This window comes from Dryobates pubescens, chromosome 2 (genome assembly GCF_014839835.1).
Source record: "Dryobates pubescens isolate bDryPub1 chromosome 2, bDryPub1.pri, whole genome shotgun sequence".
Lineage (NCBI taxonomy): Eukaryota > Metazoa > Chordata > Aves > Piciformes > Picidae > Dryobates > Dryobates pubescens.
The window spans coordinates 50,543,435-50,681,879 of NC_071613.1; the positions used below are offsets into that span (position 1 = coordinate 50,543,435).

General features: G+C 52.9%; 3 protein-coding genes across 3 annotated transcripts in view; all 3 read left to right on the top strand.

Annotated features, from left to right (window-relative positions):
• Positions 1 to 8,764: 8,764 nt before the first annotated feature.
• ACVR1 (activin A receptor type 1) lies at positions 8,765 to 71,149 on the top strand. Its single transcript, XM_054177444.1, has 9 exons — positions 8,765 to 8,912; positions 50,406 to 50,672; positions 52,162 to 52,379; positions 56,287 to 56,386; positions 58,447 to 58,593; positions 63,117 to 63,392; positions 67,592 to 67,789; positions 68,905 to 69,035; positions 70,649 to 71,149. Exons 2-9 carry the CDS (start codon positions 50,426 to 50,428, stop codon positions 70,781 to 70,783), a joined length of 1,452 nt encoding a protein of 483 aa, XP_054033419.1. The 5' UTR covers positions 8,765 to 8,912; positions 50,406 to 50,425; the 3' UTR covers positions 70,784 to 71,149.
• Positions 71,150 to 87,435: 16,286 nt separating this feature from the next.
• On the top strand, positions 87,436 to 121,225 carry ACVR1C (activin A receptor type 1C). The gene is made up of 9 exons (XM_054177454.1): positions 87,436 to 87,561; positions 100,884 to 101,114; positions 110,935 to 111,180; positions 112,377 to 112,607; positions 114,559 to 114,726; positions 115,798 to 115,954; positions 116,876 to 117,000; positions 118,632 to 118,762; positions 120,956 to 121,225. Exons 1-9 carry the CDS (start codon positions 87,489 to 87,491, stop codon positions 121,079 to 121,081), a joined length of 1,488 nt encoding a protein of 495 aa, XP_054033429.1. The 5' UTR covers positions 87,436 to 87,488; the 3' UTR covers positions 121,082 to 121,225.
• An 8,748-nt stretch (positions 121,226 to 129,973) lies between these two features.
• Positions 129,974 to 138,445, top strand: part of CYTIP (cytohesin 1 interacting protein) — a 14,780-nt gene continuing 6,308 nt past the window's right edge. Inside the window, exons 1-5 of the mRNA XM_054177462.1 lie at positions 129,974 to 130,168; positions 131,791 to 131,840; positions 132,755 to 132,809; positions 137,968 to 138,070; positions 138,204 to 138,297. Coding sequence (XP_054033437.1) covers positions 130,022 to 130,168; positions 131,791 to 131,840; positions 132,755 to 132,809; positions 137,968 to 138,070; positions 138,204 to 138,297 — 449 coding nt within the window. The 5' untranslated portion in view covers positions 129,974 to 130,021. The remainder of the gene's footprint in view (positions 130,169 to 131,790; positions 131,841 to 132,754; positions 132,810 to 137,967; positions 138,071 to 138,203; positions 138,298 to 138,445) is intronic.

Sequence of the window (138,445 nt, forward strand, 5' to 3'; positions counted from 1 at the left end):
CTGGGTTTGAGGTGCTGCCCTCCAGCCTGCCCAGCCCTGCTCCTGGAAGGACTCTGCTGGCTCATTCCTCGTGGCAGGTAATGAGACAAAGACAATTTCATTAATCCGGGGCAGGCAGCCTGCCAATCGATCCTGCACTTAGCAGTTCAGGACAATTAATACCTGAGCTGTTCACTCCCAATATCCAGCTGCCTGGGGCTATAACATGGCAGCAGCCAGGTGAGCAGCTATTGTCCATGTAGCTGCTCTTTGTTCTCAGATGCCTCTCACTTTGCTAAGTTCTGAAAGCCCTTTCTTGCTTGGCCAGCAGTCATTCATCTGGGTCTCAGATGATCACCAAGTCTGAAGTTTCCTTGTGGCTTTGCAAACCCAACCCTGAATAGCATGAAGGCCAGAGGAGCAAAGCATCCTTATCACAGTCATGACCTGGCTTTGTTTCTTTCTTCTTCATGCTGATATTCCTGTCTAGGGTGAGCAGATGCTCTGGGCAGGAGGTGTTTCTCAAGTGTTTAACTGCTCCCACCCCTGTACCCAGCTCCCCCAGGCGTGGAGCTGAGCTGTGGCAGCAGCACTTGGATATGGTCCACAGCATGTTTCAGCCGTGCTTTATCCTGCGTCTAACTCTGCTCCTCAGAAAGGACCTTGCAGATTAGCAGCCTGGGGTCACTTTGGTTGCATCCAAGAGAGCAGGACATAAGTCAGGCTTCAGCCTTATCCCTGCCAGTCACAGATCTGAAGAAATCTGGGACCTCCCCAGGTGCCTTCTTTAACAACGCAGTGGTGTCTCACCGCATGCAGCCCTCGGCAGCGTTGGGCCGGCTGCCCTCTGATCCATGGCTGGGTTATTTCTGTCCCATAGACATTCTCCCTCTTGCCCCCTCCAGCTGCTCAGAAGCATCACAGCCAGCAGACTGGTTCCATGTCCTGAGTCAGATGATGAATTGCAGGTCTTCCCTTCACCAGCTACTTAATCAGTGGCCCCTGTGGTGCCTGGTGTTGCAAGGATTGATTTATGGGAGCGACCTCCATGCTGAGGCTGCCTCCACTCTTAGCCTTTCCCTCAAGAGGAGCTGCTAGGGACCTGTCTTGTGCTGCTCTGATCTCATGCCCTGTGCTTTGGAGGCATCTGAACCAAGGTCTCTGCTTGGCAGGTGCTGTAACAGGGTGGGCCAAGCCCTCGCATCCAACACCTCCTCTCACTCCTGGGTCTAAATTTGGCAACTGCAGGGCACTTCTCTTCCCTGATCTGCTCTTTGGACAGGAGACCACAGGTCAAAAGCTGGTCTGAAATACCCAGTGCAGTTTTCCAGCACAGAGCCTGGCCACATCCTCCAAGCAGAAGGCTGAAGAAATCTCCCAGAGTGGGTCTTTTAGGGGTGATGCAGGTGAGACTTGACGGGGTGCTTGGTGTCGTGGGTTAGTTGTTTAGGTGGTGTTGGATTGGTTGAGGGGTTGGACGCAGTGATCTTGAAGGTCTCTTCCAACCTGGTTTATTCTAAATCATTCTATATCATTCTATATCAACAAGACCTTTGAGGGATTCCTCAGCCCCCAGTGAGGTGGGAAGTCCTGAAAAAGGTGAGTGAGAGAGGAGGATGCTGGTGGTCAAGATGGCTGCTAGACACCTGCTTTGCTGCTGCAGAGGCAAGGGTCCCCTTGATTCAACCCCAGGGCCTTGGAGCACAGACAGACAGGTCTGGACACTGCCTGGAAAACCTGGAGGGTTACACATTTTTACCTTTCCCCCCCACCCCCTATGGTTTACATTGTGTCTTTGAGGTTTACATTTCAAGCTCCTTGCGGTGACCAGAAGAATCAGAAGCCTCTCTCCTTATTCTTCACAGCCTCTGAGGTGTCCAGGAGCTGTGGATCTGGAAGCCAGTGCTGCAACGGGAGGGAGGAACACCCCCACCTGACACCCAGCACCTGATCAGACCAGCAATGGAAGCTCAAAGGTCATCATAATCGACTGTGAAAGAGGAGCAGGGAGAAGATGCTCTCTGGTAACCTCTGATGCTGCTTTAGGCTCTTTCAGAAGCCAGGGACATCTTGGTTAGACAGCTGTCTAACCAGGGACAGGTATTGCTCTCCAATTGCCATGGGGACTTGGCCAGCTCCTGTGGTGTGGCAGCTCTGGAGAGGCAGGAGCACCCTGCTGGGCAGACTGGCACTGCAGGCTCACAGAGGAGCAAGAAGCAGGAGGCCATGTCCCAGCTCCATCTGTGCAAACCAGGCAGTGCTCTCTCTCTCTCCTCTCTGGGTGCTCTTTGTAGGCTCCACCACATGGACCCATTTCATAGAATCACAGAATGTTTGTGTTTGGAAAAGATCTTTAAGATCATCAAGTCCAAACATTAACCCAGCACTGCCAGGTCACCACCAAACCATGTCCCTCAGCACCACATCTTCATAGCTTTGAAACCCTTCCAGAGATGGGAACTCCACCACTGCCCTACGTAGCCTGGGCCAGGGCTTGACAACCCTGTTGGGAAAGAAATTGTTCCTCAGGTCCAACCTAAACCTCCTCTGGAGCAATTTGAGGCTATTTCCACTTGTTCCTTGTGGGAAGAGACCAACCCCCACCTGGCTCCAACCTCCTTTCAGGGAGTTGTAGAGCTTTAAGGCCTTCCTTCAGCCTCCTCTACTCCAGGATGAACAACTCCAGATCCTTCAGCTGCCCCTCACAAGACCTGTGCTCCAGCCCCTTCCCCAGCTTTGTGCCCTTCTCTGGACCTGCTCCAGCCCCTCAGAGTCCTTCTTGGAGTGACTGCCTCAAAACTGAAGCCAGGATTTGAGGTGCAGCCTCACCAGTGCCCAGTACAGGGGCACAATCCCTTCCCAGGTCCTGCTGGCCACGCTATTGCTGATCCAGCCCACGATGCTGGTGGTCTTCTTGGCCACCTGGACACTTGCTGGCTCATGTTCAGCCAGTCATTTCCAGCAGCTTCCAGTCACCCAGCTGGGGTGATGTCCATTTGCTGGCAGGGGCCTGAAGTGAGCGCAGAGAAGGGTTTGGGAGCCTTCAGCTGGGCTTGGCAAGGGGACTCCAGCAACGTGTGTTGCAAGCCCTGGAACTGAAATATTTTGCTGCTATAAATGTTAGCAACGAGAGCTCTTGTTACATGTAAATGCCAGGAGACAGCAGCAGAGGCCAAAAAAAGCACCCTGCCAGGGCAGGCAGCAAGGGAAAGGGCTGCCTGTGGCCATGGGGCTGTCGGGGCACAGCGGCGGCACTGGGAGCACTGGGGACACCCACAGGAGGCTGGAGCGGGCAGGGGGGATGGCACAGCCACGGTGCCTTGGGCTGTGGGGAGGAAGGGCCTGGTGCCTCGCCCTGCCAAACCCCAGGCAGCGTGGCACAGAGCAGAGAGGTGCCAAGGCTGCAGGGCAGGGCTCGCCTGATCGAGCCTCACCATTTGAAATGGTGGAGAGCTCAGCAGCCTTCCTGCCCACATGTGGCTCTGTGCCCCCTGACTGTGGCTGAGAGCTGGCAGGTGAGGTCTGCACCCAGCTGGGGAGCAGTTCTGGTGGTTTGTTTCTTGGCATAGCTTCCATACAGTCCATACACTGGCTGCCCCTAAACAGCACCCAGAGCAGGAGGCGGCTGCACGGCTGCGTGAGGCCAAGCATCGCAGTCTGAGGACTCGCAGGCTTTTGGCTGGGGGTTATGGTGGAAACCAAATGTTCACAGATTCATACAGAATACTTTGGATTGGAAGGGACCATGAAGATCACCTAGTTCTGACTCCCCTGCCATGGGTAAGGACACCTCCCACTTGGTTGCTCAAGGCTTTATCCAGCCTGGCCTCGACACCTCCAGGGAGGGGGCATCCGCAGTCTCCCTGGGCAACCTGCTCCAGTGTCTCACCACCCTCCCTGGAAAGAGTTTCTTCCTAATACCAAATCTAAGTCACCCTCTCGTTGTATCACTACAAGCCCTTGCAAAAAAGTCCCTCCCAGCCTTCTCGTAGGCTCCCTTCAGGTACTGGAACCACCACTTTGCAGGTGAGGAGCTTGGAAAGCACAGAGAGGACTAATTACAAGCACTGTTTAAAAAAAAGGGGGGGGGGGGGGGAATGAAAATTAGTTATGCTGCTAATGCTCAGATGCAAGAACATAGTTTGCTTAATTTAATGATGCTGTGCAATTTGTGTGGAACAGAATTAGCAGCAATTACACGTTATTGTTAACGACTGGAGCCGGGCTCTCCCTGCTCACGCTGCGTGGCCCCTGGCTCCCCAGCGCCTCCGAAATCCCTGGGGTTTACACACAACGGGGAGTGTGCACGGTAAGGGCTCGGAGAAGGAGGAACAAAGTGCACACATGTACCCTCCCACCCCTCCTCCCGTCCTGTCCTTGCAGTAATGACATCTCCGAGGAGCTGATGGCAGCTGTGCACAGGCAATGGAGCTGCCAGGACAGGCCTGGCTGGCTGTCTGCAGCAGCCTGCGCCGTGCAGCTCCTTTGTGACTCAGGGCTGACTCACCCACGCCTGATGAAATGCCGGTGCTCACTCAGCCTCACCACGGCTAAGGATGAAAACAGGCTCTGGAATGGAAAACCCAAGCCCTTCCTGGGGTCTGCTTAGCAGCTGTACCCAGGGCAATGCGGTGCTGGATGTCTGGGGAAGGGGCAGTGGTGAAACCATCGCTGTGAACGACTGAGAGATTTGCTTATTTGCATGTATATGTATATATATATATATGAGAGTGTGTGTGTGCTTAGACATTTCCCCAAGGCAAGAGAAAATAATCCATGGCAAGCAGCAGCTTGGAAGGTCACCTGGATTATTCTTGCTGTACCACAGCTCACCTCCAACACATTAGCCAAGTCTTTATGTACTGATTTTAATTACGTTAAAAGAGCCTTAGCCATGCTCCAAGTAATTACTGGGGGAGGCTTTTTCATCTACAACCTCATTTCATGTGCTTTAACAAAAATACCTTTCACTGTGCAGTTTAGAAGGCATAATAGTGTTGGTTTGTGGGGTTTTTTTTGCTGAACAGGCTTCCTTGCTCAGCTCCCTGCTGACCCTGAGCTATTCCACTGCACCGCTGCTGGCAGTGCTGCCCATCCAGGCTGCCCGGACCTAAGCAGGTCCCTCCAGCCTTGTGGATGAGTTCAGGAGGCTTTCATTGCTCAGTGGGGACGTGTGGAGCTGTGTCAGCACGGCAAAAGTCCCCCAAAATTTCCTGAAGGGCATTGCTCAAGAATGCCCAGCACTCTGGCTAGTTGCTGTGTGTGCCAGGTTGGGGCTGACCTCCTGAGAATGACAACTCTCCCCTTCCATTAGACCACAGGAGTCCCAAGGGAGATGTTTTTGCTGAAGGAGGTGACTGGCCTGGGGTCCAGCAACCACTTAGGTCTTCCACAAATGTCCTTGGTGTCATCTTTAAACGGTGTGAACGTTGCAAAGTAGTCTGATTTGACATTTCAGCTGCTCCAGAGAGAGGCAGAATGGAAGAAGGACAAAAGGGGGTTTGGGTTCCCATGGCAACAGTTCCCAAACAAGCCCTGTTTTTTTGCTGTGCTCACTGTCTTGTTGGGAGAGTTTTCTGCCTGAAGGATGACAGGGTGAAGCTGCTCTGCAGTGACAGGTGTGCTCTGCCTGCCACCGTCCTCTGGGGCCCACCTACTCCTAAAGAGCCTGAGACTGGCACTCGCAATGCTGGGCTGATTTTAATCACGGTTTATCGTGACGCTGTGCCTCGCAGTTCGTGCACAGAGAACTCCTTTCCCATAGACATGCCATGCTCACACCTGGATATCTGCAAGGAGAAATTACAAGCTGCACACTGGCACGGAAGGAGCAGCTACCAGAGGCACTCTGCTGTGAACTGGAAGAGCCCATGCCGAACCGCGCTCCACTCCTCCTGCCTCTGCAGAGTCCTCTGTGTATGAATCACCCATTAAATCCATAACACCTTTCCCTAGGGGGCTGTGGTACATTTGAAGTTTTACTGGGGTTTACAGTCCTTGCTGTGCCACCATGGCAACTGAGGCACTGAGACAGCCCAGCGAGCTCCCACAGATCGCCAGGCAGCAGCTGAAGCAGCCGCCTGAGGTGTCACTGCCAGCCACGAAACACAGCACCCTGTTACCATGCTCAGCTTAGGCTTCAGCCCCGGTTTTCTCCCCAGACAATGCCACTGCAGATAAAATCCTACTGACAGCTGGAATTTCCTACCAGTGCTTAGGATAGGAAAGAGAACTGGAAAAGCCCTGCACCTTCTGGAGAGCAGATTTCCCTGTGAGAATGCTCATGATGATGAGCAAAGAGTGTTACTCAAAACGACAGAAAACTAGTCACGTTTGCAGATGCTGCTGAGATTACTTCACTAACCTTCATTATTAATTAAAGGTCAGCTGCATGTATGCTGTACCATAAGGCTGTGGCAGGAGAAGCTCAATCCTAATTCCAGTTTCTAGCACTGGTTCCTTCTGTAACTTTGGTGGAGCCCTCAGCAACAGCAACTGCTGATTGACAGCTGCCTAAACATGAGCCAGCAGTGTGCCCAGGTGGCCAAGAGGGCCAATGGCATCCTGGCCTGCATTAGGAACAGTGTGGCCAGCAGGAGCAGGGAGGTCATTGTGCCCCTGTACTCTGCATTGGTTAGGCCACACCTTGAGTACTGTGTCCAGTTCTGGGCCCCTCAGTTTAAGAAGGACATTGAGACACTTGAACATGTCCAGAGAAGGGCAACAAGGCTGGGGAGAGGCCTTGAGCACAGCCCTGTGAGGAGAGGCTGAGGGAGCTGGGGTTGTTTAGCCTGGAGAAGAGGAGGCTCAGGGGAGACCTCATTGCCCTCTACAACTACCTGAAAGGTGGTTGTAGACAGGAAGGGGTTGGTCTCTTCTCCCAGGCAACCAGCACCAGAACAAGGGGACACAGTCTCAAGCTGTGCCAGGGGAGGTTTAGACTCAAAGTGAGGAGAAAGTTCTTCACCGAGCGAGTCATTCATCATTGGAATGTGCTGCCCAGGGAGGTGGTGGAGTCACCATCCCTGGAGGTGTTCAAGAGGAGATTGGACATGGCACTTGGTGCCATGGTCTAGTCGTGAGGTCTGTCGGGACAGGTTGGACTTGATGATCCTTGGGGTCTCTTCCAACCTTAGTTATACTGTGATACTGTGAACAGCCGTCCCTGAGCCAGCCATGTATGTACCAAACACCAGCTTCCTCTTCTTCCACCAAAAGTAAAGCAGAGACTTTGCCTTCCAAAGCGTTTCCAAGCCATGCAGTTTCTCACATCACCTGGGAATCCTGTGACCCGCCATCATCTGGAGATGGCTTTTAACCCAGCAAGGTCATCCTTTGTGGTGGGGGATAACATCCACATGGCCTGCATGAGTTTCAAAGCATTTCCAAGCCATGCAGTTTTTCATGTCACCTGGAAATCCTGTGACCCGCCATCATCTGGAGATGGCTTTTAACCCAGCAAGGTCATCCTGTGTGGTGAGGGATAACATCCACGTGGGCTGCAGTTCTCACTGCAGGCTGGAAGAAGCAGCTGGGGTTTCAGAAGTGCTGGCTGTCAGCACCACCTGTGGAGCCTCAAGGGAAGCTTGGCATTTCTGGAAGTTTAGCTGTTTACTTATTGTCTGCAAAGCCCTATTTAGGGACCCAACCTTTAGTCTTCCCTTTCAGCAAATGGTCCTCGTTAGAGCTGCATTCTCTCCTGAGGAACACCTACACATGAGCTATCGCATGTCACATTCCGCTGTTTGGCAGCACACTCTGGAAAATTACTGGCCTTGTACCGTTGAGCCAAATGTAGGCCTGGCTGTGTTTTTAAGGGAATTAGTATTCTTTTCTCTGTTAAAAACATTCCCATTACTCATAATGAGTCAAAGCCTGGCCCCGTTCGGAGAGCGGCGCGCAACCAGGCTGCAGGCACACAGCGGCTTCTGCGGGAGCCCTTCCCAAAGCCTTCTTGCTCCTGCCTTTTCCCAAGGGAACCAGCAGCTGCTTCCCACCCTGCCACCACTGCTGTGCTTGCTGCCCCTACTGTCCCAGCCGGACTCCGCTGCATCTCCATGCCTTCTGTTTCCCTCCTCAGCTGCTCCTCTCCTCTGTCACAGATGCTCGTGTCACTGCTTGGGAGGTGCTGTGTTTGTGGAGAGCTCACAACTCATCCTCCGACACAGCACTCCCTTCCTCTGGCCTGCAGTCGTTCCCTGCCGCCTCCGCAGCTGCAGGCAGGGCTCCAGCCAGCCCCGAGCTGCTGTGGCAGCCACAGCAGCAGGGTTTACCGTGGGCCTTGTACAGACCTTGGCGCCTGCCTCCCCTGGGTCCCCTTGGGCTTGATGACCTTAAAGGTCTCTTCTAGCCAAAGCGATCCTAGGGGGGAAACCTGCACGGCTGGCCTGGTGGCCGCTACCGGCTGCTAAAGCCGGCTGGGCTCTGCCTCTATCAGCGGGGCTGCGCTAGGTGGGGCTGCCGGGGAAAGCAGGGAGTGCAGGGCGATGCTCCCGGGCGGGCGAGAGCAGCCCCGCGCTGATCGCTGGCGGCAGGGGAAGGGCTGGACGCTCTCTAGAAGGCCCTTCCAGCCCCCACTAGCTGTTGATTCCAGGATTCCGTGGCGCTGAGCTGTGCCGGCAGGCGCTGGGCCGCGGGGAGGCTGACCGCTCGATGCTCCGCTCCGCTCCCGGCACGGACCGTGCCGCGCCGACAGGGAGCGCCGCGCCGCGCCGCCCGGAAATGACGCTCGGGTCGGGAGTGACGCGTGCCGGCGGCCATTGGCAGGCGGGGCCGCCCCGCCGCCGCCCCCGCCCCGCCCGCCGCCGTCCCCTTTGTCAGCGCTCCGCAGCGGGGAGAGTGCCGGGCCTAGAGCGTAGCGGCCGCGCCATCCCCGCCGCCCATGGACAGCCCGCCGCCTCCCTAGCGACGTCTGCCGCCGCCGCCATGAGGAGGTGGGTGCAGCCGCTCGGGCGGGGGTCGCGGCGAGTCGAGCCGCGTCACCCCCAGGCGGCTGGCGTGGGGCTGCGGGAGGAGTCGCGGCGGGTCGCCGGTGGCCCGGCTGAGGGGTGCCGCGGCGGGGCCGGGTGAGCGGCGGGGCTGGGGTCCGTCCGGCGGACACGCCACCAGCGCTGAGCGCTGCGGGTGGGCAGCGGGGCTGTGTCCGCCGCCTCCCTGCTGCAGGCCCTGCCCGTGAACCGCTGGCCTGGCGGCCGCCCCCGCCGCGGTCCTTGACCGGGGGTGCAGAGCGGGGAGCGTCGTGAAATGCAGGAGGGAGAATTTCAGCGGCCGCTGGGAGGGTTGCCCCCGCGACACCGGAGCGGCTTCCGGGCGAGGGTCTGTTCCGGGGAGCGGCGGGTGCCGCACTGCTCGCAGCCGGCTCCGTCCTCGCCGCGCTCGGCGGCTGGCTCCGCTGCCGCAGAGACACAAAGGGCTCGGTCCCGGGGACGGTGGCAGAATTCGCGTGTCGGGGCTCACAGCCCTGCTGGGCTGGCTGGCGAGCCGGCTGCCGGGCCTGCCGAGCGGGGCACAGCCTGCGGGGCTCCTTCCCCTCCTTTAACCACCCAAGATAGGCTCAGGCAGAGCTGTGCTGCAGCGCAGGGCGCTCTGTGCGCCGGGTCGGGCTGGAGGCTGCTGATGTCAGTGTGCTGAAGGACCGTGGTTTGGTAAGGGAAAGAAAGTTAGAGGCTAGAGTCCTTAATATGAATGTGCTGAAGGCCCTTCTTCCCCTGCCGGCTATCATGGCGTGCTGCACAGACAGGCAGCAGCAGCCCAACGCTGTCTGCTTATTTACAGCCGGGTGGCTTGGAATTTCGAAGGAGACAAAGCGGGTGGCAGGGCCCGAGCTCCTGTTGGGACTCCTGCTGTCTATGGAGGCTAGGTCCTAGAAGGGGGCAGCCATTCCTTCAGTCTTCCGAGTCCTGTCTGTTAGCCTCCAGGCTTTTAAAACCACATGCTGGTCTGTGACATCTGGGGCGTGAGTATAGCAAGGGAAGAAGCTGCCTGAGCAGTCTTTCCAACTCTGTTAAGTCCATAAAAAGGTGTCAAAATAACTTGCTTCTAGCAGCTCTTTTACAGTAGTGGGGGACTGGAGCACTTAATTTTCCCCAAAAGTGTGAGTGAAAACTCCTCTTCAGCAGGTTTGGAGAAAGCAGGGGTTCCCGTGGGTGTGCTGGAGGGGTCAGCTCATCAGAAGAGTGTTGCTGCTGGTGGGAGCTTTGAGATGCTGGGCTGAGCTGCAGAACTGGCACTTCTTTATAAGCAGGCTTTTAGAACTGGGTTCTTTCCCCAAATCTCACGGGTTTATGGTGTGTTTCGGAGCTGATGTTGCCAGGCTCAGCCTTTGGTTGGAGAGTGCTCCTATGGTTGTAGCAGTTTGCTGTGGGCAGTGGCAGGGCTATTTTTAAATCTTCGGGTTCCTTTTGTTTCCCGTAATAGGCTCTTTTCTCTGGCCCTTGTACTTCATCTTCAGAGGCATGGTAGTGACCTGGAATGCGGCAGGCACTTTGTAAATACCCTCCTGGTTCCCTCCTTGAAGCTGTAGTGCTGTTTGAAGAGTTTTGGCTCGCCTTGGAGTTGGGTTGGGGGAAAACTGCAGTCCTGGATGTGGAGAGCTCTCAAGTGCAGGTCTGGTTTCTTTGATGGCCCCAACTCTTTTTTTTTTGTTGCCTTTGGAGGAGGAGGAGGTGTTGCAGATCTATTTTAAGGGAACAAAAAGTTCTGAGTGTGCTGTGCTCTCCCTCTGAGGTGCTAAGTGTGTGCAAGGCTTTGAAAGGTTTGCCTTCCATCCCAGTGTTTGGTTTGCTGGGATAAGACCTGCATTCCTCTGCTGGGTTTCGATGGGGTGGGGGGTGCTGCTCCCTGCCCAGTGGCACAGGTCTTGGGGGTAGTTACTGATTGATTACCCATCCCTGGCGCTCCCCTCCTCGTGCTGCAGCGACAGGGGTGCTCAGTTTGTCTCCGCTTGGGACAAGCTTTAAGGTCTGTTGCAGTGACTTGGATCACTGCAGTTTGTAAATAATCAGCTTTTACAGGCCTCCATCACAGTTAGCCCAAAACTATAGGAGGTGAGGCTGGTTTTTAAATTGAAATAGCCTGAGGCAAGAAATCTGTGTTGGGTATTTTTAGTTTTAAGGCTTAGAACACATTTCAGAGTGGCAAGCTGAGAGAGGGGAAATCCTGCTGACCTGGTGCTTTCAGAGACCTCATCAACAGCCTCTTCCTAAGTTCCACTGCACAACTAACTGTTGCTGGCTTGCTTGTTTTTCTGTGTGTGTGTGTTGGGAAACTGGAAATCCTTTGGTGGTGTAGCTGTTGAGGTTGTTACTTTCTGTTTATACTCTCTGTGGAGAGTACTATGGCTGCCTTAGTTACTTACAGAAGTGAAATGAAGACCTGAGCAGTGCATGGAGAAATCCATCCTCACCTTGCATGGACTTAACTCCTGAAGCAGCTTTGGCCATGGTGTGTTCTTGGGCCTTGCCATTTAACCACTTGAAATATGAGAACTTATTTCTATGCCTTAGTGGCTGCTGATTTGATAGCCTGATGATTGTTTCCACTTCTCTGTATTGGCATTTATGAAGTCAGTTGCCTTTTCCTTTTGGTGGTTTTTTGTTCCTGAGGTGACCTGCTAAAGCTCACCTCTAACACCGCTTGGATTCTTCCACAGGAGAAGGTGTTGAGGAGCTGAGGTGAAAGGGGAGGGCTAAATATAGCCATTTCCTGCAAAACTTATCTTATTTTTTTGAGGCTAGCACTTCAAGTGCAATCTGTGTCTTCCCAAGCCTGCAGAGAGGGTTTCTTTTCCTGTTCTGCTCTTAACAGATAATGTTGTTGTTGTCTGCAGCCTGACTGTGCTCCCAGTGCAGGCCTGGGAGAAGCCAGAAGGGTGGGTGGCTTGGGCTGGGGGAGGCAGGCAGTTCTGTGGCCCCCTGGCCCCACATAGTGTTGTTCACCCATCTTCAGCCTGTGTCCAGCAGGGAGGGAATGCGGCTTGCATCATCTTGCCCAAACTGCCAGACACAGCAACAGCAGAGCCATCAAATGGCTTAGTTGGGAGGGATGCAAATGAGCCTGGGAAGTGTGTGTGGGGGGGAAAGTCTTGTGGTGAAACACCTCCCCTCTCTCCCAAGCCCTTCTGTGTCCTTGCATTGCTCTTTCCCAAACTGCCTGGTTTTGGGGAGGGAAGGAGCAGTGGGCTCCTCTTCAGCAGTGAAGCAGCTCTTGGGGTGGGAAGAGAAGAGAGTGAGGGAAAGAACACCAGTGGGGTGTTGTGGGTAGGTTGTGTTTCTGGTTTTTGTTGTTTTTCTTGTTGTTTTTTTCCCTCTTTTTGGCCAGCTGGTACTCTGAAGTCATGCTTAAATTTAATGAAAGCCTAATGCTAAAATAGGTTCTAGGGACAGCCGTTGTAAAGTAATTAGGCACTCTTTTAGCCCTGCTGGGAAAAAAAGAGCTGCTTGGATTCTGCTTGTGTTCTGAGGTATTTGAGCTCTCAAATGGGCATCTTGGTATCTGCTCTTGTACCTTCTGTCTCCTTTGCTGTGTCCAAACAGGTTACAGACTAGCCATGGATTAAACCCAGCCTCTTTCCTCTGCAGCTGGAATGAGCTCCAGGAGGTTGCAGCAGGGGAGCTGAGTGCAGTGGATTCTGGAATGGATTGTCCAGAGAGGTTGTGGATGCCCCCTCCCTGGAGGTGTTCAAGGCTGGGTTGGATGGGGCCTTGAGTAACCTGGGCTAGTTGAGAGGCATCCCTGCCTATGGCAGGAAGGCTGGGTTAGGTGATCTCTAAGGTCTCTTCCAGCCTAAGCCATTCTGATTCCCTGCTGGTGACTTCTGCAGCCTCTGTGTGTGTGGGAATTCAGAGAGACCCGCTGGAATGGATGGCAGGGTGGCCTTGATGAGGGTGTGCAGCCTGTTGGGGACAGTTCTATTTGCTTGGAGACCTGAGGGCAGTCAAGACTGAGACAGTTGAAGAGCACGTTAGTTACAAAGGTGTCCAACACTGTCTGAAAAGGAAGCTTTTGAATCCTGCTGCAGACAAGTTCAGCAACTACACATGAAGGACTGAAGTCATTTACATCTTTTACATGTATCCAGACATCTAAAATAAGGACTGATAGTATTCCTGAGTGTTGGAGGGCTGACTTCACAGACGTTTACAAAGTGCTTTAGGATCAGGAGTTCAGAAAATGCTGTTGTGTGTGACAGGGATGGAATCTGGTAGAAATGCTGGCAAGAAACTCTTCCTCCCCCCCTTCATTCTGTGGCCAAAAGCATCAAAGTGTGGTCAAATAGCCATAAATAGCTGTAATGAAACAATTCTGTTTGTCCTGTTGGACCAGGGGTGTCCATGTGCCCCAATATCAGGGTGAGCTCTTAAAATGTGGTCTCTTGGAACTGCATGTGTACAGCTCAGTGTTCCCAGGCTCCTGCTCAAGTGTCTTGCATTCGTAAGCCTTGTTAGGATCACTACAGGCTCTCCAGTTTTCACTCTCATGGCCAGCCCTACAGAGAACTAACCATGAAGTAGGACTGCATCCAACTTGTGAGGTTCATTCTGTGGGATGGTGACCATTTTCTAGAGGGAGCATCAAGAGTCTGCTGATACTGCTGGTGAAAGCAGCACACTGCCGCTGCTTTGTGTGCCAGACGGTAGTGGTGTGGTTAGAAATGTGGTGATGTTCTCTGCTGGCAGTTCAGGTGCTGGCTTTCCCCTGGAAGGCCAGAGCTGCCCTCATGATTCATCTGCCAGTGAGCAGTCAGCATCAGGTGCTGCAGTTATTATATGGTCCTGCCTTTGAACTGGGCTCCTTTGATCTGCTGGCTCATTTGGGGCTGAACTCACCCTGTCTGGTTGCTGTGTGGTGGCTGTGCCTGGCAGGCCAGGCAGCCCTGGAGCACAGGGCCTGCTGGATGGAGGATTCTGCCCAGCACTGCTTAGAGCATGTTTCATGGTCTTTGTGCCTGCAAACTAGCGTGCCACCAGCTCTTGCACGCCTCTGAAGCCCCTTAGGTCAACCTGCTCATCTCCAGGGACCATGGTCCCCTTCAGTTTAAGCACAAAGGCAAAACAAGTCTCTAAGCAGTTAGGGTAACTCCTTGGCCTTCAGCCCCACGGCTGCTTTGTGCTCAGTTTCACATGGGGTTGGCTCAGTCTTCTTCCACAAAGCTCTGTGAGATGGTGTCTAAATAAACTGCCTTTTGCTGAGGAGAGAAATGTTTGAAAGGAAGTATTGAGAGGTCTTAAGGTCACAGCTGAAGTGTGAGTAAAGGGGGGAGATGATTTCATATGATCTCTTGTGCTAGGAAATAAGGAGCTGCCCTCTGGATAGTCAGCAGCTGTAGAACTGGAACGTGGCAGGGTTGTGTGGTGCCTGTGCAAGTTACAGAGTGATTGCTGGGAGACATTCAGGAGCTCTGGGGTTGGTGGGTTTGGGCCTTGGTTTGGTTTTCTGTTTGTTTGTTTAAAAAAGGAGTTGGCTATGTTCTTAGGGCTGTGGGTGGACCCTTAAATGCAGTGGTCCAGAGGTAGTTTGGGGCTTGGGAATTTACCTCTGACTGGGAGTGGGAAGGCTGAGGAGGGTGGAGGAATAACCTTTGCATGCCTTGTCCTTGTCCTTCTCCCTAAGCATCTGCTACTGGTCCCTTCTGGAGGCAGCAGGCTGCTGTTGAGCTAGGTGTACCTTTTGTTGTGACCTGGAAAGGCAGCTGCATGGTTGCCCATCCCCATAAGTAATTTTCTTTGTCAGTGCACTTCCCTCTTGAAGTGCTCCTGGCAGTGTTGTTACTGATGGCTACCTGTAGTGTTCCTGAACAAGTCTAGGTGGAAATATCTGTTTCTTGTTGTAAACTAAGTCAAGGCTGCTTTAGGAGAAGAAGACTATGGCTAGATTTGGAAGAGCTTCTTAAAACAGAAGACCTGCAGTTTGGTGATGGTCCAAGGCAGACTTCAGGCTCTTCACTTGCCATGTCTGGGATGAATAAAGATGGAGGTAGGAGGTGGTGGATGGAAACACCAACAGCTATTACCTAGACCGTTTTACAGACAAGGAGGTGATGCTGCAACTCCAAACCTTCTGTCCTAAGTATCTGAAATGTTCCTTCTCAGCATGCTGAAGCCACAGATGGTCTTCAGTTGAATGGAAACTGGTAGGAGGACTTCTTCCTCATCTCCCAGAGCAGTTGTAGCTCATTGTGCTCACTGGAGGTCAGGCATTTCTTGTTCTGACTGCAAACCTTACCTCTCTGCTAATAAGCTGCAGAAGAGAGGCCAACAAACACCTCTTGTAATTGCAGGTCTGCTGTTTGTCTGGCAAGTCTCCTGTAACAGTAGGAGCAGGTTGGCAGCTCTTCGACAGCTGCCTTTGGCTGGGCGGATAGCTCGGAGGCTAGAGGTGGCTTCTTTTGAAGTCCTGCAAGCTGCTGATCTCTGCTTTCAGGAGCCTGTGTGCCTCAGCAGGCCCCCCCAGCCTCCCTCTCCCATGGCCTGGGGTTCCTGGCTGAGCAGGCAGTCGTAGGCAGTCGGTGCTGTGGTTGTGCAAGGCTTCTTCCTGGCTGCTAATGCCCGGGGAGTGAGGAGTCATGCTTGTCCCTCTCCATGTGCTCTTTCTCCTCTTCTGGCAGTGCTGGGGCCATCTTGGTTAGGACACAGCCTGCTTTTGCCAGATGAGTTCCAGCCTGGGTTAAGTCCTGCTTTGTTTTTTCGTGCTGATGCCAAGGAGGGATCAGTGAGAGTGAGAGTGGCTGGGCAGAGCTGGAGGACTGTGAGCCCCCTTGAAGTGTTAGTGAGAACTGTAGCCTTACTGGAGTGTGGGGTGGGTGTGGAGTTCTCTGGCTGTCACCAAGGCTGGTGGCAGGGTGCCTTGGCCTGCTCTGTTAGTGCCAGAGCAGAGCTGCTGTGGTCCACTCCTCTGGAAGAGTTCCTGCAGGTTTCTTTGCTGTCTGCTTTCTCTTGGCCCAGGTTGTTGCAGCGAGGCCCAAAGCCAGTTTTGGAAGCTCCACACACCGCAGCTTCTGTGCCATGGCTCTGCTGTCCTCCTGCCCTTCCTTCCTGTAGGGGCTGGGACTGGCATGGTGGCCGGCCTCAGATGCTGCACGCTACAGCAGAGCTGCTGAAGTTACTCATCCCTCTGGGGTGGGTGATTTCTTATGGTGTCAGCTGGTATGGAATTGGAGGGAGAAGAGATGAGATCTCCATCTCCCTAGGAACAGATGTAAAATTAAACAAAATGTGTGTTTGTATTAGTCAGCCCCAAACAGACGCTGCTATTTAGGGCTCTCCACTGCAAGAAAGTTGCCTCCTGTGTTTGTGGGGGAGGACTGCCACAATTAAGTACTTTTAAGGGCTGAATCTTGAAAGATAAAATAAAATGAAAAGATAATGATTTGCTTCAAGAGAAGAAATTGTTTCATCTTACCTTAGAGAAGAGATAGCTGAGACCTTGCAGGTTGTTTACTTCTGCTAGAGATTGTGTCCAGGTTGGAACTTTTCTTGACTTGATCAGAGTAGTTGGTGGGGGTTTTTTATCTGTTCAATCCCACTCTGCACTGCTGTTGAAAGGTTGAAGCTGCAGTTCTGGCTGGCAGCCTGCTAAAACGTGGATTTTATGGATGCTGGTGGCACAGGCTGGAGGATGACTTGGCAGTGGGTTTGTGTGCAGCAGTATGATGTGTGTGTGACTCCTGGTTGCTGTTGTCAGGATGAGAAGGTGCATGCCTTTAGTGCACCAAATGTTTCATTAGCCAATTCATATCTGCCTGGGAGTGGAGGTCAAGGAAATTGTGCAGGTTGGTTGTCTTTGTTTTTGCTTTTTCTCTTCATTTGTTTTTCTTTTTTTTTTAAAGATATTTTCAATTTCACTTGAGTCAGCATTTACATTTTAAATAGAATAGAATTAACCAGGTTGGAAAAGACCTTGGACATCATTGAGTCCAACCTACCACCCAACAGCATCTCATCAACTAAACCATGGCACCAAGTGCCTCATCCAGGCTCTTCCTAAACACCTCCAGGGATGGGGACTCCACCAGCTCCCTGGGCAGCACATTCCAATGGCCAATCTCTTGCTGGGAAGAACTTCTTCCTAACATCCAGCCTAAACCTCCCCTGGCACAGCTTGAGACTGTGTCCTCTTGTTCTGGTGCTGCTTGCCTGGGAGAAGAGACCAACCCCCACCTGGCTACAGCCTCCCTTCAGGTAGTTGTAGACAGCAGTAAGGTCTCCCCTGATCCTCCTCTTCTCCAGGCTAAGCAACCCCAGCTCCCTCAGCCTCTCCTTGTAGGACTATGCTCCAAACCCCTCCCCAGCTTTGTTGCCCTTCTCTGGACACCTTCCAGCAACTCAACATCTTTCCTAAACTGAGGGGCTCAGAACTGGACGCAGGACTCAAGGTGTGGCCTAACCAGTGCAGAGTACAGGGGCACAATGAGTTCCCTGCTCCTGCTGGCCACACTGTTCCTGATGCAGGCCAGGATGCCATTGGCCTTCTTGGCCACCTGGGCAGCACAAAGTGTTTTGGAGGTCGCCTCAGCTCAGGAAGAAAGTGCTGATCCTCCTGAATTAAAACCCAGAGCAGAAATGCAGTGGCAGGAGGTGTGCTTTTGGTGCCTGTGTTTACAGTAGGAAAATGAAATAGTTGTTTGGAAAAGTGGGGTTGCAGTTCCTTCCCACACACTCATTCTTACTTGGCAGGCATTGATCAAAGTCGTTTTTATTCCACTTGACCAACATTTTCGGCCTGAATTGTAAAAGCTGTGTGCACCCTGAGTGATGATGGTGATAAAAAGATGCTTGGCTGGCAGTTTTCCCTCCACCTGCTGCCTTTCATCTTGAGGGTCGGTGGTGTCCCTGTGGTGTGGGTCCGTGCTGGAGCTGTCCGCAGAGCAGCTCTGACTGATGCAGCTCCTGCCCTCTCCCCTCTCTGGGGCAGAGCCCTGCTGCTGCCCCTGAGCAGCCCTCTCTGTCCAGACTAGCTAACCAGACACGAGTCTGCAGGGGCAGAGGTGTGCCTTTGCTTTGTGGTTGTGAGGAAGGTTAAATCATTGGAGCCTTGGCAGTTCTCCAACGCCTTTGCATAATGTGAGCCCTTCTCTGTCCAGAAGGAAACATGCAAGTTATTTCAAGTTGCTGGGAGAGAAGAAAAAGCTCCACCTAGGAGACTGTGAAGAAAGCTGGGCTAGGCTTCCCCTGACTGCAATCCCCACTGCACACACGCAGCAGCACCAGGAGAGGTGCAGTGTCTCAGAACCTGGCCTCTCTTCTGTGTCTGCTCTCATGGATCCAGCCCCTTGGCTTTGGGGATCTTAAAACATTCCTGAGCTGCTCCTTGGCTTTGCTTTTGCTCTTCTTTCAACCTCCCATTAGCTGGTTGTCAATTAGGCCTTTACCGCCGTGCCAGAAACGCCACGTAGGCTCTTTCAGTGTGTTTGTGGACCCAGCATGTTTGCATCAGCCTTGGGTAGAGAATCACCCAAATGAGTGACGTGCTGCAGCTTGCCCGAACACCAGGGTGTTCTGCTGCCTTTGTGGCGGCGTTTCACACTTCTGCAGGGCTCCTGTGGCCCTGCCTCTGCAGCAGACTGGTGAACAATCGTTTGGCAAAACCTGTTCTCAGCTCTGAAGCTGGCCAGACCCTTTCCTCCACATGCACTTCTCAGGACACAAGTCATGTTTTGGAGAATCACAGAATACATCTGGTTGGGAGAGACCTCCCAAGACCATCCAGTCCCAGCTCTTAACCCAGCACTCAAGGGTCAACACTGAACCACGTCCCTAACCAGGTCCACATGCCGCTGGAACACCCCCTGGGATGGTGACTCCACCACTGCCCTGGGCAGACCATTCCAATGCTTGACAACCCTTTTAGAATAGAATAGAATTAACCAGGTGGGAAAAGGCCTTTGAGATCAGCAAGTCCAACCTATCACCCAATACCATCTAATCAACTAAACCATGGCACCAAGCACCCCAGCCAGGCTCTTCCTAAACACCTCCAGGGATGGGGACTCCACCACCTCCCTGGGCAGCACATTCCCATGGACAATTTCTCTTTCTGTGAATAACTTCTTAGGCTGGATGTTAGGAAGCCTCCCCTGGTGCAGCTTGAGACTGTGTCCTCTTGTTCTGGTGTTGGTTACCTGGGAGAAGAGCCCAACCCCCACCTGGCTACAACCTCCCTTCAGGTAGTTGTAGAGAGCAAGAAAATCTCCTCTGAGCCTCCTCTTCTCCAGGCAGAGCAACCCCAGCTCCCTCAGCCTCTCCTCACAGGACTGTGCTCCAAACCCCTCCCCAGCTTTGTTGCCCTTCTCTGGACATGTTCCAGCAACTCAACATCTTTCCTAAACTGAGGAGCCCAGAACTGGACACAGGACTCAAGGTGTGGAAGAACTTTTTTAGTGAAGAACTTTTTCCTAATATCCAGCCAGACCCTCTCCTAGTGCAGCTTGTAAGTGTTTCCTCTAGCCCTGTCACTTGTCATCAAGAAGAAGCTGCCCCCTCCTCACTCCAACCTCCCTTCAGGTAGCTGTAGAGAGCTATGTTCCTACAAATCTTTTGTAACCTATCAGTCAAAAACCAGACGACAACAGCAACAGAAATGTGAACTCTGGGAGCTACTGCCGTGCTGGACCTCCAGAAGCATGATTTGTGACAGCTCACTAACTCAGGCACCCAAGCAGGACACTTCCCTGTGCACTGTTAGAGGAACCACTTGCTGCACTGGCAGCACTTGCTGCAGCCAGATCCTGGGCTGCATCAAGAGAGCCAGCAGGTCAAGGGAGGTGATTCTCCCCCTCTGCTCTGGTGAGACCCCACCTGGAGTACTGTGTCCAGTTCTGCAGCCCGTAGCACAGGAAGGATCATGGCCCAGAGAAGGGCCATGAGGATAAGCAGTGGGCTGGAGCTCCTCTGCTATGAGGACAGACTGAGGGAGCTGGGGCTGTTCAGTCTGGAGAAGAGAAGGCTCTAAGGAGACCTCATTGGGTGCAGCAAGAGGACTGTTCCTAAATGATGACAACGAAGCCTGAAGCGCTGTTAAAATCCAGTTTGGAAGAGGCAGGAGGTTCCCACAGCTCCTGCAACAGTGACCTGTTTTAATGAGTGGAAGAGTCTTTGGCTTTGTATTTTCAGTTGGGATTTGATCCTGGATGTTGGTTAGACATTCAGACAAAACCCTCATTGGATGCCTATCCTGCATCCAGGATTTGGAGGGAACTTTGTTGTTTCTCCATTAGGAAGGCCGAAACAACACCCAGTTCTGAGCCAGAAGACTCAACTGGATTTCAGAAGCTGTCAGGCTGCTGGAGTCTCTGGTGAGAAATTGGTGTTTCCACATCTGCAGACCAGTTTTATGCCTTCCTTAAAGGGTCTGCTAGGAGTAAAACTTGCTTCATGCCCGATCTGGGGGTTTGTAGAGCTTTGACATGCAGACCAATTAGAATGATGTTAGCTTAGTTCCCAAAGTGGATGCTCTTTAATTTCAAAGAGGCCCCACTGCATGCAAAGGGAGCACTGAAGACCCTGCAACGTTAGCATGTGAATGGGCTTGGCTTAGCTTTATAATCATTGTCTGCTGGCCGTGGAGCTGAAGAAGATAGAGGTGAAGTCACTTGGAGGTGTTCTACAAGGCTGCATTTAGAGAGCCACAGCACATCAGCATGGTAGCAGATGGAGACAAAAGGAAGGGATTTGGAGAGCTGGTTTAGATGTTGAGGCTATTCAGAAGTGAAATGGGTGCAATTCTGAGGTTGTGCTTCCTTTGCTCAGCCTCTTCTTCCTGCTCTGCAGCATCAGCCCTTGCATGGCCCAAGCCAGTTTTTCTCCAACCAAGGGTGAGAAACCTTCCTTGCCTCAGAAACTGGCCAGGAGTCCTTTGACTTGCAGCTTTTGAAAGCCTGTGGTGTTTGTCTCGTGGTACTTGAGGGTTCTTTGGAGTCTTGGTGAGAGAAAGCAGCAGATTTCCTCTCTGAAGAGGGAGGTTTAGCTCTAAAATCTGGAAGGCAAGGCAAGTGTGCCTCTTTGGACATGTGTGTCCCAAAACGTTCTCCAGATCGTTCAGGGCAGGATGGTGTTCAGGCTGCTGATGGGTGCTTCCTGCCAGGGAGATCAGAGCAGGCTGGTAGCCAAGCACCCACAGCCAGACATGGCGACAGGCTGGTGGTGCTGGCACCTTGGCCCCCTGGGATGGGGAGTCAGCTGGGGCTTAGGAAGCGGCAAACTATGCTTCCATCTGATTGATGGAGTGAGGAACGGGGCGTCTTACACCCACCTCCGCTCCACCAGGCAGGCCCAGCTGGCTGGTTTGGGTAAGGTTACAGATTCACCAACTGCAGCTTGGTGGCCTTTGGCTACTGAATGTCTGATATTTTGCTTTAGCAGCAAAATCAGGCTTGGTCATTTGATACGTTGATACTCTCTTCTGGCGCAGTCCAGCTGCTGTAAGCCTGTTTTCCAGGTGAAAGCAAACCTTGGAAAGGTTCTGTTTGTGAGAGAGTGAATAATCCAAGTAAGTGTTGTGCTGCCTTACAGTAAAACTGAAAGATGGGAACTGGGTTTCTGGGTAGCACAGAGCTGCTGTGGACAAGGCCTGGTGAATGAAATTTCCCCCAAGTGCAGTCCAACCAGACCTGAGCAGGGCTTAGGCTGCCTGTGCTGGGCACTGCCATCCATGTCTGCTCCTTCCTGTACTCAGCACTGGTTAGGCCACACCTTGAGTCCTGTGTCCAGTTCTGGGCCCCTCAGGTTAAGAAAGATGCTGAGACACTTGAATGTGTCCAGAGAAGGGCAATGAGGCTGGTGAGAGGCCTCAAGCACAGCCCTGTGAGGAGAGGCTGAGGGAGCTGGAGTTGCTCAGCCTGGAGAAGAGGAGGCTCAGGGGAGACCTTCTTGCTCTCTACAACTACCTGAAGGGAGGTTGTAGCCAGGTGGGGATTGGTCTCTTCTCCCAGGCAAGCAGCACCAGAACAAGAGGACACAGTCTCAAGCTGTGTCAGGCGAGGTTTAGGCTGGATGTTAGGAAGAAGTTCTTCCCAGCAAGAGAGATTGGCCACTGGAATGTGCTGCCCAGGGAGGTGGTGGAGTCCCCATCCCTGGAGGTGTTTAGGAAGAGCCTGTATGAGGCACTTGGTGCCATGGTTTAGTTGATGAGATGGTGTTGGGTGGTAGGTTGGACTCAATGATCTCCAAGGTCTTTTCCAACCTGGTTAATTCTATTCCATTCCTGGGCTGGCTGCCTCTCTTTCTCTGGCCATTGCTCTGCACACTTTTTGCATCCTTTTGCCTGAATTCTTGGTGGGGCAAGCAAAGATTTGCAGCAGTAATGCTGGGGGCTGTCCTTCCCCATCTCTGCAAGCCAGCACAGCATGCTCTTTAGTAGCAGTCAAAAGTCATCTTCTCCCCTTCCATCCCCTGTTCCAACAAACCTGCCTCTTTTTCCCTTGGGAAATGGTCTTTAAAGTCTGTGTTCAGTTACTCTTAAAAGTATCCCTGTTTGTGCTGGACAACAACGAACCCTTCTTTGGAGAAGAACAAAAACTAAGTGCAAAATGAGACATCAAGTTGGTTAAGTTGTGCCTCAGCTTGCTAGGTTAAATCCCCTTGATCAGCTGGGCAGTGTTTCAATCCATCCCAGACCCTGGCAGGAAGCCTCCACCTGTGCCAGTGCTAAAAGGCTGGTCTGGAGCTCTTGAATACCAGGTGAGATCCTAAATGGTGCGTGGGGGAGGTTGGGCTCTGGGGTTTTTTTTAACTCTGAATTTTGCTTAGTTTGCCTTTGAGTCATGATGCTCACACAATTACTCAAAGATTTATTTTGCATTTCTCTACCTTTTTTTTTTTTACCCCCCCTGGTAGCAGTCCAAAGAAATTTCCATCCTGAGTACAGAACTCCCTGTTGCAGTGAAGTGGCTGCAGCAAAATGGGGCATGGGTTTGGGAAGGGGGTATCCAGCAGGAGCTGAGGAGGGCTGGGGGCATGAAGTGCTTTGAAATATTCTCTGTGGCACTTGATGCATTTTGAAGAAGTAAGGTTCTGAATTTGAGGGAGGAGACAGGAGGAAGGGATTGAAGTCTTAAAGCAGAGTGGAAGCTCCCAAGAAAGCTTTACCCTTCTCTGAGACAGTGTCTTTAAGGGCAGTGTGGTCATCATGTGGCAGGGAGCTGAGGCAGGATGGAAGTGCTCTGGTGCAGTGCTGAAGTTGTTCTGTGTTCCTCGCCCCAAGCAGCCTGTGCAGCCTGGCTGGATTTTCAGGTGGCCAGGATTGCTCTCTCCTGGGGAGCAGTGCAGACCTGCACAGCTCCCCAGCTTCTGCACTTCTCCCCACAACTGCTGGCTTGGCAGCTCTGCCCTGAGGACGTTTACCACAAAGGTATTTTGAAGTTGTTTGACTCCTCTGCAGCCCTGCTTGTGGGAACCTGGGTGCTTTTTGGGCTGTGCACCGTGGCTGTGCTGAGCTGGCCTTGCTGCTGGCCCCTGTGCCCTGGTGCCGTGGCAGAGCTGGGGAAGCATCTCCTGCCCTTTCCTGCCCAGCTGGTGCCGGAAGAGCCCTGCTGGGATGGCCGAATGCAGACCCCCGAGCTGAGCCCGTGCTTGGAATTCCTGCTCCCGGCAGGGCATGGACATGCTCTCTGGCTTCTGTGTGGTGCCTCTGATCATACAGCTGTGTAGCAGCTGCAGGCCTTGAAGAAAAGCAAGCAGGCTGAGAAAGTTCAGCAGGGAGAGGTCCGGTGAGGAGAACTGGAAGCAGGCAAGGTACGGCTGCACAGCCAGAAACGCTCCAGGCCCTCTACACAGCTGCAGGTAGAAGTCACCTATTACAAGGGCTGTTCTTTAAAGACCTCTTCTTAGCAGGTCTGGTTTTTTTCAGCAGTGTCTTTCTCTGTGGGTCAGTGTTCATTTGTGTCCAGCAACGCTTGCCTTCACTAAAGCCCGGATGCTGCATTGGTGTTGCTGAAGATCACAGCTGGCTACCACCCTGTGCACTTCAGAGCCTGGGGGCAAGGGGGGGAAAGTTGATCCTGGCTAGAAAAAAAGGAGTTGGAGATCATACACTACATTCAGGTATAAAAGCTGCTTGGAGGAAATCCAAGGGTGAAGAGGCAGATGGTCACCTCTCCCTGTTTAACCTTCTGAATGAGAGTGTGTCCTGAAGGAGATTGACCCCAGGCTCCCTGTTCTTGTGGGCTACAGCTGAAGGAGGAAATACTCAGGCAATGTCCCTGCTTGCCTTCCTTAGCTTCTCATTTTGACATCAGCACAAGTTCTGCCTCATCCTTTGGTAAGCAAGGTGGCAATGTTTGAGCATTACCTGCCCTGTGGTGTATGTGAAGTTCCTGTAGTGCAGAAGGTGGCTGGGAGAGAGAATGCCCAAAAGGGAAGTGCACGGACTGGAGGGCAGGGAAGGTGGAGCACAGGGGACATTCCAGAAAATGGAGTGAAAACGATCCCTTTGAAGGGCTTGAAGTGAGTGAAAACGCTGATGGTGTTAGTAAGGGAGAAACAGAAGGGGAGCAAAGTACTTTTCTTGGTTAAATGATCCATGCCCTGGTACTTTTGTAAGTAGCTAAATGCCAGTTAACACGTTGTCAGGAGCAGAATCTGAAGGAAAATGCTGCCTTGGTCCCCTGACTGGGAAGGATTGTAGGCAGAGAGAAGGTCCTGTTTGATCATGTCAAAGGCTCTTCATGCAAAACAAACCTGCCCAACAAACAGCTGCGTGCAGGAGCAGTTCACTGGTTGGTTGGTTTCAAGCGTTGCCAGCCTTGGCCTCGATTGTCTTTGCTCTGGGAGTCTAGGGGGGATGTTGGGCCATAGTGTCTGAAAATGGTGAGGACAAGAAGGAAGCCAGCAGGGGAACAGCACAAGACCAGAGCTCTGCTCCGTGTCCACGGTGAGTGTTACAGAAGCAAAAGGCAAAGGCACAGGTCGGTAGGGAAGGCTTTTCTTTTTGCCAGCTCAAGTGGGTTCACGTTGGCAGTTCCGGGGCTGTTGGAGATGTAACTTCTGAGTTTATGGAGCTAACTGCCTTGGAAAAGGCCATGTTAAGAGCACTGATCAAGAGTTCCCTTCCCCAGCTCTAACCCACTTGTGTGCTCGCCAGTGCTTAGTGGTGTTTGGTGCCAGGCTGCCCGCGGTGCCGCGGTGGCAAGGGCACGGGGTGAGGGCACCCACTGCTGTTAGCAGAGGTGGGTGTGCAGGGAAGCTGTCTCCCTGCCAGCGCTTTTGAGCTTTGAGTTAATCCCCCTGTTCAGCGAGGAAATAGCTAATAAGTAAGGAGATGGCTGGAGAATAGGCAACAGCTGGGTGCAGAGCAGAAATCTGCTAAAGCAGGAGTAATTTCTGTGGTGCTGCGTGGAGGGTTTTGTGTGCATTCAGTGGGGAAGGCTGTTGTTGACTCCCTGAAGCTGGCAGGAGAAGTCTATTTGAAGCTGAGACTTCGTTAAAGCACCGGTACAATGTGGTTGGCAGCCTGTCCCTCCACTTGCGGCACGATGGGCTCTGTTCAGCAGGAGCCGGTTTAATTGCTTTCTGCTCTGTTATGCTAAAGCTCCGCTGCTGGACGTAGAAACCCCTGACATATGTTTTGTCTGCCCCTGGAAACGAACGCTTCATTCTGCTTCGGTCATTCAAATTCATTTTGGGTGATTGTCAGCTGAAAACCACCGTGCCCCTGGCAGCCCTTCAGCAGGCAGGCAGCTTCCTGCGGGCCGGGATTGAAAACGTCCCCTCGGTGCAGGGGGCTGTGTGCTGCAGGCAGGAGATGCCTTCTCCGGCGGCAGGCGTTGCCATCGCCACTGGGAGAGAGGTTCCTTGGTGCTGAGCCTTGGGTCTGTGCTGCTCTGCAGGGTGATGGCTGGTTAGGAAATAACCAGTAGTCATGGCTTCTGTTCATAAGCCAGCGAGGTAGTGCTGTTGGGAAAGCCGCTCGGTGTCTGTCTGGCACCTCTGTCTCCCGAGAAGGCTGCTGCTGGTTGGTACACGCTCCATCGCTGCGTGTCTGCAGCCTGCTCTTGTGCTTTTTTGTCTCTATTGATTCTCATGATTCATGATCTAAGCAGAAAGCACACTTGGATGACACTGGAGACAGCTGTCTGTAGCAGGGGGACGTTTCTGCCCGCTGAAATGGCGCCAGGTTGTGCTCCATCACTTCTATCAAGTAACACACCCCAGCAAGAGCTCTGCGTCTGATTCCCTTCTCTAGGTCACTGGTGTGTCACCTCTGGTTTAGAGAGCTGTGCTGAACTCTCCCTCTCAGCTCCCCTATCAGTTTTGTTCCTGTTATTTTTTCTGATAATCCCTTCTGAGGTTGCTGTGCAGTGGGGAGAGGCCTTGCCCTGCGTGTGAGGGGCTGCAGCAGGGCCCTTCTGGGGGGGTATGGGTGGGAAATGGGGGCGAGAGCAGCAGCCTGGGAGACTCCGGGAGCTGCTGTGTCGCTTTTTCCACTTCTAATCTGTCTCTCTCCTTTGCATGGCAAGCTGCAGCTCCAGATGTTGTTTTGCCTTGGAGATAGTGAATGGGGGAAAATAAGCATCCTTAATGTGCACAGAGTCAGCCTGGCTGGGTCTGTGCTGACAGGAAGCCGCAGAGATAAAACCTCCATTACTGGTGCCTGCGCCGCCTGAGTGGCCGATAAAACAATGCCATCTCCACTGAAACCGGTCCCAGACTGGCAGCAATCCCTGCCAACTGGGAGAGGAGACAGCTGCAGAGGCTGAGGAGTGTGGCAGTAAAACTAAGCATGAACTGAACTTGGAGAGCAGTGGGGCTTTGCTCTGCACATTTCTCCCCCTTTTTTTCCATTGAAAGTTAATTCTTGGCCCCATTTCTTATCCTCCCCTACCCCATTCTGGAGTCCTGCTTGCTTGCCTCCAGTCACTGATGGTGGATGTTGGGTGGGGGTGAGAAGCTGGTGAGTCATAGAATCAATAAGGTTGGAAAAGACCTCAGAGATCATCAACCTGTCACCCAACACCTCATGACTGCTAAACCCTGGCACTAAGTGCTACATCCAATCCCTTTTTGAACACCTCCAGGGATGGTGACTCCACCACCTCCCTGGGCAGCCCATTCCAATGGCTAACAACTCTCTCTGTGAAGAACTTTCTCCTCACCTCCAACCTGAACTTCCCCTGGCACAGTGAAGGGATGGCAGGAAAACATCTTTCAGGGTCAGGTGGCTTTATGGCTCTTAACTCCATAAGAGGTTTGTCTTGGAGCACCAGGGTGGGTTTTGAAGCTTATCCCTTGGTGGGCTGTGTTTCTTGTGAGCTGCAGAGTGGTTTAGGCACATGCTGGATTCCCTCTGCAGAGCTGCAAGCTCTGCCTGGTGTGGACCCAATGTGCTCCAACCCAAAACATGGGCATAAAGATCTTAACCTCTTCTGGACAGCTTTGAGCCAGGTGTGGTAGTGGCAGCTTCCAGCAAAGGGACCAGGCTGAGTGAGCCTGGTGACAAGCTTGTGAGGAGCATGCTTTCTGGCCAGGGGTGCCAGGTCCTGTGCTGATCTGGAGGCTGTGTGTAACAGACCTTCCTTTTGCCATGTTATGTGAGCATGCTGTGCCCTGTGTCTCTTCCTGACCCCTTTCTCCTGTCCTGCTGATTTCTCAAAGGTATGAGCAGTTTATTTTGAAGCGATTGCTGCAGTTCTGCTGATTTCCTCTTTCATCTCTTCTTTGTTTGATTCTTTTTTTTCCATTGTTTGTCCTGGAAAATGGCAGTTTCTACTCAGCACCTGCTTCCCTCAACCCCTGTCCCTTCCAGGCTGGTGTAGCTGTCCCTCAGGGTTTGCAGACCTCTGGGCAGATGTGGAATGCTCACCTTGGTTGACGTGGAAATGCCATCCTGGCCAGCTGCGCTTGTATGGGCACTGCCTGGCACCCTGGAAATGCCATCCTCCAAAATGCCAGAGGACTGGGCTCTGGGAGAGCTTCAGGGTGAAGGGGCTGTTGCAGATGTTGGCTGGAGGAGGGCACAGAGGGCAAACCTGTATGCAGGAGGCTCCTGCTGCCCACCTCTGTGCCGCTCGGCATTCCTCCCACTGCTGCCCGCAGGCAGCGTTGGCTGTCTTGCCCGTGTGGTTCACGATGCCAGCCAAGCCCAGATGTGTTCATGCCTGGTCTGGCCCACTTTCTGAGAACAATTTTAGGTGCCTCAGTCCATTTTACTGTGGTTTCCTCAGTGTCTGGTCCAGCTGAGGATGAGGTGAGGCCTGCTCACAGGCAGGCATGGCAGCTACTGCTTTGTCTGCAACCCTGTTCCTGCTGGCTGCAGAGTGCTCAGGTCTGTGCTGGGGACAGCCTGAGGGTCAGAAGACAGTTTTGCAGCATGAAACTCGGAAGAGTCTCTCTTGCAGCCAGGAGATGGGTGAATACTTGACAGAATGCTGTGGAGGTGGATCTGGCCTGGCTGACACATCTGGCTTCCATTGTGTAGATTCACAGACTGGGTTGGAAGGGACCCTGAAACATCTAGTTCAAACCCCCTGTCATGAACAGGGACCCCTTCCACTAGATGAGGTTGCTCAAGGCCTCATCTCACCTGGCCTTGAACTCCTCCAGGGAGGGGGCACCCATGACCTTCCACTGAGCAGCAGTAGGGACATGGAAACCTTTTCATTCTAAGTTGGACATTTTCATGGGTATTGTCATCTGTGCTGCCAGGCTGCTGAGCAGAACTACCCAGGGCATCCAAAAGGTAGTTCCTTGTGCCTTTGGCCATGCTTTTTGCCCTGTTGGTAGGAACAGTTTGCATTAAAGGTTATTTCTGGGCAGTGGATTCCCAGCTTTAGCTTGTTCATTCTGATCTTGGAGGGAAAAGGCTTTGTGCCAACTACTTCCTGACATTGAAAGCCACCTGCTGTCCATGAGCAAGTGCTGTCCTTCCTGGTATCCTGTTCAGAATAGTCTCTTACTCCATCACTTTCCATGAGTGAGGAGGGCTGTTGACCCAAGGTGTCCTTGGGCATTTCCTTTCTCAGCAGCAGTTGGTGGAGGTTCTTTGATTTGTTGCCTTCAGTCCTGGCTGGATCTTCCATGTGGAGTTGTGGAAGCTTGGCAATGCCAGTGGGTGTATGTCATAAGCTTACTTTCTCTGTGGTCACAGGCAGTTGCTCTTAGGTGGTCCTTCATCCAAAGCTGGACATGACTGGGAAGAGAGATCTAGCTTGCCTTCTGCTTCACATTTGCAGCCTGGACAGGGCCAAAACAGCAGCTGAGGGGCACCAGGACAGTGAAACTTGGCATGCGAGATCTCAAGCTGGTTTACTTGCAGGTTTGATTGTCATCTGGATGAGGGTGGGCAGGGAAGGCAGCCACAATAAGAGGTGCAGGAACAGAGACCTGTGAAGGTTGTGGAACAAAGCTGTGGGAGAGAAAAGACAGCTTGCAGGGTGCCTTGAGGGAGCTGGAGCAGAGCAAGGGGCAGAGATCATAGCGGAGGATGGGAACAGAATCCACCTCTCCTGTGGACAGCAGCCTGAGTATCTTCAAAGCTCATCTTGTCAGTGTGGCTGGAAGAGAAATATTGTTGAAGGGTTCTAGGGTGGGGAGAATCATGGAATTGTCTGGGCTGGAAGGGACCTCAAGGATCAGCCAGTTCCAACCCCCCTGCCATGGCCAGGGACACCTCACACTCCAGCAGGTTGCTCACAGCCACATCCAGCCTGGCCTTAAAGTCTTCCAGCGATGTGGCTTCCACCAGCTCCCTGGGAGGTGCTGGAAGAAGCCCCAACTGCTCTTCACTTCAGTAGCTCCTTAACCTCAGCTTGGGGTTCCATTCATCTTCCAGTGCTTATTTCTGGATGCAGTGAGGTTCTGTGCAGTGCTGTCCCATGTGCATGATGCCAGCAGAAGAAGAAAAGCTGAGGCCCACCGTGTTGCTGACAGAGCTTGGGTTTGCCTGCCCTTTGTACTTTAGAACAGAATCACACTGCTCTGGCCTGTCCAAACAGGCAGGACCAAGCTGGAGAACAGTATTGTTAAGGTTTTGTGGTGGGGTAAGATAATCTCTGAAGAATTTGGCACTCTCCTGCAGCAGCAGGCTGTTCCCTTCCTTTCTGGATGGCTAATTGCAGCCAGCTTCTTGGACTCCCAAGTAACAGTGAATAAAGGAAGCTGAGGAGATGAAGAAAGGCTGCTCAGCCACATGTGCAAGCGAGGGTTGGGAGCTCCTGGGCTCAGCCTGATAGGGCTGAAAATGTTTGATTCATTTGTGTTTGGCTTCCACTGGCTCACTGGGGTTGGGGAGCAGTTCCACTGTAAGCAGTGTGCATCCCTGACTTCTCTGTATCCTTCCTAACCTTTCCTACCCTGGAGAGCCCTGTCCCTCCTGAAGAACACTGTTCTGACCACCCCTGAGCAGAGAGCCTGAGGGGTAAACCCTCTTCTCACAGAATTCCAGCATGATGGGAGTGGAAGGGACCTCTGGAGATAGAATAGAATTAACCAGGTTGGAAAAGACCTTTGAGATCAAGTCCAACCTAGCACCCAACACCATCTGATCAACTAAACCATGGCACCAAGCACCCCATCCAGGCTCTTCCTAAACACCTCCAGTGATGGGGACTCCACCACCTCCCTGGGCAGCACATCCCAATGGCCAATCTCTCTTTCTATGAAGAACTTCTTCCTAACACCCAGCCTAAACCTCCCCTGGCACAGCTTGAGACTGTGTCCTCTTGTTCTGGTGCTGGTTGCCTGGGTGAAGACACCAACCCCCACCTGGCTACAACCTCCCTTCAGGGAGTTGTAGAGAGCAAGGAGGTCTCCCCTGAGCCTCCTCTTCTGCAGGCTAAGCAACCCCAGCTCCCTCAGCCTCTCCTCACAGGGCTGTGCTCCAGACCCCTCCCCAGCTTTGTTGCCCTTCTCTGGACACCTTCCAGCAACTCAACATCTCTCCTAAACTGAGGAGCCCAGAACTGTATCACCCAGTCCAACCCCTCTGCAGGGGCACCCACAGCAGCCTGCCCAGGATCAGATTTAGCAGGCAGGGGAAATCCTGGTGGGATTTGTGGTGTGCAAGTGAGGGTCCTCGGGGGTGGGGAGACACCAGGAGAGTCCTATGGCAGTCCACCACTTCCAGCCATCCACTCACAGGTTTGGTGCTGAATGATCCACCCTGGTAAGAGCAGAGGCTGAAAATCCAATCCCTTTGCACCCTGAAGGTCCCTGCGTGTGTGAGGAGACTGCAGTGAGACTGCTCAAGGAATGCATCTGCTGGAGCCAGATTGAATCTGCATCTTCCAGCAGGGCTTGCAGAGTGAGAGCTGCCCTTCAAACACTGCTCCCATCATATAAGCAGGCCTGAGCTTCTCTACAAAGACACAAATAAGCCCCAAACCCACTCAAGGTGATAAAAGTGAGCATGGGAAACCTCTTCTTTGTAAGAAAAGAAAAGGGGGTGGTGCAGGCAGACCAGGAAGAAGCTGAACTTCATTGAGTTAAAACTCAGACTTGTTTCTTGTGAGACTGAAGCTGAAAAGATTCCCTTTCAGAAGTGCTTTGTATTGGCTGGAGTGTTCCTCAAAGCTTCTTCACAGGCCATCTGGGGAATGTTTCAGTAGTGAAATAATGAACCCCCTGATCTTAGCTTAGTAGTCATTGATCTTGCTTAGACCAAAGCTTCAGCCCTCCCAGAGTCTGACACAACCTCAGGCTTCTCTAGGGCTTGCCAGAGGTGCACAGGATCACAGGATGCCAGGGGTTGGAAGGGACCCAAAGAGGTCAAGGCCAACCCCCCTGCCAGAGCCTAGCTCAGGCCACACAGGAGCACATCCAGACAGGCCTTGGGAGTCTCCAGAGAAGGAGACTCCACCACCTCTCTGGGCAGCCTGCTCCAGTGCTCTGTGACCCTTACAGTAAAGAAGTTCCCCCTCGTGTTGAGGTGGAACCTCCTGTGCTGCAGCTTGCATCCATTGCTCCTTGTCCTATCATGGGGAGCAAGTGAGCAGAGCCTGGCCCCTCCCTCCTGACCCCCAGCCCTCAGGTATTTATGTATATTTATTAGACCCCCCTCTAAGTCTTCTCTTTTCCAGACTAAAAAGCCCTAGGTCCCTCAGCCTCTCCTCATAAGGCATGTGCTCTGGTCCCCTAATCATCCTTGTGGGTGCAGTGGGTTTGATGCTTGGTGCCAGTCCCAGGTGATGATGGAATGTGTTTGAGTGCTTAAATAGCAGTGCAGACATCTTCTGTCTTCTCCTGTGTGCAGGCCACCCTCTGGAGCTTTCCCAAGCTTGGTCAAGCTGTTTGGATTTGCAGGAGCTAAGTATTCTTTGGGGACACAGCAGCAGTGTCTCTGAAATGGTCTCAGGAACTGGCAAGGAGCAGCCTGCCAAGAGGGCTCTTTGCTGAGCCCAGCCTGTCTCAGGAAGGGGAGCTGGCAAGAGCTTGGTGGAAGGAAAGTGAAAGCAAGGAAGAAAATGGGAGCTTTGTTTAGGCTAAACCAACAAAACCCCTCAGAAGAATGCTCTGATGGAAGTGTCTCTTTACTTGGCAGGTTGGTAGGACTTGGCTTTGCAGAGGGGATTTGATTTGAAGCAGGGGTTGTCAGGACCCTGCTGTCTCCTGCCAGCTCTGCTGGAAGGACCAAAGGTGTTTGCATTGTGGTGGCATTTTTGCTTTGGGGCTTGGCTTCCTTTTTCCTCTTTGTTTTTTTCCCTGCTTTCCTTTTTTTGTTTGGTTTTTAAGTAAGCCTGACCTGTGGCTGCAGTGAAGGGATGCCTGTGGCTGAGCTGAACTGTCCTCACCACCTCTCCTGTGCTGGCACTGGCATGTGGCACTGCTGGGCTGAGCTGTGCATGTTCAGTCCCAGGGAAGGCTGAACGGTGTCTGATCCGATGAGGGGCCTGACCCACCTCACCCCATGGCCTTGTGATCATCACAGCCTAGAGGTGAGATGAGAGCCTGCTTGGAGCAATGGCAGTGGGCTGGGGACATGGTTGGACAGCCAAGTTTGGTCATCACAGCCAAGGGGAGAGGTGGGAGCCTGCTTGGTGCAGTGGCAGTGGGCTGGGGATGTGGTTGGACAGCCAGGTTTGGTCATCACAGCCAAGGGGGGAGGTGAGAGGCTGCTTGGTGCAGTGGCAGTGGGCTGGGGACGTGGTTGGACAGCCAGGTTTGGTCATCGCAGCCAAGGGGAGAGGTGAGAGGCTGCTTGGTGCAGTGGCAGTGGGCTGGGGACGTGGTTGGACAGCCAGGTTTGGTCATCACAGCCAGGGGGAGAGGTGGGAGCCTGCTTGGAGCAGTGGCAGTGGGCTGGGGACGTGGTTGGACAGCCAGGTTTGGTCATCACAGCCTAGAGGTGAGATGAGAGCCTGCTTGGAGCAGTGGCAGTGGGCTGGGGATGTGGTTGGACAGCCAAGTTTGGTCATCACAGCCTAGAGGTGAGATGAGAGCCTGCTTGGAGCAGTGGCAGTGGGCTTGGGGATGTGGTTGGACAGCCAGGTTTGGTCATCACAGCCAAGGGGAGAGGTGGGAGCCTGCTTGGAGCAGTGGCAGTGGGCTGGGGACGTGGTTGGACAGCCAGGTTTGGTACTGCTGTGTCTCTGGATGGGTCTAAACTGGCAGTGAGCCCACGTTGCAGTACCACTTGGCTCTGTCCTGTGTCAGACTCCCTGCCCTTTCTGCACAGGGTTTCTCCCAAGTTCCTGTTCTCCTGCCCTGTCAGGGGGTGTGCCTGGGCTGGGCTGTGAGCAGTGTTTGGAACACTTGCAGGCTGTGAAGGTGAGCTCTGCCCTGGGCTCCTCGGTCACGTCCTGCGCAGATAACATCTGTACTAGAGTCTTGCTGGCTGGGGGAGAGCAGGGCTTGGGGAGGTAGGCTTTGGCTGAGCTTCCAGAAGCTGCATTTGGGGCTTGGGTGGGCATTTTGTTTTTCCTCAGGAATGCAGAAACAGCTTTTGCAGGCAATTTCTGAGAGTTGAAAATGAGTGTTTGTGTCTCATTCGCAGCTGGTGGATGAATCCAGGCCTTCCCTTTAGTCTAGGGGGAGTTTACATCTCCCCTGGAAGTTCAGCACTGAGATCTGACAGCAGATCCTGGCTTCTGAGAGAACAGTGCCAGGGGAAGAGGCACAGTGCCTTGCAGCAGGATTCCAAAGGGTCTTTCACCTGCCTCTTAGGCCCAAGGCACAAAATAGGTCTCCAGATGTTTATGGAAGTTGTCTCCACTTGGTGTGGGGGAAAAAGTGAGTGGTACCCAAGGTTGTCCACAGCTCTGGATTGTTTCTGATGGGGAGACTGTCCAAGAGGTTGGCTGTTGCAGCTGTGCTGTGGAGCCTTTTCCATGGCAGTACACAGTGCAGTGTTCCCCTGGTGGGAGCTGTCTGTGTGCCCCACAGCCACCCTGTGCAGCAGTGAGAGGACATGTGGAATAACAAAGTAATGTGCAGTGCAGTCAAAGAACATCTTTGTAGGTGAGATACCTTAGAATCCACCAGTGCCTGGAGCCCTGCTGGCTGCCTCAGGCATGTGCTGTGTGCCCATTCCCTGGGCTGTGCCATGGAAGCTCCTTGCAGATCCCTGCTGGATCACTTGCCCATGTGAGTGAATCCAGGGTGCTCATGTGCAGCTGCACACCCAGCTGCCGAGGTGCTCACAGCCACGACACTACTGGGGCACCCTGGGCAGGAGCTGCTGTTCTTCAGGGCCACTGCTGTCTCTGCAGGGGGAGCTTGTGCCATGGTGCACTGTCAGACCCTGAGCCCTGCCTCCTGGTGAATTTGTTTGCCCTGCAAGGCAGTCAGCAGTACCTAAAGATTGGTGTGTGTCCTCAGGAGCAGCAGGATGTTGCACTGCATCAGGAACAGTGTGGCCAGCAGGAGCAGGGCAGTCATTGTGCCCTGTACTCAGCACTGGTTAGGCCACACCTTGAGTCCTGTGTCCAGTTCTGGGCCCCTCAGTTTAAGAAGGGCATTGAGACTCTTGAATGTCTCCAGAGAAGGGCAGCAAAGCTGGGGAGGGGTTTGGAGCACAGCCCTGTGAGGAGAGGCTGAGGGAGCTGGGGTTGCTTAGCCTGGAGAAGAGGAGGCTCAGGGGAGACCTTCTTGCTGTCTACAACTCCCTGAAGGGAGGTTGTAGCCAGGAGGGGGTTGGTCTCTTCTCCCAGGCAATCAGCACCAGAACAAGAGGACACAGTCTCAAGCTGTGCCAGGGGAGGTTTAGGCTTGAGGTGAAGAGAAAGTTGTTGTTAGTCATTGGAATGTGCTGCCCAGGGAGGTGGTGGAGTCACTGTCCCTGGAGGTGTTCAAGAGGGGATTGGATGTGGCACTTGAAGCCATGGCTTAGTTAGTTGTGAGGTGCTGGCTGACAGGTTGGACTCTGAGGTCTTTTCCAACCTTATTGATTCTATGACTATGTTGGGGCTCTCAGATCAGTTTGAAAATGCCTTGAATAAGCCATCACTGTTGACCTGCTAAGACACCTGTTCTAATGCACACAGTCCCAGCTTCTGCCCCTTCTGCCTTCGGAGTCCTCAGCCAGGCAGAGAACTTTCGCTGCCTGTATACGTGATGGTGAGGCCACCTGCTTGCCAGCTGACCTGCCTCGAGAAGCTGCCATTATTTTGAGGCTCTTCTGTGCCCCTCCATGCATCCTGGCCCTTCAGCTGCTCTGCTTTGTTCTCTGCTCTGCCTGCTGTCCAGGGGTGACCCCGCTCTGGGCACTGTCTTCCCTCAGTTAGAGCAGGGGTGGTGTGGGGCACTTCTGCCTTCCCAGCCTGCTCAGCAAGGAGCCGGGGTGGCTGCTCCTTCTCTTGGCCTAGGCAAGACCTCCTCTCTTAGATGAGTGGTTGTGTTGGCCCTCTGTGCCATCATGTGGCTGCCTCCCCACCCCAGCACCGTGAGTCAGAGACAGAAAATGGGTTCTTGCATGCATATGCCAGGAGGAGCCTGAGCAGGGTCTGATTCTGGGAGTGCTGCTCCTGCTTTGGTACCTCTTCCTTTTAAGAGCCTAGAAAGTGGCTCTTCATGACCATGTTCAAAGCAACCAGCCTCATAAGGGGTAGCATTTGTGACATTTCACACTGTCTGAGCTGTTTTCCTCCCAGTGGTTCCGTTGTTGCTCATCAGTGTTGTGACTTTGGTTCTGCTACACTCCTCATCTCCACAGCAGTGTCTTGCACTCTGTTCTTGGGCCCTTTGGGTTGGAGCCATTCAGCCCTCGGAGGTGGCAGTCTCTGAGCTGGGGTGTATTGATGTGTGCCTGGGGCACTGGCAGTGGGTGCCAAATGGAGTTGGTGGCTGGCTTCCATCCTGCTGAGTGCTGGCAGCAGAGTTCAGGCTCTGAGAAAGGAGTACCCAGGGCTGCGGTCCCCGATGCCAGGAATGCCTTTGTGTGCCCTGCTGAGGTGCTGAGTGAGTTTGGGTGAGCTTCAACTGAAAAAGCCTCAGCCAAGCTGGGAAGCTTTTCAGTGCACAGCTTTGCTTCTCGAGAGCCAGCTGCTGGGGAGTTCAGCTTGTGTGTGGCTATTGTGGATGGCAGAATTACAACCCAGCCTTGTGGATGTTTGCTTTTGATACCGATCTGGTGAGGTACATGCAAAGTATGTGCAGCCCTTGGGCTCTTGGCAGGCTGCCACGGGGCTGTCAGTGATAGTGTGGGTGCTTCTGATCTCCTCAGAGGAGTCTGAGCTCCTCTGATGGGTCTGTTCCCATGTCTGTGTCATAGTGAGATGAAATGTAAGCTTCAAGTTCTGCGCTAATTGGCCTTGTTCTTTTGTCTGGCGCGCTCTCTGCTCTGTGGCAGGCCGGTGGCATAAGAGACTAAATGCTGTGTCCCACGGCCTGTGCTGGTGCCTGTGTGGTGGCTCATGTCCTCTGAACTCCTGCTGCTTCCCTCCCCTGCAGTTGGCTGCAGTGATCTCAGCAGTCCCAGGTGCGGATCCGGGCTCTACCTCATGCCCGAGTCGCTGCTGGGCCACAGAGGAGTGACTTGGCAGGAGATGGGTCTGTTAGGAAGAAAGGAGCAAGCAATTTGTACTTGCTGTGAAAGTGGAAGAGCTGCTGGGAATTCCAGGATGGATTCCTTCAGTTGGTGAGGCTTCATGAATACAGCAGGTCAAGGGAGGAGATTCTCCCCCCTCTACTTAGCTCTGGTGAGACCCCACCTGGAGTACTGTGTCCAGTTCTGCAGCCTCGATTACAAGAGGGATCTGGAGGTGCTGGAAGGTGTCCAGAGAAGGGCCATGAGGATGAGCAGAGGGCTGGAGCACCTCTCCTATGAGGACAGACTGAGGGAGTTGGGGCTGCTCAGTCTGGAGAAGAGAAGGCTCTGAGGTGACCTCATTGTGGCCTTCCAGGATCTGAAGGGGGCTACAAGAAGGCTGGGGAGGGACTTTTGAGGGTGTCAGGGAGTGATAGGACTAGGGGGAATGGAATGAAGCTGGAGGTGGGGAGGAAGTTCTTCCCCATGAGAGTGGTGAAGCCCTGGAATGGGTTGTCCAGGGAGGTGGTTGAGGCCCCGTCCCTGGAGGTGTTTAAGCCCAGGCTGGATGAGGCTCTGGCCAGCCTGATCTAGTGTGGGGTGTCCCTGCCCATGGCAGGGGGGTTGGAGCTAGATGATCCTTGTGGTCCCTTCCAACCCTGACTGATACTAGGATACCAACCATAAGAATTCTGTCCTTTCTTTTCTCCAGAGCAATTAGTTGTGCATCTGCTCTTGGAGTTGGGTATGCCAATCAGGTGTTGTCTGCCATACAATATGCTCATTATTGTCCATTGAGGCTTCTGAAAGCGCTTGCAGTCCTCCTTTGGAGCCCAAAGCTGGCCTCAGCATGGATGTAGAGTGCCTGCTCCGGAGCTGGCTTCACTTCCTCCTCTGCACAGCACAGCTGGCTGGTTCAGGAATCTGTTAACAAAGAGACTTCTCCATTGTGCCCTGTCACAACTTTCCCATTTCCTAATTGTGTGCTTCTGGAGGAAAAGGTTAAAATCAAATTATCTTCTCAGTGTGGCTGGATGGAGTTCTGGGCTGCAGCAGCTCTCCTTTGGACGCCCTGAGGACTTGCCATCAAAGCAGAGCAAAGATGGCTGTGTCCAGAAAGGAAAAGAAATGGGGGGGGGGGGGGGTGTGCTTGCTGGTTGCTTTCTAGTTCCTCTTTCTTTATCTGGATTAAATCCCAGTCCTCCCCTGTGGAAAATGTTCTTCTGCACTCTAGACAGCAGCTGGATGCCTTGTGGATCTCAAGTTCCATAGCAACTTGCTATGGAATTAGAATAGAATAGAATAAACCAGGTTGGAAGAGACCTTCAAGATCATTGTGTCCAACCCATCAACCAATCAGTTCTATTAAAGGGTTTGTTCTTTACATGAAAACTTGGATTTGCTTTCTCTCTGAAGGAGTAAGTGGAGGAGACAGGTCTGCTGGTGTCACCACCACCACAGTGTGGTTAGACCACACCTTGAGTCCTGTGTCCAGTTCTGGGCCACTCAGTTCAGGAAGGATGTTGACTGGCTGGAAGGTGCCCAGAGAAGGGCAATGAAGTTGGTGAGGGGTTTGGAACACAGCCCTGTGAGGAGAGGCTGAGGGAGTTTCTTAGCCTGGAGAAGAGGAGGCTCAGAGGTGACCTTATTGCTCTCTACAACTACCTGAAGGGAGGTTGTAGACAGGCAGAGGTTGGTCTCTTCTCCCAGGCAACCAGTACCAGAACAAGAGGACACAGTCTCAGGCTGTGCCAGGGGAGGTTTAGGCTGGATGTTAGGAAGAAGCTCTATACAGAGAGAGTGATTACCCATTGGAATGGGCTGCCTGGGGAGGTGGTGGAGTCACCATCCCTGGAGGTGTTCAGGAGCAGACTTGATAGGGTGCTTGGTTGCATGGTTTAGTTGATTAGGTGGTGTTGGATTGGTTGGTGGGTTGGATGTGATGATCTTGAAGGTCTCTTCCAACCTGGTTTATTCTGTTCCATTCTATTTTAAAAAGTGGGGGTTATTTATTTTATTCCCCCCACACACACCCCAGCAATGGAAACAGGGCTCTTAAACTCATCCCTGCTGTGTCTGCAGTTTGCAGCTGGGCTAACCTGGGGCACTGGAGCCAAGGCCTGGCTGCAGTGGTGCATGTGGTTTCTGTGCCCACTTCAAAGGCTGCTGGGGGAGTGCAGGTGGCTGCAAACCCAGAGCACTGCTTCGGAGCCATCCTTTGCCACAGCTCCAGCCCCACCCCAGCACCTGCCCTGCCCTGAGTGCCACCCCTGCAAAGGCCCTTCCCAGCCCCTCACCCCACGGCTGCCTGGTGAGCAGAGAGCTCTGCAGGCTGATGTGTCACTGCTGGGTGAGCAGGAGGCAGGCATGGCACACCCTGGCTGGAATGGCAGCAAGGGACCAGGGTGACTTTCAGGCTGACTGAGCAGTGAGGGCTGGGAGCAGCCTGGCCTGAGCCCACCTGAGCTGTTCCTGGAGCAGGGCTTAAGGACTTGACCTGTCTTTAATACAGTTTTGCAGCTCCTTGGAAGGAGCTTGGAGCCAGGTGTGGGTTGGTCTCTTCTCCCAAGGAACAAGTGGTAGGACAAGAGGAGATGGCCTCAAGTTGTACCAGGGGAGGTTTAGGTTGGAGATGAAAAGAAACTCCTTGATTGAAAGGGTTCCCAAAGACTGGAACAGGCTGCTCAGGGAGGTGATTGAGTCCCCCATCCCCAGAGGTGTTTCAAATACTTGGTGGAGTTGGAGGATGGTTGGGCTTGATCAGGTTAAAAGTCTTTTCCAGCCAAAGTGATTGTGGGATTCTAAGAGTGGCTTTCTTTGTAACTTTTAATTACTGAAGTGGATGCACTTGCTCTGGAATGGTTTTTGAAGGAAAATCAGTATTTTGCAAAGACCAAAGGCTCCCTCCCTCCCTCCTCCAGTCTTCTAACCCCAGCAGCCCCAGCTGAGGTGGTGTAACTGGGCTGTGCTGTCCTGGGGGCTGTGTGGGAGGCTTGCCAAGGGGCCAGGATCTGTGCCCAGTCTGCTGATGAGTACACGCAGGCTGCTGTGAGCATGCCCAGCACTTCCCAGTGCAAGCAGGGAAGAGATTCTGAGGCTCTTGGGAGAACGGATGTCTGCAGGAGCACAGTTTCTTCGGAGTGGGGTTCAGTCGTGGTGCATGGCTCTTTTCCTTTGAGGAGCATGCGTGCTGTGCAGTGCATGAAGTCATGATTGCCATGCTTTGGGGGCTTTATTTCCTTACTTGATCCCTTTGAGAGCTTTCACAATCCTCATACTTGTCCACGATCTGCTCCGTCTCAGCCATTGCTGGCTGTGGCCCGAAGTGCAGAAATGGACTTGGGGACATGTGGATGGGGAGCTGATTCCTGGCAGAATTTAACCCAGCTCCTTGCAGGTTCTGCTTCTGCTCTTCCTGCCTCAGCCAGGCTTGGGTGGAGGAAGGGCTGGAACGGCTGAGGCTGGAGGCATTTGTGGGTGGTCAGGCGTTGGGATGGAGCCCTGTGGAGGTGGGGTGATGGCTCCTCACCAGCATGACACAGCCATGAGCACTTTTTAGTTGGGCATGGAGGATGCAGCCATGAATTGCAGACCTGCAGAAACCTCAGCAGCGAGCTGCTGCTGCCTGCTGTCCCAGCCTGCTCTGTGGTGTTCGGTTCCCTGCCTTCTGTGAAGCCCTTTCCCTGTGCTTGGTGTCCCTGGGGGGCCGTGGGGCAGGCCGGGGGGCTGTGGGGTGGCCCAGCCAGGCTCCCCGCACGCTCCCCAGGGCAGCTGGCTCGGCTCGCCCAGCCCTGCTGCGGCCAGCCCCAGCACAGCCCCAGCTCCCTGCCTCCCTCCCTCTCTTTGAAGCGCTGGGGTGTTGAAAGCAAGGGCAGGTCTCACCAGCCACCCGTGTCTGGACTTGCAGAGAGCTCTCTGGGTGCAGTGCTGAGGAAAACGCTGCTGTCAGCTCTTCAGCCAAAGAGAGCACGTACGGCTGCGGAGGGCTGCATTGCTTTCCTGGCCCGCAGCCACCCCACCTGTGGATCCTTCCAAGCTTCAGGCATGGCATTGTCCCCAGGGCCAGCTCTCCTCTCTAAACTGCCCATGCTGGACCCTTCGGTGACTGTGCTGTCTGTAACTTCATTGCATCATCTTCCTAGGGTGCTTGCTGAAGGTTAACTGCTGGCACCTCTGAAGAGAGCGTGAGGAAGGCAAAGCGTCTTGGTGAGGGGACGTTTGGAAGCGAGGGTTTCACTCCTCCATGGGGGTGAGTGCTGCCTGCATCTTTCAGTAAGGACTAAAACACTGAATACACAGGTTCAGAATTTTGTGATCATGATTTTTTTATTTTTCTGGGAAAAAAGCCATTAACTGCAATGTTTCTTGTGCTCTGCAAACCAAATCCCTGTCAGGAAATAAGCACCGAAGTCGGTGGCTTGGCTTTCATCACCAGGCACTTAAGCAGCCAGCTAATGACTTGAAAAGGCAGCAGCAGGAGATCTCTGGGAGGCAAAATGGCAATATTAGCCTTATTTTCAAGTTTCATCTGCTTCACTAGGCACAGGCCTGAAAAAATGAAGACAAATGCATGTAAGAGCAGTGGGAATGACTCAGTGTCGGGGACGGTAGCTCTGTTTCGCGCACACCACTTGTTGCTTCTGGCTGAGCTTTCATGGCAGGTGGTTAGGCCAGAGAGGCTCTGTAGGAACCAGGTAGGACAGGACAGACAATCCCCACCAAGATGATTGTAGTTCACCTTGGTAGTGGTGGTCATTTAAATGCAGAGTTTGAGACTGAAGAAACTCTTTTGAGAAGCCTGTTCAAGAACTCTTATTTCACAGTGGGGTGTTTCTGTGTTCTGGGAAAGACCAAATATCCAGGGAAAGACCTGAAATGCCCAGGGCAATTCTCTCTTCCATGGGGCCATGTGCCTCTGCTGGACTGGAAGCAGCCTGAGTAGTGACCTCTTTGCAGCAGGGAAATGAGTTGGGCTGCTGGGAGGAAAACTCTTGGGAAGCAGCTTTAAAGGGAAATCACTCTTCTGGGAGTGGTAAGCAACGAGACACACCTTGCTCTTGCCATCTAGCAATGGTTTCTGCTGGTTAAAGGAAGTTATTCTGGGGGGTTTCTAGCTCTCTCTTGTTTCACCTACAATCCCCAACAGCACCCAGCTTTGCAGACCTAGCTTTCAGGTCGCAGTAGTTGGACTTGTTAATACCAGGCTGGAAGAACATAGCTCCTGTGTTACACCTCTGCTTGGTAGTGCAGGGGTTGATGTTTGCCTACTACTATGCTCCTGAGCCTGCACTGGGGTTGCACCTCATGTTTCTATGGCTGAAAAGAGAATCAGATTTAAGACATGGCTCTAAGTGGTGAATTTTATAAATGGAGGCAATGAGTTGGGAAAGCTGTGGTAAGAGGAGAGCTTGCTCTGTGTTTTGTGTAAGGAGCTGCTGAGACATGGCTGAGTTTGGGGTTGTGTTGGAAGACAACAGTGAAGGCGTGCACAGCTCTTATGTCTCCTCTCTTTCAGTGGTTGATGGAGGTGGGACTCTTCCAGTCTCTCTTTGGTGGTGGACAAAGAACAACAGGTACAAGCTGAAACACAGGAAGCTCCACCTCAACATGAAGAGAAACTTCTTTGCTGTGAGGGTGCTGGAGCCCTGGAGCAGGCTGCCCAGAGAGGTTGTGGAATCTCCTTCTCCGGAGACTCTAAAAACCCATCTGGATGCTTTGCTGTGTGATGTGCCTGAGGTGATGGTGCTTTGGCAGGGGTGTTGGACTTGATCTCCAGAGGTCTCTTCCAACCCCTACCATTCTATGACAGTGATGGCTCTTCCCTCCCCAGGCTAGCAAGCTGAGGGGTGTGTGTGGCTGCTGTCTGCTGCCTGGAGCCACCTGGCCCTGCTCCAGGGCACCAGGCCTGCCTCACATGCTGACGGTGTGGGCATGTTCTGCTCAGTAGCAAGGTGTTTGCTTTCCATCTCATCATGCTCCAAAGGATGCTCACTGCCTGTTCAGGTGTGAGATTTGCAGCATGTGCAACTGGCCTGGGTCTTGTCAGGGCCTGGGGTGACCCTGTTGGAACAGCAAAGTGTCAGGCTCTGGATGGGGGAGGTCTTTGTGGCCCATGGGCTTGAGGTGCCATTGTGCTGCTCACACTCCTCAAAATGAGCTTTCCCCCCACCAAATCTGGTCAGGCTCTCTGGCATGTTCAGCAAGGTGCTTGGTGACATCTTCACATCTTCAGTAAGGTCTTTGGCTAGGAAAATGACCTTTCCATCTATGGGTTACACTGCTGCTTTGTGACATGCATTGTGCTTAGGATTTGCCTTGGCAAAATGGGAGAAGGGTGTTTCCACCGCCCTGGGGAGGCAGGAATGGTGCCTTTGGAGGTCTTCTGGATGTTCTGGGACATGACTGGCCTGAAATTATGCCAGTGGAGGTTTAGGTTGGGTGTTAGGGAAAATGTCTTTGCTGCAAGAGCGGTCAGGCATTGAAACAGGCTGCTCAGGGAGGTGGTGAAGTCATCATCCGTGCAGGCCTTCAAGAAACCTGTGGCCGTGGCACTTTCGGAGATGGTTTAGTAGCCATGGAGGTGTTGAGTTGATGGTTGGACTTGATGATCTTCATAGAATCATAATATCAGTCAGGGTTGGAAAGGACCACAAGGGTCATCTAGTTCCAATCCCCTGCCATGGGCAGGGACACCCCACACTAGATCAGGCTGGCCAGAGCCTCATCCAGCCTGGGCTTAAACACCTCCGTGGGTGGTGCCCCAACCACCTCCCTGGACAACCCATTCCAGGGCTTCACCACTCTCATGGTGAAGAACTTCCTCCTCCCCTCCAGCCTGAATCTCCCCACCTCCAGCTTCATTCCATTCCCCCTAGTCCTATCACTACCTGAGATCCTGAGCAGTCCCTCCCCAGCCTTCTTGTAGCCCCCTTCAGATCCTGGAAGGCCACAATGAGGTCACCTTGGAGCCTTCTCTTCTCCAGACTGAACAGCCCCAACTCCTTCAGTCTGTCCTCATAGGAGTGGTGGCTCCAGCCCTCTGCTCATCCTCGTGGCCCTTCTCTGGACACCTTCCAGCCCCTCCATATGCCTCTTGTAACAGGGGCTGCAGAACTGGCCGCAGTACTCCAGGTGGGGTCTCTTAGAGGGCTTTCCCAGCTGGAACAGGTCTGTGACCTCCTGGAGGTGCATCCTTGCCACTTTACAAACACCCTTTAAAAAAAACCCCCAAAATGTTGAATAAGGTTTGGGGTTTTTATTGTGACTAACTTGATGTTCAGCATTTGCAGTGAGCTGCATCTGCTGTTTGTTAAGGGCATTTCTGTGCTCCCTTGTGTTTGCCTTGTGAAATCTCTTTCTGAACTGCTCCGCTGGCACAAACTTGTTTCCAAACATTGATGCAAATAATGATAGGCAGAGGATATTGAATGGGAGTGTTTAGAATGGGTGCTGGGGAGGTGAAGCTTTGAAATGCACAGAGGTCTAGTGGTTGACTCCAGTCATGAATAGGAAACGGAGATGAAATTTAACAAGGGGGGGAGCAGGTTGGATGGATGTTTGCAGAAGTGCATTAAGCTGCTGGTGCTATTGATACAAGATTATCTGGAAATAGAGCTGGGTAGCAGTTATCACTCTGCCTCCTTATCACTCCTGAAGGGCAGCTTTCTGCTTCTCAAAAGCGTTGGGTTGTGTTCAGCTTTCAGAGCTGCTTATATTAAGCACTTTAAAGTTAAGCCACCTGCCTTTCACACCCTCAACCTGAAGAGCAAAGTGTGGAGAACAGCAGCATGTGCTAAGGTGTGGTAAAGGGGTGAGGTTCCAGTTAACTTCTCCCACACAGTGTGTGGAATTAGGCTGGATGCTAGGAAATACCTTTACTGAAAGGGTTGTCAAAGGTTGGAATGGCCTGCCCAGGGCAGTGGTGGAGTCACCAGCCCTGGAGGGATTTCAGTGGCCTGCCCAGGGCAGTGGTGGAGTCACCAGCCCTGGAGGGATGTAAATGGCACGTGGACCTTGGTACTTGGGGACATGGCTTAGCAGTGACCTTGCAGTGCTGTGTGGAAGGCTGGGCTGGATGATCTCGAAGGTCTCTTCCAACCAAAGATACTCTGTGAATTGGACACTTGTGCTGCCTATCTGGTGCAGCCCATAGAGCAGCATCCTCAGCTGCCCTCCCCTGCCAAAGCTGGCTGCAGGTGTTCAGGCTTGGATGCTGCTTTGTTAGCCCTGTCAAGTGGGGAAGGAGACTCCTTCATTTCCTAAGAAGCTAAACCCTAGAGCAGAGCCCTGAGTGATGCACTCCCGGTGCTGGAAAGTGTGAGTGTCCAGAGCACTTGTGCTTTTGCTGTTTCAGAGGCTTTTGTGACATGGAGATCAGTGGTGAGGGCATACAGCTGCTGCTTAGTGCTGGACAACTCAAATCCTATACAACATCCATTACAGGCTGCCCGGGACACTGGTGGAGTCCTCATCCCTGGAGGGGTTTTCAAGCTGTGGAGATGTGGTGCTGAGGGCTGTTGTTTAGTGGTGACCTGGCAGTGCTGGGTTAAGGGTTGGACTCCCATGATTTAAAGGCCTCTTCCAACCTAAATGATTCTGTGATAATTCTGGCTGTTGTGTGATGCTTGCTCCTCACCTTGAGAAAGGAAAGAAGCTTCTGAATGGAGCTGTCACCTCTGCAAGCTTTGTGTGTCCCCCAAAGGGTGATGGTCATAAAGGGAGGGAACCATCAAGGGAGAGCTGGCTGGTGGACAGCTAAATAGACTCTACAGAAATTGAGACTTACAATCATAGAATTGTAGGGTTGGAAGGGACCTCAAGGATCAGCCAGTTCCAAGCCCCATGCCTCAGGCAGGGACACAGAATCACCGAGGTTGGAAGATCATCAAGTCCAACCTGTCATCTCACACTACATCAAGTTGCCCAGAGCCACATCCAGCCTGGCCTTCAAAACCTGCAGGGATGAGGCTTCCACCACCTCCCTGGGCAACCTGTGCCAGTCTCTCACCACCCTCCTGGGGAAGAACTTCTTCCTAACATCCAATCTGAATCCACCCATTTCTAGTTTAGTTCCATTCCCCCTAGTCCAGGTCTCTGTTCCTTCACCTGCCGTTCCCTCTGGGGTGAAGCCCTGGCAGGTCCCACCTCTTCACAGTGTAACTAAGGTTGGAAGAGACCCCAAGGATCATCGAGTCCAACCTGTCTCCACAGACCTCATGCCTAGACCATGGCACCAAGTGCCACATCCAATCCCCTCTTGAACACCTCCAGGGATGGTGACTCCACCACCTCCCTGGGCAGCACATTCCAATGACGAACGACTCGCTCAGTGAAGAACTTTCTCCTCACCTCGAGTCTAAACCTCCCCTGGCGCAGCTTGAGACTGTGTCCTCTTGTTCTGGAGCTGGTTGCCTGGGAGAAGAGACCAACCCCTTCCTGTCTACAACCACCTTTCAGGTAGTTGTAGAGGGCAATGAGGTCACCCCTGAGCCTCTTCTTCTCCAGGCTAAACAATCCCATCTCCCTCAGCCTCTGCTCATAGGGCTTGTGCTCAAGGCCTCAACTCTTGCCCCATTTCAAGCAATATTACTACTTTAAACGTTCTGGCCTGTGAGTGCCAAGGCCCTTTTGTCCTGCTGGAGGCTTCAGCAGCTCTGCAGGCAGCTCTGCCTGCCGTGTGTGCCTTTCCCAGGCTGGTGTCAGGGTTTCTCTGTGAAAGGAGCGGTGCTGCTGGGCTGGCGGTCCCGGCAGAGCCCGGCGAGGGGGGGCTCCTGGGCAGGGCTGGGGGGCGCAGGGCTGGGCTCAGGCGGCAGGATGACTGCAGTGTCTGTGCATGTTCAGCATGCAGGACAGGGCACAGCTGCGGGGGCAGCTCCCTGACTGACAGTGTCACTGCTTGCCTGGCCTGGCTCCACGCTGAGGAGGAGTCTCCCGGGTGGGATTGCTCCTCCCATGAAGTTTCTGCTGTTCTGCAGTCGTGTCTTGGTGGGCAAGGGCCTTGTTTCATAGAATCACAGAATGGTTTGGGTTGGAAGGGACCATCTAGTTCCAACCCCCCTGCCGTGGGCAGAATGCCTCCCACCAGCCCAGGTTGCTCAAAGCCTCATCCAACCTGGCCTTGAACACCTCCAGGGAGTGAGCATCCACATCCTCCCTGGGCAACCTGTTCCAGTGTCTCCCCACCCTCACTGGAAAGAATTTCTTTCTAACCTCCAGTCTAAATCTCCTCTCCTCAAGCTTCAGTCCATTCCCTCTCATCCTATCACTACAAGCCATTGTAAGAACTCCCTCCCCAGCTCTCCTGTAGTCTCCTTCAGGTACTGGAAGGCTGCTTTAAGCTCTCCTTGGAGCCTTCTTTTCACTTGTGTCAGGTTTGTTTGCCTCTGCTCACCCTTGGCCACCCAGCCAAGCAGTCAGAGGTCTGGTGGTGCCATGGAGGTCGTGCCTCTGGACACTGGCATGTGCTCGGGATATTTGTGTTGGAAGATGTGCTGGGCCTGGCCTGCGAGGTGAAATTCAGTCCTGTGAGGAGCCAGGGACTTGGACTCTGATCCCTAAGTTCCCTTCCAGCTTGAGACCTTCTGTGATCTGACTTAATTTGGAAGGGGAAGGTGTGCAGTGGTGGTGCAATGGAAGGCAATGAGTTGATATCCAAGCCCTGCTTTAAAAGGTACATAGAGACTGTGTCTTCAGAAATCTGAGACTCTCCTGGGATATGGTTTTACTGTTTCAGGCTTTTCAAACTGATTTCAGCATTTGCTGACATCACAGCTAACTCAGACCTCTTTTCAAGTCAAAGGCAGCTGAAGAAACTGCTGCTGTAGTGCCAGCCTGAGGTCTCCTCAGGATGGGGATGTTACCAGCAGCATGTGCAGTGTATCTCCTTGGAGAGAGAGCTTCAGTATTGGAGAGTTGCTGGTGTTTGCAGCCCGGGAATGGGGTGTAAATGTGAAACAAACCTGCCTAGGCTGGCTGTGCCAAGTCAGCTTTGCAGGGAGGTGAGGAACTTGGCTTTGTTCTCCTGCGTCTGCACATCTTTCTCAGCTGGTGCTGCCCGAGCCCTGCCTGGGCTGTCTGGTGGCTTTGGGCTGGGACAGCTGGGGTCATGTGCTGGCACTGCCTGCAGCGTGGCAGGGCCTGCACAGCCCCCCAGGGCTTTTCTGAGGGAGGTGTGGAGTGTCCTGGGCTGTTTCTGCCAGAGGACCTGGGTGAGGAGCTGGCACTCTGGGCTGTCCGCTTGCACGAAGTGAACAAACCGACTCCAGGAGCTTCAGCAGCAGCAACTCCAGCTGATCATCTGGCTAGTGAGTTCATGCAGCTCTCTGCCTGTGTGGCAGGTGGGATCACTGGGTGTGCACAGAACACGGGGGCCAGAGGTGCAGCAGTGGGTCACAGCACCCAGAACTGCAGTGAAGGTCTCCAGCTGATGGCAATGGCTGGCCGCTTGGCTCCTTGCCTGAGTGCTGCTGAGGAGTTGCCTCTGCAGCCTTCTGCACCCAGAGCTGCTGCTGCTGAGCAGGTCCTGACCCCTTGAGCCTGTGTGCTGGGGGAGATGATCTGCTCCAGAACCTCCTGATTGCAGATGGCTGTCTCTCAGATGGCACTTCAGTTCTCCTGCTCCATAGAGCATCTACTTCTGCTGTCACTGCAGACCCCCTCAGTTGGCTCCTCACAGGCTGGTGCTTGTCAGTGGCACCAGAAATGCTGCACCCTCTGGGAGGCACCAAAATCCCTGCTGCTGAGGGACTGCTGGGAGGGCTGTCCTTGCCAAAGGTGTGGATCTGCTGCTCTTTGGCAGCTGTGACCGTGCCTGGGGAGGAAGCCCCTGTTAGGTCTGTGCCTCTGGATGACAACCCCAGCTGAAGGGCTCGTGTGTTGCAATGCCAGATGTGTTTTACTGCTGCTTTTGTGGGAGGAGAAGGAGCAGAACTTGGGTTTTGGGGAATGTTGGGCATAATGTTTTTTTTTCTTTCAAACAATTCCACCAAATGAATGAAGCTGCTGCTCAGGGGTGGTGTGCCAGCACTTGAAGTCAGCGTGACAGCCGCTGTCTGATTTCAGATTCTTTCCCTAATTCAGTGTTTGTTCCTGGTTCAGAAATGGAAAATTCTCTCTGTATGCTGGTCCACCCTGGGAGGAGGGGAGGAAAACAAGCAGGGCTGGATTCCCAGTGGGCAGCTCTAATGATAGCCTGGAGAGGTCCCACGCATGGTGTGCTCAGCTCCTATTTTAGGAGTGTCCACTGCACTTGTGGCTGGAGCTGAGGAGGAGAACGTGAGTGAAGTCACCATAAATGTCTGTGCCAGAGCAGTGCCTGCTTCTGTCCTGCCTAGCCCTGCCTCCACCCTGCCAGCTGCAAGGGCACTGCCCTGTTTGCCCCTACCAGCACCTCTGCTCTCCAGGCAGCCAGAGAGCTTCCAGTGTTCCCCATTAGCTGGTGGGGAGCGGTGTCCCCTCCTGTGGAGGGGACCAGAGTGAGCTATGTGCTGAGCTGAAAGGCTCATGCCATGCCCTGAAGCCATGTGCATGGCTCTGCGTGGGGAGGGTGGGTTGTTCCAGCTAGGTGTCTCCAGGCTCTTGGCTGAAGAACCTTGGGTTAGTTTCCTACTCTAAATCTTCTCTTAAGTTCATAGAATCGCAGAATGGTTTGGGTTGGAAGGGACCTCAGAGATGACCTTGTTTTAACCCCCTTCTACTAGATCAGGTTGCTCAAGGCCTGATCCAGCCTAGCTTTGAACACCTCCAGGGAGGGAGCATCCACAACCTCCCCGGACAACCTGTTCCTGTGTCTCCCCACCCTCACTGGAAAGAATTTCTTCCTAATCTCCGTTCTACATCTCCCCTTCTTGAGCTTCAATCCATTCCCTCTAGTCCTAGCACTGCAAGCCTTTCCTGGCCTCCTTGCAGACCCCTTCCTCTTACTCAGCATAGGCACCTGGAGCTGGCAGGGAGGTGTTGGGCTTGCTGCCACCGTGTGCTGCTGCTTGTTCTACTTCTCTCTGTGGCCCCAAGGCCAGCCTTCCCGGGAAGGTCACTCCAGATGGACTTCTGCAGTGAGCTGCATCCGGTGGCACTGTGTCCATGGCACCTTTAACTGTCCTTCCTTTGGTTTGGTTCCAGTAATTTCCAGAATGCTCCAGTGTAACTGTTTCCACGTAGAAGTGGGATGTGGTTCAGCAGACCTGTTTTAAATCCAGTTTGTTGGGGTTTGCCCTCTGCTGCGTGTCCCTGTGCAGCTGCTTCCCCTTGCTGAGTGCCCCCAGCAGGGTGTGTGCCAGAGCTCCTGCAGAATGCCACTGAACTCTCCAGATCTGAGTACTTGAAGAGGCCAGATATGACTGGCATCCCTTTGATGGTGCCAGCTCCTGGCTTTGTCTTGCTCAATCGGCTCAATTGGTATCGTTAGCTCCTACTTGGTGGTTCCTCAGCGCTAGCTGCAAGTGAGATTTCTTTCTTTGCAGAGGTTTCATTGTCTTGGTGATTCGGTTATCTCTATAACTGACTCTGTTAAGCTCTTTTCCTCAACTGCCCTCTTACAGATGATGAACTAAAGCTAAAGATGGTCCACTACGAATGCGTGTGTGAAGGCAGGTCCTGCGGGAATAGAGACCGCTGCCATGGCCAGCAGTGCTTTGCTTCCCTGAGCATTAATGACGGCGCCAAGGTCTACCAGAAGGGCTGCTTCCAAGTCTATGAACAAGGGAAGATGACCTGCAAAACGCCTCCCTCTCCCGACCAGGCGGTGGAGTGCTGCCAAGGCTACCTGTGCAACATGAACATCACTGCCCGGCTGCCTTCTTCTAAAGGTGGGAGCCTCCCTGGTAAATAGGGCATTTAGAGACAGAGGAAAGGTTCAGCTTTCCTCTGCTGGGGTGGGAGTGGGATGGGAGGAGTTTAACCACTGCAACAGGACCCAATCATAGAATTGTTTTGGTTCATAAAAGACCTCCAAGATCGACTTCAGCCATTGACATAAGACCACCATGTCCCAGAGTGCCATGGCCACAGGTTTCTTGAACACCTCCAGGGATGGGGACTCCACCACCTCCCTGGGCAGCCTGTTCCAATGCCTGACCACTCTTGCAGGAAAGAAATTGTTTCTCATGTCCAACCTAAACCTCCCCTGGTGCAATTTCAGGCCACTTGCTCTTCTCCTATCACCTGATATCAGGGAGAAGAGACCAACTCCCACCTCACTTTTCTGCTTTGTTCCCTGTCCTGGGGGTTACTGATGCTCATCTGATGTCCACAAGTTGGATGGTCTGTGGTGCTGGGTGGCTAGTAGGGGGCAGGGTTAGGGATGTGTTGTGCTCACAGGTGAGGTTTGGGGGCTGAGGTGAGGTGGTTCTGACATCTCTGCAGGGAGTTGCTGTGGTGGCATCTGCTGTGTCAGTGCATGCTCATAGCTGTAGCTGTGGCCAGCAGGAGCAGGGAAGTCATTGTGCCCCTGTGCTCAGCAGTGGTTAGGCCACACCTTGAGTCCTGTGTCCAGTTCTGGGCCCCTCAGGTTAGGAAAGATGTTGAGTTGCTGGAAGGTGTCCAGAGAAGGGCAACAAAGCTGGGGAGGGGTCTGGAGCACAGCCCTGTGAGGAGAGGCTGAGGGAGCTGGGGTTGCTTAGCCTGGAGAAGAGGAGGCTCAGGGGAAACCTTATTGCTGCCCGTAACTACTTGAAGGGAGGTTTTAGCCAGGTGGGGATTGGTCTCTTCACCCAGGCAACCAGCCCCAGAACAAGAGGACACAGTCTTAAGCTGTGCCAGAGGAGGTTTAGGCTGGATGTTAGGAAGAAGTTCTTCATAGAGAGATTGGCCATTGGAATGTGCTGCCCAGGGAGGTGGTGGAGTCACCATCACTGGAGGTGTTTAGGAAGAGACTTGATGGGGTGCTTGGTGCCATGTTTTAGTTGATGAGATGGTGTTGGGTGATAGGTTGGACTTGATGATCTCAAAGGTCTTTTCCAACCTGGTTAACTCTGTTCATTCATCATTGGAATGGGCTGCCCGGGGAGGTGGTGGAGTCACCGTCCCTGGAGGTGTTCAAGGGGAGATTGGACGTGGCACTTGGTGCCATGGTCTAGTTGTGAGGTCTGTTGGAACAGGTTGGACTTGATGATCCTTGGGGTCTCTTCCAACCTTAGTTACTGTGATACTGTTCTATTCGCAGCCTCTCCTGTAGCCTGGGTGGCTACCAAGTCCAGTGTGATGTCAGTGCTGTTGGTGTCAAACACCTCCTCTGGGAATCTGCATGTTTACTTTTGGCTTTTCCTTTTGTTTGCTTCCTCCCCTCTCCTTTCCCAGGCCAAACCTTCCAAGGAGATGCTGCAGGTTACAGCATGGAAACGCTGATCATTGTGATCCTGGCTCCGGTGATCGTGCTGGTGGTGTTCTCTGCGGTGGCTGTGCTGATCATCCGCAGGATACGGAAGAACCACATGGAGAGGCTCAACTCCAGAGATGCAGAATATGGCACAATTGAGGGGCTGATTGCATCCAACGTTGGGGACAGCACCTTGGCAGTAAGTGATGGGAACCTTGGTGTCAGCCTCCTTCACCTCCACACTCCTACCTTGTGCCCTCCAGATGTGGCCCCATCAGCGACAAGACCCTTGGCTGCCCCTTGAGGGCTTCTGGGGTGAAACTCCAGTGCTCACAAATCCATAGTTTACATCAAATGTAACTACTCTTTCTATGGAGAAAAATGTTCCTGTCTAATGTAATGGAGAAAAATGTCCAGTCTAAACCTAACCTGTTACAGTTTGAGGCCATTCCCTCTTGTTCTCTTCTTGCCCCTTGGTCTCTTCTTCTCTGGGAGAAGTGACCAGCACCAACCTCTTACAACCCCTTTCAGGTAGTTGTAGAGAGTGATGAGATCTCCCCTTATCTTCCTTTTCTTCAGACTGAACAGCTCCAGTTCCTTCAGTTGCTCTTCATTAGGTTTATTCTCCAGGCCCTTCACAGCTTCCTTGCACTGGCTCCAGCACCTCCACATCTCTTTTGTATTGAGGTGCCCAAAACTGGACACAGTACTCAAGGTGTGGCCTCACCAGTGCCGAGTACAGGGGGACAATCATCTCCTTATTGCTGGACACAGCATTTCTAATCCAAGCCAGGATGCCACTGGCTTTCTTGGCCATCAAAAGAGGGCTTTTGCAGGCGTAGCTTCTTCGAGCTGGAGAAAGTCTGTGAGCTGTAGTCAGGCTGCTGATGTTCCCAGAAATGATGTCTGAAGAGCAAATCAGGCAATGCCTGGTTGTGGAGGAGCCCAGAGGGATAGGAAGGGTGTGAAAGTGTCTGAAAGGCAGCCTGAAAGGTCAGAAAAGATGTGGTGCCAGGAGGAGAAAAGAGATATTTATAACTTCCACAAACTTCAAACCTGACTCCCATGATCTTGGTAGAAGGGCTCTAGGATGAGTAGGAAATGAGTGACATTTTGTTGACAGAAGAGTGACAGGAATTGTAAGAGATGAGAGCTGCTTACTCAAAACTGAGCTTTTAGAGTATGTTCTTGTTCACACAGTCTCTGGAAAACAAAACAACGTGGGGAAGTGTTTTTCCTTTTTCAAGACTTCATGTATCTCACCCTTCCACTGGAGGTGAGAAAGAAGTGTTCCCAGCAGCTTTCCCTGCTTTATCAGAGCTCAGCCTTCAGAGGCAGCCTGAGTGTTTGCTTCTGAAACCAGTGCAAAGAGAAGTTTTCTCCTCCCTGCATTTTGAAGATAAGAATCTTTTCAACAACCCCAGGAGGGTTGGAAAACATTTTCCATGTTGGTGCTTTCCCACCATAACATCCATGCAGTGCAGCATTGAGAAGGGCCTGAAGGAAAATGACCCAAACCAGAAGTATTTTTAATAACATGCTACATGGGCTGGGTATTTTCTTTCTGGGGGTTGGACAGGTTCTCTCTGTAGGAAAAAGAGACCAAAAGGGATATCTCTAAGTGAGGAATAACCTTTGTCTTCCTTAGAAGGTTACCACCAGCTTGGGTAGCAGTTTTGACTATGTCTAAAAAAAATACCCTAGAAAATGTCTGCACCTCCTCAGCTGAAAGCTGATGTCTGCTTTCCAAGAGCAGCTATAAGAATTCAGTAAGAGATCTGTGGGACCACTCCAAATGGAACTATTCTGGGGAGCTGGAAGCTATTTCTTGGCTCCCTCTGTTTTGAGGCAGAGGCATTTCTGTAAAAATCACAGAATTGTCAGGGTTGGAAGGTACCTGAAGGATCACAGAATCACCAAGGTTGGAAGAGACCTCAAAGATCATCAGGTCCAACCTGTCACCACAGACCCCATGACTAAACCATGGCACCAAGTGCCACATCAAATCCCTTCTTGAACACTTCCAGGGATGGTGACTCCACCACCTCCCTGGGCAGCACATTCCAATGGCTAACAACTGTCTCCGGGAAGAACTTTCTCCTCACCTTGAGCCTAAACTTCCCCTGGTGCAGCTTGAGACTGTGTCCTCTTGTTCTGGTACTGGTCGCCTGGGTGAAGAGACCAACCCCCACCTAGCTACAACCTCCCTTCAGGGAGTTGTAGACAGCAATAAGGTCTCCCCTGAGCCTCCTCTTCTCCAGGCTAAGCAACCTCAGCTCCCTTAGCCTCTCCTCATAGGGCTATGTTTGAGGCCTCTCCCCAGCCTCATTGCCCTTCTCTGGACACATTCAAGAGTCTCAGTGTCCTTCTTAAATTGAGGGGCCCAGAACTGGACACAAGACTCAAGGAGTGGCCTAACCAGTGCTGAGTACAGGGGCAGAATGACTTCCCTGCTCCTGCTGGCCACACTATTTCTGATGCAGGCCAGGATGCCACTGGCTTTCTTGGCCACCTGGGCACACTGCTGGCACTTCAGGATCAATCTGGTACAAACTGCAGCAACTCCCTACTGCTGCCCTGCTCTTTTGCTTCAGCTTGGGCACACGTAACTGGACTTGGTAAACATTAATGCCTTTGGCTATCTCTAATTAGACCCCAGAGCTCTATTCTGTGTTACTGGTTTCAACCAGCCAGTTTGGAGATGTTCACCATGAGCTGGGCACGTGTGCATCTGGTGGTTTGTGTTTAAGCCCTGACTGCCAGCTTTTTTTATCAGCTCTTATCTGTGCGAGGCCATTTCCACGCCGTTCACAAACCTTTTGCACTTCAGGTCGTTTATTGTTACTTGGAAATGGTGACAAAACCTGAGAGAACAGATCCAAATGATTTGTTTTTCTAAGGGAAGCAGGAGAAGCTGCTGACTGTGAAGGCTTGGTCTGATGGAGCTGGTTTGTTCTGGGCTGTCGGAGCCTCTCAGCTGCATCATGGCAGTGCCTCTGGAGAGCTGGTGAAGTGAAAAAACCATTGCTAGTTCCTTGCTTCTTAAATGTTCAGTTAGGCAGTCAGGCCCTTAAATTCCAGGTTTTTCCTCTCCTTTGTGTTTTAAATCCTGGGTTTGCTACACATCAGTTTGTATTTAGGATTAGTCTCCATAGTGTAGCAAACGCTTCAAGCCCTCCTTAAGCTTCCCACTGGGGAGGGGAAAGAGCTGTGGCCTCCTCGGATCTTGTTTTTACAGTCACTGCAGATAAGTTTGTTTGGGTTGGGGGTTTTTTTTGTGTGTGTGGTTTATTTTCTTTCCCCTCTGATACAAGCAGGAAGGAAAATGAGGTCTGTTTGCATTAAAAAGCAAAACAGCAGCCTCCTGCCATTCCCAGGTTGTCTTTTGCTTGAGTGCTCGTTGAAGCATTGTTAGGAGGCAGGAGATTTCATGGGAGCTGCTCAAAGCCCAGAAGTGCAGTTTCCTGGAGATGCTAGAAAGTCTATTATTATTATGATGCAGTCTTAAAATTGTTATTCTCTTGCCCTTTGTAAGGGAAGTAAAAGTCCAGTAATAGTTGTAAATGCTTTGAGCTAGCAGAGCAGCCCTAGCAGAAGAGGAGCTGGGTATTGGCACTTGACGAGGCTAATCGGCTTCTAACGTTCAATTAGAGTCTTATTCATGGCTTTATAGAAGTTTACAGTTTGAAGTCTGGCTGCCATGCACTAAAATACCAGGAACTGATAAAAATGGCTCATTATGGAAACTTTTTTTTCCTGCATCTCAACATATCTGGTGTAGGTGACGCAGGGAATGCTGCTGTCTCCTGCTTTGCAGTTATCCGTGGTTAGCGGGGAAACTTCCCAAGCACAGTGACGATGCCAAAGGTGTAGCTCCTCCATCAGTCTCTCCTGTGCTTTGCAGGGGCAAAACCTTGTGAAGGACATGTCTCTGCCCATTTGTGTGGTGGTGGCAAGGCTGTGTCCTGGCCCTGAGCGTCACCAGAGCCCTTCAGATGCCGGCGAGCTCTGCCTCCCCCTGCACTGCCATGCGGCGAACCTGTGTGCGCTCGGGGGACTCGTGCAGCCCTCACAGGGTGTGAACTTCTGCTCTTGCTTTTGAACAGGACTTACTGGACCATTCCTGCACATCTGGCAGTGGTTCTGGACTTCCCTTCTTGGTGCAAAGAACGGTGGCTCGCCAGATCACGCTGGTGGAGTGTGTAGGTTGGTATCTTCTCATTCTCCTCCACAGCTGGGGCCGAGCCCTGGAAGCAGTGCAGAGAGAAGGCTTCACAACTCCTATCCCATCAACTGGGTTTCCTCACTTCCTGATATAATCTATGAAACCTTTCAGGCCTCAGCTGATTGGAACATGTTTGGGTTTGGAAAGTGGAGTGAAAAGACTCCCTTTCACACCTTTGCAATAAAAAGGGACGAATATTATCTGTGCTTTAGCATAGCAAAGCCTAAGCCTCGGTCAGGTAATGTTAGAAAATGCAAAGTAGACTCCTTTGGGTACTTGGTAAGCCAAATAAATGTAGCTTTTTAGAAAAGCAAGCTCAGTGTGAAGCTGGAAACTCTCACACTGTGAAGCAAGCATTTGTTTATTAAATGGTGTTCAGTTGGAAAGCTGTAGAGTTAGTGCAGGAGCATCTGGATGGGAGATCTGGAGCTGAAGCATCAAGCACAGTGGCATTTGAAAAACCCAGGACACACCTCCTGTGACATTGTGCCACTCAAATGAGGACACAAGTGGTCTGGAGCTCACTGCTCTGCACTCCTGCTTTGGGACCATGCAGGCATGATGTACTCCTGCTGCTTTTCTCCTTGGAGAGAGAATCTCTCCAGTTAATTCTTTCCTAAAACTCTTCTGGGCTTTCAGCAGGAATTCAGTGTTAATTTGAAGCTCCATTCAATTTCTCTTCAGCACCCATACATTTTTAATTGGGTGATGTTAAATAGGAGTGTAGTCAGTTGAGGGAACATTTGGGTCAAAGACACCCTGAGGCAGTGATGGTGAGCTAAGGTGCTCTGCTGGCACTGGAGAGGTGAGCAAGGGGTGAAAATGTAGGAAGAAGACTGCTTGAAATGGTTTTAGCTGCTGCTGCAGCCATTTGCACTCAAAAGTGACACCTTTGTGTAAGTCAGAAGTTTGAACTCTGCAGGGCATTAAATCAAACCCATCCAAGCCAGAGCAAGCTGGAGGGCCTAGGCCTGCACTTTCCCAGCGTGTTTTGCTGGTGGTTTGTATTGAGGAGGCACAAATGTTGACACTAACATGACAAGTGGCTCTTCCTCAGAAGCTGCAGAGGATGAGGTGCATGAGGATTTTGCCTGTGAAACAGAGGCATCTCTCTTGTGCATATCTGTAAGCCTGGAATTTTACCTGCTCCCAGGCTGGTTCAGCTGGCACTCTCCAGGGGCCATGCATGCTGGGCTGGAGCGCAGAGAGTGCTTGTGCAGGAAGGTTCTTCTGTATGCCAGCATTAGGACATCAGGGTTGGGTGTTTTCTTCCTTTGGTTCTACCTGCTGCTGACCCACAAGTGCCTCTAAAGAGCACAGAGCAGTGAAGGGCCCAGTTTGGGGATTTATAGTTGTCACAGCTTGCACAAAGCACCAGGCTGTTGTATTGGGGCTGTGGTGAAAATGGCAACGACCAGAACTTGCCCAGTGTGCCTTATCCAGGATGTTGCTTTGCTCCTGGGTATCTGATCACTTCATGCTTTTATTCTCAGCTATTTAGGTAAAAAGCTTAGCATGCAGACAGTGTGTCCTGATCCCCTCAGGCCAGGGCTGGGGTTTGAGGTGTCTAGCAGTGCTGTTCCTGCAAGGGCTGATGGGTGTTACAGGGATATAAAGGCTGCATCCCCAGCACTGCCTGTCCTTCCTGTCCTCCAAACTGTAGAATGCATGGGTCTGATTGGGTGGTGGACACCAGCCTTGCAGTGTGCTGCCTAAGCTGCGGAAGCAGTTTCAGTTCTGGTAGCTGAGTTCTGATCCCTGCTTGGTACAAGCCCTGTGGACACAACCAGCCTTCCAGAAGGAGAAATCCCTGCTCTCAGAGCTTGCTGTTGAAACCAAGAGGAGAAATTAAGGGCCAGCAGAGCACAGCATGACTGTGAAGTGGTAAAAAGCATGTGCAGAGGTGATCAAACTACACCAGTGTGATAGCTGGGCCATGACTGTTGGATTTCCAGCCTGTTGGCTAAACCTGGCCTTCTGCTCTCTGAAGACTGTTAGCTGACAACTTTTCCTGCGTTGTTTTTTCCCCCTCCCCCACCAGGAAAGGGCCGCTATGGAGAAGTCTGGAGGGGTCAGTGGCAAGGAGAGAATGTTGCTGTGAAGATCTTCTCTTCAAGGGATGAGAAGTCCTGGTTCAGGGAGACTGAGTTGTACAACACTGTACTGCTGCGGCACGAAAACATCCTAGGTAAGCAGGGCAGCTGTGCTGGGGTCTCCTAGGGTGGCTTGGTGTGAATGTGGTGAATGGTGCCACATCCAGCTGGAGGCCAGTCGCCAGTGGTGTCCCCCAGGGATCAGTGCTGGGCCCCATCCTCTTTAATATCTTCATTGATGATCTGGATGAGGGGAGTGAGTCAGTCATCAGCAAATTTGCAGATGACACCAAGCTGAGAGCAGATGTTGGTCAGTTAGAGGGCAGAAAGGCTCTGCAGAGGGACCTCGACCAGCTGGACAAATGGGGGGAGTCCAATATGATGGCATTCAACAAGTCCAAGTGCCAGGGGCTGCACTTTGGCCATAACCCCATGCAGAGCTACAGGCTGGGGTCAGAGTGGCTGGAGAGCTCCCAGAGAGGGACCTGGGGGTGCTGATTGACAGCCGCCTAAACATGAGCCAGCAGTGTGCCTAGGTGGCCAAGAAGGCCAATGGCATCTAGGAGCAGTGTGGCCAGCAGGAGCAGGGAAGTCATTGTGCCCCTGTATTCTGCATTGGTTAGGCCACACCTTGAGTCCTGTGCTCAGTTCTGGGCCCCTCAGTTTAAGAAGGACATTGAAACACTTGAACGTGTCCAGAGAAGGGCAACAAGGCTGGGGAGAGGCCTTGAGCACAGCCCTGTGAGGAGAGGCTGAGGGAGCTGGGGTTGCTTAGCCTGGAGAAGAGGAGGCTCAGGGGAGACCTCATTGCCCTTTACAACTACCTGAAAGGTGGTTGTAGCCAGGAAGGGGTTGGTCTCTTCTCTCTAGCAACCAGCACCAGAACAAGAGGACACAGTCTCAAGCTGTGCCAGGGGAAGTTTAGACTCGAGGTGAGGAGAAAGTTCTTCCCTGAGAGTTGTTTGCCACTAGAATGTGCTGCCCAGGGAGGTGGTGGAGTCACCATCCCTGGAGGTGTTCAAGAGGGGATTGGATGTGGCACTTGGTGCCATGGTCTAGTCATGAGGTCTGTGGTGACAGGTTGGACCTGATGGTCTTTGAGGTCTCTTCCAACCTTGGTGATGCTGTGAAAGTTGAGTGAATGGAGCAGCTCACATTGACCAGGATCTTGCAGTCTGAGGGTTAGGGTCTTGTGATTAAAACAGCTGAAGGGAAGCTTTAAAAGGAGGCCTTGCCAGGAAGGTGCTGAAACTTGAGTGTCTGCTGGAGAAAGTGTGGTAGCAACCTTGGCTGCCCTCCTGCAAGGCTCTGGCAAGAAGCAGTCTGCCAGATGAATGGGGTGTGGGCAGCAGGGTGTGCAGAGGAGGCAGGAGGTCCCACAGCCCCACGTGCTGAGAGTTCAGCCTTGCAGCTCTTGTTGTAGGGCAGCCACAGGGCACAGTGTGAGGTGGAGAAGGAAGGTCTGGTGGATCTGTGTTTCCTTACCGCTTCAGTTTGCCTGGGGGAAATAGAGGGAGAAGAAGAAGTGGGGTGGAATTTATAGTAGATTTAAATATCTGAATGCTTTTCCTTGTGCCTGAGCAAAGTGCAGTGCCAGTCCATCACTTTCTTCTCTGCTCAGGGTCATACCAAGCCCCTCTGCTGTTTGGATTTAAAGTGTAGTTGCCCCTTTGTGATGTATATCATTTCCCTGTAAATATGACAGAGTGCTGATTTTGAGTCTCCTGCACCCTCTGTACCTTCTGTGTTCCTTTCCTCAGAGCTTAGAAAATTGCTTTTTGTGTTGTGTGCCACGGCTGAAGTTTAAGCAGCCCTTTTGATTCCTGGCAGATGTGACCTCCTCTCCCTGGTGTGCTACCTTGGCAAATCAAAGCAGCAGCCTGTTTTCTGAGTGCTGACTTTCCTTCACCTGCAATCTGTCTGTCTTGAAGCAGTTCTGCTCAGGCTCCTTAGTCTTGTTTCCTGTCAGAGAACGTTCCTGGGCACCGCAGCTCACCCTGCTCGGCGTTTGTCTAATGTTTCCTGAAGCTGTTGCTTTGTTACTATAAAAACCATTTGGTGGCCTCCTGAAATAGGAGTTATTGAACTTCCCTTCCCCTGAGAGCAAGCAGCTTGGCTGAAATTGCATTAGGCCTTCCCCATGTTCCTCTGGCTGCCTGGAGTCTTTCTTGATAACTGTCAGGTTTGTTGGCTAGCGGAGGGAGTTTTGTAGCAGTGCTATTAAACAGCATCACGGCTTACAGAAGCGTCACGTTGTGCAGGAATCTGACTTCAGGAGAGAAAGCAGTGGGTGTTCTCTCTGACAAATGTCCTCTGTGGGCTTCTCACAAACAGGGCTTCTTCCTCTCACTTGGAAATGAAAACTTTGGTTGCTTCCCAGCTAAAGCTGCTGGGGGCGAGAGTGTGCTGCTACGTGATGACTTCTGAGGTAACAGGGAGGGAGCTGCTCCTGGATTTTGGGCTCAGTTTTAAGACACTTCTGGTTTTGGGTAATTGTAGAATGGTTTGAGTTGGAAGGGACCTCAAAGGTCATAGAATGGCTTAGGCTGGAAGGGACCTGAGAGATCATCTACTCCAACCTCCTTGCCATGGGCAGGAATGCTTCACAACTAGATTGGGGCTGCTCAAGGCCTCATCCAGCATAGTCTTGAACACCCCCAGGGAAGAAGCAGCCACAACCTCCCTGGGCAACCTATTCCAGAGTTCCACCACCCTCATGCTGAAGAACTTCTTCCTAAGATCCAGTCTAACCCTGCTCTCCCTCGTCTTAAGACCATTCCCTCTTGTCCTGTCTCTAGACACTCTTATGAAGTCCCTCTCCAGCCTTCCTCTAGGGTCCCTTCAGGAATTGGAAGGCAGCTATGAGGTGCCCCTGGAGTCTTCTTTAAGCTGAACAACCCCAGCTCCCTCAGCCTATCCTCATAGTAGAGATGTTCTAGCCCTTGGATCATCTTTGTGGCCCTCCTCTGGACATGTTCCAACAGCTCTGTCCTTCTGATGGAGACACCAGAACTGGATGCACTGTTTGAGGCAGGGGTCTTGTAAGAACGGTGTAGAGGGGAAGAATCCTCTCTTGACCCTCTGGCAGGCTTTTGGTAGGTCAAGATTAGTGGTTGGAGGTGCTCTGAAGGTGCCTTACCTTAGCTGTGAATGTGAAGCTGGCACAGCATCTAGGGTCCTTTTACTGGGCATGATACATAGACATCTAACCCTCTTCTGGACTTGATCTCAGCGGTCCTTTCCAGCCTGGATCAGAGGTCTTGATGGTTGGACTCAACCTCGGAGGTCTTTTCCAACCCAAACAATTCTGTGATTCTCATCTGCCTGTGCTGGCTGCTGCTTGGCCTCAGAAATGGAAATGGTTACTTAGGATTCCTCTGCTGGATGTGTTTCTGCTTTCCAGGGTGGGGCTCTTGAGCAGGCAGCAGCAGATGTGCTGCGTCCTGGGGTTGTGTGTGTTTGGTTCATTTAGACTGGATGCTTCCCTGCCCTCAAGCTCTTCAGAAAGAAGTGTGTGTGTGGGGGAAGAAGGTAACTTAATTTTTTTTAAGTATGTGGTCCTAAAAAGTAGTTGTGCTTGATGTGAGTGACAGAAGGCATGGCTGTGCTCTTGTGGGTAGACCTGAGCTGGAGCTGCAGAAATCTCAGGCTGGAGAGGTGGGCCCAAGCCAATCCCATGAAGTTCAATGACACCAAATGCAAGGTCCTGCATTTGGGTCAGGGCAATCCCAAGCACTGATATAGGCTGGGCAGGGACTGGCTTGAGAGCAGCCCTGAAGAAAAGGAGTTGGGAATGCTGGTGGATGAGAAGCTCAACAGGAGCCAGCAGTGAGCACTTGCAGCCCAGAAAGCAAATCAGACCCTGGGCTACATCAAGAGAAGTGTTTCTACCAGGTCAAGGGAGGTGATTTTCCTCCTTCTACTCTACTCTGGTGAGGCCCCACCTGGAGCACTGTGTCCAGTTCTGGAGCCCCTAGCACAGGAAGGATCTGGAGGTACTGGAGTGTGTCCAGAGAAGGGCCACGAGGATGAGCAGAGGGCTGGAGCTGCTCTCCTGTGAAGATAGATTGAGAGAGTTGGGGCTCTTCAGTCTGGAGAAGAGAAGGCTCCAAGGAGACCTTATTGTGGCCTTCCAGTATCTGAAGTGGGCTACAAAAAAGCTGGGGAGGGTCTTTTGAGGGTGTCAGGGAGTGATAGGGGTGGGGGGAATGGAACCAAACTAGCAATGGGTAGATTGAGATTGGATGTGAGGAAGAAGTTGTTCCCCATGAGGATGGTGAGAGCCTGGCACAGGTTGCCCAGGGAGGTGGTGGAAGCCTCATGCCTGGAGGTTTTTCAGGCCAGGCTGGATGTGGCTGTGAGCAACCTGCTGTAGTGTGAGGTGTCCCTGGCCATGGCCGCGGGCTTGGAACTGGCTGATCCTTGAGGTCCTTTCTAACCCTGACAGTTCTATGTGATGCCAGGAAGACCTGCAGTCTGTCCTCAGGGCAGCATGTGAACAAGTTCAATTAACCAGAGTTGCAAACTGCAGGAGAGGTCTAGCAGCAGTGGCTCTTCACTTGGGGGATCTTGAAGGAGCTTCGCTTCATTTTGTTCTCTCTCTTTCTGCCCTCCCCAGGTTTCATTGCATCCGACATGACTTCCAGGAACTCCAGCACCCAGCTGTGGTTGATCACCCACTACCACGAGATGGGGTCCCTGTATGACTACCTGCAGCTCACCACCCTGGACACGGTCAGCTGCCTGCGCATCGTCCTGTCCATCGCCAGTGGGCTGGCGCATTTGCACATCGAGATCTTCGGCACCCAGGGCAAGCCTGCCATCTCCCACCGCGACCTCAAGAGCAAGAACATCCTGGTGAAGAAGAACGGGCAGTGCTGCATAGCCGATCTGGGTGAGCTGCCTTCCCTGGGCCGTCCTGCGCGAGTCACGTCCCCTGGGCAGCTCCAGCCCCGAGAGCCTTTCGGTGGCCTCGACACCCCCCGCCTCTTGCTGTGCTGGGATGCTGCCCTCAGGGCTGACAGCGGCCACTAGATGGCGCTCGGAGCGCGCAAAGGCCGCGGAGCCTCCGCCGTGCTCAGGAGCGGTGCTGACGTCCTGCACCTTCTCTTCCGTTTTCCTTGTTGAATTCCCTTCACGAATGCCAAAAAGCAGCAGTTACTAGGCTTCAGCTCCTCTCGGAGCCAATAAAGGTCTTTCCAACGACAGGCACTCTGCACTTGCTGTCCCAAGCTCCTTAGGTCCATCCAGCACTAAGGCTTCTGCTGGGTAATTCATTGAGCCCCAGACTGGGTTATCCGTGACCTGTTGGTTGCAGACTTGAAGCTGGTAGGGTGCTGAGGAAGAGTTGCAGCAGTGTGGCTGGTTTGCACCTCGAGGACATATCTGGCCAGGCTGTGTTCCTGTTTTCTCTGAAGACAAAGGAGAAAATAGCAGTAGAACAATACCACTGGGGAGTCATTGGCTGGACAAAGGCTATGAGGAGACTGAGATCTGATTTTCCTTTTTTCACTGCAGAATTTTGCTTGTGGGACATGAGGGGAGGGGGAAATGTGAAAGCCACACACTTGGCCCTATCTAAAGGTGCAGCTGGAACAGCAAGTTGAAACCAGAGCAGTGAGTTGAAAATACAGAGCTTCAGAGAGTGGCTTTTAAGTCAGTTTGTACCTCACATTGAGGAGGGGCAGCGTGAGCTGATGTTGGCATCACACCAGTAAAGTGACATCTACTGCTTGATCTAGAGGCTTCAGGCACTTGATGTTTCCTGAGAGAGCACAGCTGTGAACCTTTTCCAGTTAGTTCTTGTGGAGGTAAAATAGCTGTTCTTTAAAGAGTGAAACCCTCAGCTGTGTGTCTGACATCTTCTTTGTTCCTTACCTGTACAGGAGTCACAAAGAGCTTGTTGCTTCTGGCATGTTTTCTCCATAGCTTTGTCTTTTGCCTCCTCTGGCCTGCTTCATTCCAACACATGCACCATGCAGGAGAAATGGCACTAAGAGCAGGTGGGAGCATTCTTGACAGCTGTCCAGAGCTGAGCTGGGCTTGGCTTCTCATGGCCACAGCAGGTTCTGGACCTGCAGTGTACCCATTAAGAACAGGCATCAGCTCTGAAAGCAGGCAGCAATAAAGTTACTGGGGCTGCTTCAGGTAACTTCTGGCCAAGCAGCAGTGGGGTGGACAAGTCCAGGGGATGGGTGTTGGTCCTGCTGCAGTCTCAGCCCTGTGCAAGAGTTCTGCCCTTCTGAAGCACTTCAGGTATGTGGTGCTAGGTCTTCATTGAGCAGCTTTATAAGAGAGCAGAGCAATGCTTATCCCAAGAAAAGAAAAAGCACATTGCTGCTCTTCCTCCCCCCTGCCCCTTGCCCCTCCATTACAGACTGGTGAGTGTCCCTTTGAGAGCAGGAAGGGTGCAGAGAGTGCTACAAGAGGTGGCTTTCTGATGAGTGCTTGTCTGCCCTTCAGTTAAGTGTGCACTGGGACCTCCTGGGTGAGGAGAAGCTGGAGCAGTGCTGTCTGCTTCCCAGCCTTCGTGCAGAGACAGCCCCCGGTTACGCCAGTGCAGTCCCCCGGCTATTGCAACACTGAGGGCTTCTGGGCTGTGGGGGACGCTGATGTGCAGCCTTTGACCTGCTGTTCTATTGACTCTGTCCTGCCCACTTTGGCTGGCCAGAGTCTTGCCACTGCTGCCACAGAGCTCCCCAAAGCCTTGATGCCTGCAGAGTCTGACAGGGAGTTTGTCTCCTAACCTTGGTTTGTTTAAATGCGGCAATCCAGCTGCGTAGGTCAACCTGAACCGGTGAATGAATGCATCCAGGTGTCAGTATCTGCCCTCCTTCACCTGGAGAGCAGGCTTTCCAGTTCCTCTTCTCAGCAGTCATGGGGTCAGTAGGTGGTACCCTTCTAGAGGTGCCACCAAGATTTTTTTTTTTCCTTGGCAGCTTGAAATTGCTTGAAGTGCATCTCAGTTGTAGGCAAGCGGTTTCCAGGTGGTTGCCGGGTTGAAGAACAGCGTTCTGTTTGGGAAGGAGAGGGAAGTTCATGATCTGGTGATAGGTCAGGTGTGTGTGTTGTGGGACTGAATTCAAAAGCTTTTGAAGACTCATGTCCAATAAACTCAGTGGTGTGTGTTGTCCTTGGCCAGGCTGGCTGGGGGAAATGAGGGAGAGTTTGTGTCATCGTCTTGACTGCTCGGCTCTGTCATGCTCCTCTGGCTGTTCAATTTGCAGTCTGCTCTTGTTTACCGTGGCAAAAGGAAGGCTCTGTGTGTTTCCAAATTTGCAGTCATTTAGTCCCTCACATAATGTTCTTTGCTTAAATGTTTAGTAATTAGCAGAAACCAGGTAGAGTGGTTTGGAGGGACTGGTTTTAGCTCAGCTGGAGGATGTTTATTCTCCAAGCCGCTGCGAGCCCGCTGGGGTTGATTTCCCAGCTGTGTTTGCTAACCTGGCTCTGTCCATCCTGCAGTGTGTGGGTTTTTTTTTTTCCCCCTTTCTCCCTTCCCCACAGCTCAGATGTATCCACCTACCCCAAAGTTCTATAAATAATGCTGAATGCTGCATGAAATTGTTTTCTTCTGAGCAGCAGATGCTTGGCCTTCTGCGCGTACGTGCCTGGAGCGCTGCTGACATCCAGTGGCTGCAAAACACTTAATGGCCACGTTTTGCAACAGGGCAATAACTGAGCTTAATGCTGATCCCTGAGGAGATAATTGGCCTCAGGCTGTGGGCACAGGGGCTGTTTCTCAGAGCTCGTTTGGAGCTGACCCAGTTGGTCTTTGGACAGTTGGACTCTCAGCTCCTTCTTTCTGAACTCCCTGAAGGGTGTCGCTGCTCACTGTCGTTTTGAAAGGGTGCTGCCATGGTTTGAAGGGCTGCATGAAGAGAAGCAGAGCCAGCAGGTCGAGGGAGGTGTTCTCCCCCTCTGCTCTGCTCTGGTGAGGCCTCACCTGGAGTACTGTGTCCAGTTCTGGAGCCTCTAGTACAGGAAGGATCTGGAGGTGCTGGAAGGTGTCCAGAGAAGGGCCATGAGGATGAGCAGAGGGCTGGAGCTGCTCTGCTCTGAGGACAGACTGAGGGAGTTGGGGCTGTTCAGTCTGGAGAAGAGAAGGCTCCGAGGAGCCTAATTGTGGCCTTCCAGTATCTGAAGGGGGCTCCAAGAAAGCTGGGGAGGGACTTTTGAGGGTGTCAGGGAGTGATAGGACTGGGGGGAATGGAACAAAACCAGAAATGGGTAGATTGAGATTGGATGTTAGGAAGAAGTTGTTCCCCATGAGGGTGGTGAGAGCCTGGCACAGGTTGCCCAGGGAGGTGGTGGAAGCCTCCTGCCTGGAGGTTTTTGCAGCCAGGCTGGATGTGGCTGTGTGGTAGGTTGAGAGAGGGCTTAGCTCTCCCTCCTCCACAGAGTAAGAAACCACAAACTAGCCCAATCGAAGAGCAAGCTGTATATTTGCAAGCATATATGGAAAGCAGGTTATATATAACACAATATATACAGGTATTTACAATATATACACAGCAAAGAGAAATGACACAACAAAAATCCCTCGGGGAGGGATCCCCTCCTTGGAACCCCCTCTCTCCCCCCCCTACCTCCCTTTTTCCCCAAAAAGGGGTTAGAGAGAGAGAAAGGCAAGTTACTAAGGAAAAGAGTTGTTAGCAAGCTTCAAAAGCCCATGCAGGATTAGTGTTTGCTTATCTGAAGGCCAGCTCCAGCAGTTTGCAGAAGAAGCAGGCAGGGAGAACAGGCTGAAACCTCCAAGTCCCCCAACTCCCAAACTGAACTGAACTGAGGAAAAAAAATTTCCAACTGCTTCACAATCTAAAGCTGCATTTTTTTTTTTATCAACCAATGAAATTAATTTAGAATATCAGAATGCTTTGGTTCTAGAACCGAAGACATTAGCCAGTGTGTTCCAGCAGTGTTTGTTCTCAAAGGCACAGCCTCAAACAACCACAGGCTGTGAGCAACCTGCTGTAGTGTGAGGTGGCCATGGCAGGGGGGTTGGGACTGGCTGATCCTTGAGGTCCCTTCCCACCCTAACAATCCTGTGATTCTATGAAAGGGGACTAAGAGTGGCTGTGTTGTGTCTTCCAGGCCTTGCAGTGATGCACTCCCAAAGCACCAACCAGCTGGATGTGGGGAACAATCCCCGAGTGGGCACCAAGCGCTACATGGCTCCAGAGGTCCTGGATGAGACCATCCAGGCAGACTGCTTCGACTCCTACAAGAGGGTGGACATCTGGGCCTTTGGGCTGGTCCTCTGGGAGGTGGCCAGGCGTATGGTTAGCAATGGTGAGTAGCAGGGACTCCTCCACTTGTTTCAGAAGGGGTTCATCCGCTGGGAGCTCACAGCAAAGCATCTGCCACCCACCGAGGTACACGAGGGATGCACCCTGAAATACTGCACCTCCAGAGTGTTTTGGTTCCTGGTGCTTTGCCTGTGCTGAAGTTGTTGGTGGGTTGGGCAGAGTGGCCAAATGTTGTCACTTCTCTTCAGAGGGTCCCCTGCTGCCTTCTGGATTGTGATGAGAAATGATTTGTCCCAAGCAGCTCAGGTCAAATGTCAGACCATAAAGTCTCTCCACCTGTCATTAAGCCACCATGAGTGCTTTAGGTGGCTGCTTTTCATGACACAAGCCCACAGCAGGGTTATAGGTAGTGAGTGAAGAAGTGATCAGAATTCAGGGCTGCTTTTGTTTTACCAAGTGAAGCACACCCACTAAGCAGGACTCCTCCACAGCAGCCAGGAAGTGTTGAGCTGTGGGTGGGCTGAGGGGCTGGGGTCTCCCTGTGCTCAGGGCAATGTGTGGCAGGTCTGTGGCAGTGCTGGGAGCTGTGGTGGGACAGAGGTGGCAGGGGGGTGCTGGCACTGGGACAGGCCACGTGGAGGCAGGCTGCTTCTGTGGGCGCAGGATGCGGGGCTGTGCTGGATCGGAGCTCTCCAGAGTTGGAGGAAAGGTCAGAGCCACTTCATCTCACAGCTATTACTACATGTCTGATCTGAAGGAGCCAGGGTGTACTCTATGCCTTGGGAAGGCCACGTGGAAATGGGGAGCTGGAGCCAGACTCTCCCTTCCAGTGGTAAAGTTCATCTGTAAGATCCTGCTGACCCTGTCAGAGCTGTGATGCAGCTCTGAAGTCTGCCTTTGGCTCTTACAAAGCTACTGTTCCATCTGAAATGGGGATCCCAAGCAGTGAGGAGGTCTGTGGGGTTTCTGCTCTTGAGTTCTCACAGGAACCTTTATGCTTCTGTGCTCTGGAGGAAGCAGGGGTGTGAAGACAAGAGTACAGCCAGTGTTGTTCTGCCGTCTCATGGCTCCTTGACATCACTTCTAAAGGGCTGTGCTTTGTGGAGGGTAAGGTCTGTCCCAGCCATGAAGTAACATCTCTTGTTTGTGCCTCCCCAGGTATTGTGGAAGACTACAAGCCACCATTTTATGACCTGGTGCCCAATGACCCCAGTTTTGAAGACATGAGGAAAGTGGTCTGTGTCGATCAGCAGAGGCCCAACATTCCCAACAGATGGTTCTCAGACCCTGTAAGTGGGTGTCCTGTGAGCTGACCTCCCTTCTTTTGGGGTCAGTTGTGGGAGTTATTTCAGTGGGTCACCTGGAACTGCAATGGTCTCAGTGGTACTGAGGGGCTCAGGAGCATAGCCCAGAAGTGTGCTGGCATGGACCTTCACGGTGGAGCAGGGAGAAAACACAGTGAGCAGGCTCATGGCTGTGAAGCCTGAGCTGTTCACAGATGAGCCCTTTAGGAGCAGGATGTATTATTTAATAACAGCTGTTTTAAAGCTGTTCTTCCTGTGGTGGTGTTCCCTTTCCCAGGGGGAATTTCTTTAAGGGACACCTAGCCTGGGCAGGACTTTCTGTGGCTTCCAAGTGTGCAGATGGAGAGCTGAGTCTTGGTCTCTCCAGCCCACAGGGTAAGGGCTGTTGTTCCTTTTGAGAGGCTGGTGCTGAATTTTGTGTTCTTCATCAGAACCTCTCCAGGCTGTCCAGCTCTTCTGTTCCTTTTTGCTGAACTGTGGAGGTTGGTTTTACAAAGGACTTGCAGTGACAGGGTGAGGGGGAATGGATTGAAGCTCAAGGAGGGGAGATTCAGATTGGAGATTAGGGAGACATTCTTTGCACTGAGGGTGGTGAGACACTGGAACAGGTTGCCCAGGGAGGTTGTGGATGCCCTCTCACTGGAGGTGTTCAAGGCCAGGTTGGATGAGGCCTTGAGCAACCTGCTCTAGTGGGAGGTGTCCCTGCCCATGGCAGGGGGTTGGAACTAGATGATCCTTAAGATCCCTTCCAACCCAAATCTTTCTGTGAATCTGAATCTCTGAGCTGGCCAGGGCCAGTGAGGACAAGAGGTCCCATCTGTAGGGCTTGGGTTGCAAAGCCAGGAGCTGTGCTGCCACACATACCAGCCAGCTGTGAATCCAGCTGTTGAAAGCTGCTCTGGGTATGGTGAAGTTGCAGCCAGAAGATCTGTACCTTCTCTGGCTCCCCTCACTGCTCTTACTGAAGTCAGCTTCAGTGAAATGAGACTCAGTGGAGTGTTTCCTTCATTAGAAGAAGACCCCAAACTCTGTTGTGTAAGGTCAGGCCAGCTCATGGCCTGCATTCCAGAGGAGGGCCATGAGGATGAGCAGAGGGCTGGAGCTCCTCTCCTGTGAGGACAGACTAAGGGAGTTGGGGCTGCTCAGTCTGGAGAGGAGAAGGCTCCAAGGAGACCTTATTGTGGCCTTCCAGTATCTGAGGGGGCTATAAGAAAGCTGGGGAGGGACTTTTGAGGGTGTCAGGGAGTGATAGCACTGGGGAAGTGGAATGGAACAAAACCAGAAATGGGTAGATTCAGCTTGGATGTTAGGAAGAGGTTCTTCCCTGGGAGGGTGGTGAGAGCCTGGCACAGGTTGCCCAGGGAGGTGGTGGAAGCCTCATCCCTGGAGGTGTTTGCAGCCAGGCTGGATGTGGCTGTGAGCAGCCTGCTGCAGTGTGAGGTGTCCCTGGCCATGGCAGGGGGGCTGAAACTGGCTGAGCCTTGAGGTGCCTTCCCACCCCAACAACTCCGTGATTCAGCCCTGTTGTCTCTCTCTTCTCTGGGAGCTTCTCCACACCTGGAAGCACTCAGAGGTGTTGTGTGTGTGTTTGTCCCCAGACACTGACGTCCCTGGCCAAGCTGATGAAGGAATGCTGGTACCAGAACCCCTCGGCGCGACTCACAGCCCTGCGAATCAAAAAGACTTTGACCAAAATTGACAATTCCTTAGATAAACTGAAAGCTGACTGTTGACCTTCTCCTGGTGGTGCTCTCCCAGTAGGAAGGCATCTGTCTGGCTCCAAAGCAGCCTGGCTGGACAGTTTCTGTGGTGGTTCCCCAGGGGGTGCTGCTCGGAGGAGACAGAAGTTCTCACCCAGCCGCCGCCTGCCTGGGGGCCAGCAGAACCCAAGGGACCTTGCAGAGCGGCTGCCAGGGGCATTTCACCAAGGGACAAGCTACAAGGACTCAGCTGGATGGACTGTTGCAAAGGTAGTGGCCTGAAGGAAGACAGAGAAATCCTAACCCAAGATCAGGGCATTAAATGATGGCTTTGAACAGCTTCTCTATTTTTTTTCCCCTCCTCCTTTGTTTCGTTTGGGTTTTCTGTTGCTCTCCTCACCGCTCCGGGGAGGGGGGGTGGGGAGGGGAGGGGTGGGCGAAGGCCTGGGAGGGGAGTGGTGGATTTTAATCAGCAATATTGCCTGTGCTTCTCTTCTTTTATTGCACTAGGAATTCTTTGCATTCCTGACTTTGCACTGTCACTGTTAATTTGGATGACAAGGCTTGGCCAAACCCCCACCTCGATTTGGCTGCGGCATGCGTTGATCTGTGCCCGAGTTGGTAGGGAGCTGGAGTAGGGGGGGTGGGGGGTGGGGTGGGGTGTGTGGGGAGGGGAGCTGCAAACTGTTACCTGTCAGATATCTTCTGGGGTTTGTTTTTTTTTTGGTTGGGTTTTTTTGTTGTTTTAAAGAAGCCTTTTACACGTGTACTGATGTTTACAAACAATGCTGAGCGTGAGGAACTCCTCCTTGACACACACAAACCAACCCCAGCCCTGCCAGTTTATTTATTACATAGTGCACTCACCAGTTGGTTTTCCTCCTTCTTCTTCTTTTTTTGTCTTTTTTTTTTAACTGTTAAAAACATTAAGTGCATAAAGGTTTAAAGCTTCTTTTTATGTGGCCTCTCTTTTTTCCCCCTCCCTAATTCCTACCCTGTATGGGAAGGAATTTGGTGACCCAGCGTAGTAACCTGAGAGGTTGATTTCTTTCTCTGTATTCTCATCTTCCAGCTCAATTAGTCAACTGTTTTGCTTTGTTCAAGTGCTTCACACTGTGTAGCTGTGTGGTCTTGTAACCTGTTCTCAGTTGGAACACAGAAAGGTCTCTAGAGCCATTATTCCCCACACCCTGTCCCCTCTGCTGTCTCACCAGGCCTGGACAGGAAAGCAGTGGAGGCAGGAATGAGAGTTTTAGGTCATGAATGCTTTGGGGGGGGAGGGGTGGGAGAATAAATAAACAAATAAATAAACAAATGCATTTTATCTCTTCTAAGCTATATAATATGCATTTAAACTCTGCCATAAAAAGAGGAAAAAAAAATAACTATTTTGTTTTAATCTACTTTTTCTATTTAGTAGTTATTTGTATAAATTAAATAGAATGTTTTCAAGTCAAACTGAAGAGTGGCTTTTAAGTTCTGTTCCCTGCTGGTGACCAAGAGGGCTGGAGCACCTCTGCTGTGAGGCCAGGCTGAAATTGTTCAGCCTGAAGAGAAGGCTCCAGGGGCACCTTAGAGCTGCATTTACAATACCAGAAAGGCACCAACAGGAAGGCTGGGGAGGGGCTGTTCAGAAGGGTCTGGGGGTGGGGGGGGGATGTAGGATGAGGGGCAGTGATTTGAGACTGGAGCAGGGGCAGATTTAGGTTGGAATTTAAGAGGAAGCTCTTCACAATGAGGGTGGTGAAACATTGGAACAGGTTGCTCAGGGATCTGGTTGAGGCCCCATTCCTGGAGACATTCAAGACCTGACTTGCTGTGGTCCTGGGCAGCCTGATCTAGTTGGAGGTAAGCCTGCTGACTGCAGGGGTGTTGGACAAGATGGCTTTTGAGGGTCCCTTTCCAACCTGATGCAATCTCTGTGCTAATGCAACAGGAGGCATCCTACAGGAGAGGAAGGCAGCTCCAGGTCTGTCCTGGGGGGAACACCAAGCTCCTGAGGCTGTTGGCAGTTGCTTGGCTGGGGGTGGTGCTCAGAACAGCAGATCCAGCATAGCACAGCAGGGAACTGGTGGACTCTCCTTGGATGTGACAGCCTGTCCCTGCAGACATCCCAGAGCCTGGCTGCAGAGGGAGGTACTGGGATGAATTCCCCTTGGGACCCTGAGAAGAGCTCTCTCTGCCCATACCTCTCATACTGTCACCTCTGTTATGGCAAGTGGAAGAGTCACTGGGCAGTGGTCATGCCTTGGAGAAGACCTCCTTTACTTGTGGGCCCCATCCTCTGAGTGATCCAGGGCCTGGACGGTCACTGACCACTCAGATGTTCTTCCTCTCTGGCTTAAAGCATTTCCCTGAGGCTCTCCTCTGTGCTTTGAGTCCAGCAGATCCTGCCCTCCTGTTTGCCCCTGATTATTCCTTCTCAGCCCCACTCTCCCTTGTCCTACTCTGGCCAAGCCTTTCTGTCTCCATTTCTGGTGTAGAAGCACCAGCCAGGTTTGTAGGGTAGGTGCTGCATGGGGATGAGATCCTGCAGAGCTGACTGGGTTGACCCCAGTGACTGGGTCTCTTAATTATACTAATTATGGACCTGAGCAGATCCAGTGCTGGCAAAAAATAGAGGAGCAGCAGGGTCTGGCTAGATTTGAGTGTTTTCAGCAGGAAAGGAGAGGCTCAGCTGCCTGACTGCATCCCAGTTTGCTTTAAACTGGTGTGTGCTAGATGCTGAGCTGTTCAGTAACCACAGGCCAGCAGGGACAGCGTATGGGGCATGGGGCAGTGGAGGAGAGGTGGCTTTACAGGTGGGCAGGTCAGAGCCCAAGGTGACACTTCAGTGTGCACTGTGAGTTCAGGGTGGCTGGCCAGGTTTTAGTAGAGGTTTGTGTCACCTCTGCAGAGTTTCCCAGTTGGGGGTATTGGAGGAGGGGATGATCTTGTGATGGCTCGTGACAGCTCTGACCATGGTGGCTGAGTGTGTGGTGCCTTTCTCAAACACACTGAGTCACAGCATCTTACCAAGTGTTACAGAAGAAGGCCATGTGGCCTTACTAGATCCATCTCTGTGCTGTAGCCTCTTCTGAGCAGTACTGTGTGAAGAGGAACAGCAGGGCTTGAGGTGGGAAGCAGCCTCGTGTACCCTGCAGGGGTTTGCTCTGCTGTCTCAGGAGCTCTGGGGCTCTGCCAGGGCTGGGATCTGGGAACCACTGGCCTCTTCCAAGTCTGCCAGCTTTGTCTGAGGAATTTCAGCCTGAGTTAAAGCTGGAGTCTGGCTCTGCCTCTCTACAGAGCATAAACCCCATAAACCACCCCATTAATGTCCTCCATTGGGTGATGGAGATTATCCAAGCAGAGCAGAAAAACCTACCCACTGCTGGCACTTCTGAGCACCCATGATGAGCCAGACAAGGAAATCTCCACCAGTGCTGCTCCTAGGAACTTCCTCTTGGATCTCAAAGCATCCAGGGATTACTTTAAACAAAACTCATGTTCATGCCCTGCTGATGAAGGGGTCCAGGCTTTGAACCATTTGAAATCAGAGAATCCTAAAATGGTTTTAGTTGGAAAAGACTTCTCAGATCATTGAGTCCAACCATTAAGTGATTGCACCATCAAACAGTAATTAATTTGGGAGGTTTTTTAATGACTATTTGGCAAGCTTGGGTCAAGAAAACTGAGTGGAAAATATCTTAAGTAGTAATTTGTAGCAGTGTCTTGTCCCTGGTCTTGGGGGTTAGCCATTCAGCACTGTACTTTGCTCCTGAGGAGGTTTGGGGTCCAGCAAGAGCAGCAGGGCTGTGCCCAGTGCTTGAGGGAGCTGGAGGGTGTGCAGCTGGGAGCAGAGTGGGGAAAGCTCAATGGGGGATCTCCTGTAGCCTGTGCTATTTAACCTCCTTTCCAAGTGCCTGGGCAGTCAGATGAGCCAAAGTGTTGCTGCTTTTCCCCTCAAACTGTCCAGGCCTGGGCAGCAGGAGAGCTCCCATGGGATGTGGGTCAGGGCAATCCCAAGCACTGATACAGGCTGGGCAGGGACTGGCTTGAGAGCAGCCCTGAAGAAAGGGACTTGGGGGTGCTGGTGGATGAGAAGCTCAACAGGAGCCAGCAGTGAGCACTTGCAGCCTTGAAAGCAAATCAGACCCTGGACTACATCAAGAGAAGTGTGGCCAGCAGGTCAAGGGAGGTGATTTTCTCCCACTCTGGTGAGACCCCACCTGGAGCACTGTGTCCAGTTCTGGAGCCCCTAGCACAGGAAGGAGCTGGAGGTGCTGGAAGGTGTCCAGAGAAGGGCCATGAGGATGAGCAGAGGGCAGGAGCTGCTCTGCTGTGAAGATAGATTGAGAGAGTTTGGGCTATTCAGTCTGGAGAAGAGAAGGCTCCAAGGAGACCTTATTGTGGCCTTCCAGGATCTGAAGGGGGCTACAGGAAAGCTGGGGAGGGACTTTTGAGGGTGTCAGGGAGTGACAGCACTGGGGGGAATGGAACCAAACTAGGAATGGGTAGATTGAGATTGGCTGTTAGGAAGAAGTTGTTCCCCATGAGGGTGGTGAGAGACTGGCACAGGTTGCCCAGGGAGGTGGTGGAAGCCTCCTGCCTGGAGGTGTTTGCAGCCAGGCTGGATGTGGCTGTGAGCAACCTGCTGTAGTGTGAGGTGTCCCTGCCCATGGCAGGGGGGTTGGAACTGGCTGAGCCTTGAGCTCCCTTCCAACCTTAACAATTCCATGATTCAATGTGTGTGCAGGTACCACCACCCCACCCCCTCCCCCACACACTTTATTGATCGTTGTTCCTCCAGTGCCCCCTAAAATCTAATCTCCTAAAGAGATTTGCCATGCTTATGGATAATCTGCTGCGTGGAGGTGTTGCTGCATTTCTCACTCTGGAGATGGCCCAGGCAGCTCCTGTGCTGGGGATGGATTGTTCCTGTGTCTGCTGGGGTTGACTGCACATCAGCCTGGCCCTAGGCTGCTTTGCTTCCAAACAGAGCAGCCCCAGAGCAGAGCCCAGCATGAGGAGCCCCAGCAAGCAAAAGATAAATGCCATGGTGCTGGAGTGGCCCTGCCTGTGGTTCAGCTCTCCTCTGGGTAGGTTGTGACCACCTGCCTGTTACAGGAGAAGGCAGGCAGGAACCAGAGGTACTTGGGATTTTGGGGGGGGTGGTGGTCAGGTTTTGTTTGGGTTTCTTTTTCCCCTGTGCAGAAGGCTGGTTTGTTATTGGTTAGGAACACACTGCACTTTGACAGGGGTCCTGGGGGCAGCCATCTAAAGCAGCTTGAAGCCTCTGACCCTGGTGAGTGTTGCTGTAGTGAAGTCACTGAAGGCTTCCTCCCACTTTGTCACTTCCTTTGTGGGCTTCCTGTGCTGAAATTGCTCATGGGGAAAAAACCTCCATCTCAAGCCTTCCAGAATCTTTATTTACCTGGCTTAAGCTGTTTTGATAGGAAAGGACAAGAAGGAATTCTCTTCCTTGCTGGGCAGAAAGGTCAGCCTTGGCCTCGTGGCTGACATTGGAGAAGGGAAGCAAAGATGGTCCTGCTGCTGGCCCTTTGATACAGGGAGAAGCTCAGTCCTCACCAAGCACAGAATGCTTTGTTCATTTTAAAGCCCCATCCCAGGTGAGGTTTGGGGCTCTGAGCAACCTGCTCTAGTTGCACATGTCCCTGCTGACTGCAGAGGTGTTGGACTAGGTGGCCTTGAAAGGTCCCTTCCCACCCAGATTAGTCTGGGATCCTGTGATTTGTGTTGGGGGAATGCTCAATCAAATGCAGAGCTAGATGTGCAAGGACAGAAGCTCTCACCTGGGAGGAGCACTTCTTTATCCCCACTGAGGAGGGGGGAAAACCCCACCGTGCTTCTAGGGCCTGAACCAAGAAGCTGTGCCACAACAGGAGCCACAGCTCATGCCCAGGGAGAGCAGAGCTGTGCACAGCTTAGGTCTGGCTCAGCCTTGCCACAGTGGAAGAGAGGCTCTGGTACTGATGGAGGAGAAGCTGGGACCTTCTCTGTGAGAAGTGCAGTTCCTCACTGTTTATGGACTCTTACCACAGAGGATCTGGAGGTAAAGTTAACACATCTTCTGGGAGGCCTGGGACATTTCACTGTGTCACCCTGTCCTGCACCACACAATGGTGCACAGAGGTCCAGAAACGTGGTCATCTTGGGTGTGGGGGCCTGCAGCACAGCACTCCAAGGTGCCTGCCAGGGATCAGGCAGGGCAGGTGGTTGGGGTTGTTTAAAAAGGTGTCCCCCTTACCACTGCACTCACTGCTGTGGGGGGCTCTGGGTACTGATGGGTTTGTCCCAGCAATGTGTCTAAAGCTGGGGATGCAGCCCTGGCAGAGCAGACCAAGGATGGTGTGTGGGTCCTCTCCTGTCCTCCAGTTTGGGGTAGAACTCTTTAGGTACAGATCTAATAAACATCTCAGCTTCTTCCTGAGCAAAGTGTTCCTACCTCTGTCTGGCTAGACAGTGCTGTGCTTGCCCCCAGCCCCAGGCAGTGTCACCCTGGATGAGGAGGAGATGTCCCCCTGGAGGGGACAGGGGTGTGAGATGAGAGGTGGCCCTGGGTGCAGAGGGGAAATCACCCTTGCAGGGGCTGCAGAGCAGCAAAGCTGCTCCATCCTCCATGTGACTGCATCTCAGGGGCTGTTGCCAGCTACATGCAAGGACTTTGTATCACCCCACGCCTGCACAGCGGTTGTCTGCACTTCTCATCACCCAAAAATCCCTGCCCCAAACACCACCTCAGGGCTGAGAGTCATGGTGTAGATCTCTCTTCATTCCTCAAGAACACCTGAAGCCTGACAGGGTGGCAGAGAGAAATGGAATAGAATAGAATTAACCAGGTTGGAAAAGACCTTTGAGATCATCGAGTCCAACCTATCACCCAACACCATCTCATCAACTAAACCATGGCACCAAGTGCCTCAGCCAGGCTCTTCCTAAACACCTCCAGGGATGGGGACTCCACCACCTCCCTGGGCAGCACAGTCCAGTGGCCAATCTCTCTCTGTGAAGAACAGAGAGACTCCAAATGGTGAGCTGTGGGATGCTGGCCAGGGTTTTCATCCTGAAAACTTGCAGGGAGAGCCATTGCCTACCTCTGGCAGAGAGAACAGATCTTTTACATCACGCTCAAAGGAAGGAAGGGGAGGGATCTAAGCAGCAGTGTATGGGAGCTGCCAGCAAAGAGCCAGCCTGCCCCAGCTCAGCATGCAGGAAGCTGCAAGCCAGGAGGGAGAAGGATGCCTTTTGCCTGCCCGTTTTTCTCCTCCTTTATTTGCTGTGCGTGGATCTTGCAGGCAGTTCACAGCAGCCTGGTCTCTGTCATCCACTGGAGCTGTTCAGGGGGTGTGGAGCACAAGCAGTGGTGGTGTGTGCTTCAAACCCTTATGGACAAGGTCAGGCCTGACCCTTACAGCCATGGGTCAGTGCCTGGCTGTGTTTCACCTCACACTGGAAAGCAGCTGGAAATGGGCAAACCTCCTGTGTCATGTCTGCTGTGATGAGAGTAATTAAAGTGTTGACTGCCAGCTGCAGGGGGAGGAGGGACCTTGGTCATGACAGAACAAAGGTTATTTTACTGGTTCTAATTGCTGGCTGAAATGAGATCATCCTAAACTGTATTTTTTTTCCTGTAAGCACCTTGTGGTGGGTTGAAAATTCCCCTTCCCCCGACATTGACTCTGCCAGAGCTGCTCAGCAGGAAGCAAATGAGAGCTGTATTTACAGGCACAACTGCAATCTACAATGCAATGGCTATGGAGAAATATATTTGATATTGACAGATACTTACAATGAAAAAACAGCTCAGGAACCTCTCTGCTCAAAGACCAGGGGAAGCTACTAGCCCCCCCTTGTACAAAAGGGAGAAGAGACAGAAGCAGAGAAGTTAATACCAAAACAATGCAGCCAAGCTCAAGCAGAAGCAAGTGAGAAGAGAGAGAAAAAGTGGTTTGGGACCACTAGTTTTAGTGCCTTATCTCTTCCAAGGGGATTGTTTAGTGTTACCTTTATTTTCCTTTTGACACCCAATAGGTGGTAGGAGAGGGTAGGAGAGCTCTGCAGAGGGAGCTTGGCAGGCTGGACAGATGGGCAGAGTCCAAGGGCATGAGACTGAACACATCCAAGTGCCAGGTTCTGCACATTGGCCACAACAACCCCATGCAGTGCTACAGGCTGGAGAGCAGCCAGGCAGAAAGGGATCTGGGGGTGCTGGTCGATGGTAGGCTGAACATGAGCCAGCAGTGTGCCCAGGGGGCCAAGAAGGCCAATGGCATCCTGGCCTGCAGCAGGAACAGTGTGGCCAGCAGGAGCAGGGAAGTCATTGTGCCCTGTATTCAGCACTGGTTAGGCCACACCTTGAGTCCTGTGTCCTGTTCTGGGCTCTTCAGCCCAGAACAGCTCCAGTGGATGACAAAGATGTTGAGTTGCTGGAAGGTGTCCAGAGAAGGGCAACAAAGCTGGGGAGGGGTCTGGAGCACAGCCCTGTGAGGAGAGGCTGAGGGAGCTGGGGTTGCTTAGCCTGGAGAAGAGGAGGCTCAGGGGAGACCTCATTGCTCTCTACAGCTCCCTGAAGGGAGGTTGTAGCCAGGTGGGGGTTGGTCTCTTCTCCCAGGCACCCAGCCCCAGAACAAGAGGACACAGTCTCAAGCTGTGCCAGGGGAGGTTTAGGCTGGATGTTAAGAAGTTCTTCCCAGAAAGAGAGATTGGCCATTGGAATGTGCTGCCCAGGGAGGTGGTGGAGTCCCCATCCCTGGAGGTGTTTAGGAAGAGATGGATGGTGTGCTTGGTGCCATGGTTTAGTTGATGAGATGGTGTTGGGTGATAGGTTGGACTCGATCTCAAAGGTCTCTTCCAACCTGGTCTGGTCTATTCTAGTCTAAGATCTGTGAAAAATGTTTAAAGGCATAGCCTTAAACTACCACACACCTTGATAAAAAATTGCCTGAGAAACTTCCCTGAACCCAATGTTTGAGTGTCCTCTGCTGTGGTTTGGAAGGACCTCAGGTTAAAAGGGAAGCCTTCAGGGAATGGGCACTGGCCCTTTCCTTGACTCCTTGCTCCTCTGGCCATCCCCAGCAGCTACCAGTGGAGGGTCCAGGTTTTGCTGTTCCTGGTGAATCTCCTCTCATCTCACTCCCCCAGGAGATGGCTCCACACTATCCTACAGGAGCTCCCCACTGAAAATACAGAGTGAACCCTGACGTGCAGTGCACCCTGAGCCCAGAGCCCCAGGCTGGTGTCACACAGCGATGGGGGCACCGCAGTGATGCATTCTTGTCTGCACCACTATGGACATACATGGTGAGGACACCATTTCAGGAGCACCTCTAGCAGCTGTCTTCCTCCAAGCAGTGGTCTCTCTGCTTGTGCTGTTGGCTGGTTGTGAAGGGGCAGAAGGTTAAGTCCTGACTGCGTGAGGCCAGGCAGGAGGCAGACCGTGAGGCCTGGGCTTAGCTTGTGCTTCACACTCAATGCTGCAGAAGGCACCAAGGAAGAGCCAGGACCAAGTGCCCAACTCGACAGCTTCGTGGCACCATCAGCACTGGGATGGTGGCAGAGGATGCTGCTGCCAGTCATCCAGAGCAGAGGTAAGGAGTGTGTGTGTGGGGACACAGTCCCATTAGAGAATTAACTTTCTGATTGCACTAATGGTCTCTCTGGGGACTCTCTTGGTGTCTGACCAATGCTAAAACGTTCCAAGAAGCCCCATTAGCACTCACCTCATCCAGAGGCACCTGCTCAGATGAAGATGAACTTCCAGTAGATTGCTGGGCTCCTCTTCAATAGACTGCAGAGCTGTAGAAGGCAGCAGGGTTTCTTTCTTTTTCCTTGGGGGTTGGGGGGTGTGTGGGGAGTGGTTTGACTAAAGAACTGTAAAATGCTTCTTGGAACAGTTTGGGAATGTTTTGACTCTCTCTTCCTAATGGCCATGGTCAGGATTGCAATGATTTTTGCAGGGATGCATCATTCTGGTGGCAGCTTCTGGAAGGTTTCATAGCACTTCTGGATGAGCAAAGTGAAGGGCAGACAGACTGCAAGACAACTCCATAGGCTGGGACATAGAAGCATAGAACCAATAAAGCTGGAAAAGACCTCAGAGATCATCAAGTCCAACCTGGCACCCAGCACCTCATGACTAACTAAACCATGGCACCAAGTGCCACGTCCAAGCCCCTCTTGAACACCTCCAGGGATGGTGACTCCACCACCTCCCTGGGCAGCACATTCCAATGGCTAACAACTCTCTCTGTGAAGTACTTTCCCCTCACCTCAAGCCTAAACTTCCCCTGGTGCAGCTTGAGGCTGTGTCCTCTTGTTCTGGTGTTGGCTGCCTGGGAGAAGAGACCAACCCCCACCTGGCTACAACCTCCCTTCAGGGAGCTGTAGACAGCAAGAAGGTCTCCCCTGAGCCTCCTCTTCTCCAGGCTAAACCACCCCAGCTCCCTTAGCCATGGGTCTGGGATGTAGAGGGCTAAGGGGAGTGGTAGCCACTGACCTGGGGGGGGCATTCTGGGATGTCTCTGGATTCTGTTTTGCTGTCACAGAATGACAATAGGTCTTAGTTTTGTCCTGGTGTGGAGCAAAACAAATTACAAAACAAAATTCTTGTCTCTCAGCCAGCCCTAGAAGTGCTTCCAGTTGGCCACCACTTTTATGGTGTTACCCATTTCCACAGAGTCTTGAATTCCCCAGGATACACTATTTCTGTCCCACTATGAACCATGCCATGCAAACATCCAACTGAGGAGCACATTGGCCTCACTACGGCCTCAGAGCGTGGTGGGGGTTTTGTCCCCCGTCCCTTGCTCTGCTGGACTTTGTTTCATTGGCATTTGGTGTGCCAAAGGCCTGAGGAACACTAGGGACAAAGGGTGTGAGATCACAGTCATTGATACCTGGGACCCAGAGCAGTGCTAGGATGGGAGCAGCTGGCTCTGCTCCCTCTCTGCCCTTAAAGGTGATTTTTATGTAGTAGCTCCTGAAATGCTGTCTCAACCATCCCTTCAAGAGTGACTTCTGCCTCAGGTGTTTGCAGCAGGAGCTGCTTGTACTGTGTCCAGTTCTGGGCCCCTCAAGTTAAGAGGGATATTGAGACACTTGAACGTGTCCAGGGAAGGGCAAGGAGGCTGGGGAGAGGTCTGGAGCACAGCCCTGGGAGGAGAGGCTGAGGGAGCTGGGGTTGTTTAGCCTGGAGAAGAGGAGGCTCAGGGGAGAGCTTATTGCTCTCTACAGCTACCTGAAGGAAGGAAGGTTGTGGCCAGGAGCGGGTTGATCTCTTCTCCCAGGCAACCAGCACCAGAACAAGAGGACATAGTCTCAAGCTGCACCAAGGGAGGTTTAGGCTGGATGTTAGGAAGAAGTTCTTCCCAGCAAGAGAGATTAGAATGTGCTGCCCAGGGAGGTGGTGGAGTCACCATCACTGGAGGTGTTCAAGAGGGGACTGGATGTGGCACTTGGTGCCATGGTTTAGTAGTCACGAGATGTTGGGTGCCAGGTTGGACTTGATGATCTCTGAGGTCTTTTCCAGCCTTATTGATGCTATGATTCTGGCACCTGTGTGAGTGAAGCCTGACCATGGTGAGGGGAGCAGGGGGGAGGACACTCGCTGCTGCTCACTCTGACTTCTACACTGATCGAATCATACCTGTGCAGTTGCAGAAGCTCAATTTAAACTCCAGTGCTTGTGTTTTCTGCTCTTGTTCCATCTCCAATACTCCATGGCTGTGGAGTTCAGCAACCTTGGTAATCTTTTTTAAAACAAAACCCACAAAAGGAGGCCAATGCTGACAGCAGAAGCTGTGTGCAAAGGCTTTGAAATACCTCAGCTGCTGCTTCAGCAATGGGCTCTGGTCTGTGTTGCAGTAACCTCAGGTGCTGAGGGCTGGAGGCAAGCAGCAGGGAATCATAGAATCATAGAATTGTTAGGGTTGGAAGGGACCTCAAGGCTCAGCCAGTTCCAATCCCCCTGCCATGGCCAGGGACACCTCACACTACAGCAGATTGCTCACAGCCACATCCAGCCTGGCTGCAAACACCTCCAGGCAGGAGGCTTCCACCACCTCCCTGGGCAACCTGTGCCAGGCTCTCACCACCCTCATGGGGAACAACTTCTTCCTAACATCCAATCTCAATCTACCCATTTCTAGTTTTGTTCCATTCCCCCCAGTCCTATCCCTCCCTGACACCCTCAAAAGTCCCTCCCCAGCTTTCTTGGAATCCCCTTCAGATACTGGAAGGCCACAATGAGGTCTCCTCAGAGCCTTCTCTTCTCCAGACTGAACAGCCCCAACTCCCTCAGTCTGTCCTCATAGCAGAGCAGCTCCAGCCCTCTGCTCATCCTCATGGCCCTTCTCTGGACACCTTCCAGCACCTCCAGCTCCTTCCTGTGCTAGGGGCTCCAGAACTGGATGCAGTACTCCAGGTGGGGTCTCACTAAAGCAAAGGGTTGAGAGAATAGGAATGGGATCAGGTTTGGTTTGTTTTAAAGCATAACCAGCTCGTGATTCTGTGTCCGTGATGCTTCTCATGCCATCTATTTACATGCAGCCTAGTGATGGGGAAGGTGAAAACCCAGCAGACAACTGCAACACATTGTTCAGCCACCCTGTGGCACAGAACACAACAGACTCTGAAGTGCCCAGACAATGAATTTGTGATGTTCCAGGTGGAAACAAAAGGTCTCCAGTGTGTTTTGGAGAGACACAGCAGTATTACCAGCATTAAATCACATGAAAGGGGACCTTGTTTACAGGATGTTAGGGGTTGGAAGGGACCTCTGGAGATCCTTGAGTTCTTCTGCCAGAGCAGAACCACAGAATCCAGTGCAGGTTGCACAGGAACACATCCAGACATGGCCTGAAAATCTCCAGAGAAGGAATCTCCACAACCCCTTTAGATGGTCTAAAGAGAAGGCACAGAGCATTGCCTCATGAGGCGTGAAAAGCTGGGCAGAGCTGATGGGGGTGACCCAGCAGTGTGCTTGGTGCTCTGACAAACTCCTGGTCTCTCCTAAATACAAACCAAGAGGAGAAAGGGTAAGATCTGCCAGACCTTGAAGCATGCTGCCAGTCTGTGTGCTCTCCACAGTGTGGATTTGATTTTCTTGTCAACAAGCTTTTGAATTTCTGCAGGGATGTATTGAGGTCCCAGGTCAAATCCTGCAGCTTTGGCATGAGGCTTGCTTTTCATCACAAGCCTTGAGTCATTGGAACAGTTCAGCCCAGCAGTCCATCCCCCTTCCAGGGCTCTCAGGTCTCTAGATGTCTCTACAGGGCTGTGGGTCCAAACTGGTGTCTCCCAAGTGGTAACTAGGTGGTGTTTAGACTTGTATTCTACTGATGACACCTTGGATCAAGGGACAAACAGCAGCCAGAACAGAGGGGCAGGCTTGTGCCTGGTGTGAGCTGTAGAGAGAAACTGCTGTGGAGAGGTCAGCTGTAGAGAGGAACCCCCTTGTATCTGTCAGGGGCTTTAGCCTTTGGGACAAAAGTACCAATTATTGGCTGCCTGGCATCTTTTCCTGAGCTCAGCAAACCTCTTTTTGAAATGAAGCAACCCCTGCTGAAGTTCCTCATCCTGGACTGAATGTGGCACTCCCCCTCTGGGATGGTTTAAAGGAATTTAGTGAGATCTGCTGAATTTTTCACAGGAGGGTCCAAGGCTCTGAGTCCCAAGCGGGCGGTGCCTAAGCTTGGTGGGAAAAGAACTGGCACGTGTGTGCACTTGGTGTCCACCACTGGCAAGATCTCATTTGGGTTCTTTGGGTCTCTGTTCCACAGCATCAGACTCCTGAGCTGAGTCCTAGATTCATTTCCTGATGGCTAGCAGCATGGTGTTGGATTGCGTTGAATCCCTAGGTCCTAGGACCTGGCTGTGGCTCCCAAACTAAGTCTGCTTGGAAAAGGCATTGGGAACAGCTCCAGTTCAGAAGGTGTGGAAGAGAAGCAGCTGATGGAGACAAGGAGGCTCACTTGTGAGCCCACATCAGGATCAGGAGATGGGGCAGATCTTGTGAACATGGCCAGTGCTGTGACCCTGGATAAGTAAATACCTCAGGAAATCAACATTAATTAAATCCAAATGGTGGGGATCTCCCTTCTCCTCCCTTCTCCTCCCTTCTCCTCCCTTCTCCTCCCTTCTCCTCCCTTCTCCTCCCTTCTCCTCCCTTCTCCTCCCTTCTCCTCCCTTCTCCTCCCTTCTCCTCCCTTCTCCTCCCTTCTCCTCCCTTCTCCTCCCTTCTCCTCCCTTCTCCTCCCTTCTCCTCCCTTCTCCTCCCTTCTCCTCCCTTCTCCTCCCTTCTCCTCCCTTCTCCTCCCTTCTCCTCCCTTCTCCTCCCTTCTCCTCCCTTCTCCTCCCTTCTCCTCCCTTCTCCTCCCTTCTCCTCCCTTCTCCTCCCTTCTCCTCCCTTCTCCTCCCTTCTCCTCCCTTCTCCTCCCTTCTCCTCCCTTCTCCTCCCTTCTCCTCCCTTCTCCTCCCTTCTCCTCCCTTCTCCTCCCTTCTCCTCCCTTCTCCTCCCTTCTCCTCCCTTCTCCTCCCTTCTCCTCCCTTCTCCTCCCTTCTCCTCCCTTCTCCTCCCTTCTCCTCCCTTCTCCTCCCTTCTCCTCCCTTCTCCTCCCTTCTCCTCCCTTCTCCTCCCTTCTCCTCCCTTCTCCTCCCTTCTCCTCCCTTCTCCTCCCTTCTCCTCCCTTCTCCTCCCTTCTCCTCCCTTCTCCTCCCTTCTCCTCCCTTCTCCTCCCTTCTCCTCCCTTCTCCTCCCTTCTCCTCCCTTCTCCTCCCTTCTCCTCCCTTCTCCTCCCTTCTCCTCCCTTCTCCTCCCTTCTCCTCCCTTCTCCTCCCTTCTCCTCCCTTCTCCTCCCTTCTCCTCCCTTCTCCTCCCTTCTCTCCCTTCTCCTCCCTTCTCCTCCCTTCTCCTCCCTTCTCCTCCCTTCTCCTCCCTTCTCCTCCCTTCTCCTCCCTTCTCCTCCCTTCTCCTCCCTTCTCCTCCCTTCTCCTCCCTTCTCCTCCCTTCTCCTCCCTTCTCCTCCCTTCTCCTCCCTTCTCCTCCCTTCTCCTCCCTTCTCCTCCCTTCTCCTCCCTTCTCCTCCCTTCTCCTCCCTTCTCCTCCCTTCTCCTCCCTTCTCCTCCCTTCTCCTCCCTTCTCCTCCCTTCTCCTCCCTTCTCCTCCCTTCTCCTCCCTTCTCCTCCCTTCTCCTCCCTTCTCCTCCCTTCTCCTCCCTTCTCCTCCCTTCTCCTCCCTTCTCCTCCCTTCTCCTCCCTTCTCCTCCCTTCTCCTCCCTTCTCCTCCCTTCTCCTCCCTTCTCCTCCCTTCTCCTCCCTTCTCCTCCCTTCTCCTCCCTTCTCCTCCCTTCTCCTCCCTTCTCCTCCCTTCTCCTCCCTTCTCCTCCCTTCTCCTCCCTTCTCCTCCCTTCTCCTCCCTTCTCCTCCCGTTTTGGTTGGAAGAGACCTTCAAGCTCAACTCCAGCCATGAAGTACAACCATGGAACCTCTGCCAGTGCACTTGGGAACGTCAGGTAGAACAGGATAAGCTGCACAAGGCTGATCTGACAAATGTCACCAACTTCAGTATTTAAAACTGGAGAAGAATCAATCACTGCTGGGGGGGGGCTGCCTGGGGGAGCCTGAATGGCTTGATGGGGATGTTGTCACACCACCACTGTCATAAAGACCTGGGGATGCATCTGACAATGTATGGGAAAGGGGGATCTTGCTTAAAAACAATACAGAGAGGTGGAGTGTGGACAACACCCTCCTAACGCCATCCTAGGCTTCATGGTCTGCTCCAGACTCTAGAATAGAGCTGGTTGTGTCTTGTCAGTGCCGTTGATCCTTATGGTGATGCCCATAAGTACTCTTGAGCCTTCTACAGCAGAGTGGTGCAGTGGCTTCCAAAGATAGGGGGTGGTGGTTTGCAGTGTCTAAGAAAGATTCTGAGATGCTTGTGTCATCCAGGCTCTGAGGAGAGTGTCCTGAGGGTCTCAGTATGGAACAGATCATAACTGCAGTTATAGGATCATATTAAACAGCTTTTCACAGTGAGGGTGGTGAGACACTGGAACAGGCTGCCCATGGAGGCTGTGGATGCCTCCTCTCCAGAGGTATTCAAGGCCAGGTTTGAGGAGCCCTTGAGCAACCTGGTTTAGTGGAAGGTGTCTACCTGGAACTAGATATTCTTCGAGGTCCCTTCCACCCCAAACCATTCTCTGAATCTGTGATTCCATGAAATTAGCTTGAAAAAACACACCTTTAAGCTTATCAAGCACAACCATTAGCGCTGAAGAAAGGCTGAGGACAACTCTGAGCTTTGCTGTTTGGGGGAAAGCGTGGAGAGTTTGATGGAGCAGCTCAGGGAGGGATGCCCGAGCCCACCCCGAGCTCTGGGGGAGGAAAGATTTCAAAGCGCTGAGGAGAATGCCCTTTTCCTTTCTAGGTTCATTTCATGCTTGCCTGCAGCCACAGCTCTCCGAAGGATGTGACCGTGACCCACCAAGCCGCTGCTCCAGGAGCCGGTGTCTGCCTCCGACCGGCGCTGGGGGCGAGGGTCCCGGGGGTCCCCTTCCTCTTGTCGCTTCCCGGCCCCGGGGGATGCTGAACCTTGCTCCGGCCCCGGTGCCAGCCCGGGCGGGGAGGCGCGGGCGGGGCCGGGCCGCGCTCCTCCCCCGCGGCCCCGCTAAAGCTGCGGGCTCGGCGCGGCACCGGGGGCTGCCGGCGGCAGCGCGATCCGGTCCGGCCCCCCGCGGCCATGGAGCGGGCCCCCGGCCCGGCGCTGCGGGCGGCCCTGCCCCTGCTGGCCGCTGGCCTGGCCCTCTGCGCAGGTAGGGCGGGAGCGGCAGCACAAGCGGGAACGGGAGCGGGAGCCGGGAGCGGCAGCGGGAACAGCACCGGGGGAGGCAGCGGGAGAGGTAGCAGGAGAGGCACCGGCGATGCCCTGCGTGCCGCCGGCCCGCAGCTGCGATGCACTATCGCTGCGGGGCGGCGGGGATCTCCCTACCGAGCACAGCCCCCCCAGCATCTCCTCCTTGTCCCGTACGTCCCCCGCCGCAGCGGGACCTCTCCTAGCAGCGGGACCCCCCGGTGCCCGTGTTCCCCGGTGCCGGTGCCTGGGTCAGCGCCGGTTCCCGAAGGGTAAGGAGCTTAAGGCGCTGACCGGCGCTGGGCGTGCGGGCAGAAGTGGGTCAGTGGGGGCTTACGGCAGGGCCCAGCCCGGGGCCGGCCCACGCGTGGGGGTCCCGCAAGCCCCGACTCCCGGATCTTGGGGCCGGGCAAGGGGCATCCCGAACATCCCTCCCCGAAGGTAGCCTGGGATGCACCCAGCGCTGTGCTGGAGGTCGCTTGTGCTCGGAGGCATCTTCTCGGTCTGGCTGCTGTCAGTCGTGGCGAGAGGCTCCCACGCCGGGCGTCGTGTGGGGCCACCTATCCCATCCCACTATAATTCATCCTGAACCATCAGCCAGTGGCGGAACAAGGCTCCCAGACAGCTTGGGGGCTTTGGGCAGGGTCTGAAGCACACGGTGTCCAGCTTCCTGGCATGCAGGTTGTGCTGTGGCACAGCAGCTGTGTGCCATGCTCATTCCCCTCGGTCCTTCCCTTGCAGACCCAGCCTGTGCCCTCAGGCACTGCTCCTTGAGCCTACAGCCGGGAAGGATCAGGGCAGTGAGACATTAGGAAGTTTTTCTCCCAGGTGTACCTCAATTTGCTGTTCCCTCAGTGCTTGCACCTCAGGAGTTTCTGGGTGCTCTTGCAGAGGGAGGTGGTTACAGCCTCAAGATGACAGGAAGGACTGTCCTGTTTCCTTGTCCAAGAGCTCCTACAGCCCCATCTTTTGGGAGAGAGGGAGTCCCAGAGCTCAGCTGCTGCTGTTTGAAGTACTTCTCTACGGTACTGTCTGTTTGGTGAACCTTGTTTACATTCAAGGAGTGTAAGCTCCCAGCTATCCAAATTCTGTCCTGTGTTTTAATATCCGTGCTTGGAAGTGAACCACAGACACAGGCAACCCCATGTGCACTCTCGTTCCACCCTGGTGTGCTTCAGTTGAAGCCTCACCAGCTCTGTGGCCACCACCATGCCCCTCTGGAGACTGATCAGTACACTAAGGAACCTCCCTGGCCTTGATTGTCAATTATATCAAACAACCTTCTGTTATTGTGTCTTCTGAAGTTGTAGTGTTGTTGTCTTCTAGTTTGCTTTACCCTTTAGTTGGCTTTTCAGAGCTTGGCTCAGGTATGGTCCAGGATGGGCAGATGGCTTCTTCACTCTCCCAGCTCTTCAGAGCAGGTACCAGGGAAGCCACACATAACCTAACAAGCTCTGCAGCAGTGGTTGCTTTGGAGTGTGAAGTGCTCTGTGTCTGCTTGATCAGCTCTACTTCTCTTCATTCTCCACCACAGACCTGTCTGCTCATAGAATTGTCAGGGTTGGAAGGGACCTCAAGGCTCAGCCAGTTCCAACCCCGCTGCCATGGCCAGGGACACCTCACACTACAGCAGGTTGCTCACAGCCACATCCAGCCTGGCTGCAAACACCTCCAGGCATGAGGCTTCCACCACCTCCCTGGGCAACCTGTGCCAGGCTCTCACCACCCTCATGGGGAAGAACTTCTTCCTAACATCCAATCTCCATCTACCCATTTCCAGTTTTGTTCTGTCCCCCCTAGTCCTGTAATTACTGTACACTTCCCCCCACCCTGTTCTTTCTCTTGCAAGTTTGGAGATGCTCTGCTGGGCCCTGGAGGTCTCCTGGAGAGTATCCACTTATGCCCCAGCATTCAGGAGTATTTACAGCATTAAGGAGGAAAGAGTTTTGCTGCTGCTGCTGTAGTGAATGCTCCTACTGCACCTGCTCACTTTCTGTGGGCTTCTCAGAACTGCTTCCCCCTCAGCTCCGACCACCTTTGTTCCACATCATCTTCAGCTTGTTGTATCCATTGCTTTGCAAACTCTCCTACGCTCCTCACATGTTATGTGGGGGGAGTGAAGGGTCCTCAGTGTTCTGGAAGGTTTCTAAAGACAGAGGAGCTGAGGCTGCTGGTTGCTGTGTGTGGTGAGGACACCTGAGCCTCTTGCAGTGCTTGGCACTCAGCTGCTTGGTTTTTCTCATGGGAGCTGTCCCTGCCCATGCCAGGGGGGGTCAGAACAAGGTGGTTTGGTGCCCCCAGCATAAGAGAGACATGGAACTGCTGGAGTGGGTCCAGTGGAGGGCCACAAAGATGATCAGGGGGCTGAAGCACCTCCTCTATGGGGACAGGCTGAGATAGCTGGGGTGTTCAGCCTGGAGAAGAGAAGGCTCCAGGGAGACTTTAGAGCAGCCTTTGAGTACATGAACCGGGCTACAGGAGAGCTGGGGAGAGATTTTTGATAAGGATTTGTAGTGACAGGACAAGAGGGAATGGATTGAAGCTTGAGGAGGGCAGATTTAGACTGGAGATTAGGAAGAAATTCTTTCCAGTGAGGGTGGGGAGACACTGGAACTGGTTGTCTGGGGAGGTCATGGATGTCTCCTCCCTGGAGGTGTTCAAGGCCAGGCTGGATGAGGCCTTGAGCAACCTGGGCTAGTGGGAGGTGTCCTTACCCATGGCAGGAGGGTTGGAACTAGATGATCTTCAAGGTCTCTTCCAACCCAAACCATTTTCTGAATCTTAAGAGAGCCTTTAGGCAAATTCCATGTTTGTGAGATTTGGCTTCCCACTGAAATGCATTTTAATTGTCCATGAGCTCTGCAGGCAGATGCCTGTGTGCAAACCAGACAGGTGTGAGATGGCTCCTCACCATGGTGCTGGGGAGAGCTGTTGCTCTGGGTGTCTGGGAGCATCCCCTGCCAACAGCCTGGTGTGATACAAACTCTCTCTTTGAAGAGAAGAAGCAGGAGGGATTGCTGTGGGAACTGCAAGGGAAGGATAAAGGCATGAAAACAGCACAAAATTGGCCTCCTGCTTTGTGAGGAGAGCTGTGTTCAAACAGTGTTGTCACCTTGGCTGTTCCATGCTGTAAAATGGGATCTCTGGAGCTATAAACAGCTGCTGGAGAGGCCTCCTGCACTCAAACTCCAGATTTTCAGCACGCTGGGTTCATTCCAGGGCTTCCTGTGGAATGTAGGCTGGGAATGGAAGGCTGAGGTACACAAGGCAGCAGTGCGTGGCCCACATACAAAGCTGGGCACCAGCCCCAGCACATCTGTGTGATGCTGTGGCACTGACAGGTCCAGAGAACCACTTTCTTCTCTTTGCCTTCACTCCAAGAAGGACATTGAGGGGCTGGAGCAGGTCCAGAGAAGGGCAATGAAGCTGGGGAAGGGTCTGGAGAACAGGGCTGGTGAGGAGCAGCTGAGGGAACTGGGGGTGTTCAGACTGGAGGAAAGGAGGCTGAGGGGAGACCTTCTGCCTCTACAACTCACTGAAAGTAGGTTGCAGCCAGGTGAGGATTGGTCTCTCCTTCCAAGGAACAAGGGACAGGATGAGAGGAATCAGCCTCAAGATGCACCAGGGGAGGTTTAGGTTGGAGATTAGAAGAAGCCTCTTGCTTGAAAGGGTTCTCCAAACCTGGAACAGGCTCCCCAGGGAGGTGTTTGAATCCCCATTCCTGAAGGTGTTTAAAAGCTGGAGAGATGTGGTGCTGAGGGACACGGTTTAGCACCAGACTTGGTAGAGCTAGGCAGTGGGTGGACTGGATGACCCTAAGGGTCTTTTCCAAGCCAGATGATCCTGTGACTGCAAAAAGCCTTTTGTTCCAGTTTAGTAGCCTGGTTTGCTCAGTCCTGGCTGAATGGTGATAGTGAAAACCCTTCCTGTGGTCCAGCACCCAAACCAGGGTGTCCTTGGAGCGAGATCCCACAAGAGCACCCCAGCCAACTTCATCCCCTGCCCCATGGCAGTCATCAGCCTGATGCTGTCTGCTCGTTTCTCTTGGTCACCCAGGCTCTGTTTTCCTTGCTTTTGGTAAGAAGCTTTAATAGTAATGAAAAAGCTTTTATGAGACAACGTGGGAGAGAACTGTGAGCACTTCATGGCCTGACTCCATCATCTACCAGAGTGTCTGCCAATAACTGGCAGAGATAAAAGATTGTATGTGGGATGAGGGGATGGAATTTAATGGTGCCTTTTGGAGGAGGCTCTAGATCCTTACTGGTTCTTGCAGGTGACTCTTCTGAGCTTTAGTCTGGCCAGGATGTGTTTCTTTTCATAGAATTGTCAGGGTTGGAAGGGACCTCAAGGCTCAGCCAGTTCCAACCCCCCTGCCACGGCCAGGGACACCTCACACTACAGCAGGTTGCTCACAGCCACATCCAGCCTGGCTGCAAACACCTCCAGGCAGGAGGCTTCCACCACCTCCCTGGGCAGCCAGTGCCAGGCTCTCACCACCCTCATGGGAAACAACTTCTTCCTAACATCCAGTCTGAATCTACCCATTGATAGTTTTGTTCCATTCCCCCCACCCCTATCACTCCCTGACACCCTCAAAAGTCCCTCCCCAGCTTTCTTGGAGCCCTCTTCAGATCCTGGAAGGCCACAACAAGGTCTCCTTGGAGCCTTCTGTTCTCCAGACTGAACCCCAACTCCGTCAGTCTGTCTTCATAGGAGAGGAGCTCCAGCCCTCTGCTCATCCTCGTGGCTCTTCTCTGGACACCTTCCAGCACCTCCAGACCCTTCCTGTGCTAGGGGCTCCAGAACTGGACACAGGACTCCAGGTGGGGTCTCAGCAGAGCGGAGCAGAGGGGGAGAATCACCTCCCTCACCCTGCTGGCTCTGCTTCTCTTGCTGCAGCCCAGGCTCTGGTTGGCTTTCTGGGCTGCAAGTGCTCACTGCTGGCTCCTGTTGAGCTTCTCATCCCCCAGCACCCCCAAGTCCTTTTCTTCAGGGCTGCTCTCAAGCCAGTCCCTGCCCAGCCTGTATCAGTGCTTGGGATTGCCCTGACCCAGATGCAGGACCTTGCATTCGGTCTTGTTGAAAGACAGCTGCAAGGGGAGCAGTGTGGTTGCTCTCCATCCCAGCTCTTGGACATGCCTGTTCCTTCAAGTTCAGCTTGTATTGGAGAACCTGTCCAAGGCTGAGTTCTGGGCTCTGGCACTGAGATGTGGGAGATCCCAGCAAAGATCTCCAGGGAAGGGGTCACACCATGGTGCTGCAGCCCCTCAGAACTGTTACCTGTTGCTTCATTCTTTTCCCTGTCATGTGTCAGAGGGAGAGACTCAGGGCTTTTCCCAGGGTTACTTTTGTAGGCTGGAAATGAATCTCCTGGTGGCTGTTAAGGTGCTGATCTCCTGGTAATTAACAGAGCTTTGACATGGAGGCATGCAGGCAGTGATAGGGAGGAGATGCTTTGCTAATATCTCCTCCCCAGTTCAGAAATGCAATCTGAATGCCCTTCCCAGTTCAGAAAGCTTCTGAATGATCCTGGACTGTCTCTAGATGTCTGCAGAGAGCAAAGTCCTAACTGATGGCCCAAGCTGGATGCTTAAGTTTGGATGCTGTGAATCATAGAACCATAGAAAGATCTGGTTTGGAAGCGACCTCCGAAGGTCACTGAGTTTAGGCTCAAGGTGAGGAGAAAGTTCTTCACAGAAAGAGTAATTTGCCATTGGAATGTGCTGCCCAGGCAGGTGGTGGTGGAATCACCGTCACTGGAGGTGTTCAAAAAAGGCTTGGATGGAGCACTTGGAGCCATGGTTTAGTTGTCAGGAGGTGTTAGGTATCAGGCAACAGGTTGGACTTGATGCTCTCTGAGGTATTTTCCAACCTGGGTGATTCTGTGTGTGCGATTCTGTGTGCAGTCCAACCCCCTCTGCTGTCAGCAGGGGCATCCTCAACTAGATCAGGCTGCCCAGAGCCCTGTTGAATGCCTGTTGAGGGGGTGAAGCCCACCCTCCCCCAGCAACCTTGGCCATGTGAAGCTGAATCTGGAGATGTGCAAGTTGCTCTGATGGAGGTTGCCAGGTTTTGTAGGTGTGGGATGTCCCCAGCCCTTCCACTGCCCTGTGCTGAGCCGTGGATGTAATCCTGCCCATGCCTACAAGCCCTACGAGGAGAGGCTGAGGGAGCTGGGGTTGCTTAGCCTGCAGAAGAGGAGACTCAGGGGTGACCTTATTACTCTCTACAACTCCCTGAAGGGAGGTTGTAGACAGGCAGATGTTGGTCTCTTCTCCCAGGCAGCCAGTACCAGAACAAGAGGACACAGTCTCAGGCTGCACCAGGAGAGGTTTAGGTTGGCTGTTAGGAAGAAGTTCTATACAGAGAGAGTGATTGCCCATTGGAATGGGCTGCCTGGGGAGGTGGTCACCATCACTGGAGGTGTTCAGGAGGAGACTTGATGGGGTGCTTGGTGCCATGGGTTTGGGTGGTGTTGGATTGGTTGATGGGTTGGACACGATGATCTTGAAGGTCTCTTCCAACCTGGTCTGGTCTGGTCTGGTCTATTCTATTCTATTCTATTCTATTCTATTCTATTCTATTCTATTCTATTCTATTCTATTCTATTCTATTCTATTCTATTCTATTCTATTCTATTCTATTCTATTCTATTCTATTCTATTCCTCTGAAGGTGGGTGGTGGCACAAATGCTCTGCATGAACAAGCCAAAGTTTTCCTGGTTCCATGCTTCCCAGGAAACTGATTCTAGGTAACCAGAGCTGCCTTTGCAGAACTCCTGTTCTCCTCACTTCCCCAGGAGGAGGTGTTTGTAGCCTGACATTCAACAGGGCAAACCCAGCAGCAGTTAAGTGAAAGGGGATGGTTTTGGTTGCCAAGTGTTGTTCTGAGATACTTTGCTGCTCTTAACACATTAATTCTGAACCATTCAGGTTTCCATCTTCAAAGTCAAGTGCCATCCTTCAGCAGTGCCTGCTTTCTGTGCAAAAGGCTGTTTGACTGGAGGGGAGCTGGATGGGAATGGAAGTGGCTGTGAAGATGCTGGGGGGCCTGGAGCATCTCTGTGAGGAGGAAAGGCTGAGAGCCCTGGGGCTGGGGAGCCTGGAGAAGAGCAGCCCCAGAGGGGATCTGATCAATGCTCAGCAAGAGCTAAAGGACCTGTGCGGGGCAAGAGGCTGGGGCCAGACTCTTGTCAGTGGTACCCAGGGACAGGACAAGGGGCAGCAGGCTCAAACTGGAAGCCAGGAGGTTCCATCCTGAAGATGAGGAGAAAGTTGTTTGGTGTGAGGCTGCTGGAGGCCTGGAGCAGGCTGCCCAGAGAGGTTGTGGAGTCTCCTTCTCTGGAGAGCTTTCAAACCCAGCTGGGCATTGTGCTGCTGGGCAAGCTGCTGTGGGTGCCCCTGCTTTGGCAGAGGAGGGGGTTGGATTGGATGCTCTCCAGAGGTCCCTTCCAAGCCTCACCCCGCTGGGATTGTGTGTAAAGCCCATCAGTGTGATTTCATGGTGTAAAAGACCTTCTCAGGCTGGTTTTGGCTGCACTCAGCCTTCCCTGCTGTTTTCTTTTGCTGCTGTCCATTCCAGACCTGCTGTCAGTGCTGTCTTACTGCAGCCACCTCCCAGTGGAATTTGTACCCTGGACACTCTGTCAGCACCTTCTGGACTGAGCCCAGCAGATTATTCCTCAGCTCCAGCTATGAGCTGTGTTTCCCAACACTTGCAGAGTGTTTTGCTGCACACCTTATCTTCAGCCTCCCCTAGTCCAAGCTATCTTCCCCTACTCCAAGCTAACCAGCAATCAGCAAAGGTCCTTTGGCAGCTCCTTCCAACACAAACCATTTCCCTGCCTTTTGCTGCCCTTTCTCTGCTCAGTTTATTTTCAGTTCCTGGCTTCAGCTTTTGTCAGCTGGGATTTGTTCAGGGTTGGTGATCTCCTTCTGAAAGAGAGGGTTTGAGTACCCCATGCTCTCCTTCCAGAGCCAAGGTGCTGCTTACTGAAATCCCATCCCACAGAAGGGATTTTAAAGGCATTCAAGCGTTGGAGCTATTTGATGTCTCCCATTCTGTCTGAGACACCCTCTTTGGTTCTGTAGTAATGCCTTTTCTTCATCTGCCCAGGTGTTTGCCTGGGTGGGTGCCCACCCTTTCTGCAGGGTCTTTCTGAAGGGAGTTTTTACCCTGTGATGGCTTCTGCTGTTACCTCCAGAGCTCTCTCCAGAGAGGGAACTGCTCCATAGTTTCTATAGCAGTCCAAGAAGCACACTGTTTTGAAGACCTGTCACTGCTTCTTCTGAAGCAATGTGTCAGAGGAGGATGAATCTGCCAGCCACATGCTGTCACTTCCATGGATGAGGCAGCTGCTGGTGGAGCCAGACCCCTCTTTCACAGAATCATTGCATCACAGAATGGTTTGGGTTGGAAGGGACCTTAAGGATCATCTCTTTACAACCACGGGCAGGGACACCTCCCGCTAGGGCAGCTTGCTCAAGGCCCTGTTCACAGAATTACTGAGGCTGGAAAAGACCTCTGAGATCATCAAGTCCAGCCTGTGACCCAACACCACCACATCAGCTGAACCCTGCCACCAAGTGCCACCTCCAAGCTTTTCTTCCAGACCTCTGGGGACAGCGACTCCACCACCTCTCTGGGCAGAGCATCCCAGTGCCCAATCAGCCTTTCTGTGAGGAACTGCTTCCTAGTAGCCAACCTAAACCTCCCCTAGGGCAGCTTCACACCATGCCCTCCTGTCCTGTCACTGCTTGCCTGGCAGAAGAGCCTGACCCCCACCTGACTGCAAGTTGTAGAGAGTGATAAGGTCCCCTCTAAGTCTTCTCCAATCTGAACACCCCCAGCTCCCTCAGCCTGGCTTTGAACACTTTTGGGATGTGGTTCAAAGGTCATGGTGGTCTTAGGTCAATGGTTGGGCTTGATGATCTTAGAGGTCTTTTCCAACCACAACAATTCTATGACTTCCAGGTTTGGAGCCTCCCACAGCATCAGTCACCTTCTGTCAACATGTCTCACCATGATCTTCTGAGGTGGCACTACAGCTCTTGGCTTGGCTTCATTGTCAGCTGCTCTCATTAAGCTGGTGTCTGAACTCTTGCTGTTGCCTCTTCTTCACCTGTGGTGTCATTCTTGTTGTTCAGTGAGCTGGCAGTTCATGTGTGTGAACCTGACACTAGAGGAAAAAGGGATGGAAGCCCACACCACCCTCTCTTGTGCATCTTCGTGCTGGTCTGTGGGGAGCCAGGTGCTGCTTCCATCCTTCCTCCTCCATGGGTCATCCCATGGTGTCTTTGTCTGGGCTGGGAGTCTTCCTACAGCTGCACTGAGAGCTAAAAGGAACAAAGGTTGCTTTTTGGGTAAGTCATGCAGCTTAGTTTCTGCTCCCAAGAGGAAGTCACCCTGTCCTTGGTGGGTCCCTCCAAACACTTGCCATAGAGTCTCAGCTCCTCTTGCAATGCCAGCAGAAAAAAATTCCTTGAAAATAATAACCTTAGAAGTGCTAAACTAGGGAACACCTCTTCCTTGTGGTCTTTGATCCAGAAGCTCCTTTTCTTGGGCATCTGATGATTTGTGAGTCAGCTTCCCAGCCACCTCCACTGGCTGTCCAGGTGCTCACTTGAATCTTGCCACAGCCACACTCTTCTTTGGGAGACAAGAGGGACTGCATGCCTCTTTGTCATGCAAAGTGTCCTTGTAGCTGATGTCCCTAAGCAAAGGACCCTGTGAGGTGTCCTCTCTTCTCTCCTCAGCCTGTCCTTGGCTGTGCAGTCAGGATGTTAGGGGTTGGAAGGGACCTCTAGAGATCATTGAGTCCAACCCCCTGCCAGAGCAGGAGCATAGAATCCAGCACAGGTCACACAGGAGCACATCCAGATGGGGCTGGAAAGGCTCCAGAGAAGTTCACTCCACAGCCTCTCTGGGCAGCCTGTTCCAGTGCTCTGTGACCCTCCCAGTCAAGAAGTTCCTCCTCATGTAGAGGTGGGACCTCCTGTGCTGGAGTTTATATCCATTGCCCCTTGCCCTATCACAGGATGCAGCTGAGCAGAGCCTGTCCCCTCCCTCTTGACCCCCAGCCCTCAGATATTGATAAACATTGATGAAATCCCCTCTCAGTCTTCTCCTCTCCAGACTAATCAGCCCCAGGGCTCTCATCCTCTCCTCACAGGGCAGTGCTGCAGTCCCTTCAGCATCCTGGTAGCTCTCTGTTGGACTCTCTCCAGCAGATCCCTGTCCCTCTTGAGCTGGGGAGCCCAAAACTGGACACAATACTCCAGGTGAGGTCTCAGCAGGGCAGAGTAGAGGGGGAGGAGAACCTCCCTGGATCTGCTGGCCACACTCCTCTTGATGCACCCCAGGATCCCTTTGGCCTTCTTGGCCACCAGGGCACATTGCTGACCCATAGAGAACTCCTTATCCACTGGGTCTCCCAGGTCTTTCCCAATCACATCAAGGCAAGCTGCTCATGAGCATCTTGGGGATGCAGTGCTTTGGGGAGATTTGGGACAAATTAGTTAATGAGTGCTGGGGAGTGACGTGCTCAGGGACCTGTAACCGAGTTTGGATGTCTTGCAGAGCTCTCTGAGGCTGTGCAATGTTCCACTTGTTCACTTTCTCCCAATTTCCCAACCAGAGGAGGGAAATGTTGTGCAGGAGCAGATAAAGAAGTCCTGACTGCTGCTGGAGTGAAGTGCCTTAGTGTGGAACTCTGGCAGCACATCTTCTTCCTTCCTTTTTGGCCCTTTCCCCTTGAACTCTTTCACAATCACCTTATCCCACGGTGGTGGAAGTCCTGAGAGCTCTGACCAAAGCTGGGTTTCTTTTTGTTCTTTGTGCAATGGCCTCTCACAGAAACAGCTCTGTGGGGTACTCAGTTGGCTTCCATAGGTCTAGGAACCTGGAGGTGGTCAAGGATGGGGCCTTGAACAACCTGGCCTGGTGAGAGGTGTCCCTGCCCATGGCAAGGGGTGTTGGAACTGGATGATCTCTAAGGTTCCTTCCAGCCCAAACCATTCTATGAACTTTCTGCTGTGGGCTGTGGACTGGACACCTTGCTTTGAGCAAAACCCTCAGAACTAGGAAGAAGTTGTTCCCCATGAGGGTGGTGAGAGCCTGGCACAGGTTGCCCAGGGAGGTGGTGGAAGCCTCATCCCTGGAGGTGTTTGCAGCCAGGCTAGATGTGGCTGTGAGCAACCTGCTGTAGTGTGAGGTGTCCCTGCCCATGGCAGGGGGGCTGGAACTGGCTGATCCTTGAGGTCCCTTCCAACCCTAACAATTCTATGACTCTATAAAGAAAAAGGAGAAATGAAGTTAGAGCTTTCCTGTCAGTGATGCAGAAGGAAAATGGACCTCCAGCAGAGTAAACCACTCTCTGAATGCAGCAGTGGTGGCACCTCTCGCTTCTCTGCTGAGAGAAAACTTGTACCCCAGCGTGATTCCAGCGAGCTCTGGTGACAGATGGGTGCAAGTCCCTCTTCATCCTGGAAAGTACTGTTTTAGATGGCTGGAGTGAGGTCACAGAGCCCCTCAGCCATCCTCTCCTCACCCCATGTCATTGCTCTTTACAACTACCTGAAAAGTGGTTGTAACCAGGTGGGGGTTGGTCTCTTCTCCCAGGCAACCAGCACCAGAACAAGAGGACACAGTCTCAGGCTGTGCCAGGGGAAGTTTAGGCTGGAGGTGAGGAGAAAGTTTTTCCCAGAGAGAGTCATTTGTCATTGGAATGTGCTGCCCAGGGAGGTGGTGGAGTCACCATCCCTGGAGGTGTTCAAGAGGGGATTGGATGTGGCACTTGGTGCCATGGTCTAGTCATGAGGTCTGTGGTGACAGGTCAGACTCGATGATCTTTGAGGTCTCTTCCAAGCTTGGTGATGCTGTGATGCTCTGTGATACTGTGATGCTGTGTGATGCTGTGATGCTGTGTGATACTGTGATACTCTGTGATACTGTGATGCTCTGTGATACTCTGTGATGCTGTGTGATACTGTGATACTCTGTGATACTGTGATGCTGTGTGATACTGTGAAACGATGTTTCCTTGGAGCTGCCCAGGACACTTTTGCTCAGCTCCTCTCAGGCAGTCCATAAAGGACCAGAAGACAGTGCAAGCTGTCAGAGAGCTGCTCAGGGTGACGTGGGAAAGGCCATTTCCCATTTTATTTTGAGGCCATGGCAGAGGGGGAGGAAGGCAGCGCGAGGCTGACGCAGCTGCGGCGCCGGAGACGCTTGCGCCAGCCTCGCCTTCATTTCCTCACCTAATGGGTTTGTTTGGCAGTGTGGGTGGTGATTCTGCTGCTAGAGCTCTAGTTTATCTGGCTCTGAGGAGTCTTGCTCCTGGCAGCTCTTCCAGGACTGTGGTAATGTCTTTAAGGAAGAGGTTCATCTCTTCTGTTGCTGGGTGACTGACTGCGCCGAGCGAGAGCCGAAGCAGGAGGAGATGTGGCTCCTGGCGCTCCCCGAACCCAGGATAAACACAGACATATGGTGCCAGGGAAGTTTGCTGTGGGCCTGTGCTGAAGATGAACACCACGAGCTGCTCCTTCAGGAGGGTGGCACAGCATGGGGACTGTTGTGAAGACAACAAATGGTGTCACAGAGGCAGCGATCGGATTCACGCCGATGTCTGTCAGGACTTCTCTGCTCTCTGGAGACTCCGAGATGAGTCTCTTCTGCTCCTGCCACAGCCAGCAGTCACCCCAGCATCCTTCTCCTCCTCATTCTCCCCCTGTACACTGCACTGGTTAGGCCACACCTTGAGTCCTGTGTCCAGTTCTGGGCCCTTTACTTTAGGGAAGATGTTGAGTTGTTGGAAGGTGTCCAGAGAAGGGCAACAAAGCTGGGGAGGGGTCTGGAGCACAGCCCTGTGAGGAGAGGCTGAGGGAGCTGGGGTTGCTTAGCCTGGAGAAGAGGAGGCTCAGGGGAGTCCTCATTGCTCTCTACAACTACTTGAAGGGAGGTTGTAGCCAGGTGGGGGTTGGTCTCTTCTCCCTGGCAGCCAGCACCAGAACAAGAGGACACCGTCTCAAGGTGTGCCAGGGGAAGCTGAGGCTCAGGCTGAGAAGAAAGTACTTCACAGAGAGAGTTAGTTGTTGGAATGTGCTGCCCAGGGAGGTGGTGGAGTCACCATCCCTGGAGGTGCTCAAGAAAGGCTTGGATGTGGCACTTGGAGCCTTGGTTTAGTTGTCAGGAGGTGTTAGGTATTGGGTTGGAGTTGATGATCTCTGAGGTCTTTTCCAACCTGGTTGACTCTGTGATCTGGAAACCTCTTTTTCTTTCAGGTCTGAAGTGTGTGTGCCAGCTGTGTGAGCACACCAACTTCACCTGCCAGACCGAGGGTGCCTGCTGGGCCTCCGTCATGCTGACCAACGGGCGCGAGGAGGTGGTCAAGTCCTGCGTCTCCCTCCCGGAGCTCAACGCCCAGGTCTTCTGCCACAGCTCCAAGAACGTCACCAAGACCGAGTGCTGCTACACCGACTTCTGCAACAACATCACCCTGCGCCTGCCCCTGGGTGAGTGCAGGCTGCTGTCTGACAGAGCTGGGGCTGCTGGGCCGTGAGAGCCAGCTAATGGGCTTGGAAGGCCACCTGGCAAGCGGGAGCTGGGTTTCGGGCAGGAACATCCAAGCTGCAGCTCCAGGGAAGAGTGAATTTCTTACAGCTGCTAAAGGTGGTCCACTTGCAGTGCAGAAAGCCAACCAGAGCCTGGGCTGCAGCAAGAGAAGCAGAGCCAGCAGGTCGAGGGAGGTGATTCTCCTCCTCTACTCCACTCTGGTGAGACCCCACCTGGAGTACTGTGTCAAGTTCTGGAGCCCCTAGCACAGGAAGGGTCTGGAGGTGCTGGAAGGTGTCCAGAGAAGGGCCATGAGGATGAGCAGAGGGATGGAGCTGCTCTGCTGTGAGGACAGACTCAGGGAGTTGGGGCTGTTCAGTCTGGAGAAGAGAAGGTTCTGAGGAGACCTTGTTGTGGCATTCCAGGATCTGAAGGGGGCTATGAGAAAGCTGGGGAGGGACTTTTGAGGGTGTCAGGGAGTGATAGGACTGGGGGGAATGGAACCAAACTAGAAATGGGTAGATTCAGCTTGGATGTTAGGAAGAAATTCTTCCCCATGAGGGTGGTGAGAGCCTGGCACAGGTTGCCCAGGGAGGAGGTGGAAGCCTCATCCCTGGAGATTTTTGCAGCCAGGCTGGATGTGGCTGAGAGAAACCTGCTGCAGTGTGAGGTGTCCCTGGCCATGGCAGGGGGGTTGGAACTTGAGGTCCCTTCCACCCCTGACAGTGCTGTGATTTGTGAGGTTTCAGGAGGCACAACTGGGAGAGAATGGCTTTAGAGAGTGCTTGGACTCCTGGTCTTAAAGGTCTTTTCCCACCAAAAGGATTCTATGATTCAAGCTCTGGCACAGGCTGCCCAGGGAGGTGGTGGAGTCCCCAGCCCTGGAGGTGTTCAAGAAACCTGTGGCCATGGCACTTTGGGCCATGGTGTAATGGCCATGGTGGTGCTGGGTTGGAGGTTGGACTCAAGGATCCAGCTCAGCTCTACAGAATCACTGCAGGACTTTTGGCAGCTCCTTCCTTCATGGGAACTGGAGCTGTTGTGTCTGGGGTAACCTCATCCTACCTCTGCTCCAAGGCTCCAGAGGCCTGGGTCACACAACTGAAAGCCTGCAGGGCTGTTTCTCCTTCTTTCCCCTTAGTTCTCTTTGGAGATAGGTGAGGAGAGGCTGAGGGCACTGGGGTTGCTGGGGAAAGGGAGGCTGAGGGGAGACCTCCTTGCTGGAGGTGTTTGCAGCCAGGCTGGATGTGGCTGTGAGCAACCTGCTGTAGTGTGAGGTGTCCCTGGCCATGGCAGGGGGGGTGGAACTGGCTGAGCCTTGAGGTCCCTTCCAACCCTGACAGTTCTATGATTCTGTGATACTGTCCTCTCTGTTGCTACAGGTCACAAGGCCACTGAGTTTTCTGCTGTGGGTTGAGAGAAGTGTAGGACACCAAGTCATTGCTGGAGGATGTCTGGGCTTGTTAGTCTGCCTTCAGCTTTGGGTTTCTGCAGCTCATTTTGGCAGTTTGGGAGGCAGCTTCTCTTTGGCATCAGATTGGAGCCATCGATCCTTGCCCAGCGGGGATGAGATGCTGCAAGATTCCTGGTCCCAATTAGAGGGAAAAGGAGGTTTGCACCTCCAGGTGCTCTCTGTACTGCACAGCTGGTACTGATCTTGGCCTTCCCTGTGTAAATGAAACCAAGGCTTTCTTGAAACAAATATTTCCCCTATTTTTAGGTCTCATTCTTTGCCCCTTCTTTCCAAGCTTTGTGTTTGATCCAAGCTTCTGGGCAGAGCTGGAGAATACTCTGCTTGCCTGCACAGGCACCAGTGGGAGGTGTCTTGGGTAAGAAAGATGCAAATTCATAGATACTCTGTAATTAAAGCCTGAGTTTTTTAAAACTGCTGTCATGAGGTGGACTTTAGAAGGCTGTTACTAGAAGCATTTGAAATGCCCTAAGACAGAGGGCAGCCCAGGAGGGTGTTCCATGGTAGCCTTGGGGATCAGTGTCTCTTGGTGTGGATGGGCAGGTGCTGGGTACTGCCAGAGAAGCTCTGTTCCCACCAGCCTCTGGAGGAGCTAGCTGAGGCAGGAGCCTTGCACCTGACAGGTCTGTGCCCTGTACCTGATCTTACCTCTTGCCCAGAGCAAGCATAGAATCATAGCATTGTTTTGATTGGAAGAGACCTTCCAGATCGTGGAGTCCAACCATTAACCCAGCACTGCCAGGTCACCACCAAACCATAGCCCTCAGCACCACATCTCCTTGGCTTTGAAACCCCTCTAGGGGTTGAAACCCCCTGGGCAGCCTGGGCCAGGCCATGACAAATCCTTTGGGGAAGCAATTGTTCCTCATGTGTAACCTAAACCTCCCCTGGGGCAACTTGAAGCTGTTTCCTCTCATTCTATCCATCAGGACTATTTCAGTACTTTTCAATGAGTTACCAGCAGAAGGGAGATCTGAGAGTGGTCATGCTCTGGAAATGTGGAAATAAAATGCCATGCTTTGTGTTTTTTTTCCAGCTGGGATGCTGGGATCTTGGGAAGAACACTGCTATTTATGTCTGTGGTCCTGGGGCTTGAACTGGTCATTGCAAAACCTTAGGCTTCATATTTCAGTATCAGAGAAAATGAATCTTTAGCCTGAGCCCTTTGCTCTAAACATGTGGGGGAAGTGGGAAACTGAGCAGTGCCAGTGCTGGCCTCCAGCCTGTCCTCCAGCTGGCCTCCTCCAGCAGCCCTTCTTCATGGCAGCCACATCGCAGGGGAGCTCTGTGTGGGCCCTGGTGAAAATGACCTTTCCAAGGGGTGTGGGTGATGGAGCTGGGCTGCAGGAGCCAGGCTGTCCCCACTGCCCCTGCAGCACCCCTGCTTGTTATCATAGGGTCACAGAATTACTGAGGCTGGAAAAGACCTCTGAGATCATCAAGTCCAGGCTATGACCCAACAGCACCACATCAGCTAAACCCTGCCACCAAATGCCACCTCCAAGCTTTTCTCAAAGACCTCCAGGGATGGTGACTCCACCACCTCCCTGGGCAGCACATTCCCATGGCCAATTCTCTTTCTGCAAAAAACTTCTAAGATCAAGTCTAAACTTTCCCTGGCACAGCTTGAGACTGTGTCCTCTTGTTCTGGTGCTGGTTGCCTGGGAGAAGAGATCAACCCCCACCTGGCTACAACCTCCCTTCAGGGAGTTGCAGACAGCAAGAAGGTCTCCCCTGAGCCTCCTCTTCTCCAGGCTAAGCAACCCCAGCTCCCTCAGCCTCTCCTCACAGGGCTGTGCTCCAGACCCCTCCCCAGCTTTGTTGCCCTTCTCTGGACACCTTCCAGCAACTCCACATCTTTCCTAAACTGAGGGGCCCAGAACTGGACACAGGACTGAAGGTGTGGCCTGACCAGTGCTGAGGACAGAGCAGGTTCCCCAGTTGGGATGTGCTCTGCTTGGACTGTACTGTGCAAGGTAGGACTGCTTGGCCCAGAGGTCCACATGTGATGTCACCTCTTCTCCCAGTATGTCCCTGTGCACCATGTATGTCTCATCTTGGCTGATTGTTCCTCACCAGCTGTGGACCACAGACCTGGCAGGCAGGCTTTCTGGTCTGTGAAATACACCTGCTTGCCAATCTACTTGATGAAGGCAACCCACCTCCCACCACCTGCTCTCAAAGGAGTCATGACACATGCAGTGTGACACTTGGCACAGATATCTTGACATGGAAGTCCTACCTACCTACCTACCTCTCTGTATGGTGCAGATCCTAGTTTAAAAGTAGAGCAGGTGGCTCTGAGAGCTTGCCTTTGGGCAGGAGTGAAGGTTGCAGTGAGGTTGCACCTTATATCAGGTGATGGAACGAGAAGAAATGGCCTGAAACTGTTCCAGGGGGAGTTTAAGTTGGACACAAGGAACAAAGTTTTTTTTGCTGCAGGAGTGGCCAGGCACTGGAACAGGCTGCCCAGGGAGATGGTGGAGTCACCATCCCTGGAGGGGTTCAAGAAGGGTGTGGACATGGAACTGTGGGGCATGGTTTAGTGGCCATGGTGGTGTTGGGTTGATGGTTGGACTCAATGATCTTAGAGGTCTCTTCCACCCCCAAAAATTCTGTGATTCATGGAGGAGGAGAAGCCTGGAGAAAATCCACCATGGTGCACATCCCTGCAGACGAGGCAGGAGCTTTGCAGGCTCTTCACAGAGAGAGTTAGCCATTGGAGTGTGCTGCCCAGGCAGGTGGTGGAGTCACCATCCCTGGAGGTGTTCAAGAAGGGTGTGGACATGGAACTGTGGGGCATGGTTTAGTGGCCATGGTGGTGTTGGGTTGATGGTTGGACTCAATGATCTTAGAGGTCTCTTCCACCCCCAAAAATTCTGTGATTCATGGAGGAGGAGAAGCCTGGAGAAAATCCACCATGGTGCACATCCCTGCAGACGAGGCAGGAGCTTTGCAGGCTCTTCACAGAGAGAGTTGTTAGCCATTGGAGTGTGCTGCCCAGGCAGGTGGTGGAGTCACCATCCCTGGAGGTGTTCAAGAGGGGGCTGGACATGGCACTTGGAGCCATGGTTTAGTAGTCATGAGGTCTGTGGTGACAGGTTGGACTTGATGATCTCTGAGGTCTTTTCCAACCTTACTGATTCTATGATTCAATGATTCTGTTCCCTCCTGGTTACTGCAGCCAGGGACATGGGCCTGTTCTCCAGCTCTTCTGCTCTGGCTCAGCTCAGTGTTCATCCCCGAGGGCTGTGGTGGGAATGCAGCAGCAGTGCCTGGAGATCAGCAGCAGGAGGCTCTCTGCGGGCAGGCAGGGCTCTGCTGGCTTTGGGTGCCCGGGCATGAATTCCCACAGCAGGACGGAAGATGGCATTGCCTGCCTGGCACAGCTCCTGCTGCTCTGCTGGCCTGCCTGGGGGTCCTGCTTGGGCTGAGGTGGCTTGCCACAAAGTGCTCATCTTCAGGGGCAGGTTCTGCCTGGACACCTGGTTTGAATGCTCCTCACTGCTGACAGCCATCTCCTCGTGGTGTTTTGCGCCAAGTCTCTACATGCAGAGCTTTCTCTGTTACCCTGAATTAATCTCTAGGCTTCTGTTGTTTGAACTGGGCACCTTCTGCCCCAGCAGGTGACTTGAGGTGACCTTCCCCATCAGCAGGATGTCTTAGCAGGGGAACACCCAATGTGCTGCTCCCTCAGAGGGCTTTTGGATGCTCTCTGTGTACCTCAGCTTGTGACAGGCTTCTTTGAGGAGCTGCTGCTAAGATCTAGGAGGCTTGATCTAGGAGGAGGAGCAGAGGGCTGGAGCACCTCTGCTATGAGGACACACTGAGACAGCTGGGGCTGTTCAGTCTGGAGAAGAGAAAGCTCTGAGGAGACCTTATTGAGACCTTCCAGTAGCTGAAGGAGGCTACAAGAAAGCTGGAGAGGGACTTTTGAGGGTGTCAGGGAGTGATAGGACTGGGGGGAATGGAACATAATTAGAAGTGGGCAGATTGAGATTGGATGTTAGGAAGAAGTTCTTCCCCACGAGGGTGGTGAGAGACTGGCACAGGTTGCCCAGGGAGGTGGTGGAAGCCTCATCCCTGGAGGCTTTTAAGGCCAGGCTGGATGTGGCTGTGAGCAACCTGCTGTAGTGTGAGGTGTCCCTGGGCATGGCAGGGGGGTTGGAACTGGCTGATCCTCGAGGTCCCTTCCAACCCTAACAATTCTATGATTCTAATTCATGCATGGACACCCAAAGCCAGCAGAGCCCTTCCTGCTCTCAGAGAGCCTCCTGCTACTGATCTCCAGGCACTGCTGGTGCATTCCCACCACAGCCCTTGGGGATGAACACTGAGCTGAGCCAGAGCAGAAGAGCTGGAGAACAGGCTCATGTCCCTGGCTGCAGTAACCAGGAGGGAAGAGCCTGCTAAGCTCCTGCCTCATCTGCAGGGATGTGCATCATGGTGGATTTTCTCCAGGCTTCTCCTCCTCCATGAACCACAGAATCACAGAATTGTTTGGGTTGGTAAAGAGCTCTAAGACCACTGAGTCCAACCATCAGCCCACCACCACCATGGCCATTCAACCATGGCCCAAAGAGCTGTTTCCCATGTCTCCTGCAGAGCAGCAAAGCTGCTCAGGAGTTTCAGTTCCCTCCTTGGGTGGAGGCAGTGCCTCGCTGGAGTGCTTTATGGGTGTTAGCAGAGAGAGTTAAGAGGACCTTTTTCAGCTCTGCTGTCTTCATCTGCATGGCTGTAAGAGTGTGGAGAAAAGTTCATGCTTCTGCTCATCCTGACCTCTCAGTCTTGAAATACTGAGGGAAGCTGGATGGCTACCACCATCATTCCAGATGCTGAATGCTGAGGCTGGGTGGGTGCAGGTGGGTCTGCAGATCTGTGACAGGACTCTTGGCTTTCTGGCCAGGCTGCTTGCAGAGGCTGGCTGAAGAAAACATCACCTCTCAGAGAAAAACCATGTGGGTGGGATCTTTTATTAGGGCTTGTCGTGATAGGATGAGGGGCAATGGCTTTGAGCTGGAGGAGGGGAGACTGACACTGGAGATTAGGAAGAAATTCTTTCCAGTGAGGGCAGTGAGACACTGGAACAGGTTGCCCAGGGAGGCTGTGGATGCCCCCTCCCTGAAGGTGTTCAAGGCCAGGTTAGATGTAGAGCAACCTGCTCTAGTGTGAGGTGTCCCTGCCCAAGGCAGGGGGGTTGGGACTAGATGACCTTAAAGGCCTCTTCCAACCCATTCTATGATTCTGTAATGTGTTTGGTGTGCACTGCCACATGCCCATGAGCTGTGGGACACTTCAGCACAGCAGAGAATTCTCTGGATTTAGGATTTTGCCTTCAACCCCTCTGTCATGCCAGCAAAAGGCCACAAAGAACCATTCTGGGGGTCTGCCTGGAGCCCCCATTAGATTTTTGGGGCTGGGTTTTTTTTGTTTTATTTATTGCATTTCAGAGAATACCTAACAGCACTTCAGGAGCTTGTGTGGTTTGGGCCTTTTGGAAGTCTTGTGGTGCCCTCCACGTGTCAGAAAGGGAGGCAAATGCTGTGTGTGAGGCTGTTTGATCCGCTGGAGGGAGCAGAAAGAACCCAACCCAATCCTTCTTTTCATTCTTCTTTCCCTCTGCTTCAAAGTGCTATGCTGTTTACAGCTGGAATGTAAGTGTCCCATGTTGTGAAACTGCTGGCTCTTGCCCAGCAGCATGTCTTCAGCTTCTGCTCTGGACCAGGCGGGCAGTGGACAGAACGTTCGGACCGGGGGTTGCAAAACGCTGCGCTCGATGGCGCTGGTTTGCTGCCCTGAGGTCATCACGAGGGGGGGTTTATGTCCCAAGGAGCTGAACCTTGCACAACTCCTGCAAACATCATCTGGTGAGGTTGCCTTTAAGTCCTGTTTGGACCCTGCCTGTCATGTGTTTTGCTCTCGTGCTGTTTGTCCCCACTCCTGTGCGTGGTTTCTGTGGTGGATCCCAAGGGATCACGGGGTGGGCATGGCTGTTGTCCTGGCTGCAGGACACCCTGCTGCCAGGGGTCAGGGTGGAACATGGCCCACAACCAGCTGTAAAGCAATTTTCCATGTGTGCTCTATGAAGAGTTTGAAAGGGTTTGGATAGTTGTGTGGGAGTTTGAAGGCAGATCCTCCCTTGCCTCCAACCAGGGCAGAGAAATGAGACTGGGACAAACGGACTGCAGAAGAGATGGAAAGTTTAAATGGAAAAGCAGTGAGTGGTTTACAGAAGCTACAAAGCACAGTGACAAAAGAAACCCACAGCATACAGAGTCCCTCACAGCACACCCAGAAGCCTCCCAGCACTCCCCTGCTCCCTGCCTGAGGGTACACCCAAACCCCCCAGGGCTCTTTCTTCCCCCGCCTCCACTGTTAGGCTAATCTCAGCTGGCCAGATCTGAGATTGCCCTTCCCCCTTCTCCTCCTGGCATTGGGCTTAGCCAGACCCAAGAGGCCTTGAGATAACTCCCCTTCCATTAACAGATAAGGAGCATCTCCCATGGGAGCAGTGAGGGAAGAAAGAGGAATGTGAGACCTTGCAGATGGATTTATAGGGAGCAGGACATGATGGGGATGAAATACACAGCTCCCTGTGTCCACCCACTGGGCTGCACACCCGGGGCACCAGAGGCGCACCCTGTGTGGCACCAGCAGGAGGCATCCAGCCCAAACTGCCACAAGTTGCCACCACCCCTGATCTGCACTTTCTCTTTGGTATAGCCAGTAGACAAAGGACCTTGACATCTCCCTCCACAGCCTTCACCCTTGCAAGAGCTAGCATCTCACATTCTGTTCTGCTCTATTCTATTCTATTTTGCTCTATTCTATTCTGCTCTATTCTATTCTGTTCTGTTCTATTCTGTTCTATCCTGTCCTATTCTATCCCTATTTCTATTTCTCATTCTATTCTATTTCTCATTCTATTCTATTTCTCATTCTATTCTATCCTGTCCCTATTTCTATTTCTTATTCTATTCTATCCCTATTTATATTTCTATTTCTTATTCTATACTATTTATTATTCTATTCTAGTCTAGTCTAGTCTAGTCTATCCTGTCCCTATTGCTATTTATCATTCTATTCTACTTCCTATTCTATTCTATCCCTATTTCTATTTCTCATTCTATTCTATTTCTCTATTCTATTCTATTCTATTCTATTCTATTCTATTCTATTCTATTCTATTCTATTCTATTCTATTCTATTCTATTCTATTCTATCCTATCCTATCCTATCCTATCCATTTCTATTTATCATTCTATTCTACTTCCTATTCTATTCTATCCCTATTTCTATTTCTCATTCTATTCTTTCTCATTCTATTCTATTTATCTATTCTATTCTATTCTATTCTATTCTATTCTATTCTATTCTGTCCCTATTTCTATTTATCATTCTATTCTACTTCCTATTCTATTCTATACCTATTTCTATTTCTCATTCTATTCTATTTATCATTCTATTATCTATTCTATTCTATTCTATTCTATTCTATTCTATTCTATTCTATTCTATTCTATTCTATTCTATTCTATTCTATTCTATTCTATTCTATTCTATTCTATCTCTCCCCCATGTGGCCCTGAGTGGCTGGAGCAGCTCTGTGGGGTGGCATTGAAGTTCATATGGTGCAATTCATACCTCAGAGGGAATTCCTGCCACGAGGAAGCGCCATCAGAACCAGCTTAGGAACCCAGGGTGAGTCAGTCAGCACACAGCAACTGTGAGGAGGAGTCCTGCTTACAAATTCTCTTACAAATCTACCTGCTAACCCCTGAGTGTCCTGCTGAAGGCTTTTGAAGGACATGCTCCTGGGCAAGACATACCAAGTGTGTTTTCAGAAGGACTTTAGTACCACAGAAGCAGCACTTCTCTTGTAAAGTTAACTGGAGGGGAGGAACAAGCAATGCCGAGAGGCATCAGGCTGCTGATGCTCACTGGGCCACTCCCTCACTCTGAGATGGACACTGAGAGGCTGGAGCTTGTCCAGAGAAGGGCAACGAAGCTGGCAAAGGGTCTGGAGCACAGGTCTCGTGAGGAGCAGCTGAGGGAACTGGGGTTGTTTAGCCTGGAGAAAAGGAGGCTAAGGGGAGACCTTCAGGTCAGGTTATATGGGGCTCTGAGCAGTCTGACTGAGTTGAAGATCATGGGATGGTTTGGGGGGGAAGGGACCTTTAAAGTCCATCATCTAGCCCATTCTCTCCACAGTGAGCAGGAACATCTTCAACCAGATCCTTACAGAAGGAAGCATTTCTTCACTTACTCTCTTCCCCCCACACCTCACTCTCCCTTCTGTCTTCCAAAAGCATCAGAGTCTCCCGGCAGAGCCAGCGTGGGCCCGGTGGTGCTGGTGGTGCTGGTGGCGGTTCCAGTCTGCGTCGTGTCCCTGCTGGCAGTGCTGGCAGTGTGTGTGTGCCATGGCTGGCGCTGTGCCCGTGGCAGGGCCAAGCAACCCAACGTGGAGGAGGCCCTCTCTGAGTGCAACCTGGTCAGCTCGGGGAAGACGCTGAAGGATCTCATCTACGACATGACGACCTCTGGCTCTGGCTCTGGTAGGTGGTTGCCCTGCTCACCACCCTCCCCTCGATGTGGCTGCCAACAGTTGCAGGTCTCCCTGCTGACTGTGGGGAGGGCTGGGCTAGCTGCCCTGTAAAGGTCCCTTGCCACCCAAGCCAGTCTGGGATTCTTTGATTCATTCTATTCTGTGACAAGTTCTGTGTCGAGAGGAGTTTTGTGCTGATGCACTTGGCTGCAGCTTCCAGTGGCAGGTGGGCTTTGTTTGCCCATTCTCTGTCCAATGACAAGAGTTTGAGTCTCTCTTTGAAGGGAGGAGTTCAAGGACCTCCTTCAGCAGGCAGATTCAGTGTGACACTAAACTTTGCTGGCTGAGGGGGCTGCGCTGTCAATGAAAGGTATGAAAGGTAACTGCAGCAGTCATGAGCACAGAAACCTGGAACATGTTCACCTCTGGGCCTGAACAATCTCTGTTGAACTATTCCACAATCTCTCCCACCCTCCCCTCTCTCTCTCTCTCCTGCCCTTCCCTCCCCTCTCTCTCTCCTGCCCTTCCCTCCCCTCTCTCTCTCCTGCCCTCCCCTCTCTCTCTCTCTCCTGCCCTCCCCCCTCTCTCTCTCCTGCCCTCCCCCCTCTCTCTCTCCTGCCCTCCCCCCCCTCTCTCTCCTGCCCTCCCCTCTCTCTCTCTCTCTCCTGCTCTCCCCTCTCTCTCTCTCTCCTGCTCTCCCCTCTCTCTCTCTCTCCTGCTCTCCCCTCTCTCTCTCTCTCCTGCTCTCCCCTCTCTCTCTCTCTCCTGCCCTCCCCTCCCCTCTCTCTCCTGCTCTCCCCTCTCTCTCTCTCTCCTGCCCTCCCCTCTCTCTCTCTCCTGCCCTCCCCTCTCTCTCTCTCCTGCCCTCCCCTCTCTCTCTCTCTCTCCTGCCCTCCCCTCTCTCTCTCTCTCTCCTGCCCTCCCCTCTCTCTCTCTCTCTCCCCTGCCTTCCCCTCTCTCTCTCTCTCTCCCCTGCCTTCCCCTCTCTCTCTCTCTCCCCTGCCTTCCCCTCTATCTCTCTCTCCCCTGCCTTCCCCTCTCTCTCTCTCCTGCCCTCCCCCCTCTCTAACCCACCCACCCTCTTCACCCCCTCCTCTCTCCCCCACCCTCCCCTCTCTCTCCCTCTCACCCACCTTCCCTCCCTCTCTCGCCCTCCCTCTCTCTCCCACCCTCCTCTCTCCTACCCACTTCTTCTTGTTAAACTAGGTTTACCTCTGCTGGTACAAAGAACCATTGCCAGGACCATTGTCCTGCAGGAGATCGTGGGCAAAGGGCGGTTTGGTGAAGTGTGGCGCGGCAAATGGTGCGGGGAAGATGTGGCTGTGAAGATCTTCTCCTCCAGAGACGAGCGGTCGTGGTTCCGGGAGGCAGAGATCTACCAGACGGTCATGCTGCGGCACGAGAACGTCCTGGGGTTCATCGCTGCTGACAACAAGGGTAGGCTGCCAGCCGCGCAGGGAGGCGTGGAGCTGTGGAACAGTTTGGGTTGGAAGAGACCTTTAAGCTCATCGAGTCCAGCTCTTCACCCAGCACTGCCAGGCCACCACCAAAGCATGGCCCTCAGCACCACATCGCCACAGCAAACCCCTCCGGGGACTGGGACCCCAACACTGCCCTGGGCAGCCTGGGCCAGGCTTTGAAATTCCTGTTGGAGAAGAAATCGTTCCTCATGTCAAACCTAAACCTCCCCTGGTGCAACCTGAGGTCATTTCCTCTTGTCCTATTGCTTGTTTGTTGGGACCAACCCCCACCTGGCTTCAACCTCCTTTTGGGGAGCTATCAAGAGCCAGAAGGTCTTTACTCAGCCTTCTGTTCTCCAGGATGAACAACCCCAGTTCCCTCTGCAGCTCCTCACAAGTCTTGTGCTCTAGACCCTTCACCAGCTTCTCTTAGAATTGCTTTCCCTGCCCCACCTCCCACCTGAAACTCCACTTTGAGCCTTGCAGCTCTCCTGAGGAGGAAGTTCTACACAGAGAGAGTGATTGCCCGTTGGAATGGGCTGCCTGAGGAGGTGGTGGGGTCGCCATCACTGGAGGTGTTCAGGAGGAGACTTGATAGGGTGCTTGGTGCCATGGGTCAGTTGATTAGATGGTGTTGGATGATGGGTTGGACACTATGATCTTGAAGGTCTCTTCCAACCTGGTTTATTCTGTTCTGAAGACAGATTGAGGTGTTTTAAGGTCCCCCCTGGTGGGGTGGCCAGCAAAGGTGTCCCTTTACATGCCCAAGCAAGCCACAGAAGGGGGGAGGTATTTTACTGAGAGGAATAATCACTAATCTTGCTTCCCTGGGTAGATAATGGGCTCAGGTGTGGCTCATCTCCAAGTACCACGAGCAGAGCTCTCTGAACAGAGACACGGTGATGGTAGACAGCATGGTCAGGCTGGCACTGTCCATGGCCAGCAGCCTGGTGCTCACAGCAGCCCCTGTCTGTTCTTCCTCCCCTCCATTACATCCCATACTTTGCTGTTTGATATTTACCTTTATTGATGATCTGGATGAGGGGATTGGATCCATCATCAGTAAATTTGCAGATGACACCAAGCTGGGGGCAGGAATTGATCTGTCAGAGGGTAGGAGAGCTCTGCAGAGGGACCTTGACAGGCAACCAGCACCAGAACAAGAGGACACAGTCTCGAGCTGCACCAAGGGAGGTTTAGGCTGGATGTTAGGAAGAAGTTCTTCCCAGCAAGAGAGATTGGTCATTTGAATGTGCTGCCCAGGGAGGTGGTGGAGTCACCATCACTGGAGGTGTTTAGGAAGAGCCTGGATGGGGCCCTTGGTGCCATGGTTTAGTTGATTAGATGGTGTTGGGTGATAGGTTGGACTTGATGATCTCTGAGTTCTTTTCCAACCTGGTTTATCCCATCCCATCCCATCCCATCCCATCCCATCCCATCCCATCCCATCCCATCCCATCCCATCCCATCCCATCCCATCCCATCCCATCCCATCCCAATTTGTGGCCTTCCTGGCAATAGAATAGAACAGAATAGAATAGAATAGAATAGAACAAACCAGGTTGGAAGAGACCCTCAAGATCATCGTGTCCAACCTATCATCCAACACCACCCAATCAACTAAACCATGGAACCAAGCATCCTGTCAAGCCTCGCCCTGAACACCCCCAGCGACGGCGACCCCACCACCTCCTCAGGCAGCCCATTCCAGTGGGCAATCACTCTCTGTGTGTAGAACTTCCTCCTCACCTCCAGCCTAAACCTCCCCTGGCGCAGCCTGAGACTGTGTCCTCTCTCTGTCTCAGTTCTGATTTGTCTGAACTCAGCTTCCTAGCAGCACTGGGGAGAACCCCACAGTAAATGCTTCCATGACAGCTGGCTGGGGGGCAGCACCGGTGGGTAACCCCTGCTCTTGCTCCCCTGGGCAGATAACGGGACGTGGACTCAGCTGTGGCTGGTCTCCGAGTACCACGAGCAGGGCTCCCTGTTTGACTACCTGAACAGAGGCACGGTGACGGTGGAGGGCATGGTCAGGCTGGCACTGTCCCTGGCCAGCGGCCTGGCACACCTCCACATGGAGATCGTCGGCACGCAAGGCAAGTGCTTCCCTTCCCACCTGTCCCTCAGGGGTTCTAAGGAGCTCTGTGGTGGGTTGAAAATTCCTCTTCCCCTCCATTAAATTTGCCAGAGCAGCTCAGCTGGAATCAGATGAAAGCTGTAATTACAAGCAAAACTGCAATCTACAATGGCTTGGCAATCCCAAGCCCTGACACAGGCTGAGGGACAAGGGCGATCAGGGCAATCCCAAGCACTGATACAGGCTGGGCAGGGACTGGCTTGAGAGCAGCCCTGAAGAAAAGGACTTGGGGGTGCTGGGGGATGAGAAGCTCAACAGGAGCCAGCAGTGAGCACTTGCAGCCCAGAAAGCCAACCAGAGCCTGGGCTGCATCAAGAGAAGCAGAGCCAGCAGGGTGAGGGAGGTGATTCTCCCCCTCTGCTCCACTCTGCTGAGACCCCACCTGGAGCACTGTGTCCAGTTCTGGAGCCCCTAGCACAGGAAGGAGCTGGAGGTGCTGGAAGGAGTCCAGAGAAGGGCCATGAGGATGAGCAGAGGGCTGAAGCTCCTTTCCTATGAGGACAGACTGAGGGAGTTGGGGCTGTTCAGTCTGGAGAAGAGAAGGCTCCAAAGAGATCTAATTGTGGCCTTCCAGTATCTGAAGGGGGCTCCAAGAAAGCTGGGGAGGGACTTTTGAGGGTGTCAGGGAGTGATAGGACTGGGGAGAATGGAACAGAACCAGAAATGGGTAGACTGAGATTGGATGTTAGGAAGAATTTCTTCCCCATGAGGGTGGTGAGACACTGGGCACCGCCTCCCTGGGCAGCCTGTTCTTACCTAGTTCCAACTCCCCTGCCAGGGGCAGGGACACCTTCCCCTAGAGCAGGTTGCTCAGTGCCTCATCCAACTTGCCTTTCAACACCTCCATGGAGGGTGCATCCACAACATCCCAGGGCAACCCGTTCCAGTGTCTCACTGCTTAGCAGCGCTTTGCCTGGGGCAAAATGATCTCCAGGGGTTTCCACAGGGTACATAGAGCTGGTGTTGCTCAGTATTTCATGACCCACAGTGCTGTAAGCAAAGCCTGGGTGGCTGTCTCCTCTGTGTCCAGGCAAGCCAGCCATCGCTCACCGCGATCTGAAATCCAAGAACATCCTGGTGAAGAGGAACGAAACCTGCGCCATCGCCGACCTGGGCCTGGCGGTGAAGCACGACTCGGTGATGAACACCATCGACATCCCCCAGAACCCCAGGGTGGGCACCAGGAGGTGGGTGAGGGCAGGGAGGGCTTCTCTCAGCCTTTTCCTCCCCTTTGGTGACTTCAGCCTCTGTTGTGGGTTCTGTCGAGTGCTGGTGACTGGGTGGTGAGGATGCCACGGCTTGGGCTGGAGCTCGCCACCCCACAGAGATCACAGGTGTGGATGGTCACCAGTGCCAAGTGCCAGGCCCTGCTGCACTTGGTCACAACCCCATGAACACTCCAAGCTCAGGGCAGAGTGGCTGGAAGCCTGCTCAGTGGAAAAGGATCTGAGGAGGTTGGTCAACAGTGGCTAATGATGAGCCAGTGTGTGTCCAGGTGGCTAAGATCCTGGCTTGGATCAGCAATAGAGTGGCCAGCAGGATCAGGGCAGGGATTATCCCCTTGTACTGGGCACTGGTGTGGCAACACCTTGGATACTGGGTTCAGTTTTGGGCCCTCCCTGTAAGAAGGACATTGAGGTGCTTGAGCAGTTGCAGAGAGGGGCAACAAAGCTGGTGAAGGGTCTGGAGAACAGAGCTGGTGAGGAGCAGCTGAGGGAAGTGGAGTTGGTTAAGCCTGAAGAAAAGGAGGCTGAGGGGAGACCTCATTGCTCTCCACAACTCCCTGAAAGGAGGTTGGAGCCAGGCAGGGGTTGGTCTCTTCTCCCTAGGAACAAGTGATAGGACAAGAAGGAATGGCCTCAAGTTGCCCCAGGGGAGGTTTAGATTGGACAGGAGGAACAATTGCTTCCCCAAAAGGGTTGTCCAGGCCTGGTCCATGCTGCCCAGGTTAGTGGTGGAGTCCCCATCCCTGGAGGGCTATCAAGGCCATGGGGATGTGTTGCTCATAGTTTAGTGGTGACCTGCTGCTGCCTGGCCCCGCACGCCGCAGAGCAGCGCAGCCTTCGGAACGATCTGCCTCTGGCAAGTGACCTTTGTGTGCTTTAAAGGTACATGGCCCCTGAGATCCTGGATGATGTGATGAACATGAACATCTTCGAGTCCTTCAAGCGTGCAGACATGTACTCGCTGGGACTGGTGTACTGGGAGCTCGCCCGCAGGTGCTCTGTTGGAGGTGAGCTCCCTGCCTTCCCCTCTGAGATCCACACCAGGCTGAGCTCAGGCACAACAAAAGCTTGATCTGTTAGAGGGTAGGAGAGCTCTGCAGAGGGACCTTGGCAGGCTGGACAGATGGGCAGAGTCCAAGGGCAGGAGATTGAACACATCTAAGTGCCAGGTTCTACACACTGGCCACAACAACCCCATGCAGTGCTACAGTCTGGGGTCAGAGTGGCTGGAGAGCAGCCAGGCAGAAAGGGACCTGGGGGTGCTGGTTGAGAGTGGGCTGAACATGAGCCTGCAGTGTGCCCAGCTGGCCAAGAAGGCCGATGGCATCCTGGCCTGCATCAGGAACAGTGTGGCCAGCAGGAGCAGGGAGGTCATTGTGCCCTGTGCTCAGCACTGGTCAGGCCACACCTTGAGTCCTGTGTCCAGTTCTGGGCCCCTCAGGTTAGGAGAGATGTTGAGCTGCTGGAAGGTGTCCAGAGAAGGGCAACAAATCTGGGGAGGGGTTTGGAGCACAGCCCTGGGAGGAGAGGCTGAGGGAGCTGGGGTTGCTTAGCCTGGAGAAGAGGAGGCTCAGGGGAGACCTTATTGCTGCCTATAACTACCTGAAGAGAGGTTGTAGCCAGGTGGGGGTTGGTCTCTTCTCCCAGGCAACCAGCACCAGAACAAGAGGACACAGTCCCAAGCTGTGCCAGGGGAGGTTTAGGCTGCATGTTAGGAAGAAGTTCTTCACAGAAAAAGAGATTGGCCATTGGAATGTGCTGCCCAGGGAGGTGGTGGAGTCCCCATCCCTGGAGATGTTTAGGAAGAGCCTGGCTGAGGCACTTGGTGCCATGGTTTAGTTGATCAGATGGTGTTGGGTGATAGGTTGGACTCGATGATCTCCAAGGTCTTTTCCAACCTGGTTAATTCTATTCTATTCTATTCTATTCTATTCTACTCTACTCTACTCTACTCTACTCTACTCTACTCTATTCTATTCACTGACAACTGTCATGGCTGTGTGTGGTGGTAGAGGCCTCTTGTGCTGCAGTGAGCCAAAGTGGCCCCAACTTAGAGCCCTCAATAGAGAAAGGACATGGAACTGATGGAGAGGGTCCAGAGGAGGGCCACAGAAATGGTCAGGAAGTTGGAGCAGCTCTGTTACGAGGACAGGATGAGGAAGCTGGGGGTTGTCAGCCTGGAGAGGAGGAGGCTCTGGGGAGACCTAATAGCAGCCTGACAGCATCTGAAGGAGGCTACAGGAAGGATGGAGAGAGACTGTTTACAAAAGCCTGCAGCGACAGGACAAGGGGCAAAGGCTTCAAACTAGAGAAGGGCAGATTTAGATTGGATATCAGGAAGAAGTTCTTTACCATGAGGATGGTGGAACACTGGAACAGGTTGCCCAGGGAGGTGGTTGAGGTCCCATCCCTGGAGATATTCAAGGTGAGTCTCGACGAGGCCCTGGGCAGCCTGATCTAGTTGGGGATGTGCCTGCTGACCGTGGGGAGGTCGGACTGGATGACCTCTGGAGGTCCCTGGAGCATTCTGTGATTCTATGGTTCTCTGTGCTCCCTTAACACCTGCAAACCCAGTCAGAGTTTGTTCTGGAGCAGCTGCTTTGGCTGTTGTGTTACCTACACAATGAATCTTCCCTAGGAGTTACCGAGGAGTACCAACTGCCATACTACGACGTGGTGCCTTCTGATCCTTCCATAGAAGACATGAGGAGGGTGGTTTGTGAGCAGAAGCTGAGACCAAATGTTCCAAACCAGTGGCAAAGCTGTGAGGTAAAAGTAGCTTTCCAGCTCGTTGCAACATTTACATTAGGAGAGAGTTTTCCAGTGAGACACAGGGGACTTGATAGTATCCTAGTATCAGTCAGGGTTGGAAAGGACCACAAGGATCATCCAGTTCCAACCCTCCTGCCATGGGCAGGGACACCCCACACTAGATCAGGCTGGCCAGAGCCTCATCCAGCCTGGGCTTAAACCGCCTCCAGGGACAGTGCCCCAACCACCTCCCTGGACAACCCATTCCAGGGCTTCACCACTCTCATGGTGAAGAACTTCCTCCTCACCTCCAGCCTGAATCTCCCCACCTCCAGCTTCATTCCATTCCCCCTAGTCCTATCACTACCTGAGATCCTGAGAAGTCCCTCCCCAGCCTTCTTGTAGCCCCCTTCAGATACTGGAAGGCCACAATGAGGTCACCTCTGAGCCTTCTCTTCTCCAGACTGAACAGCCCCAACTCCCTCAGTCTGTCCTCACAGGAGCGGTGCTCCAGCCCTCTGCTCATCCTCATGGCCCTTCTCTGGGCACCTTCCAGCACCTCCAGATCCCTCTTGTAACAGGGGCTCCAGAACTGGAGGCAGTACTCCAGGTGGGGTCTCAACAGGGCTGAGTAGAGGGGGAGAATCCCCTCCCTTGCCCTGCTGGCCACACTTCTCTTGCTGCAGCCCAGGATCTGGTTGGCTCTCTGGGCTGCAAGTGCACACTGAGAGCTCCTGTTGAGCTTCTCCTCCACCAGCACCCCCAAGTCTCTCCCCTCAGGGCTGCTTTCCAGCCAGTCCCTGCCCAGCCTGGATTTGTGCCTGGGGTTGCCTCCACCCAGATGCAGGACCCTGCCCTTGGTCTTGTTGAAGCTCATGAGTTTGGCTTGTGCCCACCTCTCCAGCCTGTCCAGGTCCCTCTGGATGGATCTCTTCCCTCCAGCTGTCTGCTGCACCACACAGCTTGGTGTCATCAGCAAACCTGCTGAGGGTGCACTCAGTGCCACTGTCCATGGCACCCACAAAGATGTTGAACAAGCGTGGTCCCAGAACTGATCCCTGAGGGACTCCACTTGTCCCAGGCCTCCACTGGGACATGGACCCATGGACAGCCACTCTTTGGGTGCAGCCATCAAGCCAGTTCTTGAGTCCACCTTCTCCTGGCTGTCAATGTATTTTGGATGCCCAGCTGTTTTTTTCTGAGCTCCTAGATCAATCCAGAGAAACTCTCTTTGCACCAAGTGCCAAACTCTCTCCCAAATCATAGAACAGAATCATAGAACTGTTTGGGTTGGAAAAGAGCTCTAAGATTTCAGACTGGATGTGAGGAGGAAGTTCTTCACCGTGAGAGTGGTGAAGCCCTGGAATGGGTTGTCCAGGGAGGTGGTTGGGGCCCTGTCCCTGGAGGTGTTTAAGCCCAGGCTGGATGAGGCTCTGGCCAGCCTGATCTAGTGTGGGGTGTCCCTGCCCATGGCAGGGGGGTTGGAACTAGATGATCCTTGTGGTCCCTTCCAACCCTGACTGATTCTATGATTCTATGATTATCAAGTCCAACCACCAGCTCAACACCGCCATGGCCATTAAACCACCTCCCACAGTTCTGTGTCCATGTGTTTCTTGAACACCTCCAGGGATGGTGACTCCACCACCTCCCTGGGCAGCCTGGAAAAATTAATACATAAAGACCCCAGAGCTTTGTAGGTAGCCTCAGTACCATTGTCTAGAGGATGGCCATGCAGTGCCACCACACTTCACCGGCTGCCTGCTTCTGGGTGAGCTGCTGCCCTCAGTCCCAGGCCATGCAGGAGTCTCACACAGAGTCCCAAGCATCAAGGATCATAGAATCACAGAATTGTTTGGGTTGGAAAAAGACCTCTAAGATCGAGTCCAACCATCAGCCTGTCCCCAAGTGCCATGCCCACAGGTTCCTTGAACACCTCCAGGGATGGTGACTCCACCACCTCCCTGGGAAGCCTGTTCCAGTGCCTAACCGCTCCTGCAGCAAAGAAATTGTTCCTCACCTCCAACCTAAACCTCACCTGGCACAAGTTCAGGCTGTTTCCTCTCGTTCTATCATTATAGGAATAATACCTGAATTTCTGAGGTTGCTGTAGTACCTCTGCCTCTAGCATCCAGTGTTGCAGTTCAGAGAGGAGCTGGCAGAGGGTGGTGGTTGTGTCCTTGAGCTGACCCCTGTGTTTCTGGCCCACAGGCGCTGCGGGTGATGGGCAGGATCATGCGGGAGTGCTGGCACGCCAACGGGGCCGCCCGCCTCACCGCCCTGCGCGTCAAGAAGACCATCTCCCAGCTCTGTGTGCCAGAGGACTCCAAAGCCTGACTGACCTCCCTGGAGCAGCAGGAGGAGGAGGAGAACAAGTTCTTCTGTTCATCTTTAACGTGTGATGCGATGCTACTTTTGTTTTTTCGGTCTACCTCAGACACAGCTCAGTGTTGAAGTGCCCGAAGCGGAGCACTGACGTCCAACCTCACCCTTGGCCGACGGAAAGGGCAGCTCTTGGCTCATCATTTGTCTTTCACACAGCATGTCAGGGGCTTGCTTGGGGTTTCTGAAGTCAAAGAGAGGCTGATAAAAGGGCTTAGGACACCATGGCAGTGTTAGAAACACCTTTGCTGTTGTCCTTTCCATCCTAGCCAAACCCTGAACGGCTTGGAGACAGCTGGTGTTGGTTCAAAGCCTGTTTGCTCGTCATTTGTCTTTCACACAGCAAGTCAGGGGCTTGCTTGGGGTTTCTGAAGTCAAAGAGAGGCTGAGAAAAGGGCTTAGGACACCATGGCAGTGTTAGAAAAACCTTTGCTGTTGTCCTTTCCATCCTAGCCAAACCCTGAATGGCTTGGAGACAGCTGGTGTTGGTTCAAAGCCTGTTTGCCGGAGAAGCCAGGGGTTTTACCCTCAAACCAAGGGAAAGAGCAAACATTTGAGCCAGCTGTTCTGTCTTTTGACACAGAAATCTGGAAAGGGTTTCACAGAGATCAGTGAGATGTGGTTTTTCAAGCCTCTGCTTATCATTCCCTAAGGAAATCAAAAAGGGTGAGGGCTCCACTGAGAATGTAGGTTATGAACAGAAGCATCTCACCAGCTGTTCATTAGCTTCCATTTTGCTCTGTTCATTGAACATCTTGAGCAAGGGACAGTTTGATCCTGCTCTGGCAGGGAGTGGGGGTTGGATTAGATGATCTTTTGAGGTCCCTTCCAGCCCCTGAAGTTCTGTGGTTCAGTTTTGCTTTTGTCACAGCTGGGAGACAAAACACAGAGGCAATACTTTTTGTGATAGGTACACAGGGCTGGCGTGGGGGAAACTCCACCTGAACGAAGAAAGTCTGTACTTTTAAACCTCATCTTGCCAACCCAGCACTGCTAACTCTTTGGTTTTGTCTGTTTTGTTTTGTGTTTAGTGCCTTTGGATGGTTCAGGAGGAAGCTTTACCAAAATGCATTCCTGGAAAGCAGTTGAAACTTGGCCAAAAGGTCCCTTCGTGGCTGCGGTGCCTCCACCTTGCCATGCCAGGGGACTTAGGGGATGCCTCAGTGCCCATGAGCCACTCTTTTAGGGATGTTGACTGCCCCATTAATAGGGTTTGAGGCACTTTACCTGTCTGCACAACTTCTAAGTCACTCCTGCTTGTGTAAAACGGGAGGTGGTGGAGTCACCATCCCTGGAGGTGTTCAAGAGGGGATTGGATATGGCACTTGGTGCCATGGTTTAGTCATGAGGTCTGTGGTGACAGGTTGGACCTGATGATCTTTGAGGTCTCTTCCAACCTTGGTGATTCTGTGAAACAAGCCAGGTCCTCTCAGGGGCTGCTGGCTAAAAGGCAGAGGCCATTTCTACTTGATCCTTAGGGGATGTTATTTTTGCTCTCCAGCCTGCTTTCTGAGATATCATCAAAGTCCTCTCCTAGGTTTAATCCTTCTGTGCTTTACCTGCCTAAACTACACCAGGGAGCTCCGTGGAGGTGACTCTCCAAAGGTGTTTGAGGGGTCACTGTCACTCCTGCAGCATCCAAAGTGTGGTGCTGGCTTGAGTATCAGAAGGTGTCCAAAGACAAGATCCAACATTTGTTCTTGTAGAACATAACTTAAAAAGAAAACCAACCAAAAAGAAATCCTTCTGTGAAAGAGGAAGAATCAGAGAGTTGTTATTTTTTTAAGTGGGAAAGGGAAATGTCTTCTCCTCTGGAACTGGCTCCTCTTGAATGTGCAGAATAGGCTGTCTGACATCGATGGTAGTGGAGGAGAAGCAGCTTTACATCCTTCTCAGGCAGGTTCTTCAAAAGTATTTAAACTCCTGTCCTGGTTTGAGCTAGAACAGAACTAGTTCTGTTCAGAGGTTTTACTCTTCAGCTCAGTCTCTTCTAAGTGACTGCACTCACTCTGACTATCTGCATCTGACCTGCAGTGCAGGTGAGATGAACTTTCCAGAGCTGCTTTAGCTCTCAGGAAGGTGCCCAGGAGGAAGCATTCCATCTTTCCAGAGCTCCTGGTGCTTGCAGACCACCTTCTCCACCTCAAGGGTGCTCAGCCAGCTTACCACATTTAGCCTCTCCTGATTGATGCTTCTAGTTTGGGGGGGGTGGTGGTGGTGGTGTAGTTAGTAAATTTTATTGTTGTTTTTAGAGTTAATTTTTCATATCAACCAAAAAGGTGATGCATGGAATGTGACCTGAAAGGGAAAGTTCATTAACATCTTCTCTAGGCACCTCACTTAGCTCTGTTTCCTTAGCTGCTTCCCCCCAGACAGCCCTTGAGAATTTCAAGCTCCCATCTGCTTCGCTGCTTCTGTAGGCATCTGCACTTGGCCTGAGCTCATTCCTCCTGCAGCTCTGAAGGATCCTGTGACACTTCAGTCACTGTGATGTCACTTCTATTTTTTGGTAATAGATTCAGGAATTAGACATAGATTAGTTTGGAAACCCTACAACAGGGTCTGGACGCTGAACGGAGCAGGATCTCCTTGCCCGGTTCCTCTACGACCGTGGATGGGCTTAGGCAGGTCCCCAGCACATCCACGCTGGTGGGAGGTGTTTGGTGTTCCACAGTGCTGTCCACAATGGTATCTCATGAACCTCCTCACCACCCCATGGACATTGTCAGCACTGGGACTGTCTGCTGGGTAGCACTTCTGCAGCGTCCCCACCTGTGTGGTGGGCTTCACTCTGAGGACAGGTGGGAAGTTGCTCCATCACTTCCCATCCCTTGTGGTCTGCAGATAGTGTTAGGAAGAAGTTCTTGCCCATGAGGGTGGTGAGACACCGGCACAGGTTGCCCAGGGAGGTGGTAGAAGCCTCATCCCTGCAGGTTTTGAAGGCCAGGCTGGATGTGGCTCTGGGCAACCTGCTCTAGTGTGAGGTGTCCCTGGCCATGGCAGGAGGGTTGGAATTGCATGACCCTTGAGGTCCCTTCCAGCCCTAACAATTCTATGATTGTCTCATGCACAGAGCTCATTGTGGTGTAGTGGTGTGTGCTGACAAAGGCTAGCAATTCCTGCTGTGGTTTAGCATCACCTTTGTAAAGCTGTCCTTTACAGCACAGGGACCTTTGGTGACAGGGAGCACCCCTGCGTGCTGTGGCGCCCCAGTCCCCATGACGCTCCTAGGGAAGGCATCTCTGTTGTGCCTGAGCAGGCAGCACAGTTTGTGGCTGCACAGAAACAGAGACTAAGAGGCACAAGAGATGCCTGCAGGAGAGAGGAAGAGTGCAATAAGTTGTGACTTCTACTGAATGTATTTGCCAGAAACAGGCTGAATGTAATTTGAATGTAGCTTTAACTTCTGTGTCTGGAGCTGCTGTGGCTTTTTCAGCCTCCCCTGCCCCAAAAGAGAAGCCTGCAGTGTTTTGTCAATCTGTGGACTGCTTTCTGAGTTCTCTGTCTTTTTAAAGAAGTGCTTGTGTTTGATCTGGACTTCTGGTACCATTTCAGACCTGAGGTTCCAGCCTCACCTTGTGAAACACCTCATCTAGTGTCCACCACAGCGAGGTGCATTCTCAGCTGTGGCTGAAGCGCTTGCTTGCTCTGGGCAGCTGCCCTGGGTGTGAATAACTGGTTGCACTGGTGTGTTTTTCTGTCTGTTTCCCATACCAAGGCACTTGCAGAAAGATGTGGCCATCTGAATAATAAACTCAGCACAGTCTGCCCTTGTGTTCCTCTAAGTGTGAAGCTATTGTAACCTAATATTTCATCTAAATCTCCCCTCTTTTAGTTTAAAACCTTCATGCCTCACCCTATCACTATACCTCCCCCATAAAGAGTCCCTCCCCAGCCCTGGGGCTGTTCAGTCTGGAGAAGAGAAGACTGAGAGGGGATTTAATCAATGTTTATCAATATCTGAGGGCTGGGGGTCAAGGGGGGTGTGACAGGCTCTGATCCATTGCACCCTGTGATAGGACAAGGAGCAATGGATGTAAGCTGCAGCACAGGAGGTTCTACCTCAACACAAGGGGGAACTTCTTTACTCCAAGGGTCACAGAGCACTGGAACAGGCTGCCCAGAGAGGTTGTGGAGTCTCCTTCTCTGGAGACTTTCAAGGCCTGTCTGGATGTGTTCCTGTGTGACCTGTGCTGGATTCTATGCTCCTGCTCTGGCAGGGGGATTGGATTCGATGATCTCTTCCGGCACCTTCCAACCCCTAGCATCCTGTGGTCTTTCCTGTAGACCCCTTTGAAGTACTGAAAGGCCACCACAAGGGCTCCCCTATATAAACATAAGAAATCTTTAGGACACTAGCATTAAATCAGGTTCTACTCAGTATCTCAGATGGTTTGCTCATGCTCCCCTACATGTTAACAGTTAAACATCATGGGACAACCTGGTGGACAAGAAGTTCTCCGTGGGTCAGCAATGTGCCCTTGAGGCCAGGAAGGCCAATGGGATCCTGGGGTGCATCAAGAGGAGAGTGTCCAGCAGATCCAGAGAGGTTCTCCTCCCCCTTTACTCTGCCCTAGTGAGACCTCACTTGGAATACTGCAGCCAGTTTTGGGTTTCCCAGTTCAGGATGGACAAGAATCTGCTGAAGAGAGTCCAATGGAGATCTACCAGGATGATTGAGGGACTGCAGCAGTGCCCTGTGAGGAGAGGCTGAGAGCCCTGGGGCTGATTCGTCTGGAGAAGACTGAGAGAGGATTTAATAAATGTTTGTGTGAGGGCTGGGGGTCAAGAGGGAGGAGACAGGCTCTGGTCACTTGGGCCCTGTGATAGGACAAGGGGCAATGGATGTAAACTACAGCACAGGAGGTTGCACCTCAGCATGAGGAGGAACTTCTTCACTGTGAGGGTCACAGAGCACTGGAACAGGCTGCCCAGAGAGGTCCCCAGGAAGGGTCCTGTCCCTTCCAACCCCTAACATCCTGTGATGTGGCACTTGGGGACATGGTTTGATGGCTATGGTGTTGGGTTGACAAGTGGACTTGATGATCTTAGAGGTCTTTTCCAAGTGAGGCAATTCCATGATCCTTTGACTGTTTTGCTGAAGAAAGCAGAGAGGAGTCCAGGGGATGGATCAGGAGCTGTGCTGACAGGCATGGGGCTGATGTCCTCTGGGTGCTCAGACCCTTGCTCTGAGTCATCACATGGCTCACCAGCTGCTTGCCAAGTGGCAAAGCTGGTGGGTCAAAGGGCTAGCTACCCAGAACAGCTCATGTGGTTTGTCTCCACAGCAAAGTGGGATACCAGCCCTGATACACAAAGCTGGCATGGGCAGAAGCTGTTTGAAATCCCACAGCAGATTTTGTCCCAGCCTCAGGGGGGTTGTGCACAGTCATAGAAGGAGGCTGTGTTAACCATGGCTGAATTTAGACCAACACACAGGACCATGCTGATGCTGCCTCTTCAGTGAAACCATGTAGGAGCTTCTCTTTCCATTAAATGCAAATCCATCCCAGGTCTGTGCTCACCCAGCCAATGATTTTATGCAAAACCAGTCCCCCAGAGTCACAATGGTTTTGGTTTCCTTTCAAAACAGCTCGAAGCAGCTGTAGGAGAAATGGTTGCAGCCAAGCCCAAGCTACACAGGTAGCAGCACAGAGAGAGCACCAGGTATGGTTTAGCAGGCTGTGGTGCAAGCCAGCAGCAGCTACTCATCATGACTGAGCTATCCCAATGGTGTCTCGTGGTTGTGGGGCCACCATCTTTGCTGTGAGGGTGCCTGAGCTCTGCAGCAGCCCCAGAGGGGATCTGAGCAACGTTCATCAAGAGCTAAAGAACCTATGGGGGGCAGGAGGCTGGGGCCAGACTCTTGTCAGTGGTGCCCAAGGAGAGAACAAGGAGTAATGGGCACAAACTCAAACCCAGAAGGTTCCATCTGAAGATGAGAAACTTGTTTGTTGTGAGGGTGCTGGAGCCCTGGAGCAGGCTGCCCAGAGAGGTTGTGGAGTCTCCTGCTCTGGAGAGATTCCAGACCCAGCTGGCCATTGTGACCCTGGACAAGCTGCTGTGGGTGTTGGAGTGGAGGATCTCCAGAGGTCCCTGCCAAACCCTAGCAAGCTGGGATTCTGTGATACCTGGAGGGATTTCAAAGTGGTGGGGGTGTGGTGCTGAGGGACATGTTTTAGTGGTGACCTGGCAGTGCTGGGTTAAGGGCTGGACTCCATGATCTTAAAGGTCCTGTCCAAGCAAAACAATTCTATGTCTGGCATAGAGGCTGGTGGCATCACCCAGGCACCAGTGGCATCACTGCAGGGGGTGGCAGAGAGCTGCTGTGGCAGTTTCAGCTAAGGTCCTACTGTTTGCTCTGATGGGAGGTTTCATTTGTTTCTCCTGCCAGCTCTTTGGAGATGAGTCACTGGTTTCAGAAGTGCAGAGCAGGGTTGCCTGAGGAACTGAAATGCACTTTGTTTGAGGAGGCCCTTGGCAGGGTGACCATGAGCAGGGAAAGAGGAAGAGGCTTTGAGTCACCAAAGTCGTATTACTCAACCTACTTAACCGAGCAGGCAAATGCCACCCCGAGATAGATCTCACCTCTCTCAGCAAGAGAAGAGAGCTGCCTCCACCCTGCATTGCTTTTCTAACCCTTTATTTTCTGACCATGCATCATGGGGGAGGAGAGAGGCAGGAAGTGTGAGCAGGGTCAGTGCCACCCTTAACTCAGACAGTTCCTCAGATCTGCTGGATGCTTGCAAGCCCTGCCAGCATGGCTTGGTGAAGGTGGAGGCGCCCAGCCAGCAGCCAGGGGAAGCATCTCTGCTGGGACACACAAATGTGGGTGACTCTGCACCTTCTCCAAGTCCCCTGGCTCCCAAAGCCATTGGGAACTTTGCTTGGCAGCAAGATGAGATGTCAAAAAACAGAAGTGAGAGAGGTCTTTACCAAACCAGTGCAGGTACATAGAAATGTGTGAGGTGTTCTCCTGGCTGTCCTTTCGGGCATGGCAGAGCACCTAGAAGGATGTGCAGTGGATGGAGGGATGGATGCAGCTCCTGGTGATGCAAGAGGAGCAGCCATGGCTCTGCTGGGCCATTCCCAGGCCCATGCTGACCGATGACACCGACCGTGCAGCTCCTCCCTGGGAGGTGATGTGGTGAGGGACTGGGCAAGAGAAGGAGGGAAAGAAACTTTGTGTCAGGAACATGATTAGAATCAACCATGAAAAAAAAAAGAAAAAGAGCAAACAAAGCCTCCTGTGCTGGCAGTCAAGTTCAGCTGATCCTTGAGCTGAATGGCCCCATCCCACCACGCTCCTGGCTCTACCTACCATCAGTTCCAGCTAGGAGCGTGACGGGATGGCCTCTGCAGCCCAAACCAGGCCTGCTTCCAGCCTCAGAGGTGGCAGGAGTTTCTTTTTCCCCCCCCACTGATCCTGATTTTCTGAGCTCCTGCTGCCTCTTTCCCAGCCCCTCGCCCCAAGGCCGTTCCATTCCCTGTGGGTGGGGGCTGGCATCCCAGCCCTGGCCTGCCTGCGCCAGCACGGGCGGAGCAGGGCCATGCTGAGGGCATGCAAATCAGCTCGGAATTAATCTGTGGTGACAGCACATGCCAGGCTGCACCAAGCTCCCACAGGCTCAGCAGGGACAGAAACTGGCAGCCCTCACCCGTGGGGCTGGCTGCCCCTGCCCGTGCCCCGCGCTGCCTGCACCTCTGCCAGCCTGTCCCGGCTGTCCTGGGCACCTGGAGCAGCGCTTGGGAAAGGTTCATGGAAAGTGCCTGTTGAGAAAAACGAATCCCAGCAGGCTGGGATTGGAAGAGAGCACTGGAAATCGTTCAGACCAACCCCACTGCTAAAGCAGGGGCACCCACAGCAGCTTGCCCAGCAGCACCATGCCCAGCTGGAGTTGGAAGCTCTCCAGAGAAGGAGACTCCACAGCCTCTCTGGGCAGCCTGCTCCAGGCCTCCAGCACCCTCACACCAAACAACTTTCTCCTCATCTTCAGGTGGAACCTCCTGGTTTCCAGTTTGTGCCCAGTGCCCCTTGTCCTGTCCCTGGGCACCACTGACAAGAGTCTGGCTCCAGCCTGTTGCCCCTCACAGGTCCTTTAGCTCTTGCTGAACACTGATTAGATCCCCTCTGGGGCTGCTCTTCTCCAGGTTCCACAGCCCCAGGGCTCTCAGCCTTTCCTCCTCACAGAGCTGCTCCAGGCCCCTCAGCATCTTTGCATCCTCCTGTGGGCTTTCTCCAGTAGCTCCCTGTCTCTGTTGAACTGGGGAGCCCAGAACTGGACCCAGAACTCCCTATGTGGCTTCACCAGGACAGAGTAGAAGGTGAGAAGAACCTCACTTGACCTGCTGGCCACACTCTTCATGCACCTCGTTGCCCTTCTTGATCACAAGGGCACCTGGCTGGCTCATGGGGAACTTTTCCCCCAGGTCCTCACCAGAGCTGCTTCCCAGCAGGTCACCCCTCACCTGCGCTGGTGCAGGAAGTTGTTCCTCCCCAGGGACAGGACCCTCCCCTTGCCCTGGCTGAACTTCATGAGGTTCAGCTCTGCTCAGCTCCCCAGCCAGGCCAGGTCTGTCTGAAGGGCAACCAGCAGCAGTGCTTTAGGGACAGTCATTGCAGGGAGCAGCAGCTGGCTGGTGGGAACTTGTGTGCCGGAGTGGGGAAGTTAAGCAGATTTCTGCCAGCGCCAAGCCCAGCTCTGAGCCCTGCTAGGAGCACAGCCCCTGCCCTGGTGTGTGACTGGGAGGGATTTGCATAACCTGCACCCAAACCACAGCTCACGTGGCTCCTTTCCTGCCCCTGCCTCTGATCACCCAGGGACGAGGGTGGCTTAGTTCCCTCAGCCCCGCCGCAGGGCCGAGCAATGCTGCTTTGAGCCCCCTTCCACCGAGATGGCCCTCAGGAAGCTCCTGCAGCAGAACCACAATGCCAACCTCTTTGCCTTTGGCACTGATGAGGAGCAGGCTGTGCCAACGGACAGCAGGAGGGTCCAGCACCTGGCCAACACGGTGGGCACGCTGCCACGTGGGCGCAAGCAGGTACGGGATGGCTCCTGGGTTTGGGAGGGGGATGGCTCCTGGGTATGGGAGGGGGATGGCTCCTGGGTTTGGGAGGGGGATGGCTCCTGGGTATGGGAGGGGGATGGCTCCTGGGTTTGGGAGGGGGATGGCTCCTGGGTATGGGAGGGAGATTTCTCCCTCCCACCTGGAGAGCTGCTCACAGCCTGCATTGGCAGAGTTGTGCAGAAATGGCCAAGTTTCCCCAGGTGACCTCACAGCTCCCTGTGCCTCCTGATTTTGGGGTGCTGGAAGGAGCACCTGTGGGTGCTGAGCTGGACTGGGACTGCAGTGACATCGTTGCAGCACCACAGCGTGGGAAGGTCCTGAGAGGAGTCTGGAAGAGATGTTCTGCTTGATGGGGGGGGGGGCTTGGGTACACAAGTTGTCCACCAAGCTGTGGTCCTGCCTGGGCAGTGCTTCTCCTCCATCACTCCTCCTGCGAGCTTTGCTGTCTGGCTGCTCCTTTACAGCCACCCTCACTGCAGCCTGGCTGGGCTGTCTTCCTTTATGCACTGCTGACAGAGAGCACCTACCATCAGCTGGTTTCCATTTTGGAGTATTCTGGTTTTGAAGGCCAGGCTGGATGTGTCTCTGGGCAGCCTGCTGTAGTGTGAGGTGTCCCTGGCCATGGCAGTGGGGTTGGAACTGGCTGAGCCTTGAGGTCCCTTCCAACCCTAACAATTCTATGATTCTAACTCTATGACTCCACATTTTTAGTTCAGTATCCTGGCTTTTGCCAGAGACCTTTAGGCTGGAGGTGAGGAGAAAGTTCTTCACAGAGAGAGTTGTTGACCATTGGAATGTGCTGCCCAGGGAGGTGGTGGAGTCACCATCCCTGGAGGTGTTCAAAAAGGGATTGGAGGTGGCACTTGGTGCTATGGTTTTAGTAGTCATAAGGTGTTGGGTGACAGGTTGGACTTGATGATCTCTGAGGTCTCTTCCAACCTTATTGATTCTATGATTCTGGCCTGAAGCAGGGATCTGGGATGCTTCTTGCCATGGCCATGCATCAGTGGAGGAATGCTGTGCATCCAGCTGGAGAGGGAACTGTCTGCAGGCACCATAAGTTCTACCTGGTTTCTGCTTTTCTGACTGGTGCTGAGGTTATAATTTTACAATATGAAGTTGGGGAGAAATTATATCTCTTGAGGAAACCTTTTCTCTTGTCAACAATTCACTGCAAGGAGGTTGGAGCCTCTCGGGGTTTGGTCTCTCCTGTCAAGGAACAAGTGATAGGACAAGAAGAAATGGCCTCAGGTTGCACTAGGGGAGCTTTAGGTTGGACATGAGGAATGATTTCTTCCCCTTGAGGATGGTCAAGGGCTGGCCCAGGCTTCCCAGGTCAGTGGTGGAGTCCCCATCTCTGGAGGGGTTTCAAAGCTGTGGAGAGATGGTGCTGAGGGCCATGGTTCAGTGGAGACCTGGCAGTGCTGTGTTAATGGTTAGACTTGAAAGGTCCTTTCAAGCCTGAACAACCCCGTGATTCTGTGGTGGGATGTCACCAGGTCATTGCAGTTTTCCTCTAAACTACTGATTTTAGCCACATGCCTCAGAGAGCCATGAACCTACTGACCCTTTTCCATCCCCATTTCTGGTTGCAGCTTGCCTTAGCCAGATCCAGCTCCTTGGGTGACTCCTCCAGGCCACAAAGGTATGAGAAGATTCTTCTGTAAGCCCTGTTTTCACTTATTCTGCATGAAATGTGTGTCCTGGGGACCTAGCAGCCCTCATGAGGTCAGGGCTAAGAGTAGTGTCCAGCACCTGGGCTGTGCAGCTGAAATGGTGACATTGAGTTTGGGTAAGGAGCCCAACACAAAGTCTGAGGGAAGGCCAGCACTGGGGTGGGCTGTGGTGGGCACACAATGGTTTGGGGTAGAAAGACAGAGACATCATAGAATCATAGAACTGTTAGGGTTGGAAGGGACCTCAAGGATCAGCCAGTTCCAACCCCCCTGCCATGGCCAGGGACACCTCACACTGCAGCAGGTTGCTCACAGCCACATCCAGCCTGGCTGCAAACACCTCCAGGGATGAGGCTTCCACCACCTCCCTGGGCAACCTGTGCCAGTCTCTCACCACCCTCATGGGGAACAACTTCTTCCTAACAGCCAATCTCAATCTACCCATTTCTAGTTTTGTTCCATTCCCCCCAGTCCTATCGCTCCCTGACACCCTCAAAAGTCCCTCCCCAGCTTTCTTGGAGCCCCCTTCAGATCCTGGAAGGCCACAATGAGGTCTCCTCAGAGCCTTCTCTTCTCCAGACTGAACAGCCCCAACTCCCTCAGTCTGTCCTCATAGCAGAGCAGCTCCAGCCCTCTGTTCATCCTCCTGGCCCTTCTCTGGACACCTTCCAGCACCTCCAGCTCCTTCCTGTGCTAGGGGCTCCAGAACTGGACACAGTGCTCCAGGTGGGGTCTCAGCAGAGCGGAGTAGAGGGGGAGAATCCCCTCCCTTGCCCTGCTGGCTCTGCTTCTCTTGCTGCAGCCCAGGCTCTGGTTGGCTTTCTGGCCAAAGTGAAGTGGTGGCACCTGAGTGTTCAGCCAGAACTTTGTGTTCTCTTTACAGACACCTGGTTGCTATCTTAAAAGAAGACAAGGAACTGTTTGGCTTTGAAATCCAGGTAAGGCTTGAGTGCCAAGTTGATTTGGTTAAACATCAGATGTGGTGCAAAGCCCCAAAGTGTCACAGCCTCAACATTAGAGTACAGAAAGGTGTCTGTTGGTGCCTCCTGATATGTGAAGAGTGCACAGTGCTGGTCAGGGCCTGGGATGCTACTCCAAGGATTTTCTCAGAGCTAAGTCCATGGATGAGGATTTCTGCCCTTCTCATAAGTCAGAGCATTGAATGCAGAAGAAATCTCATCCCAGGCCAAGCGTGAGGCAGTGGCCAAGTGTGAGGCAGTGGCCATGCCTTCTCACCCCCACAAATGAATATTTGGGGGGAGAATTGTATAGAAGAATGTTTTCATCTAAAAAGAGAGAGCTCAAAATGCTCTCTCTCCAAAGATCCCTTACCCTAGCATCTTTCTGCCTCCTTTGACACAGCATCATTGAATCCCAGATTTGCTTGGGTGGGAAAGGACCTCTCAAAGTCATCCAATCCAACCCCCCTGCAGTCAGCAGGGACATCTGCAACCAGAGCAGGTTGCTCAGAGCCCCAGACAACCTGGCCTGGGATGGTTGCAGGGATGGGGGCATCTGCCACCTCTCTGGGCAACCTTGGCCAAGGTCTCACCACCCTCAGTGTCTGCCTCTCTGCACGAGAGGGATGTATGTTTAAAGCAGATGCTGGGTTTTGCTATGATTTTGGATCATAACTGCTTAGCATGACTTTTGGGGCCAAATCATAAGGGAACAAACTCTGTTAGGTGTGGAAGTCAACCACTCACCAAAGGGCCAAAGCAGGGTCCCGTCAGGAGTGCTGCTGATGGGAGGCCTCTCTTCTGTGGCTGGTTGTGAGCCAAGTGACTCACGGTCAGCAGAGCTGGAAAATCCTGGTCATAAATGCAAAGCCCAGGAATAACAGGGTGCAGTTTTGGGAGCTCAGAATCACAGAATGTTAGGGGTTGGAAGGGACCTCTAGAGATCACTGAGTGCAGCCCCTCTGCCAAAGCAGCATCACCTAGGGCAGGCCACACAGGAGCACGGTCAGGTGAGTTTGGAATCTCTCCAAAGGAGGAAACTCCACAACCTCTCTGGGCAGCCTGCTCCAGAGCTCCAGCACCCTGACTGCAAAGAAGTTTCTCCTCATGTTGAGGTGGAACCTCCTGTGTTCCAGCTTGTACCCATTGTTCCTTGTCCCATCACTGGGCACCACTGAAAAGAGCCTGGCACCTTCATCTTGACACTCACCCCTCAGATATTTATAGACTTTAATAAGGTTCCCTCTCAGCCTTCTCAACACTAAACAGCCCCAGGTCTCTCAGTCTTTCTTCATAGCAGAGATGTTCCAGTCCCTGTTCCACCCTCTGTTGGACTCTCTCCAGCAGATCCCTGTCCCTCTTGAACTGGGGAGCCCAGAACAATATTTCAGGTGTGGTCTCACCAGGGCAGCCTAAAGGGGGAGAAGAACCTCCCTTGGCTTGATGGATACACTTTCCTTGGTGCACCCCAGGATACCTTTGTCCCTCTTGACCACAAGGGAACATTGCTGTCCCATGGAGAACTTGTTGGCCACTAGGACTCCAAGGTCTTTCTCCATGGAGCTGCTTTCCAGCAGGATGATCCCTGGTCTGTACTGGTGCAGGGGGCTGTGGCAGTACCACAGCACTCTGACCTTCAGGCAGCAGCCCATTGGTGAGCCTTTAAGACTCTCTCATGTCTCTGTTTCACTCCCTTTGGTGTCAGAGCCACGGTCACAGAGCTCCCTGCTCTCTGTGCAGAAGGGAAGATGGGATCTTGAGTGAAAGGAGACTGTTGGGCAGAGCCTAACCGCTTCCAGTTGGATCCTGGGGCTAATGAGCAGGGAGGCTTCGGCTGGCCAGCACTGGGGAGCTTTCAGGAGGGAGGATAATTGAGTCAATTACTGGGCTTTTGTGGCCATTGGCAAGGGCAGGTTTGCATTCTCCATCATGTTCTGATTAAAAATAATTGTTCTTGGCACATCTTCTTGCTGGACCTACATCCAGTGTGGGTGCTTCACTAGAAGGTCCAGGCGATGGAGAGGCAGCAGCTGCCCCATACTAAGCTGTTGGTTAGAAGCTGTAATTTCCTTGCTGCGAGTTAAATTTAGGCCAGGCAGAGCAGGATGATGTGAAACTTGAGGTCTACCATCTGCAGGGAGCTCATGAGAGCTTCAGTGGTGGCTGAATGCCAGAGCTTCTCTCATGCTACTGCTTCTCCTGCTTTCCACATGTGAACCAGAGCCTGGGGCCAAGAGCTCCCAAAGTGCCCAAACATTTGCAGAGCAGATGTTTTGGTAGCACATCTCTGGTCCTTGTTGCAGCCACCTAAAAGCTTTTTGTCCCCTCCAAAACTGCCCCAGCTGCCTTCCACGGTGAGGAGAAGAAGAAACATAAGAGGCAATTCCACCCTCTTGATTGGAGTGCTTCTCTTGGGACCCTCAGTCATGCCCTTAAGTTGTTCAGCTCTCCTGGTAGCTCTGGTGGGGACATCAAGACATCTCTGGCTGGGTGGCTCCAGCTAGGTGTAACAAATCCCATCCTCTGTCCAGCTCCTATCTCTCAGTCTGGCCCAGGTTGGTAGGTGGGACCCAGCACCTCTGTCTGGGTGGCTCCAGCTAGGTGTAACAAATCCCATCCTCTGTCCAACTCCTATCCCTCAGTCTGGCCTAGATTGGTAGGTGGGACCTAGCACTTCTGTCCAGGTGGCTGCAGTTAGGTGTGAGAAATTCCATCCTTTTTGTCCAAGCCCTATCCCTCAGTCTGGCCCAGTTGTTCAGGTTGGTAGGTAGGACCCAGCACTCTGAAGCAGGTGAAAAGAAACTGTGTGACTTGCAGTGGCATGTCCTCCAAGACCATCATGTTTCACTTGATGCAGAGTTTCCCTATGGGTCTAAGGGCTGAAATAACTGCAGTGGTGTGGTCTGGCCAGCTAAGATGTGACCCTGCTTGATCTTCACCCCTATTTGTTCCACACTGCCTGAGAAATGTGGGGGTCTAACAAGCCTTCTTGTATCTGGGGCAGCTGTGGCTGTGGCAGGGTTTCAGGAAGCTCAGCCTCCGTCACCGGTTTTGGCAGGCAGGCGTGGCTGAGGTCTGCATGCAAGCAAGAAGACATTTCCTGTTGCTGCAGGAGCTGCTGGCCTTCCAGCCTCTGCTCTGGCAAGTCTCTCAGTACATCTCAGCACCCAGAGCCACCCTCAGGATGACTCCGTGTGGAAGTCAGGAGCATGAGATGCTTCCAGGGTAGTGCGTGGATGGGGTTAAGAGGCCACAAGAAGGTTCAACTCTTCTTGCTTTCCAGTTCTCACTGGGAACCAAGCTCTCTGGCAGCCCCAGCTGCCTTCACATGGTGTTCACAGCCAGGAGTCAGGGCCCCTCAGGTTAGGAGAGATGTTGAGTTGCTGGAAGGTGTCCAGAGAAGGGCAACAAAGCTGGGGAGGGGTCTGGAGCACAGCCCTGTGAGGAGAGGCTGAGGGAGCTGGGGTTGCTTAGCCTGCAGAAGAGGAGGCTCAGGGGAGACCTTCTTGCTCTCTGCAACTCCCTGAAGGGAGATTGTAGCCAGGTGGGGGTTGGTCTCTTCTCCCAGGCAATCAGCATTAGAACAAGAGGACACAGTCTCAAGCTGTGCCAGGGGAGGTTTAGGCTGGATGTTAGGAAGAAGTTCTTCCCAGCAAGAGAGATTGGCCATTGGAATGTGCTGCCCAGGGAGGTGGTGGAGTCACCATCCCTGGAGGTGTTTAGGAAGAGCCTGGCTGGGGTGCTTGGTGCCATGGTTTAGTTGATGAGATGGTGTTGGGTGATAGGTTGGACTCGATGATCTCTGAGGTCTTTTCCAGCCTGGTTAATTCTATTCTATGAAAGAACCTTCTGAGAGGCCTGAGGCACACCCAGCTCTGCTGTGGCTGGGAAAGTGAAGTGTCCTTCGGTAAAGCAATGCACATCCTGCCACCAGAGAGGCCTGGCTGAGGTTTTGATGATGATTTAAACCCAGGGTTTCTGCAAAACCAAGGGGCAGGCCCCTCTTTGGTGTCTGCTGCTCTCCATTGTCACAATGGGGTTGCTAATCTTCAGGCTGCTTCGTTGTGGTGTTCCCACTTGCATGGTGAGCACCACACCCTGCTCAGCACAAAAGGTGTCAAAAGACATCTCCCTGGTGAAGAGATGCTTGAAAACCCTTGGGGCTGTGTACCCTGGAGAAGGGCAGCCCCAGAGGGGATCTGAGCAATGCTCAGCAAGAGATAAAGGACCTGTGGGGGGCCAGACTCTTGTCGGTGATGCCCAGGGACAGGACAAGGGGAAACCATTGTCTCTCAGGTCAGCAACATGAAACAGGCAGAGCTTTCCCAAAGGAGAACAAAGAGCTCCTGAGATAGAACAACAACAATAGAACAAAACCAGGTTGGAAGAGACCTTCAAGATCATCATGTCCAACCTATCATCCAACACCACCCAATCAACTAAACCATACAACCAAGCATCCTGGCAAGCCTCGCCCTGAACACCCCCAGCGACAGCGACCCCACCACCTCCTCAGGCAGCCCATTCCAGTGGGCAATCACTCTCTGTGTAAAACTTCCTCCTAACCTCCAGCCTAAACCTCCCCTGACACAGCCTGATGTGGTGTGGAGGGACAGGGCACAGCATGCTGTGCTTTTATCAGTAGCTAACCTGAACTGGAGGGGTCATGGTTGGATGCTACAAAGGTGCTGAGGGGCCTGGAGCTCCTCTGTGAGGAGGAAAGGCTGAGAGCCCTGGGGCTGTGGAGCCTGCAGAAGAGCAGCTCCAGAGGGGATCTGAGCAATGCTCAGCAAGAGCTAAAGGAGCTGTGAGGGGCAAGAGGCTGGGGCCAGACTCTTGTCAGTGGTGCCCAGGGGCAGGACAAGGGGCACTGGGCACAAACTGGAAGCCAGGAGGTTCCACCTGAAGATGAGGAAAGAGTTGTTTGGTGTGAGGGTGCTGGAGGCCTGGAGCAGGCTGCCCAGAGAGGTTGTGGAGTCTCCTTCTCTGGAGAGCTTCCATACCCAGCTGGGCATTGTGCTGCTGGGCAAGGTGCTGTGGGTGCCCCTGCTAAAGCAAGGGGGGTGGACAGGATTCTGTGACTATTAGGTTGTAATTCCTGTATTGCTGGTAACCCTGTGTCCTTTGGGTGTTACAGACCATTAGGCTCCCACACCAAAACGATTGCTCCCTGGAAGTGTTCACTTGCATCTGCAAAATCCAAGAAGAAAGTCCTGCCCATCTTTCTGGCCTTCAACCTGGTAACTGTTCCTGTCCTCTCCTGCTGAGGGTGGCCTTATCTTCCTATTCCCCCCCATTGCTTTTATTGTAGAGCACGTGGAAGTCATCCATGACCTCCAGACACTCATGTTGACCCCTGGGTATCTCCAACAGGTGATATCCTCTCCAGCATCAATGGGGTGAACACTGATGGCTTCAGCCACAAGCAAATAGTAGACTTGATAAAGTCTTCAGGGAACTATTTAAGGTAGGTCCCTCCTTCAAATGGTCTTGAGCTTAATAGTCTGTCCTCCTGGGAGCTTCTCCTGCTGCCCTGCAGTCCTGTGTTGTCCCAGAGACAAGAAACCTCCATGGTCTGGTTGTGCAGAGCCACGTTCGTCCTGTAGGGGAGGGCT

What these genes read in the sequence shown, in the direction of transcription:
- ACVR1 (XM_054177444.1), top strand. Translation starts at nt 50,426, where the DNA reads ATGGTCCACTACGAATGCGTGTGTGAAGGCAGGTCCTGCGGGAATAGA. An exon ending in TTGGGGACAGCACCTTGGCA is followed by an intron (nt 52,380 to 56,286) that starts GTAAGTGATGGG and finishes GCTTTTGAACAG; the next exon opens with GACTTACTGGACCATTCCTG. An exon ending in ACAGATGGTTCTCAGACCCT is followed by an intron (nt 69,036 to 70,648) that starts GTAAGTGGGTGT and finishes GTTTGTCCCCAG; the next exon opens with ACACTGACGTCCCTGGCCAA.
- ACVR1C (XM_054177454.1), top strand. Translation starts at nt 87,489, where the DNA reads ATGGAGCGGGCCCCCGGCCCGGCGCTGCGGGCGGCCCTGCCCCTGCTG. An exon ending in TGGCCTGGCCCTCTGCGCAG is followed by an intron (nt 87,562 to 100,883) that starts GTAGGGCGGGAG and finishes TTTTTCTTTCAG; the next exon opens with GTCTGAAGTGTGTGTGCCAG. An exon ending in CACCCTGCGCCTGCCCCTGG is followed by an intron (nt 101,115 to 110,934) that starts GTGAGTGCAGGC and finishes GTCTTCCAAAAG; the next exon opens with CATCAGAGTCTCCCGGCAGA.